Here is a 116,145-nt window from a genome sequence, read left to right as displayed (position 1 = left end):
TAATACATGATGAACAGCTTTCATGCTAAGAAAAATGTAAAACAACTACTGAAGCGCTTAGTCTTCACGATCTCCTTCAAGCTCACCCTCTTGGGAATGGTTAAAAAAATTGAACGCCTTACAACAAAAGGCGAGGAAAGAAAGCTCGTTTTAGGTTCAACAATGCTATATAATAAATCTTTATTAATCTCACTTATTACTAAGTATCAGATGTCTGACTTTTAGTGCAATCCTCGCAGTACGGCTCGGTCTGTTTACAAAACTATCATGGTCCAATATCCGTGATATTGAGAAAATTGTTCCTACCATTTGCTTTGATAAGTAAGTTTCTGCGAAGAAATTTGGGTAATTACTGAATTTTGGTATATGACATATTAAATTATTTTCAAAAATATAAATTAATTTTTATATTAGTTATATTTAAACATCTATAAGATGGTATCATTTAGTTACAAAAAATTCATGTAATTCTGTAAGGTGATGGTAATTTTTTATTACCAAAAATAACAATATATTTCTTAAGAAATTACCTATGATGATTAGTTAAAATTAAAATCATGCAGGACTTTTTTTTTCAACAGAATGTGTTTCATTTTTCAACAAATTGCTTATTTTGGCAAATTGCAAACTGTGCTTTTTCTAGTGTTAAACCATACGCATGTGTATTTATTTCCCTGGTTTGCATTTATAATGGTTTGGTAAGGTAGCTAAAAAGAATTTTCTTTGGTTACATGTAAAAATAAAGAATGTAAATTTTATTTTTGTCAAAACATGATAACAGATATAAAACTAAAATTAAATGAGATATGATCTTCGCACTTAGCTGGACAATTTAAGCAATCGTCTCAGGACCTGAAAAAATCAGGTGACTCAACGGGATTCGAACCCATGACCTCTGCGGTGCCGGTGCAGTGCTCTGACCACTGAGCTATGAAGTCACACAGTGGTGAGCAGGTCAATATTGTTGGGCTCATGTTTTCTCGTGAAATGAATGCCATATGAATGTTTAATGCAGTGCGGTGTTTGAAATTAAATGAGATATGATCTTCGCACTTAGCTGGACAATTTAAGCAATCGTCTCAGGACCTGAAAAAATCAGGTGACTCAACGGGATTCGAACCCATGACCTCTGCGGTGCCGGTGCAGTGCTCTGACCACTGAGCTATGAAGTCACACAGTGGTGAGCAGGTCAATATTGTTGGGCTCATGTTTTCTCGTGAAATGAATGTCATATGAATGTTTAATGCAGTGCGGTGTTTGAAATTAAATGAGATATGATCTTCGCACTTAGCTGGACAATTTAAGCAATCGTCTCAGGACCATTGAGTTCTATAATAACTGGAGCGGCTAACTTTACTGGGGCGAGGATGCCAAAAAAATGGCGGCCAACGGACGTATTTCCGCTGAAATGATCGCTTTGTAGAAAAATAATATTCTCGACCTCCCCCTGGTGTCTATAGTAAATTATAAAGAATTTTTCAAAAACAAACACGATATCACAGAATATGGATATCGTTAGTTCCATAATCTGTGACGATTCTTTTTTGGCATTTCTTTTATAATGCCAACACTTCAATCGTTCAATTGTTGGATGTCGTAGTTTCCACAAAAAGGAACATATCGCTTCTCACAGGTGAGGTAGTTGTTTGTTTTGTTAGTCCGTCAACGATTGAAAAGCAATTATACATGCACTTGAAAAGCCATAAAATACATATTAAAGATCGTATTTTTTATGACTGACTTGAACGCCAAATATACTGATGTTTTCCTGTTTATAAAACTCTGTATACTTGTAAAATTCTTATAAAATTCTGTATACTTTTCTGTCATTTGTTAATGCATGAAATCGTAAATTTACCCATCTATTTGCAAAATAGTTTCCCTAAAGCAAAAAAGACACTGCACACATTTTGCTCTGTATCAAAAATGTGATCTGGTATCAAAAAGAAATGATCAGCCCCAACGGTACCCATGATTTGGAGCAGAGCTTGTTATGTTCTATTTGCTGACAACATGCAGGGAAGATCAAGGAGTAAAGATGACTGGAAGATGTTATTGACCAGGCAGAGTCTTAAAAAATGATAATGCTGTAAGGATAATTGATTTATTGTCTGCCCTATCCAGAGTTATTTAATTTGATTGTGGTCAAATTCTATGGATGGAGACAATGGATTCACTAAGGATGCCTTGAATGCTTTGAAGTTAAAGTTCATGATCCAAAGAAAGATGGCAAGAAGGTTGTGTGTGTTTTGATGCTTAATGAAATGTCAATTCACAAACATGTAAAATGGAAGGCCATAAAGTTTGTGTCTATGTAAACATTTGTACTGAGATTGATGATGACTCGATGCAGATGTGAAGCTTCAAAGTGTATAAGCCATTGGGTTTTATGTAACTTAATGTTTAAATCATGTCATATCTTTATCAAAATATTTTAGTTGAGTGTTGTTTGAATGTTACTAATATCTAATGCACTATAATGAAGCATTAAAGATTCAGTGATGAAACCTTTAAAGTTACTGTACTGTATATTTCTTATATATTTCTTATATTTCTTCAAGAAAATTTGAGCTTATTTACCTATTAGAGTACAGAATGGAGATTTATCATATGCATTATTGCTGCTTTTTAAAGAAAAGTTTTCACTTTTCAAAGCTTTTCTACAAATTTTTTGCTTCTTATTTCTTACCATGAGATTGATGATATAGAGGTAATATAATCCAATAACTTTCTAATTTCTAAAAAGCTTTTAAGCTTCTAGCATAAAAGTACACTATAGGAATGTAATTCATTTGGTTTTATTGCCTTGCTATGACATATCTACTTGCACTTCATCATTCTTGTATGAACAAAACACCAGATGTAGATACTCAGAGAACAAAATGCACTACCAACTGCTTATGAAATTTATTATTGAGGTGAAAACTGTGTTAATCATTCAAATTATAGTGCACTTATATTGCAAATATAGGAAAAACAAAACAAAGTGAAAAAGAAAGGTAGAAGTATTAAAACTACAAATGAATTATAAACACCATTGGAAGCATAAGTGTTTTGATGATTATTTGTATTTTGCCCAATTCATATATCAATACAACAAAATCAAAATGTGCTACAACTTCACAAGTATTTGATGCAGTTGCACTTCAGAACATCACAAAAAGGTTACTTAAAGTAATTTCTACACAATATTGTTTGTTTTTATTTACCAAACCTATGCAGACTTGAGTCTTTTTGAAATTTCATATGAAACTTAATTACAGAAAATCCGTAAATATCCAGAGATTTAATATGTACTTTTTTAAAGAAACAAGTAAAAATCCTACAATTGTGGAAAAAGCCATTGCCCATTGCATGAAAAGAAGCAAAATAGCAATGATAACAAATAAGCTGACTTCTCTCTCGTGAACCGTGGAGATGAACTATGATATACTTTTTTGAATAGACTAAAGAGTTTAATCGATCAAACAAGTTTGACGCTGGTAAGAAAACGACGCACATCTGCATTCATACATGTGTAGCCGATTTATAGGTCTTTCGTCGATAGTTATAAATGCATCCTCGTAGCAGCAGATAACTGACAACCACAGTTGACTCGCTGTTATGAATTTAAGGTTTTTACCTGTTATGAATTCAGGTCCTGGGACGATTGCTTAAATTGTCCAGCTAAGTGCGAAGATCATATCTCATTTAATTTCAAACACCGCACTGCATTAAACATTCATATGACATTCATTTCACGAGAAAACATGAGCCCAACAATATTGACCTGCTCACCACTGTGTGACTTCATAGCTCAGTGGTCAGAGCACTGCACCGGCACCGCAGAGGTCATGGGTTCGAATCCCGTTGAGTCACCTGATTTTTTCAGGTCCTGAGACGATTGCTTAAATTGTCCAGCTAAGTGCGAAGATCATATCTCATTTAATTTCAAACACCGCACTGCATTAAACATTCATATGACATTCATTTCACGAGAAAACATGAGCCCAACAATATTGACCTGCTCACCACTGTGTGACTTCATAGCTCAGTGGTCAGAGCACTGCACCGGCACCGCAGAGGTCATGGGTTCGAATCCCGTTGAGTCACCTGATTTTTTCAGGTCCTGAGACGATTGCTTAAATTGTCCAGCTAAGTGCGAAGATCATATCTCATTTAATTTCAAACACCGCACTGCATTAAACATTCATAAGATATAAAACTCATAATCATATGCGTTGTAATTATTAAAAATTTAAAATTGGCACGTAATAAAACGTCCTTTCATAAACATTACACAAGATATGCACTTTTGTCTGAAAAAAGACAAAGATGCCTTAATACGCAACAAACTCTTCATAAGAGGAAAAGTTATCTCTGCATGTTTTGCTATGTAAAAACATATATCATAAGCGAAACATTTCAACATAATGATACGTAAGGTATTTATGATAGTCCTTTTTGAAAAAATACACGTGGATGAGTTCTTTGACCAGAAAAATTAAGTTTGACGTATAAACAATTTACAAGTGCTTCTTTTTCGTTAAATCGTTGTAAAAATTCGTAATAATGACATCCATTCAACCAAGCGGTCCACTTTACAAAGCCAGAAAAGACGTAAACTTTTAACTTGCTTGATGTAACATTATTTTATATTGCAGTGGATATACAACACCCAAAAATCTTTCGATATTCATTCAGCATAAAACAGACAAGAAAAATTTAATAAACATATAGTGCACAAACCTTTACAGCTGGAAACGTTTACCGTTGAAATCTGGGTATATAAAGTCTTGAAAGACTTGACAAAATTTGAACACAATCAAAAATGTCCAAAGACTGAGATCAATAACGGATTGGAAAAATATCAGAAAACAACAAAGAGAAATTCTCAGATGTTTTTACTACAAAAATGTCAAGATGGTAGTTAGATTGAAAAAAACTGCTGCAATATAATCAAAAAAAGCAAACCCGATGCAATTGCGTGCTTGAGTATTAGCAGTTTATCCATAGCTAGACAAGTATTTTAAAAAAATATGACCTTAGCATGATCTAGAAAAGCTAAAATTGCGATTAACACTAATTCCTAGGATCGCAAGCTCCTTTTTCATTCATGTATTCAATGCTTTTATGCTTGAGCAAAAGAAAACTGACATTTTTTGTATCTTTAACAAGTGAGCGACAGATTTTATAAAATTGACAGATGACAGTACTTTTTAATTTGAAAAATAGTTTATCATAAACTTTTTAAAGCGATTTGTAAATCCATGTTAATTGTGATCAGATAATACGCTCAGCCAAGCCTTTTTTATTGGCTGTTTTTTTTTGTACAATAAACACCTGATATTAATGACGTTGATAACAATTGTTCTGATTAGAAAAGTAAGACTAATGAGCTTAGCTGTTATGATTTTATGCATCATGCAATAAACTTATAAATACTGTACGTTTTATCTCTTTGCAGACAAATTTTAAGGGTAAATCCCCAAATCTCTAAGATCTAGGGTTGTCTTTTTGTCAATGTTCTCACGTTGTATGTGGTTTAAACTATACAACACTTACACATTAGAATCTCTGAACACCTAAGAATTTCCTCTATTACTGGAAAACGCTGTATTTACCCCTTAAAGTCATGTATTCTTCCTAACACGAATCGTTTCACCACCTTTATTCTTCAGTAATGCCTGCTTAGGTCACCACCTTCATGCTTTCTGGAGCTGGGGTACATTTTATTACCATCATTTTTATTCTATCTTGTTTTTAACAACAAGTCTTTAGAAAAAGCATACACAAGACTGTTGTAGTCCTAAAATACTCCTTCGATTGAAACAATGACTTAGTTGTACGAAATTAATTACTACACTATATCGGTAAAATGAAATTGACTTATAACTAACTACTTTGTTTGTTGAATTAAAAGTTAGCCTCTTTCGAGTTTAAATAATTCTTCGTCAATGTTACTCTAGTCTTCATCATGTTAATAAACAGCGTTGAAAGATTCGTATTTTCATAGGAATACGTTTATAATAATAAACTTCAAGAACATAAACATAGTTGTATATTTCTTTCCCTTGCAGTTATTTGTCTTGTATATCACAAATATATAAAATAACCTCCAAACTCACTGAGATAGTTATGCTATTAATATTATATTCAACATTATAAATGAGATATATTTATTTTTATGAAGCAAAAGATAGAGTAAGACTGCTGTGCTTTTGGGATTTATTTCTCATCGTAGAAAAAAATTAAAAAAATGATATGATTTTTTTTAAAAAAACTTTTGCTTCACTCCTTATAATTGACACTCTCCAGAAGAAAATAAGACAATTCAATACAGGATTTAAAAGATGTAACACACTACACCAAGCACTTATTTCCGCGAAATAAACACCGAAATCAATCGGTTGAAATCCTAATAAAATAACAGGTATAGCAAAACTTATCAAAGAAAAAATAACAATCAAACGGCAAGTATTGGCTAATTTCATGTTGTGAAGTAATAACTTGCGAGCATATGCTTTAACTTGTAACGAAGGATTTTGAATTGTTTCGTGTCCAACCATCCGGTTATTACTTTGAAAATAATTGCAAACTCCATTCTTTTTCCACATTTCTCGCGTGTTGAGCTTGGAATTATGGAATTGGGCTGAAATGATAGACTTTTACTTCGAGTCACGTCACATTGAGTTTTACTTCCAATTTAAATGCTCTATGGTTAATTTTCCTTGCAGTATCTTCCCAGGATTTTTTTAACTTACTGCTTGGATTTTCCATAAAAGATGCATTGCTGCTGGTTACATTCTTCGACGTACATCCTTCATAACTTAAATCTTTTTCATTAATAACCATAGCTGTTACTTCATGTCCTGCATTGATATTTGCACTGTATCGATGTGAAAGTGACTTTTTTGCCTCATAATATATCTTTACATACACCCAAGCAGTTCCAAGAAAATGCAAAATAGATACACTAGCGAAAAACTTTTCTATTATTGAAAGTGATTCGATTATATGTGCTAGCGTGCACAACAATAAAGTGATAAAACAACCTGTAAAGACATAGGCCATTAACTTGTTTTTTGTTACTCTTGTTCGATGATAAATTGGATGTACGATGCCTAGAAATCTTTCGATATTCATACACGACAACACAGAAACCGAACAACCAAGGAACAGAAATAAGCTAATCATAAACACGTGAGTTACCCGACAGTCAACATCTAAGATTGAAATTTCCGGTAAGATGTGCAAAATGCTTAATAATATAACCGATGTACCAATAGTAACATCAACAACTGATTGGAGGAATATAAGAAAATAACAAAGAGAACTCCTCAGACGCTTCGATGACATAAATGTCAAGATGGCAATGAGATTAAAGAAAAGTGTTAGGATCAAAATAAATAGCTGTAACACGATTATAACTATGTAGTTTATTTTCACCTCCTCGCTTGAAATAGAAGAAAGAGCGGGAATTACAACATCAAATACTTGGCAAAAATTAGAAAATTCATTCGAAGATAAATTCATGGTTGTATAGTTCTGTTATTTTATTCAGATACCTGTATCCCACAAAGATATTTGCTGTAACAACCTTCTTTTAATGGCAAAATGCCAAGTCATACCATGGCAGTGATTTCGAGATCGACTTCAATGCTTTTATGGCTAATTCAATAACAAAAGACACTATCTTTTCTTTGTTTTGATCGGAAAATCTCCATGTATAATAAAACTTTCAGTCGCTGTACAATATAAGCAAATGCATTGTATTTTAAAACTGATGTATCATTAGGTTGAATCCAGAAATGCGCTAATTTTCGCGTAAGTGTAATCAATTTTAACAGTAAAATATTTGCCCGTCTTCCACTCCATTAAATGCTTTTAATGACATTGCAATTGCTAAAATTTTGTAAAAGCATTGAAGATCTTGATATATTGCTACTATTCTTTTTTATAAGCAAATACATTGTAATAATAAGATTAGATTTTAAATAAATATTCTCTTGATGCTTGTTGTGCAAATGCACATAATAATTTTGACAAGCACCCTTTATCTTTCCTAAAATTAGAATAACACATACATTAATATTTCCAACACAAAAGAACATTGAAAACAACTTACTCTTTTTAAAAAGGATGACTAGAGTTTTTACAATTATAAAGTTACTTTTTTCTTGCAATTGCTTTTTTGTGTGTAAGACATAAAACATGTTTTGAATTTTGGTCTTTTAGTATGTCCTTTAACATGTATTGACTTTTGAGTATTAAATTTAGTATCTTACAAGCAATTTGTTGCATTTTAATATGTGTCTTAATTAAGTATTTTTTTTTTCAAGCTGAGCAAATTAATCAGTTTATAAATGGACAATCAATGCATACACGATCGCTATAATCATATCGGCACATTTTATTTTACTGCATCAATCAAACCGCTTTCTGCCCCATCCAAGAGGATCGGACACCTGGTAGATGCAAAAAAGGTGATATGTTTTTTGCCATTTTAATAGTGTGACGACAGTTACATGAATTAATTCCAAACTATATGTATATGATTTGAATATTTACGGTTGAACTCATTTCAACGGGTTCAAATCCTGTGTTAAAGAGTTTGATTTTTGTGAAAACGACTGCAAAAATGTTGTCTTAGGAAAGGAAGAAAAGAGGTGATAAAAGAAATCCAATTGTGCGGCATGATGCGCGGCTTAGAAATATTATCTTCCATTTTTATTTGAACGTCTGGCAGTAGTAGTGAAGATAAAGCATTGACGTCATAAAGAAATAGATTTTTTTGTGTAATTGAATATCTTATCCAACATAGTAATTTATATAACAACATTTACTAAGATAATTACTTTCACTTTACTATAAAAGGGCATATGTTTTTGAGTTTAGGATACTTCTTGAGACTAATCTCCGTTAAATTTTCTTTCATAGTACAGTTTGCTCTTGAAATTTACTGCAACGCTTCCAACATTACTTTCTTTGTCAAATTAAACCTTTTCTAATTTTTTCTTAATATGCTTACCCATACGTTTTTAACAAAGGCTAATGCTTCATTCCTCAGGATTTCTACCCTCCAGAAAAAAATCATGCAATTCACAAACGAGTTTGAAAAATAAAACAGATTGCACCAAAGGGCCACTTCTGCAAAATGCACACCTAAATCAATCGGTTCAACTCCTATAACCATAGCAGGTATAGCAAAGCTTATTAATGAATAAATGACGACCAAGCGACATGATTTTGCTAATTTTATGTTGTGTAGTAAATTCTTACGGGCACACGCTTCGAGTTGCGATGTACAGTATTGAGTCGGTTCTGGACCATCCAATCTTCGATTCTTTCGTTGAAAAAGATTGAAAACTCCCATTGTTTTTCCATCATTTTCGTGTTTTGAACTTGAACTAGCTTTACTTGTACTTGAACAAGTAGGCTGATTTGCTATATTCTTATTTATCAACTCACCCGAGGTTTCTTCCATTCTAACTGCTGTTTCGCTGACTTTCACTGAAAGTTTTTTGTCGGCGTTCCTTTTATTGCTGCGTAGTTTTTCTATGTAAGATGAACTTTTGCTTATAATTTCCTGGGATGTGCTTGCTTCATTGCTCTTTCCCTGGACTATGATGGGAAACATTTTCTTGTCCGTTTTAAGCTTCGCACTTTCTATTTGGGGAATTGATTTTCTTGCTGCAAAATAAATCTTAACATACACTATAACAGTTCCAATGAAGTGCAAGATACATATATAAGCGAAATAATTTCTTAATATTGAAATCGATTCAATGAGATTTGCAACAACGCAAACAAACAAAGACACAAAGGAACCTGTGAAGACGTAAATCATTAACTTATTCTTTGTTACTTTTGCACGATGATAAATTGGATGTACGATGCCAAAAAACCTTTCGATATTCATACAGGATAACACAGACACAGATGAACCAATCTGTATGTAGTGAACAATCCTTTCGACGTGGTACACCGTACAGCTGACATCTAAGACAGAAACTGCTTGTAAGATTTGCCAAAAAGTTAACACCATAGTTAAGGTCCCAAAAACGAAATCAATAATGGATTGCAGATATATAAGATAATAACACTGAGAACTCCTTAAGCGATTTGACGACAGAAACGCAAAGATGGTAAGAAGATTCAGGAGAAGTGTAACAAGAGAAATCAAGAGTAGTACTACAAATGCAGCAATATAGTTCATATACAATCCAATGCTTGAAACTCCTGAACGAAGAGCAAATACTCTATCTTGAATGTGGCAAAGGTGAGTAAACATATTCAACTCTAAATTTACGACTTTCGTGGCAATGGCCTATCCAAAAGATGTATTTTCAGATAAGTTGAACGTCAACCAGCTTTTGCTTAGGCTAAGATTTCAATTTCTTTCTTATTCAAAGATCTCAAAACTTTTGCCTTCGAATTCAATGCGTACATAGCAAATGATAGATGAATATTATTTTTATAATGTGAGGCCTTATTTCGCTACAATATCAGACAGTAGACATGATCAATCATTAGGCTTAATGGATTAATCATTAGGCTTAATAGGTTTATAATCAATGTTGATTCTATGAACAGCTTTCCACCTAGAGCAAAGCCCTTTATGAGTGGCAACCTCAATAGCATGAAATTTTTGTAGGGTGATTTTAGTTCTGGAGGAGGGAAGGTGTCAGTTTGTTGTAAAATTTCATACTATCTTTTATGATTGAGCCATGAATTTAAGCATGCAATGGAATGCTTCTGAGAATTTCTTGGCAAGCCATGACTTAACCTCTGACTTAACCTTTCTTGCAAGTTGATAATTTGATCAAAATGTTCTCGTCTTACAACCCTGCACAATAAGAATACATTAAAAGCTGTTGTATCGACTTTGATAATATCGTGCGGTTATGATTTTTGTAATTGGTGTAAAAATTACAAGACTTGCCGCTTACCCCGAATATTAAAGTGCTGGTCCAATATATTATTTGTAGCTAAATGCACGGAGAAATTTCTCATCTAAACACATCTGCTCAACACGATGAAGTATCTAAGGGTTTTTGCTGTGGCAGATTACCAGCTACGGGCCCTTAGGCTAAGACGAAAGTTTTGGGTCTTTAAGTTATAACTTTTCCTTCCTCTATACTTTCAGCTTTTTGACGACGTTTGCAATACTCACTTTATTTTCTTTTACATATCATGGCTTGTGTTTGTAACCCATAATGTAAACAATGGAGGAAATTTAAACGTCAAACGAAATTTTGAAAATCATTTACATGATCATGGACTCATGGAGACTATGAAAACCCACTACTTCATGAGTTTTGAATGTCTAGCACTTAAGCAATCAATGCTTAGCTCAAAGCCATGTATCCTATACATTAAAATCATTCGTTCGGTTTTCACCAGTATAAATGGTATAAAGTAAGAATACTACTCTAGTTCGGATAAGCAACAAGTAAAAACTAATTAAGTGTAGATCCCACACAAGGGTCTTTTGAAAGTCAGGGCATATGGACTTAAGCCTACTTAGCCTTCAAAATATAAAAACTGGCTACTGGATTTTTATGTTGTGAAATGAATGACGTTCATGGGATATACATTTTTCATTGTATGCACACTTTCGGTAGCAATTTTGACTATGAATAATGCTCACAATTATAATACAGGGTGTTAAATTACATGTGAGGAGAGAAGGAAGTTTACATGTAATTTAACTGGGGACAAGTAGCAAGGCTTCACGTGCCGTCCCTGATTTCGACTGATTGCTACACCACGCGCAACACTTCCAAACTTCCAGCCCGAGTTTGGATCGCCCTGGCGCGAAATAATATGATGATGATGATGATGTAATTTAACACCCTGTAATATATGCTTGTTTTTAAACCTCGTAAATATAATTTATCTCAGATTTATAAGTTTTAAGCTCGAAATCCTAGGAAAGCACCCAAACTTCATCATCTATAATTAATTTTGTTTGAATGATTTAATAAGTGATGCTATGTCTATAGGGCCCTTATGTGCTTCTTACTTTTCTGACAAATTTGTAGTTCTCGTGTATCTAGTGTGCAATCGTCATAGGGAAGTAATGATCACATGCTTGAAACATGAGCAATAAGAATAATACTCTCTGTAGACAAAAAATCATGAACTATTTAATAAAGGTGCATAATTTTGTTCGATTGTTTAATGTGCTCACATTTCCTCGATTTTCCTGCGTATGTTGACATCCAAAATCTAAAACAAGGGTGTCTCCCAGTCGGCAAAACAACGTTGGTACAATGTCGATTCGACGTCAATCTTCGAGGTTTCGACGTCGTCTCGACGTCCAAATAAGGTAGAAAGCGCAAATCAAAACGACGTCGAAACAATGTCGAAACAACGTTGAAATCACGACGTTGATTCCACGTTGCAATCTCAACGTCGAAACAACGTCGAAATAACGTCGACTATTGTCGCGACGACAATTCAGCCGATTTTTCGATATTTTGACGTCGAATCGACTTCGAGTGCCCACTGGGCTGATTATATCAAAAAATTTCGGTCGCTTATCCAGTACTTTAAAAGGAGTCGGAAATGCGATTGTTGCCTTATTTCGAAACAACTAAACTAAATTCTGATGGCATAGAATTTAGACTAACACTCGAGCACCGCCGTTTTCAGATTTTTAATATATCTTTTGAACCTGGTATATAGCAACGCGAGTATACTAATTAACCCTACGAAAAAAAAACATTAAAAGTTTTCATTTTTTTTTCAATAGTATAAGCCATATTCATTTGAAAAAAACTTTGGCCTCATTCTTCAGGATTTTTACCCTCCATAAGAAAATCACGCAAATCATGAAGTAATTTGAAAAATACAACAGATTGCACAAAAGGGCCACTTTTTTGAAATGCTGACCTAAGTGTATCGGCTGAACTCCTATGATTACTGGAGGTAATGCGAAGGTCATTAAAGAAAATATAACGACTAATCGACATGAGTTTGCTAATTTTATGTTGTGTAATAAATTCTTGCGTGAGGATTCTTCAACTTGAGACGTATATTTTTGAATCAATTCGTGTTCATCCATCACACAATTCTTTCGTTGAAAAAGTTTGTAAACTCTGTTTGGTCTTCCATCTACTTCGTGTTTTGAACTTGACCTTACTTTACTTGTATTTAAAGTATCAGATTGATATGAGAGATTTTTATTTGGAAAGTCTTTCGACTTTCATGTTTCTTCTACGTCAACTACTACGTGCCTCCTCTGCATTTCAAAATTTTCATCGACTTTTAATAATTTGCTGCTTGTTTTTTCAACTGAGACGAGTATTTGTTTGTATATTTTTCGGACGTGCTTGAAACATTGAGTAAACGTTGTCCTTTGTTAATCATGGTTGTTACTTCATGGCGTCCAAGCTTTAAACCACTTCCCCGTAAAAGCGATTTTCTTTCCACAAAATAACCTTAACATACACTATAACAGTTCCCAGGAAATGCAAAAGACAAACACAAGCAAAAAGTTCACGTAACATTAAAGTCGAATCAATTAAGTTTGCAATCGTGCACATCAACAAAGTAAGAAAACAACCTTTAAACACAAAAGCTGTTAATCTAGTTTTTGTCATTTTCTACGATGATGTATTGGATATATGATGACCAAAAAACTTTTAATATTCATACAGGATAACACAGATACAGAAGAGCCAATAAGTGCATAGTAAACCATCCTCTCAACGTGGTACAACGTGCAGTTGAAATCTAACATAAAATCTCAACAAGAGATTTTAAATACTGATGCAATAAGTGGGGCATATATAATATATATGGCCCACTTATTGCATCACGGTTTTAATATGCACATTCCTAACACGGTTTTAATATGCACATGAAAAACATGTGACTTGGTGCCATCCAGTAAACTGCTATAGTGGCGAGAATATATCGTCCATACGCAGTTTAAAAGAGATTTGACTCGTCTCCAGTCTCTGTGTGCTTGGTAGCTCAACAGGTAGAGCGGTGGACTAGTATCCCGAAGGTGCGAGTTCAAATCTCGTCCAAGTCATATACTTATATTTGCCCAGTTATTAAATTAAGAAACATATATTTTTCACCTTTAAAGTTTTTCAATACTTCTTGGGGGTGGACATATTTACGGGGATGGGGGACATAATTTCTAAAAAATTTGTAACGAGGTTGAAAAAAACTTGAATCTGGAGAGACAATTTTAGGGTTGACGTATTTCTAGGGGTACCGGCAACATTTTTCTGACGTGCCTGTTGTGACTAGGTAACTTCAACCTTTCACCCACAAATTCCCCCCTCAGTGAGATAAACATCTTTTTAAGGTGAATTTAAACCTGCAGTCTTTATAGTTGTTGGTATGGGCCCTAAAAGTGGGACCATATTCATATTTATTCTGCTATGTCAAAACGATTCCTTATAGAAGTGAAACTGTTTTTGAAAAGAAATTAGCCAGGCATTGCAGAATATATGAAGTGATGCTCCCCCAATTAACGTAGAATTGACTTGTGGTCGTTGCATCGACGTAACACATAAAGATATATTTGTAACTTATCTGCTTGAGGACAGAATAAAAATAGATTCTCGGGGTCTCGAAATAGCTTAAAATCATCGTTTTTTATGTGATACATGGCTCTATAGCTCGGGTGAAGCCGTTAATCTATAAAACATCATGGATTCGGCTGTCAATATAGGTCGTCAAGATAGTAGAGATGTAACACACTGTTAAATGCCACCTATAATAAAGGTGGCTAGGTAAGTTTTCTGGTTGCGCATAAATTAGAAAAAAAATTACTCGTGCTACGAAGGTTAGCCCAAGTCTGTAAATTTGCTTGAATTTCCCTGTAAATGTCGTATGATTGTACAAATCACACGTAACTGACACGAATCCTTGAACAAATCATAATCTTCCTAAATCGTTTCTCTTTTGAGTGTAACTAATTGCACGAAGTCGTGAGTCGTCGTTAGATTAAACTGCTGTCAGTTTTTTTTGTACATATATGGCAACCACCGCTTCACTCACCTTTCAATAAGTTTTTTCTCTTCCTACACACACTGAACAAATTTATTAGCGATTTCTTATAGCTGATCAACAACAATCACTAAAACAACTAAAATGCGATTAAATAAAGATGTCGTCTACAAAGGACTAAGCAATTTAGCACTCAAGTAGCGCGAAACAACTATCAAGAAAAGCTGCTTGTGTAAATTTACAAATATTTCAGCCTCTCTTTGCTTTTTAGTTCTGACTAAAGTTGGTATATATGCAACTGCAACACATACGATCACTTTATAATGCACTATGAAATTTAAATGACCGTAGCACTTAATAGTGTGATTTTTACTTTAGAAAGACTACGACACACATGATACCAGCTCTAGGCCGCATGTTTAAGTTTGAAATGCTTTATGATCACCGTTCTGAGAAGTTGGTTATGGTTCTTGTTTCACTTGTTTAATGGTTCTATTTCTCAAAAATGGTTTTCGGTCCCCAATTACGTGGTGCTCAAGGATTTCTTTTAAATCATGCGTAATAGTTATGTAAAGCCCACAATTCACTTCAACCACATTGTAAATATTGAGATTAAGTATTGCATCGTGCAAAGAACTCAATGATTGAATTAGGAATTTCCTCAACATTTTACGCCAAAAGCATGAAGAGAACTCTCTAATGTTACCAATGGAGGAATCCTGCTCAAAAATAATTTCCTCCTTTGCTAATAAAATGTCATCAAGCTTACTAAACAATGGCAGCTTATTGGAAAAATTGGCGTCGACAGCAATAATGCAACCTCGTATTAAATTTTTTAAAGTTTAAAATCATCCATTTAAAGTTTTAACTTAACAAATTTGAAAATCTCTTTAACACAATAGTCAGAGCCATAATAAACCTAACACTCTAAAAAAATAATCTGTTAAACATTACAGGAAATAATTCTTTAGCAGTTTCACAATATTTTTTTGTGAATTTACTATAAATCTTAGCCTCAAACAAACATTTTTAACTTATAAGACGCCATTTCACGTACAACACATGCCATTATAACATGTCAATCACGTTTTCTTTGTTTGTTCGAAAGCGGGAAAGTATAAATACAGAATTTAAAATTATATTTCGTCACCATCGCGAAGGATAATTTATTTCCGATATTGGAAGGAATTTCTACAAAATATAGATGCACTAAAGGTTTGGTTTTCATATTTACACCAATAAAAAGACAGTGTATGAAAGTTTTTGAGGAAGAGCAGGGAGTTTGCTTATAAAACTAATGAAAGTAGAGCAACTTTGCATCGATTCCTTGTACCAGTAATTAAAAACATAGCATAAACATAGCATAAACGCCAGCCCAAAAAAACATGTTTTGCTTCAACGCAAAAGTTTCACACAAAACCAGGTCAGGTCGAAGCAAGTGTCAAAAATCTCTCAAAAGGTTATAAAAGTGGTTTGAGCTTTAAATTTCATCCAATCTAATTTTAAATTCTAATTTATACTAAATATGACATTAAAACCTTAACGTATTTCGGTACTTTATTTCTTTGCTTTATTTTATTTACATTCCTTCATATAAAAGCATGAGAGACTTTGAAAAATTATTTTTGGAAAAGATATTTATATTTGGTTTTGTGCTTTTTCTTGGTAAACCAAACGCTTAATGCAGCTTTTTAAAATTTAATTTCGATAAATGGTGCGATTTTTATAAAGAAAGTATGAAAATATGTTGAAAATATTTTGAAATTATGTTGAAAAAGTTTTTTGAAGCTTGCTATTGTCAATAAAAAGTAAAAATTACAACGATGGTAACTTGAAATTTACTTTTGTGAGTTTATGAGTCAATTAATTTTAAGGATTTTACAAAGGTCTTCCACATGCTTGACAAACTAATTTCTCTTCCCATTTCTCAATTAATTTGATCACGTCATTCCTTTTCATGACATTTACAACCCTTTTTAAAGCATCCACATTATTTTTGTAGGGTTTTTTTGCAGCCCATTTTTTAATTGCTATTCTAGCAAAGCTTGTTTTATCTCTCTGGCAATGTTTTTTCATAGTCGTTACTTCGTGTTGTGTAAAACAATCTAAAGCACTCGCTATATCTTTTGCATTTAATCCTTCGTCGTCAAGGTAATCACATATCTCTGTTATGGAAGCGTGATCAATCTTCTCAATTTGCCATAAATTTCTGTCTTGCGTAAGTGCGTCTTCGTTGTTGCAGCTTTCACATACTTTTACTGCATTGTTCTGACCTGCGTGAGAATCAGTTTCTTTTTCAGACATTTTTTGAGGTTTGTCACTGTTATGACGGAGATTTTTGGAGTTATCTTAGTAAAATTGAAAACGACGTTTATATGAATATAGATAAAACGCAGCAGAATGTCAAATACACAATGTAAAGCAGTCGCTTATTAACCAAACTTATTTATTTTAAAGAGCTTTTTTTGTATTAATTTGTATAAAGCATAAATGTTGTGTTTAGTACACAACAGTCTGGATACCAGAAACTTCAAAAACTCTTCTTTTCTGTGTCTTATATTACGAAAGGCTTATGTAAAGTGTAAACTCCATCCACCTTTGTACATAAAGAATAAAAATTTTATCCAGTAGGTAATAGACTAGAGACAAACATAGTAAATGCAGCTAAATACATAGGAAATAATAGCACTGCCTAGTCGTTACAAAATACCTAGTTTTTGCTAGTTGGTTTTGAGGTGACGTGTGCATCTCCTGCTTGTTTATCTATCATAATGCATGTCTAATTACCTGCTGTGGGTTTACGTTTTGATTTTGGAGTGCTCGCGTAGCCTCCATTATTTTTGCTCTCAATCTTTTTAACTTCATTCATTCCTGTGACGAAAAGCATATAAAAATTAACAGAAAAGGCTTTTTTTACAATTGAGATATTATTTTTATTTGTATGCGACTAAAACTTGATTAAAACAACAAAATACACGTAGTACTTACCAACATTTTTCGCTTTTTCATCTTCCTGATCAGAATTTGGGAAGACCTCGGGTGAGGGATTGCATTTTTGTTCATTGTTTCCTTGTCCGTTAAGTTCACTATTATTTTTCACTGGCTCAGGATTGTTCAACTGTTCCTTGTCTATACAAAAGAAAGATGAGAAATTTTTTATGGTTATATATTTTTGCTATTCTTCGAGGTACTATCAGAAGTATTTTTTGCGAGTCATGTTTTGCATCAAGCATTAATATAAACATACTAGAAGTTGGCTGCCCACAGGTAAATTTCAAAGTAGAAAGATGTTGAATTTGTTTCTTTTTTTTGTCTTATAAACATGACACCCAAAGCGAAATACTGCACATACTCTCTCATGCTTTTATATATCAGAGAGTACAAAGAACTAACGTTAGCCACACATGCCTTTATTCATGCCATGCTAGTTTCTGTTCATCAAACAGAATGAACATCATTATGTAATCTACGTAAAGGAAAGCAAATCTCACAGTAAATTGTATGATAACATTTTTAGAAGTTAAAATATAAGCAACATTCACGCACGTAACAATAGAAAAATATAATCGTTTGTTTGTTACATATCAGTTTTAGCAGAAATCTGGCCATCTGATTGGCTGCAGAAGCAGGCAGTTTTTTAGGATATCTTGACCGCAGTTCTGTATCCAAAAGCTAAATACTTTAGCGTTAATTGTTTCGTTTCGTTTTGTTTTAAAAAGCAAATTACCAGCCAACTTTTGATTGTGGCTAATAGCCTATTTTAAATAAATTTTTATTTTTCAAGTAAAATAAACAGCAAAGATTTGATTCTTTTCTTTATAGCCATTATTGAATCTGACTAAGCATTCTAGTGAGACCGTTGCCTTTAGTAAAAAATTATTTACCTCTTAGGTTGGTCCTAATGGGAAAATATTTTTCTACCTGGAACTCCCCAAAGTAAATAACAAATACATCATTTCTTCACATGCAATATAAATTAAGATATTCAGTCTGTTGACATCTTCTTAGAATTGCTTTAAACAACCTAATGTATTTACCATTGATTGTGTTTTCTCTCTTTATTTCATTTGATGGGCAATGTCGCATTTTGGTGATTTTTACTTCAGTTTTGCCAGGAAAAGCTTTCCGAAATATCTCGTAAATATCGATTAGTTTCTTATTCGCCACAGCCTGTCCATCTACCTCTAATAGTCTGTCGCCTCTTTTCAAGGGCTCTTTCATTTCTTTGTAGGAAAATTGGCCAATTTCCCAAATAAGAATGCTATCTTTCTCTTCACATTCCCTTTCCTATTTGTAAAATGATGGTTCACAAAATGTTCTTTTGTCATCTTCATTGCTTACACAGTACGTTTAGCAAGCGATATATATTGTTTTTTGTGATCAGCTCAGTTAGCTATCTTTCAGGGCTCTGATGAACAGAGTAAGTAAATAGTGCAAATATGGTAAAAAATTTACTCAATATTGATTAAACCTGGACTAATCAGGCATAAATAATTTCTATAGATTTTTGAGTTTATCAAAACGTCTTCCTCGTTCTTACCTTCGAATAGAAATGAGCCAAATTAAGTTTTTTTTTAAATTCTTTTGTCTTTTTTATTTTGAAGGTGACTACTTTACTATTTGATTCACCGGGCCACTCTGATCCAAAACATGTCATTGCATCAACTGGCTTCCTGGTGTATACTTTAAATTTTGTTTCTTTATTGCTCAATATCTTAGTAAACTCACTATGTTCAAGATTTCGAGTGTCTTTATCGCTCAAGTTTGTTATCCATTGGTAAGACGTTATATTAGCATTTGCAGCCGGACTGTTTTTCTCGACATGGCTTACAATGTGGTACCACGTATTTGTTGATTTATCCTACGTTGAAAAGTGAGATTCAATTAGACTTATCTTGAATGTCAAATCAAACATGCTAAGCAAAAAATTCAATCAAGTTTATAAGACGTTCTACTTTTGGTGAAAAATTGTGGAAATTTATTGAATATTGAATTTCTAGAGACCAAAGAATTGCAATGAAAGCAATTAGCTTATAGCACAACTAAACTTGCAGGCTATCTAAATAGCTCCCAGAGAGAGAGAGAGACATTTGATAAATAGCCTGCTTTATTCGTACTGCTCCATAACCAACAGGTCATTGGAAAAACAACTGCGATAATATAACGTGAGGCTATCACATGCACATCTTCTGTAAAGGCACAATTTACCAAACAATTGAAATTAAAGTTGATGTAAATGAATATACCTCAAATGAACGAGTTTTCAAGCCCAGCTTACTGTCTGGAGTATTTCTTTTTATAACATGTTCAACAGGCTTATTCCATGTAAGTAAATCTGGCCACATCAATATATTTCTTTGAACTTTTGTCAAATCTTCCCACTTTATATCTGTCTCCATACTAATTAAAACAGTGAAATTACCTGAAAACAAATAGTCGAAAAAATAAATATCCTAATTATGTTTTTAGAAGAAATGTTGACCATTTTCACAAAAATAACAGCATACAAATATTTCTTACAGTATAAGTACCATTATTTTAGTAGTTATAAAATAGTATGCTCATTATACTGAGATGGATTGAATAATACTGAGATGGAAACGAGTAAAAAATACTAAATAATTAAGTTTTTAATTCAGAACAGAATTGCCGAATTTTTTCACGTTTTTAAATTTCGTATTACACCATGGTCGTATATGTAACTGCAGAAAGACACAAAACAAAAATTTCAAATGAAAGTAATATTCAAACTATGAAAACTGTGCTTCGTGTTTTTCTCTTACTAAAACAGAGAAACCATTCAACACAAGTGAGTCAACTGAAATCGGCGTTATCTATATCAAATCAACTCAATTTTTAGCTAACTTGGAAATAAATTATACGTTAGTAACGCACAGATTGCTATCCAAAAGATGGTATGATTGCTCCACTGCATGAAATAAAAAATATCTCACTCTCATATTAAGCACTGAAAATTGCACGAGTCAGCTGAAACACGTCAGAGGGAAAACAAAAAGTCTTTTACAAATGTCTTTTACTGTGTAGCTTGGCAACTGTTACAATTATGTAAATTATTACATAAAGCAAATGAGATCAATAACATTTCAAAATCGCTGAAAATATGACAACCAAACCAAACAAATATTGCTCAAAAAGTTCTCCAGAGAAATATATTGATATAAGCAGGAGTTCTTTCTTGGCAAATTAAAAAAAAACTAAAAAAACTATACTACAATTTTAAAAAGCTTAAGGGGATTCCCCACAAACGAAAGGGGAATTCTTAATGATTTTGTGAAAAATTTAACAACGCAGGTGATTAGATCAAAGAAAAATCATTCAATTTATTTGTTTTTAAGAGAAACATATAGATCAAGGATACAAAGAATAAAGTAGAGCACTCAGTAACCAGAAAAGTGCACATGAGAGCCCATAATCTTAACGTTACAAATATATATCCAAAATAACTATAATAGATATAAATTAAAAGGCTGAAGTCAGTTTGCCCGTACTAATATTCAGTAAAAGTGATTTTATCAATTCTTTGTAAAAAGGCAATTATGAAAGGTGAATTATTGAAAATCGTATCCTAAAATGAGACAACTCACTCGATAGTCAACATTACACAAACAAGCATTATAAAATGTACCGTACATTTTACTTGGAGATGTCTCTTCTCGTCATTCTGTAAGACTTTAGATCGTCTGTCCCACGTCAAACATCTTGAATACGGCTATAATTTCGTCGTAATGCCTTTTTTGATATTGTTTCTATACTTGCTGATATTGTTATGACCGCAATTGAAAATTGCTTGATCATCATTAGTCATTAGGTGATTCCCCTCCCGCTGCCCAGTCCTGCAACTCTCCTTTTTTGGATCATAACATATCTGCGCATTACTTACGTAAATTTCAGACGAGTATACACGTGAGTATCGTGACATAACTGACATTGGTACATATTTAACAGCAAACGTCTTCAAAATATGTTGAAAAGCTGTGATTGGGACATTTGCAACCAGTTCAAGGACCAAAATAAGAGAACGCAGGACAAATGTCACTGATGGGCCTTGCTCTACCCCTACCCCTACATCCTGAAAAATCTACTGCCTGCATTCTAAAAACATAGTATAACATAAAAGTTACTCTCTTTCTAATAAATAACAAAGTCATTTCTCCAACGATTTCAACTCAAGGGGCCCACATCAAAAATTGTGATTTTTTCATACGTCCATCGAGGAACCGAAAAATTTTTTAACCATCTTGTTACTTTAGTAGTACTTATCATCTTTAGCATGTATGTCAATCGTATAACTTGCACGTTAAAGAGAAAAATTGATTGTTTTATCTTGAATATATGATCAGAGAAAGGTGAAATCAATACTATGTTTAACGTCTTAGCCAATCAAAGCAAAGGGAGTCTTGCTCTCAACCAATTAGATAGCATCGGGGTGAAAGGTCTTCACGACACTTGTTAAACAATGGCGAACAACAAAGATTGCTGAAGTCGCTCACTCGGATGACGAGTTTTTTTGCGCTATGCCTATAAAAAATAATGCCATCTCATAATTAACATCATTTACACTTGTTTTTTGGTGTGTACTTATTTTTTTTACTGCTAAATAGAGAAAACTTTCATGTAATAAGGCGAAATGGCGCAGGAATCCGCGTCAAATTCTGGGGCTAATTGACTACCTTTACGTGGACAATTTGCCTTTTGCTGAAAATGTTAGCTCTTCATAGTGTTTCGTACCCATACCGCCGCTCTGAAATTAACTGACTTTAACAATTCCATTTCAATTTTTAAAGTCGGTTTTTCATCGTCCAAATGCTGCGAAGAGAACAGAACAGGCAAATAAGAATGAGAACGATCAACATACGGAATTTTCAGTTTTGGCGACTTGTAATTCAGTATATGTGAGATTATTTGGTACCAGTTGAGTTTCAAAGCTACATTTTCTTACAATTTGAGTTTATTACCCGAAATATAATTCAAATACCGCTCAGAATAGTTGTGATTCTACGTTGCCTTTTTTTGTTTCGATAAGATGAGAAATGCATATTGTATGATTTATTTTATCAATGTTGCTTCAATTTAACCAGAGCGATTTATCATTTCAATATTAAGCTATAATTTTGATAGATGGTAATTAAGATGTCCCGTTTACTTTCTATGTTATGAAATTTGTTGAGCTATGAGTCCATTTTTTCAATTTTTGAGCTTTGTTGTTTATTATACACATTTTTATATTGTAATTGGACTGTCATGTCCAACATTCGCAGCTGTTTGCAGTGCACACGACATCTTTGTTGTAGTAGTGAAATGTCGCTAGTTTAGCGAAGTAGTACTACTGTTATAGTATACTGTACATACAGTATTACAAGAATCCAAATCTATTTTAGCAATTTTATTAACAAACCAAAGTAGAAAAATTTACTTGAAGCATGGTATTGATGATTTTTGGTTCAATCAAGCAAAGACAAAATGCCCTTTATGTTCGGTGAAATAAAAGTTTGGAAACGTTGGTATATATACTTTAGAAATATTTTTAAAAATATACCATTGAATGTTTTGTAAGCCGTCTTTTTATCACATAGAATTTTCATGTTTATCTTTGTGATGACAATTTTGAGCTGGTGCACTTCACAACACTTCTTTAGTTGATAACATATTTCTTGTGTGATATTTCCGAGTCTATGTGCAAGCGTAGCGATTTTTTATTTCAAGATGGCGGACATCGTAATAAAGTAAATGGTTTAAACCCGGGAGTATCGTTACATGTTTGTAAATGTAGATCATCCAGGTTGGTATAATCCTGAGAAAGACTGTTTTTGTTGTTGTTGATTGACGTTTCGACAACCTTAGCGGTAGTTTTAAATTTTTCCACAAAAGATAACGATATTAGATAATTCCGTTTTGCCTTCAAATAGTGAACCTAGATTAAAGGTTTTCTTAATATGTTTATTATAAAATGTCTGAAAAGTGGTTGCATTCGACCAGCCAATCGATTCAACAATTTTCTTCATACCCCCTACTTGTGTTGCGGCAAATGAAGCATCTGCAGCTCAAGTGCTGTGACTTCCAAACTTTTTGGTGTCAATACCTGCAGCGTTTAATAATGTTTTACACTAACGTGAGATAGTTATCCGGGAAACCGCTTGATGCGGTTTTATAAAGCTTATTAAAATCTTTTTGCATATAGAACTGCACAAATCGTTAGTTCGATCAATGAATTCCGTCAAGTGCCGTACAATTCAAAGCTCTGGTTCATGAGGGTAGGCTTCATATGTAATTGGAGCAATGTGATAACCAAGTCTAAATGTTTTGATCTTTTCTCGGATTGTAAATACACATTTCGATTCAGATAGGTCCATGTCGGTTAAACTGAGCAGGTACATAGTTTGCCCTCCTGTTCCACTTAGTATTAAAAGAAGGAACGTTAATCATATAGTAAGATCTTTTAATGTTAAATCATGTATAGGGGGTTCTTTCCTTAAGTAATTAAACACAATATTAGCCTCCCAAATAGAATTGTAGTGAGGGAATGTAGGTATTAAATCAATATATACCCTTCATGAATCTTTTCACTAAAGCATGTTGACCAAATGTAATTGTGGGTCTGGCATATGGCAGATAGTGCACTGCGTGCAGAATTTATAGCAGAGTAAGATAGCCCTGAATGAAAAAGGTTAGTTAAAAATTGAATGATTGTGGTAATAGAGGGATTAAAAAATTCACATTTTGTAGCAACACAAAATTGACTCCATTTAGTTATATAAGTTGGTTATTGGGATTTTGTTCCCTTTCTCCAAGAGGACATGATTATCTCTGCTGAACTTGGAGAGACACCTATTGATGTAAGTTGTTGCCTGACACAAGACATATTTTCAACTCTAGCTTTTTTACTAGTGGATGCACTTCTGTTGGTGCAGCTGGTAGTTTGAGCAGGTTTTGCGACGGTGGACAAACATGTGGAGGTTGTAAAAGTATTCGTTCAATTAGAGGAAACCAAGGTTGTGTTGGCCAATTTGGTATAACCAAAGTGCCTGTGGCTTTTTCCTGTAGGATTTTTTGAACAGTTTGTAAGATGCAACTGAAAGGAGAAAAACAATAAAGATAGATGATTGCTCTTTGTGATTATTCAGGTTGATGAAACAACTGATGTTTCCACTAAAAAGTTATTAAGTATTATTCACATGAATAAAATGAGAAGTATCATCTAAAGACAGCTTGGATTTACAGCTGTCAGTTGCAATACAACTGCAATTGCCATTTCAGATGCATCATCTGTTAGTCACATAAGTGCCTCTGAGGTTTTTATGCTCATTCAACTTACCTATTGCCAATGCTGATATGGCATTCCCAGTTCTATTAAAAGTTCCATATACAAATCCAAGCTGCATTTCAATGCTACTTCATTTTTTCTTCATGCAAACAACCACACTTAATTTCTCTTTGTTGGAAACATCAGTTGTCCTATAAACCTAAATAAATACAAAAGTGAATCATCCATCACTTTTATAGTTTGATCGTCTAGTCAAGACAACCAATTAACTCCTTTTGCATATCTCGACTTTGCACATGTCGTTCATTGTGCTGCCTATAGCCTTAGAACCTAGACACGCTGACCAGTATAAAGAAGGGGTAAATAATATTCATTATATACACAATTTTGCATTCATGGGGTTAATCAGGGACAGCTTTCAACCCTGTTTTAGTTAGATATGTTAGATGTATATCCAAGTCGTGGATTTGGCTACCATTATGGTGTTAAATTTGGCGATAATTTTCATGCCTTAATGGCCATGCTATCAATGCGAATTTTTTTAAAATTTCCTTTGAACGTCTTTAAAAATGTATTTCTGTGATCGTAAGAAACCCTTGAGTTTTGCTTCTAAATTTGTTTATAGCAGTATTGTTTAACACTCTAAGTCAAAAATTGTTAATATGCTTGCAAGATGTTTGTGATGCAGTAGTAGATGCATATTTATTTCTGTGAAAACAAACTTTCATACGTGAATTTGAATTTTTTTTATTGATTTTGTTTGGCCTTGGTGTAACTCAATGCTAAAAGTTTATGTGTTGTGTTTTACAGTACGACAAGACAAGTCGAAAACTTCGTCAGACGAAGCGACAATTGGACGATACGTAAGAAGAACTGCAACAAGCGAACGCTTCGAAACGAAGATTTTAACGCAAAGTTGATGACTTGAACGAATCACAAGAAACTTTAAATCGTAAAATCTCTACGCTCAAGAGCCGTTTAAGGTGAATGGAATAACTAATCAATTTTTTTAAATCATTTCGAGGGAAAGAAATGTAATGTGATTAAGATGTTCAGAACATTTTAAGTGCCTTCCATTTGTTTCATAATTTGTACTTTTTGAAGATGGGTCGAAATAAAATTTCCTGGAGTAACCATGACGCAGTACAAGACAAATCAAAAACATTATTTCCTTTTCATTAATTAGCTCATTAGATGTTTAATGTTTGAATTTATAGCTTAGTTGATGAACTGGAGCTCTTATGAAATAATTAAATTTTTGTAATTTTCAAAAGATTGTCATTTTTAAAGTACAAATTTGTCTTTGTATCAGCAAATATTCGTCTTACAACATATTTTCTTGCATTTATTTTGTGTGTCCAACCTTGTCTAGAAAAGTTTCGTATCAGTAAAAGAAGTAATATAAGTTTATTTAAGGCCGCAATATCTATATCCACACTGGCATGAATGAAAAATGGAAATGATTGCTGGAAAAACAGATGTCTCGAAAATTTTTCTTTCCAAGTAAAATTTTCGTAAGTGGAACGGGCCTCACTATTAGCGTCTGTTCTTAATGGTTATGCGCATACTTTCTGAAAAACACTTTTTGTTTTGAATTTCTAAAGAATATAATTTCACCAATTGAGATGCCTCTAAGGGGATTAGAAATGTAAATATATGGCAAAATGTGCTGCAGTAATTTATTTTGACTAACACTAGATCCGCCACTGGTTTATTCAAGGAGAAATTTTTCAACTTTTTGTATTTAGTCCGGTGGAAAATTAGCAGTCAGCAATTAGGTCACGCTGTTAGAAACAATTAGCATAAAGTAATATGAATTGATTGAAAAGTATTCGAGATATACAAGTCTTATTTCCCGAATAAAAGTGACAAATTCGCCGTTAGTCGTTGTTTCAACAAATATTCGTCTTACAACATGTTTTCTTGCCTTTATTTTGTGTGTCCAACCTTATGTAGTAGCAGTTTCTTATCAGTAAAAGAAGTAATATACGTTTATTTAAGGCCGCAATATCTATATCCACACTGGCATGAATGAAAAATGGAAATGATTGCTGGAAAAACAGATGTCCCGAAAATTTTTCTTTCCAAGCAAAATTTCCATAAATAGAAACGGGCCCTCAATTTTGAAATTTGGAACATCAGTGCTGCGAATTTTTTAAGAAATGTAAAATATCACCCATGTTGGAACAAACGAGAAATAGGGTGCCAAGCTCAAGTGCATAGTACGAGAGTATTCAAGCGATTTCGAGTTTCTTTCAAACTTTCACAAGTGTTTCTATAGCTCTATAGGATCAAGAATATATGTTCTCCATTTCGTTTTTAGAATAGATTCTAGCATCCGACCAATCAGCGCCCGTATTTTAAGAGTTATTTTTTAAATGTTTATAAATAACATAGGCTGCATGGCCAATGATTATTTTGTCGATCTGTTCTCTCGTGTTCTTGCTCAAACTTATTGGCTCAAGAGCAACATGTATTACATGATTTTACCTTATTGCTTTGATGTCATACGAGTTTTGCATTTGATTAAAAAAAAAGATCGCAGTAAACATGCGTATTTTTATTTTGACATGCCGCCACAAAATAAAACAATACTAATGAAATACTGTATGTATGCATATTCCTTAAAAGGATTTCACATTCCGATCCTTTATTCGCCTCATAGATAGCCCTCTACATATTCAAACGTCACAATCGTAATGTTAATTCTGTTCATTTAAAGAACCAATAGTAATAGTTACATTAATTATATTTAACTAAATGCAGATAAGATCAACGGTCAAATGTTAATTCAAAGTTGCTAGAGGGGATATTCTGCTTTCAAAATATTACAGCAGTCGAAAGCTTGAACTTAAAATATATGTAGACTATCTGGAATTTTGCCTCAAACCTTAGTAAGGTATGTAGAACACTTTAACAATTTTATTTTAATTTTGAAGAGCAAGAATTTTGACATTAATGCTTTGAAAGTACAGTTAATTACTTGATTGCGTAGAAAGGATTGTTGACTTTATTTGCGTGATGGTAAGGCAGTGAAGTAACTATTTAGCGAGTGAAATAAGTATTTCAGCAATGAAATAACTATTTAGGGAGAAATACATGATCAAAAATGCACAAATACAGGCGTATGTTTTAATTCTTTACTCCATAAATTAAATTTGCCATTAACTCGGTAAAATTACTTGATTTCCTCGAAAGGATTGTAAAATTTATCTTAGTCATAGCAAACAAAGAATAACAATGCTGTCAAAGCAGTTTGCAGCCTTGAAATAATTAGTTATAATTAGCGAGAATTGCTCAAATCAGGTTCTTTTATCCATAATAACGCAGAGAGAATCAATGACTATTTGCTAACAAATAATCCAAACCACCCATGCAAAACGACAAAAAACGTTACGAATTCATACTTATTTTATGCGACCAAAACATCCGAAAGATAACGTTATCAATCTGCCCTTTGCTTGTCATATTCCAATTAAGTTTTATGCTGAAATATTTCTTCACCCTTTAAGATTTTCGGAAAGCTAAGAAATAACCGTTTCACAAGTATAAATGTATATACATATATATATGGGAGGATATTCCTGGATAAAAGAGCGCTAAATATTCTATATATTAGAAGAGCGTAAGATAAAATGAAATAAAATTGACAAGTTTGCTGTCGCTACTCGGAGTTTTACGCCGTAGGGCGATCTTCTGGCAACTGCTATGTACAAAGTGTATATACAATGTGCCCTCCCGGCTATCACTATAGTGTAATGGTGACTCATGTACATATATATTTATATATATGAAGGGAGTTTATAATTGATGATTCTCCGTATAAAAGAGTGCTTTCGTGATATATATGTATCGAGTAAATATATGTATACTATCTAATCAACGGCTTATTGTATTTTTTGAAGAATTTGATATTTCACTGTTCAAATACCTTTCTTGAATATTCTAATAATACTTGAGCAAAGTTAGCAAACATTTTTTCATTTACTAATAGTAATATCATACCTCTTTGTTATCTCTGCTAAATGCTTAAGGTAGTAGATACCCGCAAAATCAGGTTGTGAGACCTTATGTTCAATACCACATTACTTCAATTATATTGCTAGTGAAAGAATTAGGCTAGTACAAGTTTGAAGACAAGGTCTTAAGCTATATGTATCCAAGCTCATAGCTTAACAGGGGGGAGGGGTTTGCATGCACTATGTTCGCAAACAAGTTTCCATTGCTTGCTCCCCCCTGTTAAGCTATGAGTTTCCAATATGCAGTTTCATGCATATTGGAAACTCATAGCATGAAACTGCATATTGGAAACTCATAGCATGAAACTGCATATTGGAAACTCATAGCTTAACAGGGGGGAGCAAGCAATGGAAACTTGTTTGCGAACATAGTGCATTTTTAGGGCAGGTCAATCTCAAGAACCAAAAGTCATATCAACACCATTTTTTAACTGAATATGCAGGAAAGGGTGAAGAATGCAATGATATAATTTTTTATCAGTACAGTAGTGTTCTATTTTCCATGGTTATCAAAAACCATCGACAACCACCATGATTCATTATTTCTCAATCTTTACTTAATTCTACTCTACTCCTATCACATTTTAAAGTATTTCATTGCATTCTACACCTCAAAATACATATAAATGCCAATTTTCATGGAGATTGGATTGCTGGTTCTTCTAAGCGACCTGCCCCAAATCGCACAAGTCAAAATAACGACAAAAAAATATAGTGCAATATTTATAGATAATTTTTGGATAAAATACAATAAAATAATAGAATAAAGGGGAATAACATCAAAAATGAACAATTAATGTTCTTTAAAATAAATGTTTAGCTCCCAAAAGTACCACTTTCATACATAGTTCCTTCTTGTCTGTCATTTTGGTCAGTTCGCTTCTTCCTCTCACTCCTACAAATCTGACACCGAAGCCTTGCTTCATCTGTCATTTTCTTAGCAGCTGCATACAGTCTCTTTAGGTCAATTAAAGAAAAGCCAGTTTTGCTATGCTTTCCTACTTTAATATTCAATCCTCTTTGAATTGTTTCAAGTGTCTTAGCACCACCATTGAACAAGCAAACTGCTAACGAGCATGCTGTCCGCACTGTTTCTGGACCGCTAAAAACTTCCTTCGGACAGAAGTCCCAAACAAGGCAGACACCATACCATATAGAGATTGAAAACCTCTTCTTGCCCATGTACCATCACATGAAACTGCAATATCCAATGCTTCATGCTTGCCTACATTGCTTTTGGCTCGCACTTCTTTTGCTGCTTTTTTCATTTCATACTCAGCGACTTCCTGTGAAACACAGAAAATCGCCTTCACATGGGTGTTATAGGATATTTTTGCTGCTGGCCCTGGCATGTCCATAACAGCACAAAATTTAACCAAAGCTGATCTTCCCTTTCCAATTACTCTCATAGCCAAAGTAACTCGACGATTCACATCATAAAATCGACCTTTACCTTTGACCACTCATTGTGAGGTTGGGAGCTCAGTACAGGTATCACAAGAACAGTTAGAACATTGCAACAACATTGTTTTAGCCAATCCACATCCTCCAGGTTTTTCTAACAGCCGTAAACTACCTTTCAAACAGACTTTGCAAACGGCACATTTCAATATAATTTGACCCAGCATAGCTACGTCTTGAAAGCGATAACCAGTGGGAATTCGGGGTGCGGATGTTGTCGTATGGCTGGATGAGCTTTCATCCAGTCGGATTTTCTTCGCTGAAATACTGCTTTCACCATCGTCGTTATTTTCTTTCGGCTTTCTAGAACGTTTCCCTGATCTAACAGGTCTTCTTAAAGATCGATATTTAGTTCTAGGCATTGCCAGAAAACCTTCGGAAAGCTTTTGAATAACAATAACTGTAAAACCGTTGAACATGTACTGATCACGCTTGCTTGATGTACAAATTAGATACCAGGCTCTATATATGGTAGAACCCCAGCCCAGGCCCTAAGCTATTCACGTACACGCTTTCTAGCATTGTAACCATTGAGTTCTATAATAACTGGAGGGGAAACGTCAACAAAATTAGTATAAATTATTAGCGCGCGGCCGCGTGGTCAAAAACATGGCGGATTTTGGTGGTCAAAGTCAGCGGAGAGACGCGGGCTCATGAAATAAAATTTTTGTCGCCCACCCTGATTTGACCACCACAATTGCGAGTATAGAAAATATCAAAACTTTTTATTTTCCTAACATAAACACTTTTTTAAAATTTATTTATTAAATTGCCAACTTCTGTGGTTTGCGGACGCTGAAATAGCGACAGAAAAGGGAACATTTCTTGACTCCGGTAAGTAACACAGTATTTTACTATTTTGTTTTTAACACGATACTTGAAGAGTGTTTCTACTACTAAGTTTTAATTTAAAGTTATTTTGGTCCAGTCTTGTTTGTTCTTCACTTAATCGCTCGCCAGACGTGTCGAAGCTGTCAATTTTTATCGAGTTTTGCATCCATCTTGTATCATGATCAAGGCATCAAGCTAAACTCTCCTGATTTGAATTGAGTTTACCTCACAAAAATGGGGCATAATTTGTTCATGTTTTTTGAAAAGATGAAGGAAAGTTTACAACAGAGTTGTGTTGAAATTGAATGCAGTGCCATGCAAAATTAATGAGAACTATGGTATATGTTGTATAATAAAAATAACTATTAAACTGTTTGCATGCTCAATTTGACTGACTGTATAGTGTAGACAATTATAATGGGATTGGAAAGTTGGATTTATGCAAACAATTTTAAAGTACTACTTAGCGTTTCTGTAAATGAAATATTTATTGTTATAGTAAACAGGTTACTACTTCAAAACCTAGATAAAAGTAGTGTGTTGAACAATGTGCTAAGATTTGTTTCTACCTTGAAATTTTTGTTCAACAGTAGCTTATGATTATATCATTAATATGCATGAAAAATTAAACATATTATTGTCTCATCTCATCAAATGCATACTTGGTATAATTCCAGATGATCCACAAATTCACATCGGATGCATTGGTTACAATGAAGTTGAATGTAGAAGAAGCAAAAATAGATGGCAAAGAAATTCTTTGTGTCTTATGAAGAATTAGTAGAAATCAATAAAAAGAATTCTTTAAACAAATTGTAAACAAATTTAAATTTGCTCTTGGTCAAGCAACCTAGTCAAAGAAGCAAAGTCTGTCTTCAACATGTGACCTTTCCAATTATTTAGTTTCTTTGTACAAAATACTATTTTAGAGAAACTTGATTTGTAAGTCTTTCATTAATATTTTTTTACCAAGAGATAAAAGGAACTAATTCAAAGGCTTGATGTAAAATACAAAGATTTAACAAGTTGTTTATCATTTAATTCCCAAATGTTAGTTTGTACATATAAATAATTAGTATTGGTAGCTGTAAGTTGTTTAAGCAAAATAGAAGAGTAGTAGTGCTCGAAGGGGTTAGCAGTTTTGAAAAATTATATTTTGTTCATGACATATATTACACAATTCGAAAAAACTGTAAGTGATGCACAATAATATCTATAGAACTTGATAAATTTCTTCACCTACACTGTCAAATAACTATTTTGCCTTCATGCAGCAATAGACAGTGTTTTTGTCAGGGAAACCAATGCACTTTAGTTTCCAAGTTTGTAATTTCAATGGAAAATTAATGTAGTTCTGTTCAGTAATAGATCCAAGATTCTGCCAAGCTGTTTACAAAATACAAATTACCAAGCAACAGTGTCATGGTGTTTTGAATTTTTTCTTTTTGTAGCTCTTCTAGTTCAACATACTTTCTTTATGAGTTTTCAGTAGATTTATCAGGTAATGACAATACACTTATGATACTTAACCATGGTAAATTTTTAGTTGACTTATGTCGTAGGACTGAAGCAAACATTTTCTCGCTTCCTTAGGAGCATTTTTACACAGATTTATCCATTTGAAGCAAGAAAAATAGGTGCACCAAACTGTTTACAAACAGTCAAACACGCAAAAGCATGAAATAATGTATAAGTTTGACGAGATTGACAGGTCTAGTAAAGAATGCCGTTTGATTTTCACTTTTAAAAGGCTAAAATGTCATAAAATAACTTAAATGTTACATCCAAAATATGCGTTCCTCTACCGTCGATCTTCTTTATTTTGATGAGTGTCTGTACTGTGTTTTTCACGCAATGCTGAAACATTATTTTCACATGATATGCTGTCGGTATCGTAATTGTTTTGTTTTTCTCACTTGTTTTCGTTCATACAAACAGTATTAGAAATCAGGAGGGAGTGAATATTGAAAAAAGTTTTTAAAGTGGAAGTTTTGACCACCAAAATCCGCCATTACCGCCATGTTTTTGACCACGAGGCCCAGGCCCCTTTGCCCCTCCAGTTATTATAGAGCTCAATGATTGTAACCCTGTTTATTTAACGTAAAATGGGGAAAAAAACCAAATTTTCGAATTCGTTGCCATAGAAACGCCATGGACTTTAAAATACCGTCTTCAAAAAACATAGATTACTTTAGGAAGAACTTATTAACCTGGACGATCATCATTTACAAACATATAACGATACTCCCGGGTTCAAACCATTTACTTTAAAAGATTTATTATATGGCATTATTTGACCGGAAACAAAGCTTGCTTTCTTTCTCGTCTTTGCTGTTTTTTACGAATTGGCTTCACGTTTCTAGTTTTCGTCGGTAACAAATAAATCGATTCAAATTGCATCGTATGAATAGTTAAACTGTTTTCTGAGTGTTTTTCCTTCGACTCTCATTCGTAAATGGTTTTTTGTTTTGTTTTTCCAGCGTTCTGTTGCCTGCTTTACAATGTTTGTTTATATTTGACTGTAAAATTCCGCGTTTTGGATCGTGGTCCATTACGGAAAATATTGGACCGGCAAAATTGTTTCGGAACCAATGAAAGCGCGCCATTTTTCCAGAAATGACGCTTGCCAATATAAAATAGCTTAAATCTAAACTGCGTGATATTTTAATTTAGAAAGATGATGCATGTAAAGATACCTGCACTTGGCCGTCCATTTTACTTAGGAATGCTTTATGATCGTCGTTCTGAGAAGTTGATAATGGGGAAAACTTTATGGTCCCAAAAGCACTTAAATGAAGCTCTAATCATCAACCCCCAACCTTACGTAAATTCGGATATATTTATAGAAAATTCGATCGATGACAAAACTACAGCGCTTAGTGTTGAAGCAGGTCTTAAGCTTAGTTTTTTGTGTGGGTTGGTAAATGTAGAGGGTTCAGCAAAATACCTAATCGATGCAAAGACGTCAAAATAACAATCTCGTGTTGTGCTAAAATATGAAACAACAACAGAAGTAAAGCAGCTGTCCATGAATCATCTCGGTGATGGTAAAGCTGACTTTCCCGAAGTATTTAGCACTGATGATGCTACTGATGTGGTTGTTGGCCTATTATACGGAGCCAAGGCTTTTATTGTGTTTGACAGAGAACTTTCGAAGGATGAATCTTTGAAAGAAATAAATGGGAAAATAAAGGCTTTAGTGGAAACTCTACCACGTGCTGAAAATCGTGGTAATTGTCCCGTTAATATCACTGAAGAGCAAAAGAAAACCACCGAGAATATGAGATGCAAGATGTATGGGGATTTTCTTTTAAGCAAGGCTCCTGCCAACTTTGAGGAAGCTGTTAAAGTTTACCAAGAGTTACCGTCACTTATTGGCAAAAACGGAGAGAATGCAGTTCCGATTCAAGTATACCTATGCCCACTGAGTAGCATCGATACCAGGTGTAAAAAAATAGCAAGAGAGATAAGCGCAAATTTGGTAAACAAGACGTCTATATCACTTCAAAATTTTAAATTTGTGGAAGAAGAATGTAACGACCTTCTTCACAACGAAATCTGTTATCACTTTCCACAATTAAAGAAACAGATTGCTACCTTTCTTGAAAAGATTGAGCTCTACCGCAAAGATTATGGAAATAAAATATTATCAGTTCTTCCTAAAGTAAGAGGACGAGGAGGAGAAGAGCAAGAGCTTGCTCAGCTTATTGACAAAAAAGAAAACTCTCCTTTCTCCTCTAAAGCTATGCAAGAATGGTTAGATATAAAGAAGATGGAAGCAGAAAATTTGCAAACAATACTTAACATGCTTGATCAAACTACTTTCGTCAAACAGGAAAAGTTAAAAAATTACTTGTATGACACCAACATCAAGTTCATCATTTCTTTCACCCTCAAGATTTGTTGGGAAGAATATTGCCAACCCTTTGGCATAGATAAAACCCGTGCAGCTTTAGAAAATTTCAAAAATTTGAAGTTGTTTAACAAAGGAAGTGATGACTTGAAATTTCTAGTTACAGAAGAATCTTTACTTATTGGTAACCATAGTCAAACTGGTGCTTTCGTATCTTTGTATGTAGGTGGGGTTTTGGAAAATGAGGATTTTAGATCTAGTTCGAAGCCAAAAAATCTGAGAGTCCTTGAAAAAAGAGATAGCTCATTGAAAATTACTTGGGATGGGGACATAACAAACACAAACTTTGTTAAAAGTTATAAAATTTTCTATACCATTGACCAAAAATTCGAGGTGTGGTCACACATTGAAGAAGAATGGACAGATAAAAACACACCAACAGTAACTCTGTTAAATCTTCAACCAGCAACTACCTACCAAATAAAAGTTTGTGCTTTTAATAAAATTCAAATCAGTGAATGGAGTGAAGTTTTATATGTAACAACTACATTGTATCCTCTTGAAATTCACAGAATACTTCACTTTTGTGAACTTTTGGAGCCGTCAAACAATGGTGCAACTGCAGTGTTTGGTCTTCCTTTAAAGCTGGTTAAAAAAGATGAAGATAAAATGATTCGCAAGTATGAAGTGAATCTTAATAAAGAACAATATACTCAAAATGACGTGAGCAAACCACACAAAGTTATTTTAATGGTTTCTTTAAAGTGTCCTGGAAAAAATTCTCTTATAAATGCCATGGTCAATTACATATTGTGTGTAAAATGGGAGGACAAAGTCCACCTAAAACTCATCTATAACCAAATAGAAGACAGGAGAAAAGGTGAATTCTGTATTTATACTCTGCATCATGTGGAAGGCTTTAAGGTAATTATAGTGTGAATATCAGAGTAATTTATTCTTATCCTCCCCCTCCCCTAATTCATGAAACTCCTTATTAAAAGAACATATGCTAAACACGTATTCTGTTTGGTCGATTTCCGTGTTTGGGTGGCCATTAGATCTTGATTTCATGAAAATTTTAAAAATGCGCGAAAACAAAGACAGCTTTTCGTCTAAATTGACTTAAAATGCATTTCCGACCAAGTAAATCCAAGTTTTATTAAAGGTTGGTGATTGTTTTCATCTTTTAATGTGTATAACCTCACCGTGATTTTTAGTTTTTGTAATTATGATATCCTTGTTTACTAAATTTTACAGGTTCGTCGCTAGGGAGAAGTTAGCTTTCACATTCTCACTTGTTTTAAGAAAGCCCCAATACTACTTTGTAGTTGTTAAAGTAGTTATTGAACGGTTTCAAGTGTTTACGTAAATAGCCTGATCCAAACACTTAAGAGTTTTGCTCAAGTTATGAAAAGTTGTGCAAAATATTTGCCATCGGCTCGTATTTTGCACGTTTTTCTTAACTTTCCCAACACTAAAACAATTTAGTAATTGTTTAATGACGTGGTGTGCTTTTTAAATGTTTTAGGTTCCTTTTACCGTTACCATTGTAGACTTCATATGCGATGGTGATGGTGTTACACATTTACATTATGAGAATATTGTTGAATATTGCCAAAAATCACTGGGCTATCTTGATGCAATTTTTTGTTTTGTTGAAAATGTATTTCCGATGATCCATACCAACAAAATATTACAATCAGTTGCTATGGCATTTAACGAAATTGAGACTTCTCCTTCTGCGAACAAATCAATTGTAGAAGATATGAATTCCTACCTGGAAGTCCGCTATTGGAATGAGGTGGTTCGTGATTGTGAAAAAGGGACTTTATTTTCCAAATTAAAAAAAAGTTTTTTTATTTGGGATGACGTTGTTGAAGAGGACAACAGCTACGATGCTATTTTTTGGAATATGGAAATGAATAGTTTGAAAAAATTCTTTGAGCGTATTAATGATGCGAATGCAACGAATTTGTCTAAAGTGTTCATAATTCGAGGTTAAGGAAGTATCTCTCTAATTTAAAACCATTATTCCATGTGAAAAATACAAAAAATTATAATATCGAAGAAACATGCGTGCATTTCTAATTAGTTCAGGCAGCAATCATTAAACTCCTTTGTTCGACAATATCAAGGAAAGTTTTGTAGCTACGTAAACATTAACATAGTCATTTTAGACAGATATTTTTTGTAATTTTTTAGTAACTTATATGCATTAAGCAAACGATCTTGTAGCTAATTTTAATATAACGAATCCAAAATTTAAAAAAATTTTTGGAGAAATTAGTATCAAAAAGTATGTGCTGATAAGTGTAACAACAAATTTATTTTTGGGCGAAGGGTGAAGTCGACGAGTAGCTATCATGTCTCCTATTCTTATAAAGGGCATATGACTTAAAAATTTTACTACTTAAATTATAGGTTCATTTAACAGAACTTTGAAAATGACAGTGTATTTTCTAAAACAGTATGTGCATATCTATTTCCATTCTCGAAATATTGAAGTTTTTGTAATGTCCGATCTATACAACTTACTTAGCATAATGAGTCCCTGCAAAGTTTCCAACATCTTTTACATTCAAGTCAACTTTTGATTGAAATGATCATGCAATTATTTATACCATTAACTCTTCACAATTAAGGAACTCTGCTCGATTGAGGTAATTTAGCGGCAAATATACATGCTATTTCAAATTCTCATTATGCAAAATGAAGTAGAAATTTGTATAGATCGGACATTTTGAGAATGGAAATAGATATGCACATACTGTTTTAGAAAATGCACTGCCCTTCTCAAAGTTCTGTTAAATGAAACTATAATTTAAGCAGTAAAATTTTAAGTCATATGCCCTCTACGTTTTAAGGACTCTGTAGCTCTCAAATACTCTATAAAGTCCTGTAAAAACGCAGCACTTGGAGAAAATTATGAAATCTTTATTATTTAGTTGTACTTTAGTGCAATATACTAAGTGTCTCTTACACTTAGTGCTGCAAAAGAATCGAAATAGAAAAATGAATATGTTACACAAACCGAAGAGCTTAACAAGTAACTAAAACGATTGACAGTGCTCAGTGCAAGCTATGTACACTACTACAATGTCAGTAAGACTAAAGCGATCTGTCTGAGTTTTTGCGTTTGTATTATCACTGTTATGCTCGGTTGTACTCTTTAAACAGTTAAGAATGGGACTATGTCGGTGGCAAAGTTGAATGAGAGTAAAGAAATTCACAAGTTTTACTTAGAGAGATCATATCTTCATTTAATTTCATTTAATTAGAGAGATTTTACATAATATAAATCCTAACACGGTTTATTTTACATGCACATGAAACTAAACTGGAACCTTTTAAAAAGAACCTAAAGACTAATTTGTGTTAAATTTATTCAATTATTTATTTTCTTATTTTCATTAATTCTGTACATATTTTTAATTAGTATACATTTTTTGTTTATTGCGGATTGAATGTGAAGCGCCACTGAACTTTTCGATTTTGGTGCTATACAAATTATTTATTATTATTATTATTATTAAAAACATGTGACTTCTACGAGATTTAAACTCGAAAAATAAACCTGCTTATATGCTCATGTGCATGTAAAATAAACCGTGTTAGGATTGATATTATGTATAATCTCTCTGATGATGGCTTTGGAATAAAGTCGAAACACGGTGCCATCCAGTAACTGCTATCGTGGCGAGAGCTTCTCGTTCATAAGTAGTTTTAAGAGATTTGACTCGTCTCCAATCCCTGTGGACTTGGTAGCTCAACAGGTAGAGCGGCAGACTAGTATTCCGAAGGTGCGAGTTCAAATCTCCTTCAAGTCACTTGTTTTTCATCTGCATGTAAAATAAACCGTGTTAGGATTGATATTATGTATAAGTTTTACTAAATTAACAAAAACTGACGTGTTCATGATTTCACAAAAATCATGATAATTCAATTGTATCTATAATAAGGATTCGTTCTTAGCACACCTTTACTTTTGCTTTTTTACGGTGTTCATACAATCTAAAGCATTGACAACAGTTATCCTTACAGGTGGGTTGCATGCTACGTCATGACCGCCTTATTGGTGGTTAAACACAAAAGAATATTTTATCAATGCTATTGTTTGCACCAGCTGACGTGGGTAGGTCAAATTCTTTGATAATTCCATGGAGGTTGATTGCAATCCAAGAATTGGTAATTTGAAATTAAGTCAGTTTTTACTTCGTTCTTTGAGGTCCTTTACTTAGTTGAAAATATAAATAGCATTGCGAATAAGGATTATTACATTTTAGTAACGTTAAGTTTTATTTTTAAGGAGACTAAGCCACCCAATTATGAAATTTCTGGGGCTAAAGCCGAAATAGTTCTCCCGCTTCCTACGCCTTTGGTATTGTACGTGTATTTCTTTCAAAGATGGGGTGCCCCCCTTTGCTCCAAAATCTGACAACATCGACATTTTGCTTAAAAATGTTAGTAGAACACAATGTCAGCTGGCTTTTAATTTATATACAGAAAAATACCGAATGGTGCTTTCAATTTACTACTAGGAACAAGAATTCACAAAGAGTCTTCAATGAGAAATATCCAGTGCTTCCGTTTGCACAATATAAACCTACTTTTCATCATTATTTTTAGAAATAGCACCGTTTGGTGTGCCCCTTTGCAAGCTGATTGCCTGGGTGTCCGTAGCTTTGCCCACCAATAGCTAAAAGCAATATACGCTACTGCATCATAGTATTGCGAATTACTTTTAAGAAATGGTAAACATTTTCTGTGTTTCCATAGATTTATGGAAACATGCAAAAACTTTTAGGAGAAAAATGAGATCGCGTGGCAAGCACGAGCACGAGCAAAAGCAACAAGTCTTTTTAAACAAGTTTTTCCTGATCTTTCACATGTGTTTCTATAATGCAATAGAAAAAAATAAAGATGATTTCTTTTTCTATTTTCAAATAGCCTTTTGAAAGCAACATTAAATACACAAATTTATTTATTATTATTGAGTACACATTGTTAAAAGGCTTTGCTTTAAAATGTTTTGCACAAACCATGCAATTTGCAAGACTTTGGCAGAGAGAATTGTACTGGTGGTCGATTGAAAATGTTTTAATTTGATTGGCTACTCAATATTCCCTATTCAATGTTCAATATAAATGGGGAGTAGCGAAAAAACATTCCTGGAAACAGGGCCGCCTCCGTACGACAACAAACTTGATTGTTTACTTTAAAAAGCAATCCTGGAGAACACTTAAGTTGCCACTAAACAGAATCGCAACATATTTTAAGGTATGATAAACAAAAATTCAATTATAATACCGAAACATGCTTTAAATCCGGTCTTTAATGCAAACGATGTCTGGAACAAATAAACATATTAGTTATCTAGCAACCCTTTTCATTTTTATTAAAATACTAGTATGACTGTACTAAAATAATTAGATTACTTTCTCTCGATTTCCGTGATAAGATAGATGATTCGGGCCTACGGTTCGTTTTATCAATTTAAATAACACAGGCTGCAAAAACAATCTTTATTTTCTCGACTGATTCCCTTATATTTTTTCTTTAATCTTGGTTTATCTATATTATACAATTTTTTTGAGCTACTTTGATGTCACACAACTTTCGCTGTTTATGAAAGAACAAAAATCGTAGTAAGCATGTCAATTTTGATTTTAACATGTCGCCATGTCTTCAAATAAAACATATTAATAGATGTTTACATATTTCCTACAGGGTTTGGCTTTTCTCAATTCAGATATTCCCATTCCTTCATTTCATTCTCTAATTCCCATTCCTTGTTTTACAGGCAACCCTAAACAACCACGCTATCACGTGTACATACGTCACAACTGTGATGTTAATTCTGCTCTTTCAAAAAACAAATGTTAATTATTGCTTTCATTAGCAAAATTTGAGAAGCGTTATTTTTTTCCTTGTCATTTATGCAGGGCTAGAAATCAACAATAAATCCTCATTGAGTATAAATAAGTACCGCTCTTCATTACATTTAAATTGTATGAACTAATTTTATTTAAAAAATATAAACAATAAAAAGCGTGCCGTTACTGATCTAGAGTGATGTTTGCATAATCAATTAGCATGTGCAAACCGATCTAGGCTTAACTCTCGGCGTAACCAATTAAGTCAATCAATCAATCAAAGACAATTTCCAAATCAATCTTGTTTCAAATTCTTTATTCAAAAAAGGTGGGGAAACTTTTTTGGAAAACCAAGATAGTCATAGAACTGTAATATCTTTTAATTTCACTCTTAAATATCAATAGTAACCTCCTTACATGCTATCGTTTTTTTCTATCTATTTTCTCACTCGTTCTCATTATTAAAAAGAGTTCCTGTCACCTGTCCAATTCTTATCAATCATAACACAAATTCAACTATTAAAGTATCTTTTTACTACATCACTCCGCGTTTACAAAAAAATGTCTATCTCCACGATAATGCTTTTCCATATCTTTGCGGCGCTTTTCTGTTTCTCGTTGACCTTCTATTTGTGTTTGTTGAAAAATCCGTATGGAGTGTACTTTGTGCATTGTTCGTTCCTATTGAATTCGTTGTAGAATTTCTCGGTATTTCCGCATTTTGTGCCACTTCCACAGGATATTTGTCATCGCCAATATCGGTGTCCATTTCATCATTCTTCACGGGGATTCCTTTAAAATGTAATATATTTTTACAACTTTGTGACCATCATTTTTTCTTGCTGTGATTTGTGATTTGTTCCTTGCAATCATAAAATATGGTGTCGTGTAAAAATTTGTGTTCAGTTTGTTTTGCCTTTTTTGCTTAACAAGCACACAATCATCCACAATAATATCTTGATGTTTTGCCTTACGTCTGCTGTCCGCATATTGCTTGTTATACGCTTGACCAGACTGGTCATTTTCATGTGCTTGTTTATGCTTGTTTACGATGTTACGTTTGTGAAGTATTGGTAACTTGCCTTTCACCACCCGATTGAATATCAACTCAGGCGGTGGAACTTTGGTGGTTGAATGTGGTGCTGTTTTGTATTGCAGTAAAAATCTGATTACTTCCTGCCTCCACGGTCTTCTTTCGGCTTGAGGTGTTTTCAAAGCTTTCCCCATGCGTTGCATGAATCGTTCAGCATCGCTGTTGCCTTGTAGCCAATATGGTGTCGAGTATAACGCTTTAATGCCTAACGTTTTAAGACATCGTTGGTATTCTTCCTCGTTAAAAAGGGACCATTTTCCGTTTTTAATGTCTCTGTAATTCCGTGTGTTGTGAATATATTATGTAGAATAACCGCTGCAGCTTTTCTTGATGGCACTATTTCTACTTCGGGGTACCTGGAGTATCTGTCAATCACGACCAGCACATACTCCCCAGAAGGTAAGGAACCGTAAAAATCAGCATGAATAGTTTCTCACGGGCCTTTGGGCATATTTGTCGCATTCATTGGTTCGGGTGGTTGTGATTTTCCCACTGCTTGACATGGAACGCATTTCTCCAAGGTTTCTTTTACCAATTGATCCATATTAGGGAACCATACCTTTTCTCTAAGGAGTGCTTTAGTTTTGGTTAGTCACAAATGACAATCATATGTGATATCAACAGCTTTCTGCGTTAGACTTTTTGGGATGACAATTCTTTTACTCTTAGTATTACGCCTTTTGTTGTAACGGACAGCTCGTCTTTGATTTACTTGAATTGTTTAACTATATCAGAGTCCCACTCGTTCAATTTAACTGAAGCACGAACGCCGTTTAAGACTTGATCTTCATCAGTCGCTTTTACGATTTCTTCAATTGTCATCGCTTTTGAAACGTCGTTAAAAGCAATGAAGTTTAAATATTCTTCGGTCATTTGCGGTTTGTGGTTCATTAAGACCGGATGTCTGGATAGATAATGAGCAGGGTTAGTACTTCCTGGTTTATAAACAATTTTAAATAAGTATGGTTGAAGTCTGAGAACCCAACGCTTAACACGGGCAGATGACTTCGCAATCCGATTGTTATAGATAACCTCGAGAGGCTTATCATCTGTTATTAAAGTAAACTCTTTACTACATACAAATAAATGAAAATGTTCTACTCCCCCAGACGATTGCGAGAGCTTCACGCTCTGTTTGAGCATATCGTTTTTCAACGTCAGTCAGAGCACAACTTGCATAAGCTACAACTTTTTCATCATTCTTGCCAGCTGTTGCTTGGGAAGAATAGGAAATTAGCCTACAGGACATGCTTTTATTTAGAAAAGTACATTTTGATTGATTAAGTCGCAATCCTTTGTCATAAATCCGTTGCAAACATTTGTCAAGATTCTCATCGTGTTCTTCTCTTGTTCTGCCATAAACAATGATATCATCGGCGATCATTTTAACGCCTGGTAAACTACGTAGTTGTTCCTGTAGTGTGAACTGAAAAATCTCAGCCGCTGCGTTTGTTCCATAACTTAAACGTTGATATCTAAATAATCTCTTACGCGCAGTGAAAGTGGTAATATAGCGACCATTTTCTTTTAACTCAAATTGGTGATATGCCTGAGAGAGATCTAATTTCGAAAATCATTTTGCACCATTTAATTCAAGTCGGATGTCATCCACTGTTCGTATTGGGTGTCTGAGTCTGTTTATTGCTGCATTTCTTGTTTCATGTGTACACAGAGACCTACTCCTCTGTCCTTTTTAGGCACAACGACAATATGTGAAATCCATGGAGTCGCTTGGGTTTCTGGTACTTGCTCGATAATGTCACTACGTTTTAACTATTTTAATTCAAATGAGACTTTCTCACGTACATGGAAGGGAATACGCCTTTGTTGCTGAACTTTAGGTGCGTGTGATTCATTGTTTAATTTTGTCTGTTGTCCAGTCAGCTTACCCAAACCACGAAAAACTTCTTCATGTTTTTTAAGAATGTGATTCATTTTCCCTTCACAAGTAAGTTTTTTAAGATGCCGATAAAAGATTGCCACTATCTGAAACTATTAGCCACGTAAAACGTTGCTACGGTAACGCGCATGCGTGTTTCTACTAATGCTTCGAATTTCCCGTTAAAGTTGACGGGCTTGTCAGCTCTATATGCAAAAGCTTGTATGCTTGTTTTCCGGAGAAGTATATCGTTCAATTTCTCAAATGTGGACTTATCTACAACGTTGAATGTTGCACCAGTATCAATTGTCGCATTGAAAGAAGATTTGCATGTCGTATGACGAACGCTCGGGGTTTTATTCTTGCTCACAGCATATTTGTATTCCTCTCTTTCAATACTGCTGTCTGATTGATTGCCGTCGTCAATGGGTTTTAGTGGGCTTAAGGGTCGTTTGCTGGAAGTATTATCGTGTTTATGTTGATAATTACATTTTCGCGTCAATTCAGATTGGATGGTGGCCAACGTGTCGTTATTTTTGTCCTTTGACTCGATATACCGTGCTTGATAAGTGCTTTGCTCATCTCTTCGGCCGTCCAGCAAAATATCCGTGAGTATATACTCGGGATCTCTTAGTGCTTTCTTTCGTATCCGCGAAGAAGATCCCGCCATGATTATCTGTTGTTCCACTTCAAAGTCAACGTCATCAAAACACATGTTTGAGCTAATTTCCTCAATCGCGTATGAAATTCGTCTAATGTTTCTGATTGTTTTTTTTTGGCTTCGCAAAATTTGTACACATCATATCGCCGATTTTTTTATGGCTCAAAATATTCCGTTAATTTGGTTTTAGCAAGTTCATCTTCGCTGTCGTTGCCTGTATCTTTGAGCTGTCGAAATATTTCTCAAGCCATGTACTCCATCGAGTTGCCAAGCTTGCACCAACTTGAATATCTGCGTTAAATTCCGCTATCGGTTGTACATAAAGTGATGACTGCATAGTACTGTGTACAGTGGCGTCTGCTTCCGCCATCCTCGTCGCCAATGTAATATCTTTTAATTTTGCTTTTAAATATCAATAGTAACCTCCTTACATGCTATCGCTTTTTTCTATCTATTTTCTCACTCGTTCTCATCCCTAAAAATAGTTCCTGTCACCTGTCCAATTCTTATCAATCATAACTATAAATTAGACTATTGCAGTATCTGTTTGCTACAAACAGCAATGACTCAAATAAACAATCCGCCTTACAAAATATTCATCAAGATATCTCAGCGTTCCTTCGTAGTTTGTGTTACAAAATCGGCTTTTGTGAGTTGTGATTTATGTTTTCAGTCACCGGTAAAACGCGATAAAAGAAACTAACCCTCTTTAATATATATTTATTCAGTTATTTAAAATACGAAGCCTATGTTTTTTATTTTAATGTTTTTCCCGGCATTTCTTTTAAATAAGGGAGAACAAAGTTAGGAACGAGGGGGACATATTTCCTAGGAATTGTGGCCCTTGAGGTATATTTCTTGTGACACCGGCCACTTTGCTCTGACATGCCTGTTGCAACTTTTTAACATCAACTCTTCAATCATAACTTCTCTCGTCACTTTGAATAATCATCTTTTGACGGTAGATTTAACCTGCAGTGTTCATGGCCACCATGGGTGCTAATACAACGTTAATTGAGGAGGTCCATATTTACATACAGTATATTCTGTTATATCAGGATTAATTCTTTTAAAAGAGCAATTGTTTTGAAATGAAATTAGCCAGATACTGCAGAATATATGAAGTGATTGTCCCACAATTAACGTATAGGATTGACGCACGGTACGTGGCGTCAATATAACACAACGTCTTCATTGAATCGTTTCCACAGATCGTTTTGCTTTTAAGTGTCACTACGACTCTGTCCACACTATTGCATTTTCGTTTCAAAACGAATACTTTTGTAAGTGCGTTTTGGCCTTCCGTCCACATTAAAATGCTCGAAAAAGGATACTAATGGCGTAAGAGAATCGTTAATTGAGGGGACAACATATTCTTATATTTATGTTCTGCCGCATTGATCTCCTTAGAAATCCAGTGCTTAGAACGGATTAAGACTTGTATACGTGAATTTGTGCCCCCCTCCCAATTCACGATTTTGGTACGCCACTGAAGGATACACTGCCAAATGAAAACGCATTGATTCGAAAACGCTCTCGAAAGAGGAGCCATTTGAAAAAACATGCATTTTGTTTTAATGTGGACGGTCAAAAATTGAGCTTTAAAAACGATGACGTCAATGACTTCTTGAAATGGTGCTTGATGTCACAATAACCGAGGGCACTTTATGTATTAGCATGCGCAGTTAAAAATATTACACATTCATCGTTTTCGAGTGTTTTAGTGTGGACAGTGTGGACCTATATTCTCATAAGAGAGAATATACGTACGTAATATTAATGTTATAATAAAACGTAATTGTCATTAGATCAAATTGCTTTTAGTTTTAGTTTTGGATATATGGCAACTAAGGCCTGACTAAACTTGCTATATTTTGTTTCTCTTTATCACATAAACTGCACAATTTTATTAGCCAATTCTTACAGCAGATCTACAACAATCACCAAATGAAATGCCATTAAATAAAGATGTTGTCGACAAATGCTAGACAATATAGCACTCAAAGTCGCGAACATGTCCAACCTCTGAAAAGAGTATAGCCCGAAGTAACGTCTTAATAAAAGCAGTTCCTTTCAATTAACAAACATTTCTGGCAATATTTGCATTTTTGTCTTGCCCTCTCTGCTTTTAACTTGGGTTGTTACATATATACGTGCACTATACATACCAATAGTGCAAAATGCTTTTTAAAATCAAAATGGCTGTAATGCACAAACACTTAATAGTTTAATTTTTTACTTGAGAAGTATGATGCCAGACGAGATATCTGCACTTGGCCGCCCATTTAAGTTCGGAATGATTTATGATCGTCGTTCTGAGAAATTGGTTTTTAAAAAGACTTTATGGTCATATCAACACTTGAATAAAGCTGTAACCACCGATCGTCAACCTTATACAAATTCGGACGTCTTCGTAGAAAGTTCTATTGATGATAAAATAAATGCGCTAAACATAGAAGCAGTCTTAAAGTTAGTTTTCTGACAGGGTTTGTAAACGTAGAAGGTTCTGCAAAATAGTTGAAAGATTCAAAGACGTCTAAGCGACAGTCCCGTGTGGTTTTAAAGTATGAAACTACAACAGAAATAAAGCAGCTGTCCATGAATCATCTCGGTGATGGCAAAGCTGACTATCCCGAAGTATTTAACAATGATGATGCAACTGATGCTGTGGTTGGCATATTGTACGGAGCCAAGGCTTTCATTGTGTTGGACAAAGAACTTTCGAAGAATGAATCTGTAAATGAAGTAAATGGGAAAATGAAGGTTGTAGTAGAATCTCTACCAGGAGTACAAATTGGTGGTCATGGCTTAGTTAATATCACAGAAGAACAGAAGAAAAACACAGAGCGTTTGAGATGCAAGATATATGGAGACTTTTGTTTAAGCAAGAGTCCAACCAACTTGAGGAAGCTGTTAAAGTTTACCAAGAGTTCCCGCCACTTATTGGCCAGAAAAAGAAAATGCATTTCCATTTATAGTATACTTACATGTCCACTGAGTAAGATTGATAGTAGATATAAGAAAATGGCAAGAGAGATAAGTGCAAATTTGGTAACCAAGATGTCTGCTTTGCTTCAAAATATGCAATTTCTGGAAGGAGAATGTAGCAATCTTCTCCATAACAATATTTTTTGCCAGTTTCCACACGTAAGGAAGAGGATTACAGATTTTTTGTAAAAGTGAAGCACTACCAAATAGATTATGAAGAAAAATTATTGTTAATCCTTTCTGAAGAATTAGGAGGAATACGAGAAGAGCAAGAGCTTGCTCAGCTTATTGACAAAAAGAATGCTCTTTATTTGCAAATATTCAGATGGAAACAGAAGTATATTTCCTTTGTCTGGATCAAACTAAGTTGCTTGTGCGCTGACAATTCGACTGGCTTTGCTAGAGTCTCTCAGATGGTGAATTAGTGACATACTGCGAATCATTTTCCTTTTTTTGAATATGCTTTTACACAGCATCTTGGTACCCTCAAAGTAGGCCTTCAAATGAAACGCGCTCTGATTTATTCAGCGTTTGTCACAATAATAGAATATAAATATTCTAATCTTCGTCCACTGAATCATCTGAAGTGAGATATATTGAACGAGCTGTAAGACCAGTGCTTAATAAGGCGTGAAGTTTTCATGAATTTTTTTATTCATGTGTGTTTGAAAAAACTTTGTATGACTTTTTAATATTTACAAACACCAACTTAATGCCAAAAATGTTGATGTTTGTATCGAAAATTTAAAAACACCAGCAGTGGATCCAGCAAGGATATTTTATTATTGGGTACTTGGCTAAGTGATCAGCTAAAGTTCAGCGATTAGAAACCAATTTGACCTTCTAATTATTAAAACTGGATACTACTTCCTGTTTTGGTCAACAAATTAAATATCATTAACGCCTTTTTATTCAAAATACATATATGTAATTAACAGTCAATTAACTTTAATGATATTGTCAACAAAGGATTTTTCTATCAAAAGAATGGATTTGATTTAATTTTTGTTTGCAATCTGCACCCCTCTATGCACCTCCAGTTGACCCATTGTCTGCAACGGTAAAGACACCTGTGCACCTCCGACCCTGTAAATACACCACTGCAAAAACTGATAATTTTCTACACAAAACAGGCTGCCAAATCCCTCAGGCAGCCTAAAACTCATCCCCTTCCCAATTTTTAGAGGGGGCGCATCCTCCCAACGCCAATGTGTTTGGGTGCCTAAACATCACGCCTCAAAAAGTAACGTATTGTTTCCAATCTTCCTGCAAAACTTCGTTGTAGTAATACGGTTCAAAACTCACATTCGTGATATGTTGCTATTTTCACTGTGTAAGTGAAAATAATAAACATACTGGCGCACAAGAAAACTTCGTACTTCACTAAAAAATTGTGGTTTTATCATACGTCTATACGCCATGTTTATAGAAATAAAAAATGCATGTCTTTATACAAATACTTTCCCAGTTTCCTTGAATATTTTGCCCGAATTTCACAGTTTTCATTATTTTTCACCCCCTAGTTCTTGTGTCAGGAAAACTTCTCAAATATTACGTGCCATTTGAAAGTAAAACATCAGAAAGTCGTATCTGAAAACCGCATAACATGTGCAAACCATGTGGATTACTTTAAAATACTGGTTAAATAACTGTTTGTCACTGTTTCTCTCAGTTTTTTGAAGATTGCACTAATTATCCTACCAAGGCTACCCCCAGGATAGCTTCCGATATGGCTATGTTGCTATGTACTTTGTAGAGTGACTTCTTTATGGGCCCAGTATACCGAAAATTATGCTATAAAAACTATAGTTTCATTGAAAAGAATTGGCAAAATGACAATTTCTCAAGATAAAGAAGTTTTTAATGTCCGAATAGTAGAGAAAGTAACATCACATCGCACAATAAGTTGCTGCAACTTTATAAATATCCTTTAGTTGCTTGCCTTTAGATGAAAGACCTGTACAGAATTTTATGGCAATAGCACTTTACAACTACTGGAACTCCGTCCGGTAGACGTAACAAAAAAGCAAGTAACCTGGGTCATTTAAATTCCTATGCATTATGACGTCGCTATCTCTGTAAATTGGAATTCACAAAACTTAAATATTTTGAGATATGCAAAGAGATATGTCTAAAGTTCACTGTCATTTTAATTTCAAATCTTTCGGTGTTCTGACCCTTTGAAGAATGTATGACAACCAAGATGCATTGCGCGCTTTTGTTTATGTTAACTAAGTAGGCGGTTGGAGCCACCCTCTCTTCAAACATATTTCTCATAATTTTTTTGTGAATATTTCTTGTTTCTCATACATTGTAATTACAAATTATTTTATTTGTCTGCAATTTTTGTTAAAAAAAATGATTAGTTTATTTGTCAGCAATTTTTCATAAAAGAGCTACTAGGGCTTGTAATAGTTGTTGCTGTTGTTGAACCAGTAACATTTGATTTGCTTGAATTTGCTGGTTTTGTTGCCTTTGCAATTCATACATGTTTTGCAGCAACTGATTTTGTTTCTCCATGAATTGCTGTTGACTTTCTTTCTCATTCTGTAATTGCAGCCTTGGCATTTCTATTTTCTCTCTTTCCAATTTTAAGCTGTCCTCTCTTAATTTTCTTTTTTCTCTTAGAAACTCTAATGTAGAATCTCCTCCTTTCCTAACTTTTTTTCTAGCACCACCTTGCTCGCTTTCATTTTGCTTCCTGGTTTCGGATAGGTTTTCCATAGCCCTTCCCCTTACCTCCTCTGCTGCTTCTTTGTCTGCATTATTTTTTCTTCTTTCTGCAGCTGTAGCTTCAGCAGCAACAACATCACTAGCTTTTTCTCTAGCATGAATTTCTTCAAGTAAATCATCCAGCTCAGTTGCTTCTGGAGAAATGCCACTTGCACTTATTTCTTCTCTTTCTTTCTTGCAATAGTTTGCAAGCAATTTTCGCACTCTGTCTCTTACTGCACTCTGGTCAACAGGAAAGCAAAGGTGGTCATGTTTCTCTAACTTCTTAGCAACGGCTTCCCACACCTTTCCTCTTTCAAGGGATTTTTTTCTTGTTTCAACAATTCTTGATACAACAACTTCTTTACACAGTTCGACACCATGCTTTGCTGTCCACTTCATAACAAAACCGATTCTAAAACAATTTAGGAATATATAGTGGCCAAAATTGATATACCATACCTGTTGCATAGTATTTTTATGCAAACATAAAAGGGGAACACAAACGTTATTACAAAGTAACACAAATTTCAAAGCCACTGGATGTTAATTTAGCTAAACAATTAATTTAACTCACGATGAATTTCGTAGTGTACTTGATGAGCAATCACTTGATGCTGATGAAAACTGTTCTGCCATTTTCTTGCCTTGCTGAAAGCAAAAATGTAAATATATTATAAATATCAACACATCAATCACATACCAGATTCCGCAGACAATTGTAACAGGTGAATTAAAAGCTGAAATACTTACTTTAAAACTTTTTTTGTGAAAAATTCCACCTTCGATGTAGGACGACGTGGGATTAAGCAAAGACGCCGCGTTGTAGAAGCAAGACAAAACTCAACGACGCACGCACATGCGCATTGCTTTAAAGTTCAATTCTGCTCGCGTTGTAGATGAGAGCGTCGTTAAATCTTAAGGTCACTTTTATGAGATTTTCTACACAATCCGAGAGCGCTTACACTGCGCAAGCGCAGCTAGCGTAATATATATATATATGAATTACGGGAGGGCACATTGTTATACACTTTGTATAAAGGAAGTATATATACAAAGTGTATATATAATGTGCCCTCCCGGCTATCATCATATTTAGAAGGTTTACCAGTTAAAGGGGTGATGCCAAAATGCTCTGAAATTCGAGTGTGTAGGTGGAGGGTGGTTGACCCACGTACGATGCGGAGCAGTATCGTTACTTAAAAGAATAGACAACATTCGATTTCAGAGTTTTGGGCACTTTGTCTTTGAAAGGAAACAGGCTGGAGAGGCGTTTTGTGGATTGAAAGAAGAATCGTATTTCACAGTGTGGGAAAGCGGCACGACAAAGGCGATTGATTTGTGTGCGGATTTGGGATGAGTGTAGACCAGTAAATGGAAAGCCGAAATACAGTAATTTCTTGGGTACGGTATGAACAGGTGGTTTGGGTTGAAAGACTGTCAAGAAACATTTTTACACAGTGATCAAATATGTGACATGGAAATGAATTGGGTCAAACCGCCAAATATTTACTAACACGTTTTCATCCCACCATGTGGGGACAAGTAACAAGGCTTCACGTGCCGTCTCTGATTTCGACTGATTGCTACAACACGCGCAACACTTCCAAACTTCCAGCCCGAGTTTGGATCGCCCCTTGGCGCGAAAAGATATGATGATGATGATGATCCCACCATGTAATTTAATATTATGTAAATAGCTATTATATATATATATCCCTCTATACTTGTAATTCAATATTGTCTGATGATGTCTTGAGAGTCAAGAAACGTTACACTTTTAAATAGATATTTCTTCTTATGCATTTAATGGCTCTTTTAAAAGCCTTTTGCTGGGCTTTGATACTTAAGTTCGTTTTAAATCCCTTCTTTTCGACGGTGTATAGCATTCATAGTATATATATGCGTGCCATCTCATAATTTTGTTCTTCCTATGTCCCATAATGTCAAGAACAGTACTGAGTCGCATAACTCGGTCAATGAGCAGCGGCGTGGCCAACTTGCTTGCTAACTGTGTGCTCACAGCTCACTCACAGTAAAAATTGATTCTAAAGAAACCAATTTTGATTGTTGCTTTAAAATTTAACTAATAAAAAAATAATTAGCTGGCTGCACCACTTTGAAAAAGGGTTAACAAAATGACCTTTAATAAAGTAAGTCCTACACCAAGTACGGCTACAGTAATTATTCTCCTGTTTTGTGGGCTCATAGATCAACAAAAGAAGGCCTGGCCGCTTTGTTCATTCTCTTTCACCGTCTTTTTACATCGTCGTAGTTCAATTGCAGGTGAGTTTCAATCCATTATAATCATTCCCTTGATTAATTTTTTTATCAACCTTTATCATTCGAAACTAGACAACAGGTTCTTATTTTAGGTGGCATAGGTTTTGAATTAATTTCTCCTTTCATTTTAGGCCAACTTCTTTGTGGCTGCCAACAAAATGGTAAGTAATGTTTTCACTCCTCTACAAGTTTGCCATTATTATTTGTTGACCCTGTCTTCTTTTCACCGAAGCCTAAAGAAATTCACGAGATCAAAGACTTCTTGCTCACAGCTCGAAGAAAAGATGCAAAATGTAAGACTTTTTTATGGAATTATTGTGATTGTTGTATGAAGTCATAAGCAACGATTTTAGAGTATAAACAAAGTTCACATAAAAGTTTCGTGGTATTATTGCGTAAATGTTTGGACCAACGTTTGTTGTGTATACTTTCTACATCTTTTATACATACATTGCACAAGAACTCTTCTCTCAAAGCTGCATACTAGAATTTTTCTTTTTGTTATGCTTTTGCACACCAAAAATATTTGTTAAGTAAATGGTTTGAACCCGGGAGTATTGTTACATGTTTTTAAATGTAGATCGTCCAGGTTGGTATAGTCTTGAGAAGGACTGTTTTTGTTGTTGTTGACTGACATTTCGACAACCTTAGCGGTAGTTATCTTCAGAGTCAAATGTGTTTTGTGTTTTGCTAGGCAATTCATTGAATTCAATGAGTAATAAAGCATGCTGTTCTATCTACTTTAGCTGCCCTATACTATTCAGTTAAATAAGCTTATCGTATTGTGTTTATTGAACAATTTCTAAGCTAACATGTATACCAGTATACTGCATTATATATATTCTATGTTTAAATAAATCTGATATTGTCATTCGCTTTGTGTATACATAAATAATTTGCACATTTTCCTGACAATGTATCTGTGTTGTATCTGTGTTGTATCTATAGCAGTGATTGCTATTATTAAAGTATTAATCCAACATGTAATTATTGTTAAAATATTACAATGGTTTTTTAACCAATTTTAACGATTTGTTAGACAAACTTTATCTTAGATGAAACAAGTTACTGTTTAAGCAACAACTTAAAAGATTGTTTAGTGATTGTGCTAGTATTTAACATTTATTCTGGTGATGAGATTCCATTGTCTATTATGAGACAAATGAGTTATGATTTTTATTGCATGTGTGTATTCGATTTTTTTCATTTATAATATCACATCAAATATTGGACCAAAATCTTGTTTTGATTTCCAGGCAGTCAAAGAAAGTTGTCAGTTGAGGAACTAACAAATGAAAATGTTTTCTTTTTGTTTTGCTCTTATTTTTGTGTGGGTAGTGAAGACTGAAAAGCATTGAATTGTAAATGTGTTTTTTTAGGGTGTGTGAGGTAAAGTTGTTAAATTCCATTCTTGAATGCTAATCCTGTTTTTGCAGCTGTCAAAATCATGAAAGGTAAAGACAAGACCAAATTTAAAGTGAGATGCAGCCGATATTTGTACACATTGGTCATCAAGGACAAGGAAAAAGCTGACAAATTAAAGCAATCTCTACCTCCAGGTTTGTTACAATGCATTTTTTAACTTGCTTACCAGAATTTTTTTTGTATGATCCATTAATTTATGTTCAGTGGTATTTGACCCAAAGACTCCTTCCCTGTTTTGTCAATTTTTGATATCATATTTTTGTAGTTTGTGTTAACATTTTTATACACATCAACCGAGTTTTACTTATGCCATGAATTTTCTAGTTTAGCAACCTATTTTTATTTGGGCTATTACTTTAAAACTAAAAAAAAAGCTACGTAACTGTTGCCTCTTCACTCTTTAGGTTGACAAATATTAGACAAATGTTAAACAGTTATCCAATAGAAACAATTAATCACTGTAATATTGGCACTTCAAAAGTCTTGATATTATACACAAAGCCATGAATTACATCATGTTTATTAAAAGTGTTAAATTTGAGGGCAAATGTCATTACTCAGAAATGTTACATTTACCTGGCACAGGAAATCCAATTTGAAAATCATTTTAAAGATCGCAAATACCATGATGAATGGTAGAAGTAATAAGTTAATAGTTCTTAAAATAACTGTTTTAAGTAAAGAGCACTAACCCAATAGTCTAAAAGAAATGTTGTGAAATCAAGCGACACAGCCTATCCTGCTAATTTTTTGTGGATGAGAAAAGTTTATCACAAAAAATGAGCGGGAGAGGCCTTTTGGACCAACTAAGTGCCCTGTGTTAAACAAACTTCAATGGATGGGTACGGCTTCCAGTGATATTGAGAGGGAAACTAAGAATATTACGGAGAATTTGTTTTTTTGCAAGCAATGTTATCTTTATATTTTTCGAAAAGAACTATCCTACCACCCACCCCCAAAGAATCTCTACCGGCGGAACTTTTAAGCAATGTAATTTATGAATATAAATGTGAGTGTGATGCTCGCTATGTAAGTACAACGTCTCAAAGGTTAAGTGATAGGATCAAACAGCATGTACTAACTTCAATCAGAAATAAAACTGTCCCCTCAAGACAACAACCAAAACGTGATTGTAAGAAAAATAATTTAGTTTCATGTGACTCCGCGATTGGTAAACATCTCTTGAATAACTCCCATTGTGCTGATTCTTATTCAGACGACAACTTTAGAATCATTAAGCAATGCCGTTCATTCTTTCAGTTACGCGTCATGGAGTCTGTTTTAATTACGTTAACCAATCCCGTCCTCTGTCAGCAAAAGGATTATGTTTTCAATGTATTCCTGTTTTTAGCGTCATCTCCCTTTTTGGAGACGTACACTCTTTCTTGGCATTATAAATATCGGTAGATTTTTAATTTTCATTTAGCAGACGTTGACACCTGAGGAGTAGTCTGCCGAATTGCATCGTGTCGTTTATTTTCATAACATTTCTTTTAGAACTATTGGGTTAGTGCTCTTTACTTAAAACAGCTCTTTTAAGAACTATTAACTTATTACTTTTACCATTCACCATGGTATTTGCGATCTTTAAAACGATTTTAAGATTTGTCACCATGACAAAGTGCTATTTTATGAAATCCAATTTCAAGTTTTTATTATTTCTAAAATTATTGTCACTTGCTTCGTTATAATATTCATGTCGACTTGTTCAACATTAACAATTTGTCTATTTAATCTATCATGTGCAAACTGGAGCTTCGTTATTTTTGAGAGGGTGGGCCAGTACCGTGGGACAGTCGTTGTTGTAATTTATTATCAGGTGCAAGTTTTGTGTTTTTAATTAATTAGTTGAGTAAATTAATATCCTTAAAGGCTCATAGTCATCAATTAAGTGGTACAGTTGCTAGCCGTAAACAAAGAAGGCATATTATTCTTGGGGTCCTGGGGCATTTGCACCCGAGAAATTTTTGGTTTCCTGAACTTTGGGTGTTGCGGTGTTTAAAAAATTAATATCGATATATCGAAAAAAAGTTACCGATGTATCGATAATTTTCTGCGATTGCGTGTTGCATAAGTTTAAGCTAAATTTGCTTTTGAAAATGACAGTAAACAGCTGCAATATGGTAAAGACTTGTTTCACAAAGTTTGTAATCGTATTTTTTAAAAAAATTCATGAAAGAACACTCTTTATTTGCAAATCTTCTGCTAGAAACACAAGCTTTCCGTTTTTATCAACAAATAGATATCATTGACGCCCTTTAATCAAAATAAATATCATTAGCTGTCAATAAACTTTAAATAAAATTTTGAATAAAGTTTGAAAAAAATATAGAAGTTTGTACTTTGTACAAAGTTTGAAACTGTCGTGTAGGTAAACAGGCTTGCAAATCTCTGTCGATACTAATGACTCATTAGCTTGCCCAAAACGTAGCCTCTTCCCGGTTTTAAGTCGCACCTCAAGTGTTTGGGTGCCTAAACATCACGAAAACAAAAAGCAACGTAATGTTTCCAGTCTTTGCGAAACTTCGGTGTAATAATATGGCTAGAAACTCACATTTCTGACTTCTTGTAATTTTCACAATGTTAGTGAAAATAAACAACATGTTGACACTCAAGAAACATCGTACTTCATCAAAAAATTTTGGTTTCATCATACGTTTTCAGTTAAATTGTAATTTTAATAGCAAGTTTTTCGTTATTCTTAAAAGAATGTGTATGAACCAAGATGCATTGCACGCTTTTGTTTATGTTTACATCGTTGCTTTTTGAGCCTGCAGCAAACTGAATTCAATACCGTCACTACGTCGTCTAGTTTATGTGAAAAGTTGGCAAAAACCATTGATTATAAAGACTATAAAGATTATAAAGACTTTTACATTAATCATCATTTATAATTTTACATTAACTTTCATTGACTACAATTACGAAGTCTGCCATTTTATCGATCCAGAAAATGGCCGTTTCGATGTGATTAACGCGTGATGCATCTTGGAAATCTTTCCCCTCTTAGGGATTGTTATCTTTCTCAGGAAGTTGCAAAAGGTTTCCTAAACAAATATGACCTGCGGGTTAATTCACTGATCTAAGTCATATCTCGTTCATTTTTGTAGGATTGGATGTCAAAGAGTTGAAGAACTAGTTTTTGTATGGATTAGTTTGAACAAAAAATCAATAAAGTATTCTTCGTGAAGTTTGTGTGTCATTTGAGATCAGCTAGTTTTGATAAAGTTTATTGGCATTTTTTAGTGACATGTTATTTTTGCCACAATGTCAAGAACATAAAGATATTTTTATATTCCGGCTATAACCTTTGGGCTTGTATAAGTGTGTAGACCCTTTATACATTGAAACGTTCATTTACGGGGAGGAATATCGGCTTACATCGAGTGCGTTTTATTGTGTGTTGAGTTGGATGTCACGATCGTTTTGGGGCTTATGCAAGGGGGTTATTGGTGAATATTTAAAGTATTGGTGAAATAAGCTCTGCTACTGCGTTAGTCACCACAAAAATTGATACAAAAATAGGCATTGTAGCTGGTTTTGTTCAAGATATATGATCGCATTTGATCTCCAACAATTGTTAAATTCACGCTGATTGGTCACATCGTTACCTGTCGCCAATGATTGAAGCCAAAATGAATCTTGAATTTAAATTAGACCTTGCGCTAGTGTAAAGGCTCTCTTTGTAAATACGACAGAACCATACTACAAAAGTGCGATAAATCAGGTTAATAATCCTGAAGCATTATTGAAGCCGGGATGGCACAGAGAATGAATAAAAATTTGGCATCCGTGAAGACTTTTTTGGTTGTTTATTTGTCGTGCGAAAGGAAATTGAAAGGAAAACTTAATTCTTAGAAAGGAAACTTAGTTCAATTTTAACCATAAACCCTTGAAATATACTACCAGTACAAACCTGCAGTAAGTTAGTATCAATTACCAAGTACAAAGGTTTCCGTTCAAACACGTGGGTATAGTTTGGATCTAATTTATCGATACGTAGGAAAAAATCTGCTATTGCTCACAAATACATTGCAGACTCACAAGATTATCACGAACATAATTTAAAATCGAGTATATTCATCATCAATTTGTGTTTTTAGGTATGTGCATTGTTATCATATGTAAAGGCGCATTGGCGCCAATTATTGAGGTTATTATTTTGGGGGGTGGGAGCAACCACCGCCCCCAAACAAAAGCTTGTAGGTATTACACTTAATTGCTTTTTTTTTGTGCTAGAAAGTGAAGAATTCGAGTATATTATTAGGAGGTTGGCGGAAGTAGTTGCAATAAATTTAATTTATAACTTTACAACTTTTGGTTAATCTCAATGGCTCTAGTTGAAGCTTTATGTTGGGCATTAATTTTTATTATATGAAAGTTTGAAAATGTTCTGAAGTGGAGTATTCACAAAACATATATCATGAGTTACCAAGATGTCTTTATTGGAATATGTTTCATTCACTTTTTAAAGTAAACTACACATTTAATGATATGCTGAGATTTGATTTTACTTGTTTCCGTTTATCGTTTATTATACTGCTTACAGGAAACAAATTTACGAGATTGAAATAATGAATGATAATTACAGTTTGTTACATCTATCGAATATAAATGTTTCCTTGAGGATCAGAAACACGTCCCTTTTGATTAGCTTGGTCACGGCCACATGGATCGTGTGTAGGCCAATTTGTGGTTGTGCTGCCTTCAAAAAAATAAAAATGAGTACTGCCTTTTAAGTAGGGGCCAGTTGAAAACCAGAGGATGGACGAAGGAGCCCTGTTTTTACAGGCAGAAGGAACATTCTTTATATTTCGACATGATATAACTCCGTTTTTCTTCGCCACCAAACTTCCAGTTCCAGGTTGACAAACAATCCAATGATTAATGTTAGACGTCACCATGAACTCGCTTCCAATTTCCTTCCAAAGATTCCAATCTATTGCTCCAAATAACGATTTGCTTAGTGGAGGAGTCTTTGAAACTGGAACTGTTGCGCTACTAGCTGGCCAGTTAGGTCTGGGGATTACAGCATTGCTACCAGACGTAAAGCTTTTGTAGTTTGTAAAAGTGTAGCTATAAACTAGTGTCCAGCCTCCTCCCTGTGTCTCCATGTCACAATATACTGTGAACGGCTTATTATTTTTGATTTGGATCTTGTAGACTCCAGAAATTGCTGATGGATGTTTTGTTAAAATATCTTTGCAAGACTTTCCTGTTTTCGTTCGTGATCGATATATGAAATAAAACAAAGGTTGAAAGATATTGTGCTTGAAATTGAAAACCTCCAATTAATTACCTGCTGGATGACTGTAGTTTGTTTTGCGATGACCATAAGTCCTCCAATATCCTCTGTCACAAAGCTGAAGTGCAACTCTGTATGTTTGATACTGATTTGGCAAACATTTTGTATACATATGATAATTTGATTCCTACAAAATTCAGACAATGCTCGTTGCAACGAAAGTTCGATTTTGCGGTAGTAAATTCTGATTCTTTGAAAGTCTTGTGGATTAAAAATGGTTGAAAAAAACAGTTAAAATACAACAAACGCTTTGTAGCTTGTGCATATGTTTGATTGTTTACTGGAAGAGCGACATGGTTGTATCTCCACCAATTTAGGTAGTTATAAAAAAGCAACATCAAACAAATCGAAAAGTTAATAGAGATGAGTTTTGTTCATATTTCTCCATCGTTATTTTAATATTCTTACACATTCATATGCTCATGATTTGTACTTAAGCTGTGCTTACCTTGGTCTGTGCTTTGACGCAAGTGATCAGAAAAAGTGATATGACCAAAATAAATGCTAGATGCATTATTTGCCTATGATTTTTCAACTTTACCAAGTTTCTTTTTCTTGCCTTGTTGACTGTTTGAAAGGAAACTTTGTTTGAAGGAAACTGACGAACGAAGATATGTTTTTATCATAGCTTTTGTGTCTGTTTCCTTCAGCAACTTTTTGTCATTCACCTTTCTTATGTAAATTTTTCTTAACTTCTTCATCACATTTGACTAAAGTCGAGATTTCATTGGGCAAAGACAAAATGCTCTTTGTTTCTGTAGACAATTTTTAAACTTTCCCGTTTTTGTTGTTCTTTTAAGGCAAATGAATATTGAGTGAAAACGTGATACAACACGAGTTTTTATTCTTACGTGTTTATTTATAACTTAGCCACGTTAGTGAAAAATCGTTTTTATCGAAACAGTTTTATCGAAAAGACTTCAAAATATTGCGGGAGACAATGATTTATCTCCTGCCATAACAAATGCGTACGAATTCATGCGAAATCTTTTGATGCGTGAATTTTTATTCAATACTGTGGTGCATGTCGCCTATCGATAAGTTTGTAAATTTTAACAAAAAGAAATTCGAAGAAAATGAGGCTAGTGCTAAAAAATAATTATTAAATCACGAAATGGAAATGAGCAGCAAATTTATTGTTTATTACTGTGACAAGAGCTTGAGAGCAAACGGTAACATTAAACATATTGGCTGCTGTATGTTGCACCTTTACTAGTCTTTGCCTTGCTGTAATGTCATACCTTACTTGTATTAAAATTCGAGTCGTACTCATTTTCGCTCAGCTTTAAATTCGCGCGATTTAATTTCGCGCACTTTGTTGACAATTATTCGCGCAGCTTTAAATTCGCGCAAGTAGTTTTATGTGCTCGTTCTTTTTGGTTTGTTCAAAAGAACTATTAATAATTAACACATTTATATTGAGCTTTCTTTATTAAGAAATACCTCAATATTCATCAAAAAAGCGATTGGGTGGCCTCAAAAATGGCTTCAAAATAAAGCGTGAGTTCACTATCCCAACAAGAACTAAAAAATGTAATAAATGATATTGCCTAACAATATACTTTATAAGTCAAACAAAAGTTTAGCTACAGTTCAAATGGATCCTCTTTTCGTTGTGGTTCCTCCAATGTGGTTCCTCGTTGCCAACCTTTGATGACAATGTCCTTGTTCGATTGCATGTAATCATAGAACTGCACTATCCATTTTGCGTGAAGTGGTTTCAGCACGCTAATTCTCAAATCAACAGAAACTTTATCAGGTTGAATACCTTTCTCTATTTGGGCTTGGACTTGCTCTGAGTACCATGTTTGCGCCTGGTTTCGAATAAAAGCTTTACAAGAGCGATTGACCGTTAAATCTAAGGGCTGCAGGTATGATGTCATATTATTGGGAACAGGTATCATCTTCCCATTATTGTCGGAAATGATCTTCTTTACGGCTCCGTCCAATGTGCTTTAAGAACATCGGCGATCAAAACCCATTGTTTTGTTGCGCGAAAACCAAGCTCTTCTCTAATTTGCTTAACATAGGGGAAAAAAATGCGATTGACTAATTCAATTGCTTTCGTTTCATTTGCCCAATGATTTTCCGTGTGGGTAACGTGGAATTCTTTTTTGGAAATCTGAATTTAGGGTGACACCGGTCTGTTTTCCCCTGGTAGATTAGTTAATTGGCAGAAAATTTCCCGACGCGGTGACTGAGAATGTTCCAGTAATTTGGCGATAATCGGCGCTATCACTGATCGGCACAAACTTCTCGTTAGTTTTGTCCATTGTATACTTGCTGATGAGGACAAACGGGAGAGGGGTCTGGTCAATGTTTATAATGAGATCGTCGGGAACGTCATAAGCGGTAACCACTTCCTTAATTGAACGATGAAACGTGAAGCGAATTTCTTTTAAGAAGCCAGGTGATACGGGTTGTTTTGCAGTTGTTGCTCTACGTTTACTGAAACCCAATCTTCTGAAAATTGACTGGCACCATGTATAGTGGAATTCTAGGGTTCCTCCGTTTTCTTTCAACAAAGACCGATCATTAGCCAGTACTATCCCCTTCGCTATGGAAATAGCAATGTTGTAATTGACAACACAACCGGCCGTTCTCATGCTCTTGATCATGGCGATAACTTTCTCATCGATGTTCTCGGGTAACAAAGTTTTTGCTCCGCGATGTTTTCTTGGCAATTGTTCGAGTTCAGTGCGCTCTTTTCGTTCCTTATTGTACGATTTGACAAGTCCACGAACAGTTGACTCTGGTAAAAATACTTTCTGGCCGCCGGTCTTATTCCATGCACAATTCCCCATTTTGCAATTTCTGCTCGTTGAAAAGCATCATATGCTCCATATTTGCCCCTCCTTTTCTTTGGTTCTGGAGCGTCAAGAAATAGTTGCTGTTTTACTGCATTTTCTTCGGCAGCATTTAATTTCCTGTCAGACGACGCGACCGAAATATCGTCTTGGGAAACCTTCTTGAAATATTTTAACAGAGCCATGTGCGTTGATTTCCCGCACAATGTTTTCTGTTGGCAATACTTGAACGGTAGAATATGTGTTGCGGAAACGTTTGACGTATTCGGCAATTAGTTAATAAGGAAGTAAAATCAGTCAGTAAAATAATAATAGAACATCATATCTAACACCTAAAGAAACGTGACTCATCATTGACTATTGTGTTGGAGAAATGGAAAGCATTTGCATCGTGTGCAATGATTTGACAAAATACACTTGTCTAAAATGCAAATCATTTGTTGTAACCGAGGAATCAAGTGTTCAATCCCTGCATCTGAAAACTATCCTTGATGGAAAAGTGGTTCGAGTGTTGCTTTATGTGAAGCGTGCGACGCGAAAGAAAATTACGCATCTGGCTGCTGTATGTTGCAACTTTACTAGTCTTTGCCTAGCTATAATGTCATATTAGTACATCTATTAGACTTTATAACATGAAGAGCTTGAGATAATACCACAGGCATTTTAGTTTTCTTGCGATTTTAGATATTTATTGTGGATATGTAAGTCTTGAGTTTTCCACTCAAGATGTTAAGCTAGTCGACATGAATGACCAAAAATTTATTATATATTTTTACGCCCAAAGTTGGAGATACTGACTTGAGAATTTTCCTATGTATCGAGGATATTAGCATGTAGTCTTCAATTAAAATTTTTTGAAAACCTATTTGCTATACAGCAATGACAAACTTTGTTAGTTCATCATTAACAGAAGATTCAAAAGCGTGACCAAATATTTTGAGCCTGCTACGACTCTTGTTAATCCTAATTTTGATTATTTGCGTTCATGATACGTACGTTTTATTTATACTTTAAGAGCGCAGTTTGTTGTTTCAAAAGGCTGTGGATGTGCTAAGAAAATAAATATAGCTCTAATTTTCTTACCTAAAGGTCTATAAGATTCAGCATTAGTTGAAGACGATAAAAAGTCGGTCGGATAAACATAAACACAAACGACATTTTTGAGTACAAGTGATATATACTGTACCATCAATAAGGAACAGTGGACACTACAACTAACAGCGCATTCAGACTGAGTGCTCCGGTACGGTGCTCAGGCACGGGCACCAATGTGAACACAACATTTTGATGGTGCCTGAGTCAAAGTGCCCGGGTTTGGGCACCCCCAAATTAGGTAGTACCCGAGTACGGTGCTCAGGCACGGGCACCAATGTGAACGCAAAGAACGGCGTCACAACAGAGATGGCGGGTGCTAAATGGACGAACGAGGAAACAGTTGCTCTTTTGAACGCTTATAACTCGGAAACTGTGCAAAACAACATTGATAGTATGAGCTCAAATAAAGAATTGTTTAACAATATACAAAGAATCATGAAAGAAGAGTCGCATACAGAAAGGACTGTTGATCAAATTAAGACAAAGCTGAAGAAGCTGCGAAGTGGATATGTAAAATTGAAGGACAGAATGAAAACATCTGGATCCGAACACCCATACTTCTCAAGCGCTCTTAGCAGCGTGGAAAAAATGGCTTTAAAGCACTGGGACTTGCTGGATGGAATTCTCGGTAAGATAGCATTATCACAGCTCTACCTAAAATCTTTGTTTTTCTACCAGTTATATGTTGTTTTTGAAAATACTGAAAACAATTGATTTAAACATAATTATTGATGAAATATGAAGGTACTAGGCCGGTTAATGATCCTCCTGAGGATCAGTTGTTTCAAAGTGAAAGTGTGGTACAGACAGAAGACTCTGGACAGGATTGTACTGGTCAATTGGTCACTGGTGTACATGCTACTAATCATCATGCTGCTGATCTCGATGTTGCTGATCATGATGCTGCTGGTCACGATGCTGCTGTACAAAATACAAGAAAAAGAGCTGGAAAATCAATTCAAAGACGATCCAATAAAAGAGCTAGACTAGTTGATGTGGTCAAGAGTTCTAATGATCAATTTGAAGAATTGCAGAAGACATTGTCAAACAGTGTTTTAACTCCAGAAATGCGCGAGGTTGAACGTCAAGAAGACAGAGAATTTTTTAAGGAAATATTTTCTAATCTCTGTAACACAATGGTTGGAATGACTCAAATGTTGACACAGGCCTGTCATGGTGCGTCACAGCACGTACCTTTCGGCAATCGAATATACCCACAAAATACTCAATTTTCTCATCACATGACCCATGGTTTTCAACCTCATGTTTTATCAAGAAGCTCATCGCCATATAGTAGCAGTCCTTCGGATAGAGTGACACCATCACCTCACACTTCATCATGTGAAGATATTGATTTAGATCAATTTGCACAGCATGACTAAAATTCTCACGAGGATAACATACTTTACATGTCAGCATATAATGTGAAGGTCAGACTATATAGATTGTTAAGTTTAAGTTAAGTGATCAACTGTTGCATTGATTGGATTCTTGAATGCTTTGCATATTAATTAAAAGGTGCAATGGTAAACAGTTTTGTTTCTAAATACAAGTGATGGTAATTCATTTTTTATGTTGAAAAAAGCTTAGTTAGCCTTAATAGTGTTATTGTTCAATTATTGTGCAATTATAGACATTTTATCAGAAATGTAAAAATAAAATGACTGACCATGTCTTTTCTTAAGTGTATTTTTGCTTCATGCATTCAATTGAGAGGTTGAGAAATAAATAAGCTGTTCTTTCAAATCTTTGCAGTCTCTTCCTCATCTTTAATGAACTCTGCTTAATTTGATGATTCCTTGACTCAACTAACAATGTATTCTTTTGTTCAGTATTTATTTTTCTATTGAAGAGCCTTCCAAATTCTCAATAGATATGTGGGTATAAAGATAAGGGCATTAAACTAGGCTGTTATGGACTGGAGTGTGAGCAAGAATGACAAGTGTTATTGATTGTTTTGTCCCTACACATAAGAAACCAGGTAACATGATGAATTTAAACAGGAACAACTCTTTGATAAAGTAAAATGCTTAGCTTGTACATGTATAATCTGTCTATATTTTAATAAAGTTGCAGGTTTCTTTTTTGTCTTTTGTGAGCCAAGTAGGTAAATTTTTCAATTTGCTAAACTATGCTGCTTAAATGCTGCTTAAATGGAACTACAACAGGTAGTCCAACATCAGGTCAGTCATTCTGGTTGATTTTTCTCCAAGTTACTGTTTTTCTTCAACAAGAATGTTTATTTGTGAAAGTCTGCAATAAAAACACTTCTTGGCTATCTTTAAGCATCAAAAAATTTCAAAGTACTTGATTGAATTTTCATTTTAGCTGTTGCCATCAATAATGAGAGACATAATGAGTTAGTACTTTTCTAATATCTTCAGCATTTTCAACAGTTTCATTTTCCTCTCTTGTTGAATTTGATTGTGAATGGTAATCCAAATCATCATTATTCCTGTCATCCCATTCTTGAAGATACTCAGCATTACCTTCCTGACATATATTGTGCAAAATGCAGGCGGCAGTAACATGGAGTGAAACCTTCTCAATGTCACATTCTAAAGGATGTAGAAGGCATCGCCACCGACCTTTCAAAAGGCCAAATGCTCTCTCAATTTGAATGCGTGCACGGTTTAACCTATAATTGAAATATTCCTTCTCATGTCCCAAACTAGCACCAGCATAGTTTTTTATTAGGTGTTTCAGTAAAGGATAAGCAGGATCGCCGATAAGGAACGGTTCAATGTTTTTTCCATTAATTTGTTTGGTTAAAGTACCACCCTCGATTAAATTCCCATTAATGGTTCTTTGTCCAATGTTTGAACAGCTGAAAACACGTGCGTCATGGGATTTGCCAGGCCAGCCAACAAAAATGTCTGTAAAGTTGCATTCACTGTCACAAACAGCTTGCAAAATTACAGAATGAAAAAATTTTCTGTTGAAGTAATCAGCATGATGCATTACAGGAGCCCTAATAGGGATGTGGGTGCCATCTACTGCGCCTAAACACTGGGGGATATTCCACTTTTTGGCAAAGCCATCTACTATTTCTTTTAAATTTCTACGCTCTTGTAAACGATTCAACATATATTTTTTTGTACGTATCAAAAATCTCAGAGCTTCGTTGACTTTTGTACAAGCTGTTGACGCTCCTACTCCGCATTTGTCTCCGATTTCGCGATAATCAAGACCCTTTCCTAGCCTTTTTAACATCATTGCTACAATGATGTTAACTGGTATAGCAGGTCGCAGCCTTGTGGATTGTCGACCAAGTAAACGCATGGAATTTACTAGTTGCAGAAATAGGCGCTTTGGTAAACGATAACTCTCCAGCCATCTTTTTTCGCTCAAGCCAGTGAATTCACTGTCCAAAATGTTTTTCATGCGAGAAAAGGTCCATACACGTCCACAACGATTATGATGTTTTGATTCAATAATATTATGAATTAAAGATCTTGTCTTGCAAAATACTTTTGTCACATGTAAAACTAAAGCACGATGACCCTGCAATCTTCTGCTGGACTCTGCTTTATTATGGTGAAACATTACAATAGATACGGCCGCCATCAAACATACCATAACCAGAGTGAAATGTACGCAGTGGCACGTATTGCACATGGTTTTAAAACTTTTTAACTATGGAAGAAATCAAAATAAACATAGACGAAACTAGTAAGTACTTCGTAGTGTGAACAGCCTGCAGATCTGTGCCCGAACCCGGGTATCGTTCTCCGGCACTCAGTCTGAACGCGGCCTAAATCATAGATCGGTTTCATTGTTGTTCTCTTCCCTTTGTAAACTGCACTTCTCATGACATATGACTGAATTTGAAACCATCAGTGGTCGAGGATAACACTTGTCAGTTTCTTTTAGCAATTTTTCGAATTTTCACCTCTATGTAAATTATGCATCATCTCCTTATGAAAAAAACTGAATTTGACATTTTCATTGGCCATGATTAACACATTATCTGTTTCCCTCAGCAATCTAGATAACGGTGGGAAGAGTTTTACAAATCTCGTAACTTTGCTTAGTATATTTGATAATTTAGCCAAAATATTCAAGGCACCGAGCTGTGCAATATAAGATAATTATGTGTGTCGTAACTGTTTTAAGTGATTAATTTAACATAGATTTGATTGATTATTGTAGTTGGGAGACATGGAAATGTTATTTGAAAGGATATAACTATAAAAATTATCAATACTTAGAGTCTGACAACTCTTAAGAGTTGAATTTTTATTACTGTGTTACGACGATGTTATTTTCAATGATTCAGGTGATCAGTCTTCTCAAACATCCTTTACAGAAATTCATGGGAATAAGAGACAGTTTTGCTGAATATACATTGTTTATCCATGTGTTAGAAATTATACCAAAGCACTTAAGCCGCATGAAAACATTGGCTTGCATGGTTTTATTGCATTACATGATTTTTTTTCTTCTAATAAAACATATGCAGTTTTTTGTCGATGGCTTTGATGACCTGGGAGGCTTATCACAAATATTTTTATGCATTATGGCCAGAAATGCGATGTCTGTGCCATGAAACTCACATTTAAAAAATGCATATATAATAGCTATATGTTAAAGTGTCTGGAATATATTACAGTCACTTTGCTGTGTTTGACCTCTGTCATGCACTTCCATGAAGTACTTAAAATATTAATCCACTTTATACGGTGGCCCACAACTGTCACGGCAGAACAGTAAACTTATGGCAAAATAAAGAAAACTCACTGCAAAATAAAGAAAACTGGCGGCAAAATAAAGAAAACTCGCGGCAAAATAAAGGAAACTCGCGGCAAAATAAAGAAAACTCACGGCAAAATAAAGAAAACTCGCGGCAAAATAAAGAAAACTCGCGGCAAAATAAAGAAAACTCGCGGCAAAATAAAGAAAACTCGCGGCAAAATAAAGAAAACTCACGGCAAAATAAAGAAAACTCACGGCAAAATAAAGAGATGAAATGGTCAGCGGTCACTGTATGTAAAATAGATGTAAAACTGCTACTTCCGCGCTATTTTCTCCGCACTGTTTATCCATGTGTTTATTTTATGATTTATCGCTATGTTTTGTTCAAATTGTGGACGATCATGTGGGGATTCGGATAGATTCTGTACAAATTGTGGTACAAGTGAGTTTTCCAAATTTCTATATGTTTTATATGAAGATAAACAGTAATAACCTGTTTGATATTTAATATTGCTCTGAAAAAATTTAACTCTTTGAAATATGTATATATTTTCAGGCTCTTTGAAATATGTATATATTTTCAGCTAGTCTTTAGCAAGAGGGTCGAGCCCCCCAGCAATACACCCCTGGATAATGCATTCAGTGCACCAAGTACAAATTACATATTACAACTGTACATCCTGTGTCCCAAGTACCCATAGTACCATAGTGTCCCATAGAGCCACACATCCTGTGTCCCAAGTGCAAGAGTCAGCATTTTACTATGGTGATACCTGGTATGGTGATACAGTTACACATTGTATGGATTGTTTTGTAGAGTCATCAGAGCACTCAAACCTATAAAGGTGAGCTTTGCATAAAGCGAAAGTGGTCAACGTCTCTTTATGAGACTCTCTACACAATCCGAGAGTGCTCAAACTGCGCAAGCGCAGCGAGCTTAATATACAAACTGCTAACACTTTATTAGAAAATATTATTTGTGTAAATTATAATTGCGAACTTTCAATTTTAGAGAGTGCTTCAGTTGAAATTCTTTCTTAACAGTGTTAGATACAGTATAAGCCATTTTAAAACAAGGCGTCTACAACGAGCAATATTAGCACATACTCATGTATATTTTCACATGTCTACTCTAAGCTCCATTTTTAGATACATCCATAAGTTTGAAATATAGTTGATATGCCTCACTCCAATCTTTTGGAGATTCTAGCAAAAGTTCACTAGAGACATAATCAAAATATTCATCATATTCATTTGGAACATCATTTGGAACAATAGTTGAACTTATACATTCAATATCAGCCATGGTCACCTGGTGAAGAAGATTAGGTATTGCATTATGATGTAATGGTAGGTAAAAAAGTGAGTCTGGTCTACCACAAACAGTGTTGTGTCGTGGATTTCTGATGTAATGTGTATTCCAATGTTCTTGTACGATATTCAAATCAATTTGAATAACACCAGAAAAGCAGTACCACAGGCACTCTTTACTAAGTTCAAATGAAGTGTCAATAGCCTGTTGAAACTCCAAATCATGAAAGTAGCTTCTCCACCAATGTGCTCTGTTCTTGCAAAAAAAAGACCACCAGCTCTCTATGCGTTGATTCCGAGGGGAAGTGACATATCTATGAGAATCAGGATTTTCTCGAAAATAGCTTTGAGATGCAGGAACTATTGCATTTTCTGTCCCAAGATCCGTAATCAACTCAACAGGGCAACCCATCAATTGCTTCACCGTGTTTAGATAAAATGTTGCAATATTATCAGGGCAGTTATTGGATCTGGTGACACGAAGCCATAGAATCCGACGGCTAAAGCCGTCAATTGCTCCATGAATGGGAAAGCCCCAAGGTTTTAACTTATCAAAACCATCTATATGCCATGCATAATTAGGGCCAGGGTTGTGATAGACTCTTCTTTTGAGACGGTGAGCTTTCCTTGCTTCTACTCCATCAGGATGTAATTCTTTTAAAAGATCTTGTACAACAACACGCGGAATCCTCAACCCTTCCATTTCCAAGGTGTGCCAAATTGATCGGTATCCAGCTGAAGATTGCAGTCCATTGATCATTTCACTGATCCGCCTTTTCGCTTGGTGAAATGTTTCTTCAGATTTATCTCTTTGGAAAAACCCTCTTCTGTTAAGGTCATAGACTTTCAGTCGTCTCAACAAAGTGCTGTAGCTTATTTCAGTGTTATGTCTTTTAGCTAAAAACAGAATAATCTCATCGTACGTAAACCCACGATGAAAATAGTACGTGATGAAACTTTGTTCGTCAATGGAAACTTTCTTCATCAACATCATCTTCGAGTATGGTTGAATTTATCCCTAAACATGTCACAAGTAAACGATATCAACGATATACCGTGAAAACATAATATATAGAAATTTGGAAAGCTCGCCTGTACCACAATTTGTACAGAATCTATCCGAATCCCCACATGATCGTCCACAATTTGAACAAAACATAGCGATAAATCATGAGATAAACACATGGATAAACAGTGCGGAGAAAATAGCGCGGAAGAAGCAGTTTTACATCTATTTTACATAAAGTGACCGCTGACCATTTCATCTCTTTATTTTGCCGTGAGTTTTCTTTATTTTGCCGTGAGTTTTCTTTATTTTGCCGTGAGTTTTCTTTATTTTGCCGTGAGTTTTCTTTATTTTGCCGTGAGTTTTCTTTATTTTGCCGTGAGTTTTCTTTATTTTGCGGCGATTTTTCTTTATTTTGCCGCGAGCTTTCTTTATTTTGCCGCGAGTTTTCTTTATTTTGCCGTGAGTTTTCTTTATTTTGCCGCGAGTGTCCTTTATTTTGCCGCGAGTTTTCTTTATTTTGCCGCGAGTTTTCTTTATTTTGCCGTGAGTTTACTGTTTTGCCGTGACAGTTGTGGGCCACCGTAACTTTAGTATGATTTTGTGTATTAATTAAAATTAATTATGTAAAGGAAATCTTTATTTTGTCGAGACGTGGATTGCTAAGATCATTGTTGGTGGTGTTTGCTCGGTTTGATTTTTCCTTATAATGAAACTGACGAATGCAGATATGTTTTTATGTTTTTATCATAGCTTTTGTGTCTGTTTCCTTCATCAACTTGTTGTCTTCACCTTTCTTATGTAAATTTTCCTTTACTTCTTTATGACATTTGACTGAAATCGAGATTTCATTGGGCGAAGACAAAATGCTTTTTGTTTCTGTTGGCAATTTTTAAACTTTCCCGTTTTTGTTGTGCTTTTAAGGCAAATGAATATTGAGTGAAAACGTGATACAACACGAGTTTTTATTCTTACGTGTTTATTTATAACTTAGCCACGTTAGTGAAAAATCGTTTTTATCGAAACAGTTTTATCGAAAAGACTTCAAAATATTGCGGGAGACAATGATTTATCTCCTGCCATGACAAATTCCTACGAATTCATGCGAAATCTTTTGGAACGTGAATTTCTATTTAATACTGTGGCGCACGTCGCCAAGAAATTCGAAGAAAATGTGGCTGGTGCTTCTGAAACATCCTTTACATATAATAGCTAAATGTTAATGTATAAAATTAATTATGTAAAAGAAATCTTTATTTTATCGAGACGTAGATTGCTAAGATCATTGTTGTTGGTGTCTGCTCAGTTTGATTTTTCCTCATAATGAAACTGACGAATGCAGTTATGTTTTTATCTACGTATTTGAAGTTTTCACTTCGTTCTTTACCAAATTTACGGCTTCGTCATCTTGGGCGACTTTAGCTTTCATATTTTCGTTTGCTTAAATAAAGTTTACTACATTACCCTCTGGTTGTCATTATGTAAAACATTTACTGAACGGTTTCATACGCTTAGAAGGCCTGTTCCGAACACTTGGGAATGTTGATCGGGTTAAAAAAAGCGGTGAACAGCGGGCTTTTCTTTGCTCTATATTAAATCCCGCGTATTTGGATCCCAGTATAGTGAATATGCAGTAGAGCCACTCCAGTGATTTTTTTTGTGCCACGCATATCTCATTACGCAAGTAATTATCATAGTAGCAGCGAGTCATATGCTTTTTTTGACCAATAGGAATAATGAAATGGCTAAAGGCAGCCAGTACTCTAATTAAATATACAGCAGCCAGTTGCACACGAGATGGACCTACTGTAGATCTCTATATTGTGGTTTGGATCAGGCTATCCAAACACAGAAACTGTTTAGTAAATGTTAAATTTAATTTTGGAATCGACCAATCAGAGCACGCGTTTTTCATAAGTTATTAAAGTTATATTATAATGAAGCTTCTGTACAAAGAACATGTGCCTAATTGAGGGAATATTCTTCAACGTTTTTCTAGTTAAAACTGAAAATCGTTTTTTATTAACAGAAAATCTTGAAAGGGAAAATTAAATCTATCAATGAAATAAAAAACTGAAGCTATAACTAAAAACTTTTTTGCATGTTAAGAAATAAGAAAATTCAACAATTGTGTATAGCATGCCAAAATTAGAATATTAAATGGCCCTTGTAGCGGCTCTACTTGTTCTTTTAATTAACTCCATTCGACTTCAAACTGCTTGTGGCAATTTGAAGTTGAATTGAGTTAATTAAAAGAACAAGATAATGGCATAAATTATCACTCTAAGTAAAGTCATTAATAGTTAATGAAGTTAAACTAAATTTATAACTGATAGATATATATCACCAAGCCTTACTATTCTAAATAAAGTAAATTAAAGTTCTGTATATTGGGTCATTGAAGCAAAAATATTCCTAAAAAAAATTGTTATTTATTTGTGGTACGAAAGTTTGTACGAAATGGTTTTTACTAATGCAAACGTTGCCTGACATGTTTAATGTATATTTTGCGTGGCAAACGTAATTTCAGGTGATATTATTTATTTTGTGAACGTTTATTACTTTTCTTGATAGACCGGCAGCTCATTGTGAGAAAAGGAAGTAAATTCCCTGAGGCAAACGTACTGATATATCCTGCAAGTTATCAAACTTGTTGGATCAGTTTTACAGATAAATATCGAAGCGAGGTCTTTCTGTTTAGCTCGAGTATGTAGGTTCAGGTTTGCAAAAGAAGTTTCTAAATTTCACAGTGAAGACATCACGCCTTGCTAATAACAGCTTAATAATGCATAAGGTAAAAAAGAGTCATATTATAAATGATAAATATAAATAAGCAGAAGTCTGACGTCTCCCACTTGTTGAAGCTATCTATATATACTTGTGCCTTTGAAGATATTTATTATTTCGTCTTCAAATATGTTTAACATTTTATGTGTATACTTTTCTTAAATGCAATTCCATTAATTATAGCAACGATGCAAAAGTGTGGCAAACCTACAGAGAGGACAAAGCTGCGTTTGCTAAAAAATGGTTAGTTGGCGCTTCATATTTTGTAATATTTTCAACAATGTTTAAAAGTTTTTTTGTTTTTTGTGATGTATCATATTAAACTGTATATAGAGCTGTAGTTGTTATTTTTTTATTTGAAAAAATTCAAGACAAAAAATACAGGATTTGACAAAGATGGGAAATTGGGAAAGTGCAGCATATTTATACAATCGTCGATATTTGAAATTAGGCGTTAAAATTTTCTATGTTTAAAGTATTTACTGTTTATATAAAGTATACATTGCTCAATACAAAAACATTTCATTATTTCCAAATTAAAATATTATACGACAGTAAGGATCGATGTGCTTGGTGATTATTGAAAAATGATTAAGATAATGAGGATAAACTGCATAGTTGGTGATTTTACGACAATTTTGTGAGTGGGATTTATTATAACTGCAACTTCTTTTCTCGAATGACTGGCAAAGACATAAAGAGCTGGACTTACAAAAAAATGAAAGTCATTATTGTTTTATACTTAGCGATGTTTTATGTCAATGTTGAAAGTTTGAAAACAGGAAACGTACTTAGCAACGAATTAACCCTCTGGTAGCCACAATTGCTTCCGAGCAACAATTACTGAGTTCTTCTAAACAAGGAACAATGACCATGTAAAGCTCACCTAACATACAAGAAAACTCATAGAAGTCAAGTTTACAAAAGGAGGCGTTAAAAGTACAAGCTATAAAGAATAAAAAATTAGATATAGAATAACGTATAGAGTTAATGAGTTAAAGCATTGTCTTCATGTCATATATAAAAAGGCCACATGCATCTTCTTAGCAGTTTAAACTGAGTATGATCATAAAGGAATATAACACCGGCTGTCTTGTTCACATAAAACACATAAACGTATTTCAAATTGCATGCTATTTTAATCCCAATTGTACAGCTGCTAAAAATTGAAAAAAATAAGTAGAAAAAGCACCTAAGTAACCTAAAAAGCTAAAATTTCATTTAAAACTCCTTTGAGAAAGTGACGTATTTATTTATCTTGAACATTAGAGTTACCAAGGAGTAAGGACCAATATAAACAACATTTTCATTATCATATTCAAACTTTATGATTGTACAGCTGCTGTTGATAAGGGGGAGTTTTTGTTAAGTTATCGAGCAAATTTTTCAGGAAAAAAAGTCATTTTAGAGTTCACTCGAATCTTAGCAATGATATTTTTGTCCTTTTCCGTGTCTGCAAAAAAATTCGTTATAAATATTGTCCATATTGTATATTTCTGCAGCAATGATGCTTGCTTAGGTCCATTGTTGTTGTCTTGTCAACAATATGCTAAGGGATGAGAACGTAAGCCCGGTAACCGGGATTCAAAGAGGCATGAAATGATTTTTAGTTATTGAAAAGAGGCAAAACTTTAAGTGCAAAACTTACAACCGTTTCTTAGGCGTCATAACACTGTAAAAAATGATTGGCTAAAATAACCATATGATTGGTTACAGTAACCATAAACATATTGGTTAAAGTGTTTTAAATGCATCTAAGGTGACCAATTTTCATTTTAACCTATCCGTTTTTACAGTGTAATCTTCTAGTCTTTTTAGCTGTAATCTTCAAGTTTTTTTGTTGTGAAGTATTTAATCTTTTCCATTCGCCAAAATGATTTAACGCTTTGCTGAATCCCGGCTACCCGGCTTCATGTAATAAGTGAATAATATAGTGCTCGCTGCACAACGTTCCATAACTTCCATTGACAATATTCATACAATTGTATTAACAAATTTTTTAGGCACATGTAAACTGATTCAAGATGTCCTGTTTGAAGCCACGTACCCATCGCACTTTTCATGTTCATTGAAATGTTTACAACAGCCAATGTGTGCTGGGATTAACTTTCAAAAAGATACATTGGCGGAAAATGTCAATTGTCAATTGGTCAGCAAACGACCACAGAGCTATGAAAAATGCAGTTATAAAACATGGAGTTTTTACGAATTGTTTGATACCCAGAGAAAGGTTTTAAAGATCAGTTTGTAGAGTTTTAAAGACTGTAATATCATTAATTACTTTAGCATCTTTTACTTTAGGTACATGCCAATAAGGAGAAGTTGAGAGAAAATGGCGGTATGTACTGTTGTATCTCATAGCCTTTACAACAGCACTACAACAGTTAAACAACGTTCGTGCTGTTCTCTCTTCAAAAAGTTATTTACTTTTAATGTGATTTTTGATACAATTTGCTCTCCCTACAAATTAATTTTTATACTCGACAATCCCAATCTCCCCCTCCCTCTCCCCCTCAATTAATAGCGTAGCCTTAACTTTTACTTCCGCTATGCACCATTTCTATAGATTTCTAAAGAAATAAATAACTTTGATGGTTCAATGTTTATTTAGGAACAGTTCACATGATCCCGGTAGCCGGGAGTCAGCGAAGCGTTAAATAATTTTGGCAAATGGAAAAGATTATAAACTTCAAAACAAAAAAATTATTTAAGCAATTTCTCTATAATCTGACTTTACAAACTCACAAAAACTTTAAAATCAAAACAAATAATTTAGCCTAATTTGAAAATTACGACTAAAACCACATTTGACGCTTATAAGAAAAGATTGTAGGTTTTGCGCTTAAAGTTTCTACTCCTTTCAATGGCTCAAAAGCATTTCACGCTTCGTTGAATCCCGGTTACCGGGCTTATGTGGACAGTTCCTTAGAAGCTGTTTAAATGGAGACGGGCTGAACCGCTTAGCGAGATAGCGCGGGAAGCAAGATGAGTTTTTGATGTGTTTACATGACGTTCACCTCGCTTGCCGAGACGTTTTTCGCGGTCGAAATCAAGACTTGTATAAAGTATCTTCTACTTATAATCAGACACATCAATCAAATGCTCCATCATCTTTGTATCTCAGCGGAAGTTCTTTTTTTGAACCATACTCGTGTCTTTTTTGCTCGCTTTTGCACGTGCACTTATTCCGCCATTTTAATGTGTTATCGTACGCATGCTCAAATCATTACCAGAAATTAGAGACATTTTGCGACTGCGCTCGCACTCAGCGGTTGCTCTTTAAAGTAACTAATATTCAATAGCAATGGGAGTTTCATAAAGTTTTATAACACTCTTAAAAGTATTTTTTCTCGTTGAATCAATCTTTGGAGGAACATATAAAAATAAAAATAAATATAAAGAGCACGAACATTGGTTTTGTCTTAGAAAATTACGATGTTTGACAAGCTTGAGAAAAATATGCAAATGTGTTTAGTCTCATAGCAACACATTCAAAAGCGGCAACCTTATTCATTATTCTACTCAAGCAAATTTATCGAAAGTTTAAGAGCTTTTGGAAGTATTCTATCGTGGAGCTATTCTAAAAGTATTCTTTTGGAACTATTTGCCTGAGTTCGTCAACGATTTTTGGGATACTCATATAATCGCAATAAAAACACAAGCTGCAAATAAACGTTTTCGTCACATATGAGGAGAAGTATGCACACTTCGTTTTCTTTCATCATTTATAGGTAATTTATGATGTTTAACAGCTTTACCACATTTATTTAGTGTGGCAGCTTGGTAATATGCTATATTATCAAGTGTATTTTTAAATTTAAAATTTCCACCACTCCTTCACTCATAAAAGTGTTTACATAAAAAAACGGGCTATCTTGGTAAGCGGGCCAGCTCGGCTTTCATATAAACAGCCCCTAAGAATGGTACTATTCAGAGTTTCGATTGCAATCTTCATAAAAAACAGTCACAGTATGTGTACCCCCAATTTGCACTTGTTTTCATATTTTTTACCCGTCCTATTATGACGCATCGCAACAGCTGTTTGTCGTTTTTATAGATAAATTACCATCTAAAACAGGAAAGTCATGCAAAGATATTTTAACAAGATACCCATCTGCAATCTCTGGAGTCTATTGGATCGACGTAACGAATCAGACGTTTGAAGTGTATTGTGACATGGAGACACAGGAGGAGGCTGGACCCTAGTTTATAGTTACACCTTCACAAACTACCAAAGTTTTACATCACATAGCAATGCTGTAACTCCCCGACCTGTCTGGCCTGGTAGTGGGGCTACCGTCCCAGTTTCAAAGACTTCTCCACTCAATAAAACGTCATTTGGAGCAGTGGATTGGAACCTATAGAAAGACATAGGAAACTAGTTTCTTGTGACGTCAAATATTAATGATTGGATCGTTTGTCAACCTGGAACTGGAAATTTGGTAACAAAGAAAGATGGAGATATATCATGTCAAATTATCAAAAACGTTGCTTCTGCATGTAATAACACTGTTCCTTCGTCCATCCGATGGCTTTCTGTTGGCCCCGACCTGACAGCCAGTACTTTTTATTATTTCTTTGATTGCAGCATCAACGGTAATTGGCCAACACACGATCCACATCTATGCTTCGAGTTCACTTGGCCCAAGCACACGTATCCTTTTAGCGTGCTAAAAAAGAAACATGTACAACATTAAGAAGTTGATACGAGCGATGGGAAATCCAGGAATGTTTCAAGTGTTTATCTTTTCTTTGATAAGCGTTAATTTAATGATAATGTTATCTACACATTTCACCATGATATTTATGGAGCAAAGACGGAGCACCACTGTAAGTTTGATGTTGCTGAAAATGTCAGGTATTTTATACCATTCAACGCTGAAAGTAACAACAAAGAACGCGATAGCTGCCAAATGTTTGAGAGTATGAATAACTCAAAAAGATACCGTGTAAAAGTGGTTGGACTTACATCATGAAAGACAATGAAAGAACAATTATCTCTGAGGTTAGAAGCTTGCATTCTGCCATCTGTTAAAAGTCTAGTTGTTGACAAATTCAAACAAATTTATTAACAAATAGTTAAAACAAAAGAATCATATTTAGTGTATGTGTCATTCTGTATACACCATTTGCCTGTATTTAGCAAAACTCGAATTTCGTTGACACAATGTAGTAGCTTCAAGAATAGACTATCTTTATAATCCATTATTTATTTCCATGTATTTACATTCTTCCGAAACAAAATTAATCGGTTATTTGCCGTGAAAGCTTTTCTTTGCTTTATAATCTGCTAAAATATCATCGTAAACCAAATGCCAATGCTGAAATTATAAACAACATTGTGTGTTCAAAGCTTTCAAGAGAGTTGATACACAAAAAAAGATAGGCTTTATGGAAGAGCAGTGTCAAGATAGCATCGCAAGGCCAATGATTTCACTTGCCCTGCCTATTGTTTCTGGGATTCAAGGATTTCTCTTCACGTCATGGACGATTAAGCAATACAATTCGTACATGGTAACTTGTAAATTTACACTACGTCCAAAAAATTTAGCTCTGGCTTAATGTGAGCTCTCTTATGTCGCAATCACAACGTGAAGACATTCAACTTTAAAATTAAATGAAACAAGTGAGGGAAAATAGAGCAATCGTCAAAACGTTAATTTCTTTTTAACTTTCAAACAGATATAGTTGTATTGGTCATGACTAATCGAACATTATGCATAAATAGGGAGTTTTAAAGAGCTTCTTAAGAGCTTTGCTATAATTTATTTTGTCTTTAGAAGGTATGTGCATCATAGGCTTGATTGGATGCATGTTCTGCTAATGTGTCACCAGACATGTTAAATGATTTGATTTTCTTACTAGATTTGATCATAGAAGATAAAATTTTGAAGAAGATAAATGATTGCTCTTTGTGATTATTCAGGTTGATGAAACAACTGATGTTTCCACTAAAACGTTATTAAGTATTTTTCGCATGAATAAGATGAGAAGAATCATTGAAAGGAAGCTTGGATTTACAGCTGTCAGTTGCAATACAACTGCAACTGCTATTTAAGCTGCATCATCTGTTTGTCCAATAAGTGTCTCTGAGGTTTCTATGCTTATTCAACTTAACTTTTGCCAAAACTGATATAACAGTTGCAGTTTTATTACGAGTTTCATATACAAGTCCAAGCTGCATTTCAATGATACTTCACTTTTTTTCATGCAAACAATTACTTAATTGCTCTTTGTTGGAAACATCAGTTGTCTAATCAACCTGAATACATACAAAAGTGAATTATCCTTTACTTTTAAAATTTGATTATCTTGTCAAGACAACCAATTAACTCCTGTTACATAACTCGAGTTTGCTCATGTTGTTCATTGTGCTGCCCATACCCTTTGTCTTGTATTGTGGCAAACTGCAACCTCAATTTTACTTTTTAATGTTTTCTTTGTTAATGTTTGTGCTTTCCACTTTTTTTAGAAACAGTACTCCAAAGAAAAGGCTTTTCATATTTCCCACTTAATTAATTGAGTTTATCATGGCGATCCAAGATGGTTTTATTAAAGCTCAGGTCATTAATGCTGCATGATAATGTCAGAAAGATTCATGGTTTTTTTGTTTATTTCATTATCTAAAAATTACCTAATAATCTAACTCCTGTTCAGACAATAAACTTTCCTTTATTCATTTTTTATATTATTGTTAGTTTGACTTTCCCATCATAAAAGTCACATAGTTTGCACTGCCTTCATGCAATTAAAAAGGACAAAAATAATTGTTTGTAATCTTTAAGAGCGAGAGGGAATTAATTCATGTAGTAATAATTACAGTTAACGTAGATATTAAAAATATTTTTTAAAACATTTTTTCGTAGCTTTCAAGGGTTACTTAAACTTCAACTGGTTGGGTAAATGTTGTTGTTTTGGGGGTCGCTACAAGTGTTGTCCTTGGGCATAAACTTGATGTTGTTGGAGTTGAGGCTTTATGATCCCAACTTCGTATTCTCTTTAGCAATCGCGCATCCTTAGCCTAAAATCTTTGAAAAACAGAGAAGAAAGTGCGGGAAAACTCCATCCAAGTCGAGGAAGAACGTAGACACGCTCACCTGTACAAAGAACAGCTAAATTTTATTCATTATATACACAACTTTGCATTCATAGTGTTAAGCAGAAACAGCGTTTGACCCTGTTTTAGTTTGATATGTTAGATGTACATCCAAGTCATTGATTTGGCTACCAATATGGATGTTAAATTTGGCGATAATTTTCATGCCTTAATTGCCATTCTATCAATTCCCATTTTTTTAAAATTTCCTGTTAACGTCTTGAAAAGTTTTTTTTCTGTGGCGGTAAGAAACCTTTGAGTTGTGCTTTCAAATTTGTTTATACCAGTATAGCTTAACAATCCAAGTCAAAAGTTGTTAATTTGCTTGCAAGATGTTTGTAATGCCGTAGATACATATCTGTTTCTGTGAAAACAAACTTTCATACGTGAATTTCAATTGTTTTGTTTATTTTGTTTGGCTTTTGTACAGCTCAATGCTGAAAGTTTTATGTGTTATGTTTTTCAGTACGACAAGAAAAGTCAGAAACTTCGTCAGGTGAAGCGACAATTGGACGATACAGAAGAAGAACTGCAACAAGCGAACGCTTGAAAACGAAGATTGCAACACTAAGTTGACGAATTGAACGAATCACAAGACACTTTAAATTGTGAAATTTCTACGCTCAAGAGCCGTTTAAGTTAAATGGAATAACCAACTGTTTTTTGGCATCATTTTGAGCGAGAGAATTATGTATGATGTGATTACGTCGTCAAAACATTTGAATTTCCCTCTAAAAGAAACTTTAAAATTCGCTACGATGTTCAGAAGATTTTAATTACCTTTTAATTGTTTCATAATTTGTATTTAAGAAGATGGCTACAAAAAAAATTTTTTGGAGCAACTATGATGCAGTACAAAGGCAAGAAAAATCATTGTCTCCTTTAAAAAAATTAGTCAGGGAGAGACATTCATTGTTTGATTTTATAGCTTAGATAATAAATAGAAGCTCTTATGAAATAATTAAATTATTGTAATTTTCAAAAGATTGTCAGTTATGTCACTTTATTGACCATACATCTATGTTTAGGACTCAATTTGGTGGTGGTCGTAGTGGTTACGACACTCCTCCAAACCGCTGGAAAGGACATCGCGACAACTCCATGGAGAGTACTGGAGCCGAAATTGATCCTGCTTCTACTGATGATTAATGATTGCGGGCTCAACTAGACTGGAATTCTCTCAATTAAAAGAGACTTTTCCAGTGAAGGGATTAACCTACTAAAAGCAAAGCCGTGTTCCTCAAATTGCTTTCAATTATTTGTTAGGTTGTACTCTTCCTTTATCAAGAAATGCCAATAGAATTCTTCTTGTATTCTATTGCAAATACTTTAATTTGATTGGATATTCTACTCACTAGATAGCTCATAGAAAGTAGCAAAGACTACTGAACTTTCCGTCATGCGTTTTACGCAGATTACTGACGATTTCTTTATAACTACTCGTATAATTGTAAGAACTATACATACAGAAACACAGGCTACACTGTCAATCTTTGATCTTGGGTGTTCAGGAGTAAGAACTATACATACAGAAACACAGGCTACACTGTCAATCTTTTATCACTCAAGGTTTTCCACTCCCAGATTACCCAATTTTTGTTTTACAGATAACGTCTGCCATCACGTGTTCAAACGTCACAATTGTGATGTTAATTTAGTTCCTTAAAACCAATAATAATCAAATATTTTGATTACACGCAATTATTACATCTAAGGCGTTGCTTCTAACTTGGAAAAGATTACATATTTTGGTTTCAAAATATTACTGCAGTTTGGAAAACCTAAAAAGAAAATTCAGATTGTATTGTTGAACTGTTGACAGAATTCATAGCAAGGTATGTTTGAAGAACAATGTAACAATGTTTTTGTAACAATGTCAGTTCTCATTAATTTAATGCGCAGCTCAAAATTTGCCCAATACTAAGCTTCTTATATTCGTTTGCGTCTTGCAATATTGTTCTTTGTTGATATATAAAGCTGTTGGTACACAAATGCTGTATTGATAATCGTCGTTTATTGTTAACAATTAATAGTTCTTTAAACGGAAATGTATAGATAGCTATAAAAGAAGGAATGGACTCAGTTTTGCTCTCGTATGAAAATCTAAAATCTTAGTTAATATGCATAATATGATTTTGACATGCCACATTTGTAATGCCATACGACAATACTAATAAAGGGCCAAATACAGGCATATTCCTCACAGATTTAGGCTTTTATCACTCAAGGTTTTCCATTCCCCGATTACCCATTTTGTGTTTTACAGATAACGTCTGCCATCACGTGTTCAAACGTCACAATTTTGATGTTAATTTTGTTCTTTAAAAACCAATAATAAGCAAATATTTATATTTCACGCAATATTACATCTAAGGCGTTGCTCCTAACTTGGAAATATTACATATTTTGGTTTCTAAATATTACAGCAGTTTGGAAAACCTAAAAATTCAGATTGTATTGTTGAACTGTTCACTAAAATCATAGCAAGGTATGTTTGAAGAACACTTTAACAATGTTTTTGCATGCCCACAAAGAGCTTTGACAATAAAGACTGTATGTAAACTTATTTGATAGCGTCGAAAGAGTGCTTGAGTAAATTCTCGTCTGAGCGATTAAGCAAAAGTCTTATAACAATTTGTCAGCCGCGAAATATCTATTGAGCAAGAAAAATGTCATGAAGTGTAAAATACAGGCCTGCATTTTTATTCTTTAAATGTAATTTATGAAAAAACTGACAAAACCATTCAATTTTGCCAACTCATCATACAAACCAACCATGCTAAACGACCAAAAAATGTTACGAATTCTTTACTACGTTCAAGAAATCAAAAGAAGAATACATAAATTTCACATTGGCTTGAGATCAGTTCTCATTAATTGAATGCGCCGCTCAAAATTTGCCCAATACTAAGCTTCTTATATTCGTTCGCCTTTTGCAATATTGTTCTTTGTTGCTATATAAAGCTATTGGTACACAAATGCTGTATTGATAATCGTCGTTTCTTGTTAACAATTAATAGTTCTTTACACATAATTGTATAGATAATTATAAAAGAATGAATGGACTCAGTTTTGCTCTCGTATGGAAATCGAAATCTTAGTTAAATATGTATATTATGATTTTGACATGCCACCATTTGTAATGCCATAAGACAATACTAATAAAGGGCCAAATACAGGCATATTCCTTACAGATTTAGGCTTTTATCACTCAAGGTGTTCCTTTCACGATTACCCATTTGTTGTTTTACAGATAACGTCTGCCATCACGTGTTCAAACGTCACAATTGTCATGTTAATTTCGTTCTTTAAAAACCAATAATAAGCAAATATTTTGATTACACGCAATTATTACATCTAACGCGTTGCTCCTAACTTGGAAATATTACATATTTTGGTTTCTAAATATTACAGCAGTTTGGAAAAGCGAAAAACAAAATTCAGATTGTTGCACTGTTGACTGAATTCATAGCAAGGTATATTTGAAGAACACTTTAACAATGTTTTTGTATGCCCACAAAGAGCTTTAACAATAAAGCCCCGTTCACACGGGGAAATTTTCTTTGACAAATGATATGTGACAAATAAATTTTGTCCGTGTGAATGAACAATTTGAAACAAATTTTTTATGACAAATGAATTTGTTCAAAAGCTGGGTTGTTAGCTTTTTTTTGTCGTATAAAATTTGTCAATAATCAAATTTGTCCGTCTGGACGACCATCACATCAAATGTGTCAAATTTTATCAAACAACATGGCGACGACGCAAGGAGCGAGGACAACGAAACATGTGATTTCTTGGACTGACAGCAGTATTCCTTTACTTCTCGATGCCCTTAAGACAAGAGAGAGTTTGTGGAACTCTAAGCTGACATCGTACCGAGATAGAAACCATTAAATTTTGCCAACTCATCATACAAACCAACCATGCAAAACGACCAAAAAATGTTACGAATTCTTTACTAAGTTCAAGAAATCAAAAGAATAATACATAAATTTTACATTGGTTTGAGATCAGTTCTCATTAATTGAATGCGCCGCTCAAAATTTGCCCAATACTAAGCTTCTTATATTCGTTTGCCTTTTGCAATATTGTTCTTTGTTGCTGTCGCAGAATTCACTGAGTTCGTCCAGAAAATTGATCTGCACTCTGATTCGGTTTGTTTTATGGAGTTTATTAGCAATGAACAATCTACACAATCTCCCCGACTATTACAAATTTGAGTCTATTTATATGTTTACATTTCGTGACTTACGTGCACTACTACAACATGAATTAAGAGAGAAAATACTTAGGAAGTGTTAAGTATATACACCTAATTTTAATTATAATTTTGGCACACATAAAACTCTGCATGGGAACTTATAAAATCTGGCATGCAATAAAAAATATAAATGAAATATCCTAAATTATACAACACTCTCCCCCCCTTGACTCACTCAGGAGTCAAGCATCGCCCTAACCTTCCACCTGACGTCCAAAGCCGCCTTTCTCTTAGTCTTCTCCTTACTCAACCTTACTCTCGTCTTTAACTTCAACTGGATATAAATGCTGAATCGCTCTATTCAACACCTGGCGACGACCGTTTGTCATCACGCAAACCCTTGCACCACGAACGACCTTATCCTTGCCACAAATCAATTCCTGAATCACACCTGTCTTCCACTCCCCCCTTTTCTTACCCTGCTCAAACACAATGACCACATCCCCTGGCTTAATTATCGCCGACTGTTTGTCTGCCATCCCAACCTTATGAAATTCCCGAAGATTCGTGAGATACTCCCGTTTCCACCTGCTTCAAAAATGCTCCAGTATGGTACTTAAATGTTTGAATCGTGTCCTAGTGTTTGTTCTAGTCGAATCTTGTCCTAAATCATTAATTTTTGAGTCCTTGCTATCGGGTAATGTCACGATGCGCCTACCATAGACTAAATGTGCAGGAGTAAGTACTTCACTATTCACTTCCTCGTACTCATACGTTAAGGGTCTAGAATTCAATTTAGCTTCAACTTCAGCTAGAACAGTTGTCAGTTCGTCGAAAGTAAGTTTTGCATTGCCCAAAACTTTCCTTAAACAGACTTTCACTAGCCCTATCATCCTTTCGAAAAACCCTCCCCACCATGGGGCCCTCTCTAGGTTAAATCGCCACTCAATGTTCTTAGCGCTAAGGCAATTATCTACTTCTTCGCATTGAAATAAGTCGCGCAACGTCTTTTTTGCGGCTTTAAATGTTTTGGCGTTGTCAGAAACAATAAGTTTCGGTGTTCCAAACCTTGCAAAAAATCTTCTTAAACAGCGCAGAAATGTCGCTGCACTCAAATCGTGCACTAACTCTAAGTGAACCGCGCGTGTCACACAGCAGGTGAACAGCGCAATGTACACCTTGCTCATACTTGCCTTTGTTTTTACGTACAAAGGTCCTGCAAAATCTACGCCTGAATTTTCAAATGGTGCGGCTCTCCTAACCCTAAACTCTGGTAACGCTGCTTGCTTTATTTGTGTACACGGCTTACTGTTCCATCGTTTACAAGCTACACATCCACCGCTCACTCTCTTAACTTCCTGTCTGCCCTTGGGTACCCAATACTTCGACCTCAGTTGCGCCAACGTGCTCCGAACTCCCCCATGCATAACAGATTCATGACACTGCCTAATCACTAGCTCTGTGAAATACTGTCTCCTAGGCAAAACAATCGGCTCTCTAGCTTCTGCCTCCAAATCTGATTCACCCAATCTTCCCGTACAATGCAGTATCCCGTTCATTTCTATCAGTCCGTACTGTCTTTCTAACTGCTTAAACTCGGGTTGCTCTCGTAACTCTAGCTGGGCTGACTTTATCCACTCGCATTCTCCATCATTCATTTCGCTCGCTTTTATTGGTCCGGTAAAAAATTTCTAATCCTAGTTTTTTTTTTGTTTCAAATTATAGACGAATCTCTTCACCCACGCAGTAACTCTTAACAGCCGTGTAAGTGTGCTGTATTTACTTATGCTAATGACATTGCCAATTCCAAACAATGACCTTGCACTTATGATTAGGTTAACAACAAATGACCTTTTCTCTTCAACCTTGCTGTCTACTGTGGGAACTATCTCCTTCACCATAGGATAATGCCTTGGACTACCCCGCAACCAAGACGGTCCTGACCACCAAACCTCCGCGTTCTTTAACTCAGTCATCAAGACCCCTCGCGACCCTAAATCTGCAGGGTTTTCCTTACCTGGACAATGACTCCACTCTGTTTTGAACTAAGCCTTAATATTTCGTCAACTCTATGCTGAACAAATTGCTTCCAATTGCCTGAGTTGACTATCCAATACAAAACAGTCATACTATCAGTCCAATACTTAACGCCCTCAAAATTATACTCTGACTCTAACGCTTTCCTGACTGCAGACATTAAATGAGCCAATATTCTAGCTGCCATTAATTCTAACCGCGGAATACTAAGTTCTTTCATCGGGGCTACTCTTGTTTTGCTGGCAATCAACTTAACACGAACATCGTTACCGTTCAAAACTACTAGATACACAACCGCACAATAAGCTCGCTTTGACGCATCCCAAATCCATGCAAAAATATCTCTGCTTTGATTCTGAGCCAGATGTGTCAGTCACGCCGCTCGAGTACCTGCCTATTGAAACACTCTTTACCTCCTTTAGATCTCTCAACCACTTCTCCCTTCTCTTTCACACTTTTAGGCAATGTATCGTCCCAATCCACGCCACTGTAACAAATATCTTGAAAGAGAATTTTAGCTTTAACAATCGTAGGACTCAAGAGCCTAATGGATCGAAGATACAAGCTAACAGACTCAACACATTTCTCTTCGTCGGTTCCGTGTTTTCCGCTTTCGCACTCAAATTTTCGAAATCGAATATTATTACGTCCCCGACGCTATCCCATTCCAACCCTAATACTTTACCAAATTGACCCTGTACTTGAGCAAGCGTGGTTTTCGCATACGTTTGCTCATCAACGCAACTACTTTCCACGTCACGCACATCTTCTTCAATTTGCGATCTTAACGCACTATCATTAGTCCGCCATTTGCGTAACTTAAATCCGCCTTCATTCATGCGTTCGTTGGCCTTACGATATAGCTGATACGCTCGCTCTGTACTAGATTCACCGCTGGCAAGATCGTCCACGTAAAAGCTTTTTTAGCAGTTTTTCTGAAAATTCCCTATCGCACTGTAAATATTTGCTAATATGATGCCTTAACGTCGAATTAAGCAAAAATGGTGACGAATTCACCCCAAATACGACTCTACAAAAACGGTAAACTACAAGATTCAAATTGTTGCGCAGTACATCATCTACCCACAAAAACCTTAGGCTATCTCGATCCCTTTCGTGCACTTCAATGTTTAGGAAGGCCTTCTCTATGTCCGCTATTAGCGCTATTCTTTGCTCACGGAACCTAAGCAGAATATCAAACAAAAGTGGATTAAGTGAAGGTCCGATATGCAAACAATCATTCAAAGAGACACTTGACTTGAGTACTTTAGCGCTTGCGTCATAAACCACTCTAACCTTTGTCGTCTTGGCATCCTTTCGCACGACAGCTTGATGAGGCATGTAATGTATTTTGGCATGAGAATTAATCACACTATCTTTTCCTACCCTCTCTATGATGCCTAACTCTTCTTGGGCCTTAATGATAGTGTCATATTCCTTCAGTAATTCTGGGTTCTTACCTAGTCGTCTGATTTGTCCCTTCATTCTCTTAAGACTTAAGTCATAGTTAGTAGGTAAAGGATCGTGACCCTCCCTCCAGGGCAACCCACTGAATAACGCGTACCGTCAAAACTAAGATCGTTTATGACCGATTCATGCACATCACTTACTTTGTCCTTAATTCCTAGGCTTTCTAAATCCCAAAGTTTTCTACGTTGATACAAGTTTTATTAGCGGAGCAAAAATTTACCTGAGCAGTGGCGGGTTGATTCTTATCCGTGCTTCCAACCGGCCCTGAAACTACCCATCCAAGCACCGTCTCGATAGCCACAGGCTCCCCCTGCTTCCCTCGCATAATACGACCTTTCTGCAACGACCACAAGTAATCCGCACCCACGAGTACGTTTACCCAATTCCTCATTTACCTTACAAACATCAGACAACCACAACCCTTCAAATGTTCAAAGTTATTTCGAACCACCTCCAAATGTTGATTACTAATTACTGATATTTCTGGTACAACTATGCCTCACGACTTCACCGACAACGAACTCAAATCAATCGCACAACCCTTCTCAACTCGTTCTCTATTTTCCCAAACGTTCCTATTCTCAGATTTTCTTCACGAACGACTTTACATCCCAACGCTTTAGCCGTCCTTTCAGTAACAAATGATCTCTGACTCCCAGAATCCAACCAATACCGCCTTACGACACTGCCAGTTTTGCTTTGCAGTTTGCAAAGCAACATTGCATCCTGCTTTTCACAACTATTCTTAGGACTTACAAATGAGGTATTACTACTATTGGCATCTACATTCCCAACCTCCTTGTCCAACAGTTCCCTGGGGCTTACTTTCCTTTCCCGAATCACACAGAGCCTTGTGGTGATTCTTCTTATATACTACATTTAATATTGTTGTCACAGTCACGAGCCTTGTGGCCCTTTTCCAAACAAATATAACAACGACCGTATTTCTTAATAATATTCTTACGTTCCTCAATTGACTTGATCTTCTCACATTCTTCATGCCGATGACATCCCAGGCAGAATGCGCAACGAACCGGTCCCGATTTTGTCAGGAGGGCGCTTGCTGTTTTCGTATCGTTCCGCCTGGCTCCATTTGACGACTTCTCAGGATCACCATGCCGTTCTCGTTGCTCTCTCTGAACTCGATGCTCTTCTCGCAGCTCAACTTCGTACTTTAACGCTCTTAACATATCGTCCATATCCCACTGATGGAAGTTTCGCCTCTCGTGATCAACAATCGAATCGATTCCGGTATCAAGTTCAAAACGTAAGGTACCACGATTGATGAATACGTAGCGCTGTCCACTTAATGCATAAATTGATGATGTGCTTGACACTATCACACAAGTGACGAAGACGTAATATCTCTCGGATCTTTCACTCTATCTAAGTTCAAAGTTTTTGCATGTGCGCTCGTTGGACCGATTCTGGCTTCCCATAGCGTTCCTTCAACGCGTCTATTGCAGCGTTGTAGTTCGCCGAAGTCAAAGAATATCCCGCGATACATGACTTCGCTGGTTCGCCTAAGAGTCCCCGAAGATAATTGAATTTGTCAACGTCGGACAAACTTCCATTTCCGTGAATGGCGCTTTCGAAGGAATCCCAAACTCCTGCCATTCGCAAACATTTCCATTGAACCGCTTAACGCGCAGCTTTGGCAATTTTGCGCAAACTGTTCTATTGGTCACCGTCTCCGTCAGACCTTAACGAACTGTTCATTCTATTTTCCGAAGCGCAATTGCCGTCAATCTTTTGGCGAAGCTTCCTCGCCATCGACTTTGCTTCAGAACTTATTCTTCCAGCTTCCTCGACTTCGCTGACAATGTCAAGTTCTGACGCTTCGTCCCAGCAATCAAGTTAAGGATGTCTTCATCCAGTTTTGGAACACGCAAACCGATCACCGATATTCTCAAATCAATGCACTCTTTGGTTTCCGCCAAAGGACAAAATCGGAATTCAATCAGAAAGTTGATTAGCAGTGTGTCAAATCTCCCCGACTATTACAAATTTGAGTCTATTTATATGTTTACATTTCGTGACTTACGTGCACTACTACAACATAAATTAATTAAGAGAGAAAATACTTAGGAAGTGTTAAGTATATACACCCTAATTTTTAATTATAATTTTGGCACACATAAAACTCTGCATGGGAACTTATAAAATCTGGCATGCAATAAAAAATATAAATGAAATATCCTAAATTATACAACAGTTGCTATATAAAGCTATTGGTACACAAATGCTGTATTGATAATCGTCGTTTCTTGTTAACAATTAATAGTTCTTTAAACATAATTGTATAGATAATTATAAAAGAATGAATGGACTCAGTTTTGCTCTCGTATGGAAATCGAAAATCTTAGTTAATATGCATATTATGATTTTGACATGCCCCCATTTGTAATGCCATAAGACAATACTAATAAAGGGCCAAATACAGGCATATTCCTTACAGATTTAGGCTTTTATCACTTAAGGTTTTCCATTCCCGATTACCCATTTGTTGTTTTACAGATAACGTCTGCCATCACGTGTTCAAACGTCACAATTGTCATGTTAATTTCGTTTTTTAAAAACCAATAATAAGCAAATATTTTGATTACACGCAATTATTACATCTAACGCGTTGCTCCTAACTTGGAAATATTACATATTTTGGTTTCTAAATATTACAGCAGTTTGGAAAAGCTAAAAACAAAATTTAGATTGTTGAGCTGTTGACTGAATTCATAGCAAGGTATATTTGAAGAACACTTTAACAATGTTTTTGTATGCCCACAAAGAGCTTTAACAATAAAGCCCCGTTCACACGGGGAAATTTTCTTTGACAAATGATATGTGACAAATAAATTTTGTCCGTGTGAATGAACAATTTATTACAAATTTTTTATGACAAATGAATTTGTTCAAAGCTGGAGTTATTACCTTTTTTGTCATTGTATAAAATTGTCAATAATCAAATTTGTCTATCTGGACGACAATACATCAAATGTCCAATTTTATCAAACAACATGGCGACGACGCAAAGGAGCGAGGACAACGGGAAACATGTGATTTCTTGGATGACAGCAGTATTTCTTTACTTCTCGATGCCCTTAAGACAAGAGAGAGTTTGTGGAACTCTAAGCTGACATCGTACCGAGATAGAAACCATTAAATTTTGCCAACTCATCATACAAACCAACCATGCAAAACGACCAAAAAATGTTACGAATTCTTTACTACGTTCAAGAAATCAAAAGAATAATACATAAATTTTACATTGGTTTGAGATCAGTTCTCATTAATTGAATGCGCCGCTCAAAATTTGCCCAATACTAAGCTTCTTATATTCGTTTGCCTTTTGCAATATTGTTCTTTGTTGCTATATAAAGCTATTGGTACATAAATGCTATATTGATAATCGTCGTTTCTTGTTAACAATTAATAGTTCTTTAAACATAATTGTATAGATAATTATAAAAGAATGAATGGACTCAGTTTTGCTCTCGTATGAAAATCTAAAATCTTAGTTAATATGCATATTATGACTTTGGCATGCCACCATTTGTAATGCCATAAGACAATACTAATAAAGGGCTAATTACAGGCATATTCCTGACAGATTTAGGCTTTTATCACTCAAGGTTTTCCATTCCCGATTACCCATTTGTTGTTTTACAGATAACGTCTGCCATTACGTGTTCAAACGTCACAATTGTGATGTTAATTTTGTTCTTTAAAAACCAATAATAAGCAATTATTTTGATTACACGCAATCATTTATGAAAAAACTGACAAAACCATTCAATTTCGCCAACTCATCATACAAACCAACCATGCGAAACGACCAAAAAATGTCACGAATTCATTTTCTACGTTCAAGAAATTAAAAGAATAATATATAAATTTTACATTGGCTTAAGATCAGTTCTCATTAATTTATGCTCCTCTCAAAATTTGCCCAATACTAAGCTTCTTATATTCGTTTGCCTGTTCCAATATTGTTCTTTGTTGATAAATATAGCTAATGGTACACAAATGCTGTATTGATAATTGTCGTTTCTTGTCAACAATTAACATTTCTTTAAACATAAATGTATAGATAGCTATAAAAGAATGAATGGACTCATTTTTGCTCTTGTATGAAAATCGAAAATCTTAGTTAATATGCATATTATGACTTTGATATGCCACCATTTGTAATGCCATAAGACAATACTAATAAAAAGCTAAATACAAGCATATTCCTTAAAGATTTTGGCTTTTATCACTCAAGGTTTTCCATTCCCGATTACCCATTTGTTGTTTTACAGATAACGTCTGCCATCACGTGTTCAAACGTCACAATTGTGATGTTAATTTTGTTATTTAAAAACCAATAATAAGCAAATATTTTGATTACACGCAATTATTACATCTAACGCGTTGCTCCTAACTTGGAAATATTACATATTTTGGTTTCTAAATATTACAGCAGTTTGGAAAAGCTAAAAACAAAATTCAGATTGTATTGTTGAACTGTTAACTTAAATCATAGCAAGGTATGTTTGAAGAACACTTTAACAATGTTTTTGTATGCCGACAAAGCGCTTTGACAATAAAGACTGTATGTAAACTTACTTGATTGTGTCGAAAGAAAACTTGAGTAAATTCTCGTCATAGCGATTAAGCAAAAAGTCTTAGTACATTTTTTCAGCCGCGAAATATCTATTAGACAAGAAATCTGTCATGAAGTGTAAAATACAGGCGTGCATTTTAATTCTTTAAATATAATTTATGAAAAAACTGACAAAACCATTCAATTTTTCCAACTCATCATACAAACCAACCATGCAAAACGACCTAAAAATTTTACGAACTCATTTTCTACGTTCAAAGGACTCAGTTTTACTCTCGTTTGAAAATCGAAGATCTTAGTTAATATGCATATTATGATTTTAACATGTCACCATTTGAAATGCCATAAGACACTGCTAATACTTTTACAAGAATTATAGCTAGGTATATTTGCTAGTTGCGTATAAATTAGAAAAATAGTACTTGGGCAACTAAAAGTAAGCACAAACTTATAAAAGTACAAGTTTGAATTTTCAGGCCAAGTCGCAAAATTTTACAAATCACACGCGACTGACACAAAGCCTTCAACCAATCAAAATCTTCCTTTTATCGTTTTACTGTTGGGTGTGACTAAATAGCATGTAGTCACTTCAAGATTATATTGCCGTCGATTTTGTTGGTGGAAATATGAATTTTACGGCACAACACAACTTCCTTATAGCTTAATTGTTTCTTTATATTACATCACTCCACAATTTTAATAAACAGGTGTTTTTGTAGCAGATCTACAACAATCAATAAACCAAATAAAATGTGATTGGAAAGAAGTTGTGGCTGAAAAATGTTAAGTAATATAGCACGCAAATGCAACTTAAACCTCTGATTTTTTTTATTTTAACAAATGTATGCAAAGTGCAATACAAACCAGCAGTGCATAATTTATTGTAAATTTAAAACGACCATATTAAGTAATTATTGGATGAGGTTGAGAATGATATGAAGAATTATTCAGACTGAGATCAATGTAAACTGCTAAAGTGAAACTGATGCGGACAACATTGACCGAGGTCTGAATAATTTTTGACATTATGCAAAAAAATTTCAATAATTGTTTTATATAGCATTATTTAAACATATCAATATAAAACATTTTTTAAACCTTCGATAATTTGTTTTTTCCAGGCGGTTTATTCAGGCTCGTCTCGTTTAAATATGCTGCAAATGTGTTCGAAACCAGCTTCGCCACTCTTTATTGCTTTTCGCAACCTTTTCGTTTAAAAGCTTTGAAATAGTTTTTAGAAACTGTTGTTAACATTGCTGTTATTTGATTTGTTTTAAAACCGGCTTTTAATGGCATCCATAATTGTAGAAACTATTATGTGTACATATGACTTTATAATTGCCGATATAAAGAATCATCTTAATGTAGTTGACCAATCTGAGCTGACAATGCTTACATTGTGAAAAGCAACAGTGATTATTAAATAAATACAATGAAACACGTGCGCTGATTGGTCTAAAGCTGTGTTTGCATTAGCCTGTGCAAAACAATGTGAGCTCAATCAATCAATCAAAGAGAATTTGCAAATCAATCATGAATACGCGTCAGAAGAATATTAAAACGTTTTGCTTGCTTCGCATTATTGTTATTTTATAAATGAAATATAAGATGTATTTTACGTTTGCACTGGCTTATGCAATCCTCTGAAACGTTTGTGAAAATCTTGAGAAGGTACCATCCTCGACTTCGGTCTTGAGATTCCATTGATCAGCTTTCGAGTTCTCCCAAAGGTGTCCTCAGTTTGCATACGCCTGTGCAAACACAGTAAACATCATTTATATCTAAAATAGTGCTATTTTCTCTTTTAGTATGATGGCGAAAGACGAAATACCTGCCCTTGGCCGCCCATTCCAGTTGGGAATGCTTTATGATCGCCGTTCTGAGAAACTGGTTATGGGAAAGACTTTATGGTCATATAAACATTTAAACGAATGTCTTAGCACCCATCCTCAACCATATACAAATAATGACGTCTTTGTAGAAAATTCGATCGATGACAAAACAAGTGCCCTAAACATAGAAGCAGGTCTTAAGCTTAGTTTCCTGACAGGGTTGGTGAATGTAGAAGGTTCTGCTAAATATTTGAGCGATGCAAAGACGTCCAAGCGACATTCCCGTGTGGTGTTACACTATGAAACAACTACAGAAGTAAAGCAGCTGACGATGGAGCATCTTGGTAAAGATCAAACTGACTATCCCGATGTACTTGATACAGTTGAAGCTACTGATGTTGTGGTTGGCATTTTGTACGGTGCGAAGGCTTTCTTTGTGTTTCAAAATGAAGTGTCCGAGGGTGAATTGGAAGAAGAAGTGAATGGAAATATGAAGATTTTAGTGCAATCTCTACCAGGAGTAGAGATTGGTGGTCATGGCTCTGTTGATATCACTGAAAAACAAAAGAAGTACAAAGAGAGTATGAGATGCAAAATGTATGGAGACTTTCGTCTGAACAAGAGTCCAACTAACTTCGAGGAAGCTGTTAAAGTCTACAAAGAATTACCCTCGCTCATTGGCGAAAAAGGAGAGAAAGCAGTTCCTATTCAAGTATATTTATACCCACTGAGTAAGATGGATAAAGGTTTTCAGAAAATAGCAAGTGGAATAAGCGCAAATTTGATAACTCAAACGTCTGAATTACTTCAAAAAATAATATCCTTAAAAGAAGAATGTAATGATCTTCTTCATAACAATATCTGTTGTAACTTTCCACAATTGAAGAAGCAGATTACTAAATTTCTTGGAAATGTTGAGCACTACAGATCCAGTTTTGAAGAAAAACTGCTTTCAGTTCTTCCTAAGGTAAGAGGAGACAGCAATAAAGAGCAAGAGCTTGCTTTACTTATAAAAGAAAAAGAAGAGTCTCCTTTCTCTCGTCGATCCTTGGAAGCGTGGTTGGAAGATAGAAAGGATGACGTAAAACCATTTCAACATATATTAGATAAGTTTGACGAAACCTCTTATGGCAGTCTGGATAGTATCAACGATCTCTTGATGGATCCCAAAATTAAATATATCGTTTCCTTTACTCTCAAGACTTCTTGGGTAGAAGATCACCAACTACTTGACATGGATGCTCACCAAAGTAAAAACTATCCTTTAATGGAAAATGACAATGAGCTATGCACCGGCACCGCGGAAAATGACAATTTTAAAATAGGCAAGATTTGTGAGGCAAAGAAAATCCGTGATGCCATACAAATCTTTAAAAATTTAAAATCATTTAATGAAAAAAATGATGAGTTCAAATTTCTTGTTATAAAAGAATCTTTACCTTTGGGTGGCCATGGTGAAACTGGTGCTTTTGTTTCTCTGTATGTAAACGGTGAGCTTGTAAACAATAATTTGAGCTGTAGTTCGAAGCCGAAAAACCTGGAAGTCCTAGAAACAAGCCAGAACTCCTTAAAGATTACTTGGGATGAGGAAAAAACGAACATAGAGTTTGCAAAAAGTTACAAAATCTTCTATACCGATAACAAAAGCTTAGATACGTGGCCACACATCGAACAAGAATGGAATAATGCAAAAAAACCAACAGTTGTTCTTTCAAATCTTGAACCAGCAACCACCTATCACATAAAAGTTTGTGCTCTTAATAAAATTCCGATCAGTGAGTGTAGTGAAGTTTTATCAGTGACAACTTCCTTACATCGACTTGAAAGCGACAGAATACTTCGCTTCTGTAAACTCCTAAAGCCTTCAGAAAACAGAGAACCTGCAGTATATGGTCTTCCTTTGAGTCTTGTTCCCCAAGATCAAGATAAAATGATTCGCAAGTTCGAAGTGAATCTCAACAATGAAGAAAATCTTTCAAACAATGTGAGCAAGCCACATAAAGCTATTTTAATGGTTTCCCTTAAGGCTAACCTTAGAAGAAGAGTTGATTTTGCAAACGCCATGGTTAACTACATATTTGGTGTACAATTTGAGGATATATTTCGTCTTCAACTGATTTATAACGAATCTCATGACAGGAAAGATGGCGAAGTCTTCATTTATACTTTGCATCACATGGAAGGATTTAAGGTTTAACCAATTTGAATTTTTCTGTTTATTATATTTATCGTCCTCTTTAATGAAATTTCTCTTTTTATCTCATTTTCTGCTGACGTTGTTTAATTTCTTATTTATTTTAGGTTCCTTTTAGCATCACCATAATAGACTTCGTGCTCAGTGAAGTTGCGGTCCCATCTCCAGTAAAAAATTTTATTGAAGAGTTGCAACGTTCAATGGGGCATCTTTATGCGAGATTCTATTTTATTGAAGATGTCATTTGCAGGAGGCATAGCACCAACACAAGTAAAGAGATTTACGATAAATTTTTTGATGAAAGATTCCCTTACCTGTATTATAAAGATCTCAATTTTTGTTTTCCTAGATATCTTTATTATTGGACTCATCCAATAGGGACTGTGTTTTCCATATTCAACAAAAGTGTTTGTATGTTAGATAGCAGTTTTTACAAAGACTACAACTACGGCGCTATGTTTTGGAACATAGAAATGAATGGTTTTTATACAATCTTTGAGTCTATAAATGATGCGAATGCAAAAGGTTTTTCCGAAGCGTTTATAATAAGTTGTCAAAACGAGGATATAACAAAGACATAGTTGAAAAATACATGCAGAGTGATCTTTTATGATCGTATCTCTGAAATTTTCTGCTTTGAAATTTATTACGTGTAAAAAAAAGAAAATAATTACGATCACAAGGCAAGCTATGAATGCGTTTCTAACTTTTTCAGTATTTTTCAATTGATAAACTACCATAGATTTACAGAGTTCAGGAAGTGGATTTGGAAACAAGAAATAAGATTTTACCTTGAAAGGGCTAAATATAAATTTGACCTCTTTGTCAGTACAGTACGTTTAATAATTTGTGTGAGTTTGTGTTGTGTGTGTCCCGTCATAAGTATATAATTACAAATATAACGTAGGTTGTAGCATTTTTCCTAGTTTTATATGCATTCCGTCAACATTGATGTATTTATGGCATAACCGACATTAGAACAGAAATTTTGAGAAGAAAGTAGTAAAAACTCTTATATCAATGTTTTATGCATCTAGTTCCCTCATTTTGAAAACGCTGTAAATATATATTTTTTAAACTTTTCCATTGTAAAAGGTTTAATGTCAGCAAAACATTTGTTGCATTATATGGAGTGCTTAAGTAATTTTTCAGTTTCCTATTCCATAAGTTATCTTTAAATCTGAAACTATAAATAGGCGTTTTATCTAAAGAGTCAACACAAACTGCAGGATTAAAGTTTTATCGCCCAATTCCATCAAGGCTACACCCTAGACAGGGGGAATTATCCAATATGGTAAGAAGGCTTAAGCCTACAGGCCCGGGCTTTCGAGAGGCCCGTTTTATCTAGACATTATTAGGATTTGGACATTTTTGTTAGTCCAGGCCAGCTGAATGTGGGTTAATGCTGATGAAAATTCGTAGGAGCAATTGAATGCAGAGGAAAAATGGCTTCCGTACTATCGACAGATCAAATGCGCAATGTTCAGAACTCATGTAATATTGCATGGCTTTTCCCATATCCCTTGACCATGTCAATGATTTTTGAAATTTTGTTTCAAATTTAAAATGATCTTTAACCCATTTTTTACCCTAGGGAGTTACAAACACGAAGTGAAAAAGCAAAGGAAAACTGAACTGGATGAGAAGAATAGATTTCGCTTAAAGGCCCACGACTTTGTCTTAGCCTACAGGCCCCGTATTTAGTAATCCGCTACTGACCCTAGTTCCCTGGCAAGGCTATTTGAAACTCAATCATATCCGCAATTTGAAACACTTTTTTCTGAGTCTCAGCTTATGATCATTTAGTTTTTTTCACATTCAAACACTCAAACGAAGATTTTGTCACTTGCTGCCCTTGTAGCCGTATAGACCTCAAACCTACTTCAAGATTTCTTACTTCAGTAAAGATGTGGAATAGATATACTTGTATATGTTAATCCATTAATTTATCCAAAGTCTTGTTTTTCTATACAAGGCTCTATTTAGTTTTTTTTTAACATCAAAGTTAACAAATATCTCTCATTTAAAGGACTGAGTCGTACGTCAAAATGCGTCCTTCAGAATAAACACTGCAGAGCAAGCAACAATAATCTTTGACAATTAGGATCACTTAATTTTTAAAGCTTTCCTTTAAACGCAGACATAATACTTTGTTCAATTCTTAAGACGTTCAAAGGTCTTGCACATGATTCCCAGTTCATGATTTTCTCTGATAAAGCAAATGAACTAATAAATTATTTTAAATGTTTTACACAGTTATGAATCAGACATTTTCACAAACTTTTTTTATTTCTCTTTCTTATTGTCACAATCATTTATGTATTCAGTACTAATCAAGAGCCTCGCATGAAGCTATGTATAGTCACGTTTGTATTTTGTATATTATATTTTTATTTCTTACACTAAAGACCAAAAGTAGACACCATAATTAAGCCTAAAAAAGACAAAGACGATAAACTAAGAATGGGCTGATTTGTTTAATGTAAATTGCAAGAAATATCATTACTGACTACGTGCAGCCGATATGCCTTACGATCGATATCCTATTTTGTTCATTTGAGTTTGCCTTACCTATATTTTTATGCCAAAGCTTTTTTGCACATTCTAATGGCCATTGGCGCGGGGGGAGGGGAATGGCCCTCCCAGCTGTAGATTTGTGGGCGGGGGGCAGAAATGAATATGAGTCACGAATTTATAGATTATGCCTTGGAAAACGAGGGCAATATATAGTGAATTAACAGTGGAATCTTTCAGTTTTTATATAACTTATCAAATAGGCACAGTAGGAGCTACAAACTGGAACCCTAATGCACAACCAAAATGCACAGAATAAGATTGTCCACGATATACGCATAATGGGCTATGATTATATTGGCGTGTTTTAACTCGCTTGTTCTCTTTTCTCCACATAGAAGTTTGTACTAAGTAAATATTTATCTATTAGTAGCTATAATCAAGACTAAAATAAAAAGTTTAAGTGATGTCTGTATCTGTAACAAACAGAAATCTCCGCCATGTTCAATAGACGCCACGGTAAAAGTCGCAATGGTCGCTGCATGCCCAACGTGCTTGTTAACTGTGTGTTCACAGCTCACTCACGGTAAAAATGATTTCTAAAGAAGTCAAGTTTGACTATTGCTTTAAAATTTAACTAATAAAAAAAATAATTAGCTGGCTGCACCACTTTCAAAAAGGGTTAATAAAATAACCCTTAATAAAGTAGATCCTACACCAAGCACGGCTACAGTAATTATTCCCCATTTTGTGGGCTCATAGATCAACTAAAGAAGGCCTGACTGCTTTGTTCATTCTCATTCACCGTCTTTTTACATCGTCGTTGTTCAATTAGCAGGTGAGTTTCAATCCATTATAATCATTCCCTTGATTGGTTTTTTTTGTCAACCTTAATCATTCGAAACTAGACAACAGGTTCTTATTTTAGGTGGCATAGGTTTTGAAATAATTTCTCATTTCATTTTAGGCCAACTTCTTTGTGCCTGTCAACAAAATGGTAAGTCATGTTTTCACCTTCTACAAGTTTCCTATTGTTATTTGTTGACCCTGTCTTCTTTTCACCGAAGCCTAAAAAATTCACGAAATCAAAGACTTCTTCCTCACAGCTCGAAGAAAAGATTCAAAATATAAGACTTTTTATGGAATTATTGTGATTGTTGTATGAAGTCATAAGCAACAATTTTAGAGTATAAACAAAGTTCACATAAATGTTTCGTGATAATATTGCGTAAATGTTTGGACCAACGTTTGTTGTGTATACTTCTACATCTTTCATACATACATCGCACAAGAACTCTTCTCTCAAAGCTGCATAATAGAATTTTTCTTTTTCTTAGTCCTTTGCACACCTGAAATATTTGTGTGTTTTGCTAGGCAATTCGTTGAATTCAACTAGTAATAAAGCATGATGTTCTATGTATTTTAGCTGCCCTATACTATTCAGTTAAGTAAGCTTATTTGTATTGTGTTTATTGAACAATTTCTAAGCTAACATGTATACCAGTAAACTGCATTATATATATTATATGTTTAAATAAATCTGATATTGTCATTCGCTTTGTGTATACATAAATAATTTGCGCATTTTCCTGACAATGTATCTTTGTTGTATCTGTGTTGTATCTATATCAGTGATTGCTATTATTAAAGTATAAATCCAACATGTAATTATTGTTAAAATATTAGAATGGTTTTTTTAACCAATTTCAACGATTTGTTAGACAAACTTTATCTTAGCTGAAACAAGTTACTGTTTAAGCAGCAACTTAAAAGATTGTTGAGTGATTGTGCTAGTATTTAACATTTATTGTGTGATGAGATTCCATTGTCTATTATGAGACGAATGAGTTATGATTTTTATTGCATGTGTGTATTCGATATTTTTCATCTATAACATCACATCAAGTATTAGACCAAAATCTTGCTTTGATTTCCAGGCAGTCAAACAAAGTTGTCAGTTGAGGAACTAACAAATGAAAATGTTTTCTTTTTTTACCAGAATTTTACCAGGATTTTTTTTCTGTATGATCATTAATGTATGTTCAGTGGTATTTGTCCAAAGACTCCTTCCCTATTTTGTCAATTTTTGATATCATATTTTTGTAGTTTGTGTTAACATTTTTATACACATCAACCGAGTTTTACTTATGCCATGAATTTGCTAGTATAGCAACCTATTTTTATTTGGGCTATTACTTTAAAACTAAAAAAAGCTACGCAACTGTTGCTTCTTCGCTCTTTAGGTTGACAAATATTAGACAAATGTTAAACAGTTATCCAATAGAAACTATTAATTACTGTAATATTGGCACTTCAAAAGTGTTGATGTTATACACAAAGCCATGAATTGCATCATGTTTGTTAAAAGTGTTAAATTTGAGGGCAAGTGTCATTTCTCAGAAATGTTACATTTACCTGGCACAGGAAAGTAGTTATGGTGCAGGTATGGTCCCAGAAGTAAACAAAGCTCTTACTCGTGTCAATTAGTTTCCAGTCTTAGGAAGTAAACAGGGCGCGCGCGTGTAAACCGGAAACGAACTTAGCAGGGGAATGTTGAATGTGATAGGTTATCATAATAAAGGAAATGAAACAATTGACAAAATAAAATGGCGTTTTCAGCGGTAGTGACGATAATGTACTGTTCTCTGTCAAATAAAAACATTTTTTCGAAACTTAACGTGACAAGAAGTATTATCTAATTTATTAAAAGCATCCAATAAAATGTCTGAAAGCACTCTTCGTGTATTTCATTAGAATTTAAATTCTATCTCAATGTTAGATATGACTTTAGAAAATTTAAGTTGTGATTTTGTTCATTGTTTTAGGCCAGTGTGAACACTGTCACTTATGGGTAATTTGCCCACCAAGCTGCGGGCATGAAGTCCACCTCTGGTGGAGGAAAGACTGATTGAATGCTTGCCATTCAAATGTCCTATTTGCTTGTAAGTGAAATAATTTATATGCTTGCTAAATGTTGTAGTCGTTTTTTTATGTAATGTCCATTGCTTTATACTCTAGATGTTTTGACAAAGAAGTAGACAGCTTCTTAGAAGATTTTTTTCAGTATTTATTTTTATAATTCTTTATCTTTTGAAAATTGATACAGTAGAACAGTCAGTAAGATTGATTTCTTTTTATTTCAGAGTGGCCGTTGCTAGTTTTTTTAATTAAAAATATTATATATCAATAAAATTTATTTAAGAATATCAACGTCTCATGTTCTAATTTGTTCTTTTTTTCTGTCAAAAATATTTTTCTCTAATCATTGCAAGTGTACTTGATAAATTCTAGCCCATTTACTATCGGAGTCATGTCTTGTAAACTATCAAAGGATTTCATGACTTCTTCCTCATCGATTTCTGATACTGCATCATCAAAGTAAATCGATACCCTTTCATCATTCGGCATCATCAAACATTCATGTCGCCTTTGAGATGGTTGATCAACACGACAACCGTCACAGTCTTTTGCCACATGTTCGTATATTTTAAAACCAATTTCAGTAGCATAGCACTTTAAATATTCATTTTGTATATTGCTTTGGCTTTCATCTAAAACATTGCTCTCATCTTCAAATTCGAAGGACGATTCCTTCACTTCCTTTGCTTGCTCAATGTCAACTTTTAAAGCCATTTTCGTTTTAGTTAGACAAAAATTACCAAATAACTTTAACTCAATAAAATTTTAACGTGTTCCCCTTTTCTATATTTGCAAAGGAAACAAGAAAACGGATCTAATATTGCTTTAAGAATAGAAAACAATTGACAATTTTAATTAAGTTTTATCGTGTTTCAATTAATATGTCATCCAGTAGCAACCTTCGTTCATTTTACGTGGTTTCCAGTTTACATGCACGCGCCCTGTTTACTTCCTAAGACTGGAAACTAATGGATACGGGTAAGAGCTTCGTTTACTTCCGGAACCATACCTGCACCATAACTACTCAGATAATCCAATTTGAAAATCGTTTTAAAGATCGCAAATACCGTGGTGAATGGTAGAAGTAATAAGTTAATAGTTCTTGAAAGAACTGTTTTAACTAAAAAGCACCAACCCAATAGTTCTAAAAGAAATGTTGTGAAATCAAGCAACACGAATTATCCTGCTCATTTTTTGTGGATGAGAAAAGTTTATCACAAAAAATGAGCGGGAGGGGCCCAAAGAATCTCTACCGGCGGAAGTTTTAAGCAATGTAATGTATGAATAAAAATGTGAGTGTGATGCTCGCTATGTAGGTAGAACGTCTCAAAGGTTAAATGATAGGATGAAACAGCATGTACCAACTTCAATCAGAAATAGAACGGTCCCCTTAAGACAACAACCAAAACGTGATTGTAAGAAAAATAATTTAGTTTCATGTGACTCCGCGATTGGTAAACATTTCTTAAACAACTCCCATTGTGCTGATTCTTATTCGGACGACAACTTTAGAATCATTAAGAATCATCATCATCATGCCGTTCATTCTTTCATCATTCATCATTCATCATTCATCATTCATCATTCATCATGCCGTTCATTAGAATCATCATCATGCCGTTCATTCTTTCAGTTACGCGTCATGGAGTTTGTTCTAATTAAGTTAACTAATCCCGTCCTCTTTTGGCAAAAGGATGATGTTTTCAATTTATTCCTGTTTTGAGCGTCATCTCCCTTTTTGGATGATGTACACTCTTTCTTGGCATAATAAATATTGGTAGATTTTTAATTTTCATTTAGCAGACGCATTCTTTTAAGAACTAGTAACTTATTACTTTTACCATTCACTATTGTATTTGCGATGTTAAAAATGATTTTTAGATTTGTCACCACGACAACGTCTCTATTTTATGAAATCCAATTTCAACTTTTTATTATTTCTAAAATTATTATGTCACTTGCTTCGTAATAATATTCATGTCCACTTGTTCAACATTAACAATTTGCTACATGTTTGTAAATGTCGATCGTCCAGGTTGGTATAGTCCTGAGAAGGACTGTTTTTGTTGTTGTTGACTGACGTTTCGACAACCTTAGCGGTAGTCATCTTCAGAGTCAAATGAGGAGTTAAGGCCGATCTCCACTTCGAGCGTACCGTACCGTAACGTAGCGAAACGCGACGTAGCGTATCGTATACATATACGTGTTACATTCTCCACTTTTGTGGTGTTGACGAACCGTACAGAAACGAAGCATGGCGCAAATTTTGATTATAATCATAACATGGCAGTTGTCAGTAAAAACACACTTCTTCTTTTCTTGTTAAAAAGAAGGATGACTTAAGGAAATAAAAATAAAAAGTTAGTATGGGTACGAAAAATATTTGAAGAACGCAAAACTAAAAGAGAATTCTATTTATTAGTCCAAGATTTACGTTTATTTGATGAAGAATTTTTTTTCAAATATTTTCGTATGACTCCTGTTCAATATGAAGAACTTTTGACTATGATTGCTCCAGAGATACAGAGGTCTTGCATAACTTGGGAATGTATAGGGCCTAGTCAGCGACTTTGTGTAACACTCAGGTATCTAACTACAGTAGATTCTCAAACAACCATAGCGATGAACTTTCGAATGAGCCCAAACACTGTTGGACGAATCATCTTTTCAACATGTGAAGTACTGTGGAAAGTACTGTCATTGGTATTCATGAAATGTCCAAGCAATGAGGCAGAGTGGAAGTGCATAGCACAGGGGTTTGAAAGTAAATGGAATTTTCCACACTGCATTGGTGCGCTTGATGGAAAACACGTCATGATGCAGGCACCAGCTAACTCTGGATCGATGTTCTTTAATTATAAGAAAACCCATTCTATTGTTTTAATGGCTATTTGCAATGCAAACTACCAGTTCACATTGGTTGATATTGGTGACTCAGGACGGAATAGTGACGGTGGTGTATTTTCTTACAGTACAATGGGTGAATCAATTAAGAAAAACAGTCTAGGCATCCCTAGGCCCGAGGCATTCCCTTCCACTCAAAAATGCTATCCATTCGTCATAGTGGCAGATGAGGCGTTTCAGTTACAGCAAAATATCATGAAACCGTACCCTAGAGAAGCTCTGGGAATATCTGAGCGGGTATTCAATTATCGGTTGTCTCGAGCGAGGAGGGTAATTGAAAATGCGTTTGGAATTGTAGCAGCGCGATTTCGGGTATTTCGTCGACCAATTCACGCCAGAGTTGAAATGGTTATTCAAGCTACAAAAGCAGTAATCGCTCTGCACAATTATCTTATGGCTGGAAGTTCTTTTTCGCACAGCACAAAATACTGTCCAGCTGGTTTCGTGGACAACGACACAGAAAACGGAAGAGGTCTTGGAGAATGGAGAAAAGTGACACAATCAGATAAGGGTTTAAGAGATGTCAGCAACGCTGGGTCAAACAACTACTCTCGTGATGCAAAGCTTGTTAGAGAAGATTTTAAAAACTACTTCATGTCCCCAAAAGGACAAGTACGCTGGCAGTGGAACGCAGTACATGCTACAGTAGATTCTTTTCAAAACAACGTTTAACTAAATCAAAGAAACATTTATTACTTTTGCCACTGTTTTTATAACATAACGTGGTAGTTAACGCATGTAAACGTAAAGTTATTTGTAACAATAAATTTCTTGAAAAAGTTTATGGAAAAAACATTCTGTTACATTTCGTCATCATCTTCAAACTCAGCAAGAACTTGCAATACTTTGATCTTAGCCAATTTGTTTTTCTTTCAAGTCAAATTCCTAAAGGTAGTAACCAAACTGGAACAGAAAAGAATGTCCTGGTCTTCTGGGTTAGTTGTCTTTTTTGAATCACCATTTTTAGCATATGCTATATTATTGGCAAGGCTTAAGGCCAAAAGATCGTCAATCTGATCTGATCGCCTTTACCGAGTCTTTTGAAGAGGTTCTGAGTCTGAAATTTCTGGTTTTGCATGGGAATTGTCCACAGTGATTGGTGAAAATAATGTAAATGCTCTATCCTCATCACATCACACAAAAAGGACAACTCAACGAAATATTCACAAGTTGGCAATTTCTTACTTGCCCCACTCCCTGATCGTGTCGCCAACTCTCGCTTTTTAATGCATCTTCTATAATTATCCTTCAGCCTGTCAAACTCTCTACAAACTACATTCTCTAGTTTTAGAAACATAAAAACCTGTATATTAAACTTTGTTCAGTGCATTTGTTAGAAGATGTTATGCCCTTCATAAACATAGTTGTTTAGTAGCCAATTGCAGAGCCATAGCTAAAACAATAAATGGGGGGAGGTGTGTTTATTCTTATATTCAGTAGCGTTAGACTGATTTCTTTTGAAAATGATTTGGCTTTCTAAAGAAATCAGTCAAGCTCAAATAAATCTATGAAAAAACAAACCTCCCCTCTCCCAATTTAGTTCTCTAGCTATGGCCCATGCGAATTGACTCAGTTTTAACCCCAATAAGAAGGAATGCATTAGTATTTCTTACAGTCTAACACCAGACAAGACCTTCTTAGGATGGGAATGGTTTGCACCATATACCAAATGTAAGAAGAGTATGATAAGGAAATTGCAATATAAGGATGGTTACAGGTACAATGCAGCAAAAAATAGTGAGCTACACCAAATTTAATATTTAATGTTGCAAAAGGGACATATTTATTCTTATCAATGAATATCAACTTCCATATAAAGCTCATTTAATACTATCATTTCTTAATTAACAGGCATATTGATGATCAGTGTCATGTCACTGTGATAATTGCATGGGTGAGTATCACATTTGAATAATATATTGTTTTAATAAATAAAAGGTGTAATATGTACTGCTTGCTTGTTTTTATTCATAATGGCTCTGTTGTATAAGTTTTGTAAGCTGAAGTATTGAATAAAATAAAGCAAAACCCACATAACTAGATATTTCTAATCAAACACATTTAAATAGACATAAATTTATACCCAACAAGTGGCAGTTAATAGCAATACAATTTTCACACTCAATAGTAAATGTAGGACACACTTCAATTGCAAAAGCTGGACCAAGAACTGTAGTGATTACATAAATGGCTACTGTATTTTATTAGAGTTTTACCTGTTTTATAAATTTAAGGATTTTGTGCTTATGAAAACTAGGTATCTTGTTCTTTTAGGTTCCAAAATTTTAAGCAATGTATATTGTTAACATAACATACCAGGTACACACAAAGCAGTAGAAATTCGTCGCAATGTTTCCAGTTTCCTTGGTTTGTCTTTATGCAACTTTGACGAAACGTTCCAGATGCTAGGGTATTTTCGCACTTCTTAGATTAAGTTAATCAAAAATGGAGGTTCTTGTACATTTATAGCGCGGGCAGTAGATTAGCTGTTACTTCTATTGAAAGATTCCGCCTCAGATGCCTCTGAGTTTTCTTTTTCTCTGGAAAATTCGTTTATATTGTCTTGCCATTCCTCAAACGACTCCATTTTGAAAAAAAAAACAAGCTAACTTGAGTAGAAAACTTGTTATTTCATTGGTTCAAATCAAACGTACTACGAATTTGTTTCAAAAATGTTGACAGTCGGCGAACTCTGGTTTTGATACGCGTATTAAAACTTTGGACGCGTTCGATATCAATCGTCCTCAGTGATAGTGACAGTGCGCTGGCTCGTCGTTACGTTTTACTACTTTACGCTACGATACGGTCGAAGTGGAGATCGGCCTTTAACGTCAGGTTAGCCGTATTTATATGTTTGTAAATGATGATCGTCTAGGTTAATAAAGTCCTGAGAAGGACTGTTTTTGTTGTTGTTGACTAACGTTTCGACAACCTTAGCGGTAGTCATCTTCAGAGTCAAATGAGGAGTAAACGCCAGGTTAGCCGTATTTGTTATCTGGTTATTACGTCATTGTATTGTGTGTACAGGAAATGTGTATTGTCATTGTGGATTAGTGTGAAGTGAAATATTTTATTTTTGTTGTGATGTGTGATTTAGGTGTGACGTGTTTAGTTGTAATGTGTGGATGTCAATTGTGTATTTTCATTGGGAATTAGTGTGAAGTGTAATGTTTTTAGTTGATCGTTTGTTTGTATTGTGAATAAGTCGTTTGTAAGGTGCCGGTAATTGCTGTGATCTGTTCAGGGGGGTTTGTTCCAAGTTGGTATACCAACTTTCTAATGTAAGCCGTTGTCTATAGTCAGTACTGTAAGTGATGCATTTTGCCGAATCCCAGTCAATGTTGTGCTTTGTGATTCGGTGATGTTCGGCAATGTGATTAGTTTTGTCTTGTTTCTTAGTAGCTCGTTTGTGTTCATTAAGTCTTATGTTTAAATTCCTGCCAGTTTCCCCGATATAGGAGGCGTGGCAGTCGGAGCAGTTTATTTTGTAAACTGCACCTTGCCGTTCGTTGGGTTGTTCTTTCTCTTTTATGTTCATTAGTGCTTGTCGTAACGTTGTGATTGGTTTATGTGCGACACGTATGTTGTATGGTCGCAAGATACGCAAGATAGTCTAAGACGTACCATTGATGTAAGCTATCGTTGCTGTTGCCACTGAGTTGTTCGTTTCGTTGCGTTCGTTGGGTTTGTAAGTGTTGTGTTTGATAAACTCAGAGTTATAGTTGTTTTTGTCAAAAACTCGTTTGAGATAGTTGTTTTCTTTGTGTAGAGCATCCGGTGAATCACATATGATTTGTGCAAGTCTTGTTAATGTTCTGATTGTTGTGGCTTTGTGTGATGTAGGGTTGTAAGATGATTGGTCTAGTAGTCGATCAGTATGTGTTGGTTTGCAATAAACTGTTGTTCGTAGTTTTTGATTGTCATGTTTTACCAAACAAACGAGAAAAGTAAGAGTTCCGTTTCCTTCGACATCTTTTGTAAATTGTATGTGGCTGTTCTGTTTGTTGATGTGAGTGTGAAAGTCATCAATCTCGTCTGCATGTAGTGCTGTTATTGTGTCATTTACGTAGCGAGACCAAAAAGGTATTGCATGTTTATAAGTCGTGAGCGCCTGTTCCTCTATAGATTGCATTACAATTTCAGCAACTATAACAGAAACGGGTGAGCCCATTGCTGTCCCATGTAATCGTTTGTAGTGTGTACCTTTGTACTGGAAGTAAGTCGAGATGAGGCAGAGTTCCAGTAGCTCCATAATGTCTTCTGTCAGTAATGGCAGTACGTCCGTGGTGTTTGTAATGAGGGTTTTAGTACAAGTAAGTGCCAGATTAAGTGGAATACTGGTGAAGAGTGATTTCACATCAAAAGACATTTGTATATAGATTTCACATCAAAAGACACTACTATATAGTTGTCCGGTATTTGTATAGTGCACAGTTTTTTAATGAAAGTTTCAGTGGATTGTAGCTTGTGTTTTGATTTGTTTCTAAGTGGTTGCAGTATGTCAGTCAAGTACTTTGAAAGTTCTTAAGTAGGCGAACCACAGAATGATACAATTGGTCGCATGGGTATTTGTGGTTTGTGAAGTTTTGGTTGTTCGTATAGTCTGGGTGGTCGTGGTACTGAGCATCTGAGTCGATAGTAAATACGTTCAGTTATAATGTTAGATTTTCTCATAGAGAAGATCTTGCTGTTAAGTTTGCGTACTAGTGATGGTGTTGGGTCTCGTTTAAGTTGTTTGTACGTTTGTCTGTCGTTAACAAGGGTGTCCATTTTGTCGAAATAATCATTTCTGTCCATGACCACAGTCACGCTTCCTTTGTCTGCTGGTAAAATGACGATGTTTTTGTCGTGTTTTAGTCCTTTGAGTGCTTGTTGTTCGTCTTTTGTCAAGTTGTTGTCACGTATAGAGGACGATTGTAAAGTGGAGGCTATCCTGCTTCTGATCTCGTCTTTGGTTGTCCCTGACAAGTCTCTTTTATACGCTAGGACAGCCTCGACACTTGATACTATCGTCTCAGTCGTGATTCGTCTAGGTGTTATGGAATGTTTTACTCCGTAAGATAGTAGTCGCGTTTCAGTTTCATCTAATGAGCGGCAAGAAATATTCCTCACCCAGTTATCATCATGTTTGTGTCTTGTACGTGTTTTAGTTTGTTTTAAACGTTCAAGTTTTTGTTGTTGTTTGATTTGGTGTTGTGTCTCTGTCTTGTTTGCTCGTTTCTCTGCAATAGTTTGTATCGTAGAAAGTAAAGTATCACTTACTGTCGTTAATATGAGTTCTTTCACTTTGTTCAGCCTTTGTTCTTGTTGTTTGATGTAATAGTTGATTCGTCTGTGACAGTCGTTAATCCGTGCTCGTATCAGTCGTGTGCTGGTGGATTTGTCATACTTTCAAAGTACTTGACTAATCCATTTGATGGATCCGAAAACGGAGGTTTTGAAAACAATGACGTCAATAATTGAGCGCCCCACGATACAAAAGAGACGTTAATAAATCTAAATAATACATATTGCAATTTGATGCTGCAAAAGCTTGAAGAATCACTTATTACACGTAAATACGCATGCTTAGTGCTTACAAGTATTGAATTTCCTCCGTTTTTGAGTATACGTGTGGACAGGTGAAAACGATTCAAATACGCTACGTGTGGACGCAAATCTTTTCAGAAGCGTAGGAAAAGATCTCCGTACTTTTATAAATCCGTATACGTGTGGACATGGCCTTAGTATCAATTACCAAGTACAAAGGTTTCCGTTCAAACACGTGTGTATAGTTTAGATCTAACTTACCGTTTCGTAAAAAGTATCTACTATTGCTCTCAAATACATTGCAGGCTCACTAGATTAGGTTATTTTTTTGGGGGCAACCAAACAAAACCTTGTAGATATTACACTTAATTGCTTTTTTTTGTGCTACAAAGTGAAGACTATTGTCTTTGAGTATATTATTAGGAGTTTGGCGGGATGAGTTTCAAATAATTTATTTTTACAACCTTTTTAGAACTTGATTTATCTCAATGGCTATAATTAAAGCTTTATGTTGGGCATTAATTTTTATTAAATGAAAGTTTGAAAATGTTCTGAAGGGGAGTATTCACAAAACTTATATCTTGAGGTAGCAAGATGTCTTTCTTGGAATATATTTCATTAATTTTTAAAAGTAAACTACACATTTACTGATATGCTGAGATTTGATTCTACTTGTTTCAGTTTATCGTTTAATAGACTGCTTACAGAAAACAAATTTACGAGATTAAAGTAATGGTAATTACTGTTACATCTATCAAATATAAATGTTTCCTTGAAGATCAGAAACACCTTTCTTTTGATTACCTTGGTTGGTGCCACATGGATTGTGTGTAGGCCAATATGTGCTTGTGCTGCCTTCAAAAAAATAAAAATGAGTACTGTCTTTTAAGTCGGGCCAGTTGAAAGCCAGCGGATGGACGAAGGAGCCCTGTTTTTACAGGCAGAAGGAGTATTCTTTACATTTCGACATAAAATAACTCCATTTTTCTTTGCCACCAAACTTCCAGTTCCAGGTTCACAAACAATCCAATGATTAATGTTTGACGTCACCATGAACTCGCTTCCAATTTCCTTCCAAAGATTCCAATCCATTGCTCCAAATAACGATTTGCTTAGTGGAGGAGTTTTTGAAACTGGAACTGTTACACCACTAGCAGGCCAGTTAGGTCTAGGGATTACAGCATTGCAACCAGACGTAAAGCTTTTGTAGTTTGTAAAAGTGTAGCTATAAACTAGTGTCCAGCCTCCTCTCTGTGTCTTCATGTCGCAATATACTGTGAACGGCTTATTATTTTTTGTTTGGATCATGTAGACTCAGAGATTGCTGATTGATGTTTTGTTAAAATATCTTCGCACGACTTTCGTGTTTTCGTTCGTGATCGACATATGAAATAAAACAAAGGTTGAAAGATATTGTGCTTGAAATTAAAGACCTCCAATTAATTACCTGCTGGATGACTGTACTTTGTTTTGCGATGACCATAAGTCCTCCAATATCCTCTGTCACAAAGCTGAAGTGCAACTCTGTATGTTTGATACTGATTTGGCCAACATTTTGTATACATATGATAATTTGATTCCTACAAAATTCAGACAATGCTCAATGCAACGAAAGTTCGATTTTGCGGTAGTAAATTCTGATTCTTTGAAAGTCTTGTGGATTAAAAATGGTTGAAAGAAACAGTTAAAACACAACAAACGCTTCGTAGCTTGTGCATATGTTTGACTGTTTACTGGAAGATCGACATGGTTGTATCTCTACCAATTTAGGTAGTTATAAAAAAGCAACATGAAACAAATCAAAAGTTAATAAAGATGAGTTTTGTTCATATTTCTCCATCGTTATTTAAATATTCTTACACATTCATATACTCATCACATGTTATTAAGCTATGCTTACCTTGGTCTGTGCTTTGACGCAAATGATCAGAAAAAATGATGTGACCAAAATAAATGCTAGATGCATTATTTGCCTATGATTTTTTAACTTCACCAAATTTCTTTTTCTTGCCTTGTTGACTGTTTGAAAGGAAACTTTGTTTGAACGAAACTTACGGATGCAGATATGTTTTTATCATAGCTTTTGTGTCTGTTTCCTTCAGCAACTTGTTGTTATTCACCTTTCTTATGTAAATTTTCCTTAACTTCTTCATGACATTTGACTAAAGTCAAGATTTCATTGGGCAAAGACAAAATGCTCTTTGTTTTTGTAGACAATTTTTAAACTTCCCCGTTTTTGTTGTGCTTTTAAGGCAAATGAATATTGAGTGAAAACGTGATACAACACGAGTTTTTATTCTTACGTGTTTATTTATAACTTAGCCACGTTAGTGAAAAATCGTTTTTATCGAAACAGTTTTATCGAAAAGACTTCAAAATATTGTGGAAGACAATGTTAAGCTCCTGCCATAACAAATGCGTACGAATTCATACGAAATCTTTTGAAGCGTGAATTTCTATTTAATACTGTGGTGCATGTCGCCTATCGATAAGTTTGTAAATTTTAACAACAAGAAATTCGAAGAAAATGAGGCTAGTGCTAATAAAATAATTATTAAATCACGAAATGGAAATGAGCAGCAAATTTATTGATTATTACTGTGACAAGAGCTTTAGAGCAAACGGTAACATTAAACATACTGGCTGCTGTATGTTGCACCTTTACTAGTCTTTGTCTAGCTATAATGTCATATTAGTGTACCTATTATAGACTTTATAAAATGAAGAGCCTAAGATAATACCATAGGCATTTTACTTTTCTTGCAATTTTAGATATTTATTGTGGATACGTTTGTCTTGAGTTTTCCACTCAAGACGTTAGGCTAGTCGACATGGGTGACCAAAAATTTATTATATATTTTTACGTCCAAAGTTGGAGATATTGATTTGAGAAAATAATTTATGAACTATACGCTTTATTCACTAACATTCTCGATTTGTGAGACGAAAAAACTGCATCTTTAAAAGTCATAACAGACGTTACATTACTTGTAATACAACTTTTCAAAATAAATAAGAGAATTCTAATCAGCTAAGCACGTTGTTATTTTGTCTTACTAGAAAAATAGAAATTGAGGCAGCCATGGTATTAAATATGTTATCGACAAGTCTGTGCAACCACTCAATGAGAAAAGGTGATTTGTTTTTGATGTCAGTTTTCAGCTTTGAAGCAAATAGAAAAGTAGCGAATCAGTTAAATTCATTTAGATAAAAGTTATATGTGTTCACGTACTAAAAATTTTCATTCTTCATTAAGGCAGCTTTTTAATTTTTAGGCATTATATAATTTTGTTTATTTGCTTTCGACATTGCTTTCTAAATAAATATAATGGTTTGATTTTTTGATAAACAACATGTATATATAGTCTCCATACATAATCACACCAAACGAGGGCACTGCTCCACAAGCCCCCTGAATCTTCTTTCTCTATGTTAATCATATATTTAAGTTTATCAGTTGCAATTGGAGAGGGGAGGCATATACTTCAAATAATTGTTTTGTGTTGGTAAAAGCGCAACATTTTGTGCAACTTTGAAAAACATCACGAGCTGAGTTTTTTTGAAGAGATTAAAAGTCCGATTGTAATTCGAAGTCTTTGAAAAGCTCGCGAGTCCATGTGTTCCTAATTGCAAGAGAAGCTATACTATCACTTGTCAATTATAATAAAAAATTTCTCTATTTAGATTATTTTTAATTTTAGCGTAAATTTCATTGCTAACATCGACCGGCGCGTATTTTTCAATTCCATGAGATATTTTTTTACTGCACCATAGCTTCTATACAGGCAGCAAAAACATGGCATCTGCTTTTAACAGTATTTGCATTTTTGGAAATCTCTTGCAAACATTGAAATGTGGACTCAGACGCTAAAGAAAATTTGATTAAATATTACGCCAGCCTTATAGATGTCGTGAAATTGTGAAATACAAAGAACCATTTAAGACAGAATCTTCATAATTTTGTAACTCATCGAGCAGATTGGCGTGATGTCGGCTAAGGTTTTCTAAGAGTTGCTTTGTTGGAGAGGAAAGGAATTTTTCTAACTCAATTGAGTTGACTAATTTTTCAAAAAGCTCATTCGTCTGCTCTGTTTGGTCGTTTTTTGATTGTTTAAAACTATCAATCATGAGTCTTTTGAAAGCGTCGTACAGGTATTTTAGGATTCGGATTGCGTTGTTATAATGCTTTCCTTTAAGCATGTGGTCAACGGAAGATTCACCAAAAAGATTTGCCTCGATTACGATGTCGCGAAGACCAGCATCAGCAAACCTCTTTCCAATAACAGCAATGAATATACACATTGTATGAAACCGCCAAGCCACAAATAACCAACAGCTTAAGATCTATGTACCTTGGATTCGTCTTAACTTCCACAGCCTTAGCGTATATTGCCATTTCTAGCACCACATCTGTTTCGATCAAACCAAGTTTTTCTGCCTTCACGTTTGATTGACGGAGGAGTTCCAAAACAGTATCATGGGACGTTGGAGTTTAGTTAATCGACGGCAGGTATCCAATTTTATGGTAGCTGTTGCTGTCGTTGTCGCTCAACAAAAAATTAAAGCTTAACCAACTAGGTATCTGCTGCTCAAAATTTGTTTGATTGACTTGTGTTCTGGCGATGATCCAAAGCGTATCAAAATATTACGAGAGTTTTACTTCGTCTGTGTGCATGCGTAGCTAAATGGTAGTCGTGGCTTCTGTGTTTTTGCGCTTCACATGAACGTACGAAGGTATCTCTGTTAAAAGAGGTTCGAACTTTTTCGTTTTTCTTTTCATACATGACTGTGGAGACACTAAGGCGTCTACAGAAGAGGGCTGGGGCTCATTTATTACAAAATTGATGGCTGGATGACAATGCCATTCGTACAGTGCAAACTAAGCCCTTTGAGATTTTCGGGATTGATTTTGTTGTTATCTCAAACAAAAGTGACGAATTGAGAAGGCTGAATAATGGCTGAAGAGAAGGACCTGTGAACTTGGTCTTTTGAATGTTCCATTGCCAGAGAAATTTCAAGAATAAGCACATCATCATAAAACATCCCAAGGCCAAACATTTGTGTCCAGTTGATAACTATTTTGGAGCCAGTCTTTCTTTTGATGCAGAAAGGAAAGTTTGTATGCTTTGATTTTTTTCCAACCATTGTTGGCGTGGTAGATCAGATCTTGTCCAATTAAAGACACTAAACGCATCACCTTTGCGGGTTTCGTTGATTTATTAGTGAGGATTCCTTCCAAAAAAGATGCTCTTAACATTGGAATTTTACAAAAATACAAACATATTGGAATTTCTGTTTCTTTGGACAGAAGCTCGTGCTCTGGTGGTGGCCAACTTCTAAAAGTACTGGGAGTTTCCAATAATTGTTTACGTATTTCATGGGCAACTTGCATCGCTTTCTCCTCCAGCGATAAGTCGTCCCATTTATAGATCAAAACCTTTGCCTTAACAGCTACTTCAACTAACTGCCTCTTTTCAACATTGTTATTAAACAAATACTCACTGCCGTACTTTGGACACCAA

The 116,145-nt window shown here is 34.8% G+C and overlaps 4 protein-coding genes and 1 long non-coding RNA gene across 13 annotated transcripts; 2 read left to right on the top strand and 3 right to left on the bottom strand.

Moving 5' to 3' along the window:
* Window positions 1–16,577: 16,577 nt before the first annotated feature.
* On the bottom strand, window positions 16,578–21,833 carry LOC124449766. 5 transcript variants are annotated; one of them, XM_047000669.1, is made up of 7 exons: window positions 21,607–21,833; window positions 20,202–20,377; window positions 19,496–19,816; window positions 18,993–19,242; window positions 17,944–18,093; window positions 17,743–17,826; window positions 16,578–17,303 (listed from the first exon to the last, which is right to left on the bottom strand). In XM_047000669.1, exons 2-7 carry the CDS (start codon window positions 20,352–20,354, stop codon window positions 16,834–16,836), a joined length of 1,428 nt encoding a protein of 475 aa, XP_046856625.1. In that variant the 5' UTR covers window positions 20,355–20,377; window positions 21,607–21,833; the 3' UTR covers window positions 16,578–16,833. The 5 variants fall into 5 exon arrangements, with proteins under 5 accessions (XP_046856625.1, XP_046856629.1, XP_046856628.1 ...); XM_047000673.1 differs by having other exon boundaries at window positions 16,578–17,228; XM_047000672.1 differs by having other exon boundaries at window positions 17,944–18,084.
* Window positions 21,834–21,899: 66 nt separating this feature from the next.
* Window positions 21,900–48,517, top strand: LOC124449770. The gene is made up of 4 exons (XR_006949584.1): window positions 21,900–21,972; window positions 23,312–23,317; window positions 40,996–41,005; window positions 48,508–48,517. It is a non-coding gene; the product is annotated as an uncharacterized LOC124449770 (long non-coding RNA).
* LOC124449765 lies at window positions 28,042–100,401 on the top strand. 2 transcript variants are annotated; one of them, XR_006949583.1, is made up of 4 exons: window positions 28,048–28,136; window positions 52,819–52,893; window positions 53,022–53,051; window positions 100,339–100,401. XR_006949583.1 is itself a non-coding variant. In XM_047000668.1 (3 exons), exons 2-3 carry the CDS (start codon window positions 34,577–34,579, stop codon window positions 37,401–37,403), a joined length of 2,223 nt encoding a protein of 740 aa, XP_046856624.1. In that variant the 5' UTR covers window positions 28,042–28,136; window positions 34,222–34,576; the 3' UTR covers window positions 37,404–37,717. The 2 variants fall into 2 exon arrangements, 1 of the variants encoding a protein (XP_046856624.1); XM_047000668.1 differs by lacking the exons at window positions 52,819–52,893; window positions 53,022–53,051; window positions 100,339–100,401 and adding exons at window positions 34,222–36,325; window positions 36,930–37,717 and having other exon boundaries at window positions 28,042–28,136.
* Window positions 58,806–112,727, bottom strand: LOC124449767. 4 transcript variants are annotated; one of them, XM_047000675.1, is made up of 3 exons: window positions 112,524–112,727; window positions 112,071–112,203; window positions 58,806–59,533 (listed from the first exon to the last, which is right to left on the bottom strand). In XM_047000675.1, the coding sequence occupies exons 1-3, from the start codon at window positions 112,587–112,589 to the stop codon at window positions 58,917–58,919; spliced, it is 816 nt and encodes a 271-aa protein (XP_046856631.1). In that variant the 5' UTR covers window positions 112,590–112,727; the 3' UTR covers window positions 58,806–58,916. The 4 variants fall into 4 exon arrangements, with proteins under 4 accessions (XP_046856631.1, XP_046856633.1, XP_046856632.1 ...); XM_047000677.1 differs by having other exon boundaries at window positions 58,806–59,530; window positions 112,524–112,722; XM_047000676.1 differs by lacking the exons at window positions 112,071–112,203; window positions 112,524–112,727 and adding exons at window positions 59,615–59,747; window positions 60,069–60,207.
* LOC124449768 lies at window positions 111,060–111,963 on the bottom strand. Its single transcript, XM_047000679.1, is given in 2 exon segments — window positions 111,060–111,514; window positions 111,517–111,963. Coding segments are annotated over 2 exon segments (552 nt in total). The 5' UTR covers window positions 111,932–111,963; the 3' UTR covers window positions 111,060–111,377.
* Window positions 112,728–116,145: the final 3,418 nt, after the last annotated feature.

This window comes from Xenia sp. Carnegie-2017, unplaced genomic scaffold (assembly GCF_021976095.1).
Source record: "Xenia sp. Carnegie-2017 unplaced genomic scaffold, XeniaSp_v1 HiC_scaffold_23, whole genome shotgun sequence".
Lineage (NCBI taxonomy): Eukaryota > Metazoa > Cnidaria > Anthozoa > Malacalcyonacea > Xeniidae > Xenia > Xenia sp. Carnegie-2017.
This window is presented reverse-complemented; position numbering and strand designations above follow the sequence as displayed.

Bases quoted from the DNA above. Each gene is read 5' to 3' on its own strand.
- LOC124449766 (XM_047000669.1), bottom strand. From the start codon at position 20,354: ATGGAGACAGATATAAAGTGGGAAGATTTGACAAAAGTTCAAAGAAAT. The intron at 19,817-20,201 runs GTATATTCATTT...TTTTCAACGTAG, and splicing joins TGAAAACTCGTTCATTTGAG to GATAAATCAACAAATACGTG. The intron at 17,304-17,742 runs GTAATTAGACAT...AATTTTACTAAG, and splicing joins AAAACGTAAACCCACAGCAG to ATAACTCCAAAAATCTCCGT.
- LOC124449765 (XM_047000668.1), top strand. From the start codon at position 34,577: ATGAATCATCTCGGTGATGGTAAAGCTGACTTTCCCGAAGTATTTAGC. The intron at 36,326-36,929 runs GTAATTATAGTG...TAAATGTTTTAG, and splicing joins ATCATGTGGAAGGCTTTAAG to GTTCCTTTTACCGTTACCAT.
- LOC124449767 (XM_047000675.1), bottom strand. From the start codon at position 112,589: ATGCATCTAGCATTTATTTTGGTCACATCATTTTTTCTGATCATTTGC. The intron at 112,204-112,523 runs GTAAGCATAGCT...TGAATTTTGTAG, and splicing joins GCGTCAAAGCACAGACCAAG to GAATCAAATTATCATATGTA. The intron at 59,534-112,070 runs GTAATTAATTGG...CACGAACGAAAA, and splicing joins AAAGTACAGTCATCCAGCAG to CAGGAAAGTCTTGCAAAGAT.